The sequence below is a fragment of the Urocitellus parryii genome, chromosome 11, assembly GCF_045843805.1.
Source record: "Urocitellus parryii isolate mUroPar1 chromosome 11, mUroPar1.hap1, whole genome shotgun sequence".
Lineage (NCBI taxonomy): Eukaryota > Metazoa > Chordata > Mammalia > Rodentia > Sciuridae > Urocitellus > Urocitellus parryii.
The window spans coordinates 94312080-94456258 of record NC_135541.1 but is presented as its reverse complement, the minus strand read 5'-3'; the positions used below and the strand labels follow the sequence as shown (position 1 = coordinate 94456258).

Below are 144179 nucleotides of genomic sequence, written 5' to 3'. Positions count from 1 at the left end.
CCAAAAACTTAAACTCCATCGGAGGTTTATTAAAGATTTCCCGGAAGGAAAACTTCTATTCCCCACTCTTGAGTTAAATTCAATAGTTCCAGTAATTCATGAGGTTGTAACTGTGCCTATTAAAAAAAAAAAAACATCTCCATTCAATTCAATGCTCAATCTAAGGTCTTAAGCTGAGGGTCCACAATTGAACCTCAGGGGACCCACAAACCTCTTGACTAAAGCAGAATTTCATTTGTATACACCAACATCTGGTTTCCTCCTTAGAGATCTGAGGCTTCTATCAGATTTGCAAAAAAAAAAAAATCCAATGTTCCAAAAACGGAGGACTTCCAGGTTTGGTGGCCTTGGTCCCTTCCGAGCCCATCTCCCCAGGTCATCATCTGGTTCAGTTCGGGTTTCTGCTTCTTTGTTGAGAACTCCACTTCTGCAAGAATGCCACACACTTGTCACCTGAGAGTGCCCCCAAGGAGGAGATTGCCTTGCCCTGTAACTTAATGACGTGCTGCCTTAGGCGTCTGCCAGATGCCAGTCTCCGGTTGATCATCCTGGAGGCTTTGAACCCATCGAGGCGTCCCAGTGGGCTGGGTGAGCTGTAGACACAAATCAAAGAACCCCTCTGAGGACAATGCATTTTTCATGAGGAACAGGTCACTGTGGAACCGCTTGCTCTCCTTCTAACTCTCGTCCCGTCCCCTTTGTCAAATCATTCCTCCCTCCTCGGGGTTCCCCTCTGCTTTATCACCCCGTGTTTGATTGTTTTACCATCTCCTTCTGCTAATGTATTTTAATGATTTCTGCTCAGTTGGCGTCTCTGTGCTCTGGTCTCATGACCCTGACTTTGTTCCCTTCCTCGTCTTGTGGTACCTGCCTCTTCTCCAGCTCCCGTGTCCCAGTGGATGCATGTTGGATACACATATTTTCACAAACTTATCATTTCAATTCATAACACATAAGAAGGCGATGCTCAGATCCTGTTTTACTGAGATATATTGTTTCTCCCGGAAGATTTAATTTACTACCGGTTGTAGTCTTTTTCTTGTTCCTTTTCAGGCCTGTGAACTCAGTCACAATGATTTGATTTGTATCAATTTTCTACCCTGTTGTGCAAATTCTGCGGCAATTTCCTCCCAGATCCTGGGTTTGACCTGACCAGTCCATCACAGCTCTCACCTCCACTCTCTCTCCCCTGATTCAACTTTGGACTGGGCTTGAGTAAGGACGAGATTTTGGAAGGAGGAGATTTCTTTCATGAGAGGCACACTTCCCATGAGAGCAAAACAACTCAGGGAAAACCGTAGAGTATCTATTGAGAGCTATTCTTAAAAAAAAAAAAAAAAAAAAAAAAAAAAAAAAAAACAGCTGAATAAGTTATAATTTCTACCAAAATTTAATTACATGCAGAGAGTAAGCATCTGGAAACCATCCTGGAGAGTCAGTGTGAGTTCTTATGGCAAGTCAGAGGCCTGACTTACATGCTTGAGCTCAGAGACCACAGTCTTGATGCTCTGTACACTATTCAGAGGAGTCTTTGTTTTAAATCCACCTTGAAGAAATCATTGGCATTCATGGCATTTGTGAAGCAGGAACCTTGCCACTTTATTTCTTACTTTGTGTTCGTCTCTCTGGGGACAGTGAGATTGCTGGAAGAGGAAGTTTAGTATTGGTTTGCTTTTGGTGTGAGTGCTTTTTTTTCCCCTTTAACTGGTTTATTTGAGAAATTTAAGAAGCAGTAGGGATTCTCAGCCAAGTAGATGGGAAAACAATATAACCCCCCAAATCACCCAAGCATGCAGTCTCCTTGGGTCCAGCAGTGCTTCAGCATTAAGTGTCCCATGAGCATCAGCTATAAATGATAACGTTTCCCCATTAGTTTTTCAAGAAGGTTCATAATAAGAAACTTGATCATCTAAAATTAGCCAAACCCACCACCAACCTAAAATAATAGCCCATACCCCTACTTACTAGGACCTAAGAAGAATAGATTGCATCTCAATCCAAAGTGACTTGGCTTGAGCCCAAGAATCAATGCACACATGACACTCAGAATTGCATCCAAAAAGAGAAGTGGCGTTCTTCTGAGTGCTCACAGCTCAGCCAGCCTCTGTGCGCAGTAATCCTGATTAATGTCCCCTTCCTTCACTGTGGAAAATGCGGAGTGGCAATGCTCTTTGCTGAGAGTCCCCCAGAGGCTGTGTTTCAGGAGGAATGTTGAAGGCTCTCTGTTCTGAGTGTCGCCTTCTAAAGGGGATCGTGGGTCTCCCTTCAAAACTGGAGCCCCCAGGATCCAAGCAGCTGGGGCAGGAAAAAATGCTCATACAGGAAAACACTAGGGATTTGCTACCAGGTTTGTTTTTCTTTTCTCGTGTCATGAGAGAGTCCTATGGGTACAGGCTGGTAAAGGCTGCAAGTACGTTAGTGAGAACGAGTCACAGGGTGAGGGGACGTCTGGAGAAGAGGGAGATGGAGAAATGATGGGAAAAGAAAAAAAGCAACTCAAAGGGGAGACAGAACAGCCGGGCTGCATTCTGACTTCTGGGCCTTAGCCACCTTTGCCTTGTGGGTCAATTAATCCATTAAAAATATTAAAAATTGGATTTTATGACTGCATTGAAACCAAGATGAACACACCTTCATTCTGCAAGTATATATTTTTACTCCTGATTTTAAAGGAAATGAAAACATTTTCATATGCTCCTGGACATGCTACACGTCCAAGGCTCAGGTCCCACTGTGCCCCTTGGTTGGTGGCCTTGGCAGAGTGAGGACAGGAGGGAAGAGCATTCGTCTCATCAGGGAGGGGCTGAGCTAACACCAGTGATGGAAGAACTTACCAGCACAGGGTTGGCCTTGTTCCACAACCAGATATTATGTCTTGATACATGACTTTATGGTTAAATTATTTATTATTCATACATAATTTATGAATTAAATTATTCACCATCATGCCAACAAAACTTTCTTGAAGAGTTACTATGTGCTGAGCATACTACATGCTTTATCTCATTCACTCCACACTGTAATCTCCAAGTTAAACAAAGGGGGATGTTCATTGAGGTTGTAGGGCCTTTTATTTATCTCTTCTCTCCCCAATTTTTAAGAGGATCTCCCACAATTATATGTGCCTTGTGCATATACAAATAGGTTCACCAAACCTGCATGTATGTAGGTTGCCTGATATGCACCACCACACACCACTGAGACCATGGAAACAGAACAGCCAAGTGCCTTGTAAATATGTAGAGCTGGGAGGCTGCTTTTGAAGGATAGACTTGGAGAGATTCAGGTTGACCTAAAAACATCCCGAGTCATACTTTAGGCTTCAGACTTGGAAGCAATCACAAGTGTACAGTTGCCAGAATTCTGTTCCCAAGCAACTTCTCCCTCCTGGCTTCAGCGGTCACCCTTGGGTTGGCAACCTCCTGGCTGTCTTAGTTAGGATTCTTTCAACAATTGCAAGATCTTTACCCGAGATGATAAGGGGTGCAGAAATGCTCACATAAGAGGCAGCCTTGGGGCTGGGATGTGGCTCAAGTGGTAGAGCGCTATCCTGGCATGCGTGCGGCCCGGTTCGATCCTCAGCACCACACACAAAAAAAAGATGTTGTGTCTGCCGAGAACTAAAAAAATAAATACTAAAAAAAATTCTCTCTCTCTCTCTCTCTCTCTCTCAAAAAAAAAAAAAAGAGGGGCTGGGGATGTGGCTCAAGCGGTAGCACGCTCACCATGCATGTGTGGGGCCCGGGTTCGATCCTCAGCACCACATACCAACAAAGATGTTGTGTCCACCGAGAACTAAAAAAAAAATAAATATTAAAAATTCTCTCTCTCTCTCTCTCTCTCTCTCTCTCTCTCTCTCTCTCTCCTCTCTCACTCTCTCTTTAAAAAAAAAAAAAGAGGCAGCCTAGAGGTACCTCGCTTCCGTGATGGTGATGCACAAGCTCAGTGTCACGAGGAAGCAGGTTCTCGCTCTCCACTGCAGGCCACACTGTTGGCCTCCTCCTGTGGCCTCCAAACCATGACTGGGGGCTTCTTCACCTGAATTCAAGGAGAGAAGAGGACCCTGCCTTTCCCAGAAGGCTCCCCAATATCTTATTGCCTCTCCTTTAGGAGAGGAGCACATGCCTATTCCTTTAAAATCAACCAGACATATCTTGAGATGAGGTCAGTTTCCCAAGTCACACAGAGAGGAGAGGAAGAGGTGCTGTGGAGTCAGCAGCCACATCTCCACCAGCCCCTGACTTGGTCTGATGAGCACCAGTGAGGTTCTCCCATCTGACTGCCCAGTCACCTTAGCCGAACTCACAATCTGCCTTGAAAAACTGTTCATCCTCTCATATGCTGTATGTTAATCAAAGATCCAAACTCAGACTCAGAAAGAGACCCTCAGCTTCTCCTATCCCTCCGCCTATTCCTAGCTAGCCATCAAGGTGAGCATCATGTCACCCTATCGGACCCCTCAACCTTCTGACTTGGATTAGCACCATACCCTCCTACATGGCCTGCTTGCTGCCAGGCCCCATCAACCTGGCCTCCACTGCGGCCAGGATGGTATTTCCAGGAGGTCTAAAGGGAAGGAGAGCTGCTATCCCTATGGACCTAACTTACTTTAGTATTTCCTATTACCTTATGGTAAATAAGTATTTCCTATTAACTTATGGTAAATAAATAGGCCCCCTTATTTATTAATCCAGGAAAATCAACTGGGAGTCTCAGATTCTGGGATCATGGATCTGGATGAAAGGGATGAATAAGATACATGGAGGTTGCCTTCATGGAGGTTTACAAAGTAGGGAACTATGAGGAAGTAACAAGAGGCCCCTGGAGAGAGGTCCTGAGAGAGCCACTGTTCCTAAAGTAAGTAAACAACTTGAACTTGGATGAAGAAGAGTCACAGGGGAAGGGGGGGAGCAATTAACAGAATTCCAGAGCTCTTCAGGGTCCAGAGGTCCTAAATATTCTAGAGCTCTTCAGTGTTCCCACAGCTCTCCAGTGTTCCAGAGCCCTTCAGTGCTCCCACAGCTCTCCAGTGTTCCAGAGCTTTCCAGTGTTCCCACAGCTCTCCAGTGTTCCAGAGCTCTTCAGTGTTCCAGAGCTCTTCAGTGTTCCCACAGCTCTCCAGTGTTCCAGAGCTCTTCAGTGTTCCAGAGCTCTTCAGTGTTCCCACAGCTCTCCAGTGTTCCAGAGCCCTTCAGTGCTCCCACAGCTCTCCAGTGTTCCAGAGCTTTCCAGTGTTCCCACGGCTCTTCAGTGTTCCCACGCTCTCCAGTGTTCCAGAGCTCTTCAGTGTTCCAGAGCTCTTCAGTGTTCCCACAGCTCTCCAGTATTCCAGAGCCCTTCAGTGCTCCCACAGCTCTTCAGTGTTCCCACAGTTCTTCAGTGTTCTGGAGCTCTTCAGTGTTCCCACAGCTCTTCAGTGTTCCCACAGCTCTTCAGTGTTCTACAGCTTTTCAGTTTTCCCACAGCTCTTCAGTGTTCCCACAGCTCTTCAGTGTTCCCACAGCTCTTCAGTGTTCCCACAGCTCTTCAGTGTTCTACAGCTTTTCAGTTTTCCCACAGCTCTTCAGCTTTTCTACCGATTGAGCTGTTTTTTCTTAACCCACATTGGAAACTAGACAGTGAACATCTTTAAAAAGGAAGAATGTGTGTCCTAGAACTTTAATCCTTGGCACAGACCCACCCCTGAAGCCACAGGAGTATGGAAGGGTTATGTTGAAGACCCTACCGGGAGTTTTTTTTTTTTTTTTTGAGAGAGAGAGAGAGATATATTTTCATATGGCGATGGTTGTAATGAGTGAACTGCAGCCATGTGAATGAACCATCCCTTTGCAGCATCAGTGAGACTTTTTAAGCTTATCACTTGGCCTGGTCACAGAGAAATGAAAGCATGGAGTGTCCACAATTGAAATGCAGTTGCCTCTGGATGCCCTTTGGGTTCTTAGGCCAAATTTTTATTTAGCTGGAGTCCCTAGCTTTTTATTGGACATTCAATATCTAAATTATACCAAAAATAATTGTGAAAATATTATTCCTTTTATTTTACTATGTAACTAAAATTTCTGAAATATATGTCTTATGTAGAGCAGTGGGTAATCATTTTAAAAAGAAAAACAAAAACTTAAAAATAACTTCTGGGAGAAGTTCTCTCTCCTAAAAAGCTTTTGGCCATTCCATGGCACCTAGCTATCATTGCATGCATTCAGTTCTATCTGTGATGCCAATGGCTACCCGTGGACTCTGTGGTAGGCATTCTCCACCTCTCTAGAAACACAGAAAGACATGTGATGTGCTCTAAACTCATGGATGTGCTCATGCTTTCTCTAAGGCAGCCTAGTCATATATCTTCTTTCCATTTTCTGCTTCGTGGAAATGAACCACAGAGACCTGGCAATTCATCTTTCCATTGTAAACAAATCCTACCTGTCTTAGAACTTTGTCAAGGCAGAATTTTTGTCTGCAAATTTCTTTTCCCGTTGTGCCCAGGAGATTGTCCTGTTTGTGGAAAAACCCAGCTTGTTATCAGTAGGGCTCAAATTACTAAACTTATACAGATAATCCAAGAGGAAGCAAGGATACACATAGCAAAAGTTGTAAATAACCAAGAACATGTGGTTAATGTTGTGCTTAACTGAGTTGCCCCATCCTAGTAAATGGGGCAACACGGCTCGAGATCTGTGGGTAGAGATCCTCCAGTTACCCCAACTCAATGTGGACACTCAGCGTCACACTGGGTCCCTGCCTATGCCAGGAACAACAAACAGAGGCATGACCTCACTCACAGCAGCAAACAGTGGCATGGCCTCCCTGGAAGCCGTTGAAGGCAGTCAGAGTGGCACAGAGTATTGGGAGACTCCTTTTGCCCAGGTAAGTGTGTACTGTATGCAACAAGCTGTGGCTCTGCATGCCCAGGCTTCTGATGGTAACCAGCCCTATCACATTCTACAGGAGGAGTGATCCCATGGCGACGGGCACAAGGTAACCAGTGGTCACCTTTGCTCACCATTCCATCACATGGCTCTATAATCAATATTAGTCATTCAATGTACACAGAGGACATGGCAATGCTCCCTAGAGGGTGGATGCTCTCCCCAGTTCAGAGTCCGTCCTGCTCAGGCAGATCCCTGATCAGCTTGATTGTCTTCACTTTGGAGACCCACAGTTTTCCTGAGCAGAGGCCAGCATCAGAGCAGCAGGTCAGATATTCGAGAGTCTCCCCATGCTTCCTTCCCTCTGAACCCACAGTGCAGGCTTCTCTGGCTTTGATTAAACCTGTCTTCTGTTCTGAAATCTTTCTTATCTAGCATCTTCTAAGTTAATAGAAAATGTTCCAACTGAGCTCCCCTTGAGGCTTCCTTGATGGGAGATCCCACTGCAGCTGTGCTGGAACCACAGGGCATGAGATCAGCCATCCTCCCTGTTCTGCAGGAGGGCACAGGCTGGGCTCCTTCACCATCTGCAACTGAATCTAAAACAGCCCCACCAGAGGCAGCCCAGAGGCCTCGACTGCCCGTGAAATGCTCCATTATTTAGAAAACATAAACACATTGGGCTGGGGATGTGGCTCAAGTGGTAGCATACTCACATGGCATGCGCTGGGCTCTGGGTTCGATCCTCAGCACCACATAAAAATAAAATAAAGATGTTGTGTCCACTGAAAACTAAAAAATAAATATTAAAAATTCTCTCTCTCTCTCTCTCTCTCTCTCTCTCTCTCTCTCTCTTTAAAAAATATAAACATGATCTTGTCTTTGTTCCTATAATAGAATTGCCTGCTTCCTTAGAAATTCCAAAATTTCCAGGCAACATCATGCTCTACCTGTTCGAAACAAGCAACAAAGAGAGAGTTAAACTGATAGAATTGGTAGGCTCATAGGGGGGAAATTCCCAACACTTTTAAAAAAATTATTTATACATGACAGCAGAATGCATTACAATTCTTACTGCACATATACAGCACAATTTTTCATATCTCTGGTTGTATACAAAGTATATTCACACCAATTTGTGTCTTTATACATGTACTTTGGATAGTAATGTCCATCATATTCCACCATCATTTCTAACCCCTCCCACCCCTCTGCCCTATCTAAAGTTCATCTGTTCCTCCCATGCTACCTCCCTCCTCCCTACCCCACCATGAATCAGCTTCCTTATATCAGAGAAAACATTCAGCATTTGGTTTTTGGGGATTGGCTAACTTTGCTTAGCATTATCTTCTCTAACTCCATCCATTTACCTGAAAATGCCATGATTTTATTCTCTTTTATTGCCAAGTAATATTCCATTATGTACATACACCACATTTTTTTATCCATTCATCTATTGAAGGGCAACTAGGTTGGCTCCTCAGTTTAGCTATTGTGAATTATGCTGCTATAAACATTGATGTGGCTGTGTCCCTGTAGTATGCTGTTTAAGTCCTTTGGGTATAGCTGGGTCAAATAGTGGTTCCATTCCCAGTTTTCCAAGGAATCTCCATACTGCTTTCCATATTGGCTGCACCAGTTTGCAGCCCCACCAGCAATGTATGAGTGTACCTTTTCCCCCACATCCTCGCCAACACTAATTGTTGTTTGTATTCATAATAGCTGCCATTCTGACCCCTCACACATCAGATAGAGCACTAATCTCTAGGGTATATAAAGAATTCAAAAAGCTAAACTCACACACAAAAAAACAAATAACCCAGTCAATAAATGGGCCAAGGACCTGAACAGACACTTCTCAGATGATGATGTACAATCAATCAACAAATATATGAAAAAATGTTCACCATCACTAGCAATTAGAGAAATGCAAATCAAAACCATTTTAAGATCTCCTCTCACTCTGGTCAGAATGGCAACTATTATAAATCCCCAACACTTACACACTGCAGACCCTCTGAGCTTCCTCACCAAGCAGCAGCAAACACACCACCTAGACACTGCAGAGGACCATGCCTGAGCCTGTTTATATCCCGCCACAGGATAACAGACCAAAGAGACACACTGGCCTCGGCTGAGTAGCCTGATCACCACCACAAGACTTTCTTGGTCCTGCCCACCTGCCACTCCAACCAAGTCCCTCACACCACGTCTGTCCTCATCCTCCCAGTTGGAACAAAATCTATCTAATTAGGACTCCCTGGACACTGGATTCTCTTGATTTCCTTTGAATTCTTCTCCCAGGTACAATGGCAGTGAATGAGGTTGATACCTACCACGCGCCTCAGATTTAAGCTTGTGCTTGGCCAGAGTCTCACACAAGCTGAGATGTCTTAAAGCTCACTAAGGTGTGGCCCTGGCCAATCCCTCTGCACTGTCCCTTAGTGGCCACCATGACCGTCACTGCTCACTGACCTCTGCTTTGCCTCCATCCCTCCAGGCTGAGAGGAAATGCCTTCTGCTTTACGGATCTCCCTGTGTTCCCAGCATGTCACGTCTCAGTCCCAAAGCCCATATTCTGCTGCAGTCAGAACCACGTGAAGATGCTGAGTCCCAGGCCCAGGGCCACCCCTGCTTCCCACCTGTGTGGTGGCTGCTTGGCGGCCTTTGGCAAAGTGCCTGCCAGATCTTGGGATCCTAAGTGTGCGGAGCTTAAAGGACTGGGCAGGTGTTTGCTCTCAAGCCTGTGGCCTTCCATAAACCATTCCAGCAGGCCTCCCACCCTCCATTCCCACGCCCCCCAAGAGGAGGTGGGGTCTGAGCATCCCTGATGCCCAGCAGCAGGCTGTCCCCCTCTCAGTCAGCTCAAGTCACTTGGAGACTTTAGCACTTCCTGGTATCTGAAAGCAGGTTGAGAGAGTGCCCTAACATTTCTTTCGACGTTGTTAAGAGACTTGTTTTGGAACAACCCCAGAAACAGCTCCAACTCGGGGCTAGGGGCAAGTGCCAGGGCATCAGATGTTTTATATTCAGAGTTTCTTCACATCAATGAGATCACTGTGCAGACAGGCCCTTCCTCTTAGGTTTCTTTTTTCAACTACATTTTGCTTGCTTCACTGCGATACCAGAGGAATTACTGCAGCCCTGAACCTCTTTCTGCACAGTGGCCAGGAATGCACTTCTTACAATATAATTCTGGAGCGACGATGGTTACATTTCTGGGGAAGCTTTCTCCCACCAAGTAGGTAGGACAGGCTCTGATCAGCCTAGGAGTAGCCTTGGGAAAACTGGAGGAACAGCCCCTATGCTTCCGCAGAATCTCCTCCACTACCACACAGATGCTGGGACACAGCAGCCCAGGCCTGGCTGATCAGCTCATGGAAACACCTTGGTCCAGAGTCCTGTGCCTAGACCTCTCTGTCCCTGGGAACATGCCCATGCACCTACAGAAAACAGGGAAAACTGCAAGAGCCTAAAAGCCATCAGAGCTGATAGGTTCATAGATATTCTAAAATCTTCTCATCAGGTCACTTTCAGAAGTGTTCAGGTTTAATATTCAAGGTGGAAAACTTTTCTTCAAAAGCAAAATTACAGAAAGCCAAATATACACGGAAGTCAGTCAAGAGCTGCTGTAGGTAGAGCCCTTTCTCCTTTCAGAGGGGAAGCTGAAAATCCTTCAATTCTTGTTGAACACAGCATGCACAGTGGTGGGGTGGTTCTTGTCTGTCTCTTGCCAAGGAGGGTCATTTTTGAGGTGACACAAAACATACAACCTTGGCCCTTCTCAGGTCAATAATTTCTACCAATGACTTTAACAAAGGTATCTTGCAGTTGCTTATCTAATGATTTACGGCTTCTTCAGAGCACAGTGGAAAATGATTCCCACTGAAGGAAATCCTGAGACCAAACAGCATCCCTCTGACTCTGTCTTCCTTTTGCAGATAGGAGCTCGAGTCCCAAAGGAGTCAACATGTCCAGCGTTGCCCAGGGAAGTGATGACAAAGGTCTAATTCTCTTCAGAGGCGTGTCTACTGTCACTAGGCCTGGCACAGACCCTCAGGAGGCTTGTAATAAATGTTAATTGCCTGAATACAGCAATTTATCCTAGGGTGTGAATGACTGATAGCAGCTTTACACAAGACTCCTCTTAGGGGTATTTCCTTGCCTCACTTGCCCACATTCCTGTGGGTGTTTCCTGGGATTGCCTACCAAATAAACTACGTAAACCTGAATCCTTCCCTTGGGGTCTACCTTTGGGTCCTCTCAGACTAAGAGGATACTACAGTGCCCCATCGTAAAGTTCTAATTTTTTTTTGGGGGGGTGGGTTCTGAGTATTTAACCCAGGGGTGCTTTATCATCCCTGGCCCTCTTTATTTTTTTGAGACAGAATCTCACTAAGTTGCTTAGGATCTTGATAAATTGTTGAGGCTGGCCTTGAACTGATGATCCTCCTGTCTCAGCCTCCTAAGTCACTGGGATTACCGGCATGAAACAGTACACCACAGCACCTGGCTTTAATATTTTTAATGGTAAAATACCTTTCACATCCTCATCACTTGTGGATAAAAGAAAATCATAAGGTAATTAATAAATATATTTTAGCCTTTTAAAATGCTTTAATTTTAAGTTTTTTTTTAATTATTTTCTATTTTCCAATCTTTAGTAGTGCAGCTGGAGATTTTACATACATTGTTTTAAAATGTTAGGACAATTCTACCAAATATTTAAAATTATTTAGCTATAATCTTTATGCCATTCCAGATGCCATACTGCTCTTAAAATTTATCACTAAGGCCACATGTAAAACATTTATTCCAAATCTTTCCCTAATACCATCACTCCTGATTCCACTATTCTTCCACTTTTCATTTTTTTCTCACAGTCTCAAGTTTACCAAACAAGGAATTTATTACAAAGAAGGGAGGAAGATGGAAAATAGAGGGTAAAATTGACAGAAGAATTTAAGATTTCCAGAAACCAGTATTACCTCTTATGGAATTTCATTATTTTTTCATCTTTTAAAATTTTTATTTTTATTTTTTAAATACTTTTTAGTTATAGATGGACACAATACCTTTATTTATCTTTATGTGGTGCTGAGGATCCAACCCATGGCCTCACACATACTTGGTGAGCATTCTACCACTGAGCCACAACCCCAGCCCCAAATTTTATTTTTATTTTAAAAAATATTTAATTTTTAGTTTTAGGTGGATACAATATCTTTATTTTTATGTGGTGCTAAGAATCAAACCCTGGGGCTGGGGATGTGGATCAAGCGGTAGCACGCTCGCCTGGCATGCGTGCGGCCTGGGTTCGATCCTCAGCACCACATACAAACAAAGATGTTGTGTCTGCCGAAAACTAAAAAAAAAAAAAAAAAAAAAGAATAAATAAATATTAAAATTCTCTCTCTCTCTCTCTCTCTCTCTCTCTCTCTCTCTCTCTCTCTCTCTCCCCCCTAAAAAAAAAAAAAAGAATCGAACCCTGTACCTCATGCATGCTAGGTGAGCACGCTACCACTTGAACCACATACTGAGCCCCAAATTTTTATTTTTTGAGCCACATCTCCCATTCTCCAGATGTGGCTTAAAGTTAGGGCCTAAGACCTGACAATGTGTGCTGGACATGATGATGTGCACCTGTAACCTGTAGTTCAGCTCCTTGGGAGGCTGAGGCAAGAAGATCACTTGAGCCCAAGAGTTAAAGACCAGCCTGAGCAATATAGCAAGATCCCATCTAAAGAAAAAAAAAATCCTGATGGTCTGGAAAAATCTCCATTATACCAAGTAATGAAACTTGTGCATATGTCTTTTCCATTCACTCTGGGAAAGTCATGGTAATAAAAAATATTTTGCAGTGGAAACAATTTCACCTCTCATGTGGCACTTTTACATATTAAATTATATCAGATTAGCACACTGAGATTGCCAAATTTTAATACTAAAAATTTTCAGATGAATAAACCAATTCATATAAGATGACATGGCAATGTCATACAGTGAGTGATAGAAGTATCACCTGATCCAGGCCTCCCGAATCAAAGTTGAACAGTTTTCCACCATATTACACTCCCTACTGTTTAATGTAGTTAGATTTGCTTTATTAACATGGTTATTAACTCATATACTTCTCATCATTCAGTATAACCCCTCCCCTCTTTTCTTCTGAATGCATGAAACATTAAGAACTCTTCACTTTTATTCATTTAGTTCATTTCAAATCTGTGCATGCATACAAGCATCTGGATTCATTGTAGGTGCCTGCATTTACGTATGACTTAAAAATTAACAAGGCAGCATTGCCGGATTCATCACTGGATTAAGAACTGGATGTATACAGGGCTATGACCCATAATGGCCATTAGGAGAAAAATTAATGGTGAGATATAATAGAGCTTCAAAACTTTTTTTTGGAAAAATGACAAAATGGAAACTGTTTTTGTTTCATTCTTAAATGCATTTTATTCTTTTTCCACTTTTATAATAGCCAAAAAAAGTGACCTTCACTCATCCATTTGACCAAAATTTATCAATTCCAAGCACAGTTGTAATGTTCTGGGGAGAAACTGAACAGACCCAACATGAAAAACTAACTGCATAATTGAAAATAAATTTTTACATCTAATATTTAAAATATTGATGTAAGAAAGACAAGCAATAAGGAGGTCCCGAATTCTTAGTACTCAAGGACACCATACTATGATGGTTGTACCTGTGTTTGAAAAGGTATTTAAAGATTTTTTTCTAATCAAAATGAGATGTATTTACCTAAATGTTGATGATAAAATGGTTATAAATATATTTTGTTTTGCTGTATCAAAACAGATATGATGACATAAATTAAAGTTGCCCTTAGCTGGAATAAATCAGTCTAACTGACATTAGCAGCTGTGTAGTCAGTAAAGAATTATTGTTGCTATTACTTGGTGGTATTTATAAACACTTTTATTTTCTAAGTGCTTTACAATCACTTATTGTCTAATTAATATCTAATCATCTATTTACAAGTAATAATCACACATGTAGTGCAGTTTAATCAAAACTCCAAATGCAGCCGCCATCATACTCAAGAATGCTGTATAAATTTTGGTTCCTCCACCTTGGGGTTTGGGTCCAGACATATGACAAACCCGTAATGCAACTGAAAAAAAAATGGATAAATATTCTTACTTGTTTTTGAGCATTCTTTGAATTCACAACATGCCAAATATACTATCTGATGTCAGTGGATAAGTAAGACTGTAGGTGATTTTTAACAATGACTTGATTTCACACATATATTAAAAATTAATTTACTTAACTCACAAAATTAGGTGATAAAAGTACAAGGCCAGGCACCAAGTTAACACTGAAACAGATAGTAACAATCACTCTTACGGTGATTTTAATGGAAAAAGACCAAATGTACCAAAAGTGGTTGAGGGACCTTCAGAGGTTAATAATCTAACCAGGTTCAAGTCCATACCAAGCTATGATGGGTATGAACACCTGCCAGTCTTAATTATTCAACATAAATGGATATATTGCTGTTGCCCTTTAGTATCCCCAGGTGTTAATCTATAAGCAATTACAGGAACCATGAAAGGATTTTTTAAGTAAGTGAATGATATGCATATTAATCCAGGTTTTTCCCCTAGGATGAATTTTCTTATGAGTTGCTAACTCAGAGTACTTGGCTTTTTAAAGCTTTTGGTACATGCTTTTTGATACTATTATCATATGTCTTCCAGAATGGTTAACCACATTTACACCTGTTCATATACTGTTAAAGAGTTGTCTTTCTTGGTTATTGATCTTCCATATCCACTTTTATTCCTTCTTGCTGAACCACTAGGCTCACTTTCCTAGCACTGTAGCTAATACTGCAGGATCCTAAGGATTTTGCCTGTATCCTTCAAATGTGACACCAATGAGTTCATTATGAGTTCAATGAGTTCATCAAAACTATCATTATAATCCTTAGATTTGTACTAATAGATTTTGAAGATTTGGTCTCCAAAGTGACTCTTCATCTTGTAAACCTGCACTCAGAATCTTTGAATGCACAGAAAGATTTGGTTTAATCTTCTGTATTAGGTCCATATGGCTGCTGCAACCATTTATTACAAACAGTGTCTAAAAGCAACATAGGTGTATTATCATAAGTGTGGACAAGGGTCAGAAGTCTGAAATGGGTCTCAGTGAGCTAAAATCAATGTATTGGCACAATTGCATTTCTTCTGGAGGCTCTAAGGGAGAATCCATTTCCCTTCCAGCTTCTAGAGGCTGCCTGCATTACTTGGCTCATGTCCCACTTTCTTCCATTTTCAAAACCAGCAATTGCATCATTCTAGCCTTTGCTATAACAGTCTTAATCTTCTAAGTTGTCTGTTTCCATCTTTCACAGTCTCATCTTCTAAGTTGTCTGTTTCCCTCTTTTCACTTAAAAGGACCCTTGTGATTACATTAGGCCCACCAGGACACTTGCTCTCACCTCAAGATCTTTAACTGAATCACGTCTGTAAAGTCACTTTAGCTATGTAAAGACAACTTTGGGACCAATAACAGACATCTTTGAGAGGTTGTTATTCAACCTACCACACCTTTCTTAGCATGAGCTGGACCTCCAGATATTCTGAACAAAAAGTGGATTATGATTTTAATACTTAGTAATTTATGAATCCCTACTCCTTGTCAGATATAGGCATCATGCCCAATTTGCAGATAACAAGTGGTACTTAGAGACGTTAAATAATTTGCCCAATGTCACAGAGATGGTTAGTAACAGCCAAGTTTCCAATTCAGGGCTGTGGGACTTCAAAGCCCAGGTACATTGCCTGCTGCTTTGGTATCTCAACATTTGCAATGCTCTAATCATTTTGCTCTCTGGATAGCCTTCATGTTGAAAGCTTTTCAGTTAGTTTGTTTGACATTTAATGATACAACCTAGCTAGATAAAAGCTTTTATTAAGCCCCTATAAATTTAATATTTGACTCAATCAGTAGATGCCAAAGCAGAATGTCATTACAAAACACACTTAAGAAGATGCCACGGCTGGGGATGTAGAACATTGGCGGAGTGCTTATCTAGCATGCCTGAGGCCCTGGGTTCCATCCCTAACAGAAGAAAACAAATGCTTTCACATTCTTTAATCTTTCAAAAAGTAGCATTGATGGATTCTTCCTCTGCAATGTAACCAGAACTGGATTCACTGTGTTTACACTGTGAGTGACATGTACATCTCTGAATAATAATGGGTGATGCGGGCAAGAAATGATGTTTCCAAAAGCCCACAAGTATACCAAATACCATATTTTTGTATGTGGTGCTGGGGATTGAACCCAGGTCCTGGCACGTGCTAGTCAAGCACTCTATCACTGAGTTATATCTCCAGCCTTTTTAATTTCGTTTGGAGACAGTGTCTCAATAAGTTGTCCAAACTGGTCTCAATTTGAGATCCTCCTGCCTCAGCTCCCCCAATTAGCTGGGATTATAGGCACATGCCACACTGGGCCAGGCCTAAATATCCTATTTTAGAAAAAAAGAGAATCTAATACTTTGGGGGTCTGGTATGTCTTAGTGAAGGATCTTATTGTCTTCACTCCTTACATTTCTCAACCTTGATTGTATATTAGAATTACCTGGTGAGTTCAATATCACTGAGTCCTGGTTTCTACACCCTACAGATTCTGGTCTCATTGACCTGGGGTTCAGCATCAGGACTTTTAAAAGTTCAGAACCACTGTGGTAAAGCACAAATGAGAGGCTTTATTAACATATGGATTTTGATCCCAAAACAATGCTTTTTTTCAAGACAACTTTGTTTGCTTCAAGAGAAGGCTTATTCGTGTATGTGTCCCAAGAAACTGGCTAGGTAAAAACCTTCAATATGTCCAAATACAATCCTTTTACACACCTAGTCTACTACTAAAGTGTCAGGTGAGAGACTATGTCAAATGGCTCACCCACAGGTGCTTGAGAGTAATGTAGCCAATGGGCCTCCATAGAAACCATCCTTTTATAGTAAAATATTCTCCTAAGTAATCAAGACAGCATGAGATAAGCACAGCTTCAAATAAAAATAATACTTTATTCAAAATGGTTTGAATAAACTTATACTACCACTCAACCATAGAAACTCAAAAGGAGTAAAACCATGACAGTGAACCATAGCAGTCCCTAGCACATGTAATATCATTATTGTTCAAAACACATTTGGGCCAGGTGCCTGTAATCCCAGTGGCTCAGGAGGCTGAGATGGGAGGATTGAGAGTTCAAAGTCAGCCTCTGCAAAAGCAAGGTGCTAAGCAACTCAGTGACACCTTGTCTCTAAATACAAAATAGGGCTGGGGATGTGTCTCAGTGGTCGAGTGCCCTTGAGTTCAATCCCAGGTACTCCCCCACCAAACAAACAAACAAAAAAACATTTGGAATAAGTCTTTTGAAATTTCCATCATGACAACTAATCAATAACTGAGAACCAGTTATTATATACTCATATCTAAATTTTAGGTATAATTTAGATTTGTCATAAACATGTCAAACATTCATTGACTTATAGTTGTTTCAAAAATATCAGAAACACTTCCTTCCAAGATGATTATGCTACTAGTGATAGCCAATAAGAACAGAGAGTGGCCTATTGTGGTGGGAGATTCTTAAAGGGGATGAGATAATCCCTGTGACCCTGTCTAAAATGGAAAGCATTAGATACCCAAAATTAGGCTCAGAAGTAAATTATTGTAGATCAAAGGTTTTAGAGCTTTAATGTTCATAGAAACCACCTGTAGCATTTGTTAACCATAGTTTTCTGGGGCCCAGAGGATCTAACTCAGTAGGTCAAGTAAGGTCCCTCAATTTGAATTTTGATCAAGTTGGCAGATGTTGCCTGAGGTTCACGCTTTAATATCGTTGTAAAGAAATTATAAAAATATAGTAAGTACAGGGGTTTACCAAGTAAGACTGTGGATATAACAATACTTTGTGTGTGTGTGTATATATACTTTTTTAAAATGATAGAAATTGTCAAAATTATGAGACATCTTGAAGAGATTCCTGTGAAAGATGGAAAGTTTAGGTATCAATAAAGATAAGAACTGCAATGGACTGAAACCCATTAGATATATTTAAGCCCATGAGTTCACAGTACTATAGGTGGGGGAGAACCCCTAAAACTTTGGTGGGTTCTAGAAAAAACATGCATTACTTTGAAAACTGCAAACTACAGAGAAGGAATCAGACATTCATCTTACCTTTCCTATACAAACTGTCTAAATAGGAGTATCTCAGAATGAGTAATGAAGAAGATAAGAAAATAATGAAGAATGCAATGAATTATCCCTGCTTCCTAACCCCCCCCAATGAATGATTAGATCTATGCTCTGAGCATTAACCACTGATAAGATGACAAAAAGACCACCCTAAATATTTTGGACTTCTGTACTATGTATGAAATATGCCTTTAAAGTAAATAGAACCTGGCTTTGATCCCACCTCTTGATCTAAGACTAAATTACAAAAAATACAGAAGGAATAAAACATATTTTAACACAATGGGGAAGCAATCAGTAAAATCAAAGTTGTGAGAAGCTCCATAGGAGAAACTTTGTTTCTTCAACCAAAAAAAAAAATGTGCAATAAACCTATGGATTGAGATTTAAAAACCATCAATTAGTCATAATGTGTGGGTATGTTATTAGTATCCCATTTCAAACAGTATAAAAACATCATTTGTAAGGCAATTAGAATCTGAACAATTTCTGAATACATGAAGAAATTGTTAATTCGGGGGTATAATAATGCTATTATGTTTATATTTTCCAATTTTTAGAAGTATATACTGTAGTTAGGCACAGTGGTACAAACCTGTAATCCCAGTGACTCGGGAGACAGAGGCAGAAGGATTTCAAGTTCAGGACCAGCCTCAGTAACTTAGTGAGACTCTGTCTCAAACTAAAAAAATAAAAAGGTTAGGGATTTGGCTCAGTGGTTAAGCACCCCTGGATTCAAGTCCATACCAAAATAAATAAATAAATAAAAACTAAAAGGACCATGGATGTAGCTCATTGGTAGACTATCCCTTGGTTCAATCCCCAGTACTGGAAAAAAAAAAAGTATATACTGTAGTATTTGCACATGAAATATATTGTTTGGATGTGGGCAGTGGATATAGCTCTAGATCAGTGATTCTCAATTGGGTACAACTTTTCCTCAAAATAAATTTAGTAATATCTGGAGACATTTTTGTTTTTTACAACTTGGAGGATGGTGCTGCAGGCATCTAGTGAGTGAAGGCCACAGCTAAGCATCCTATAATGCACAAGGCACTCCTCCACTAGAGGGGGATGGCCCTGCCTGGTCCTCTGACAACTTTGGGTCATGCAGGCAGAGGCTTGAGGTACAGTTCATATGAGTACTGGAGAATGTGATCCTCCTGGCACAGGAAAGAATGGGAGGCCTGTGAGGAGTTGTTTCAGGGCCATCTCTCACACCCTTCCTTATCTCCCTTGAAATGCTGTTATGAGGTAGTTTCTAATCACCCCTTCTATTCTGTTGGGAGAGGCGGGTACCTACCCTGCTCCTCTCAGTATACAGTTATAGATAGAAATCCACTTACTTGTGGCCTATAGAGGGCCCCTGAGCAATGGGTGTGGGACTCATCTGGCCCATTTTGTTTCAGTGTTATCTTTTTCAGTGTGTGAAGATAAGACTATGAGAAACTGGCAGCATTAGCTACTGTTTCTTTTGCTGTCTATGTAAGTAATAAACTGTCTGAATCTAAAAGTGACTTGTTGTACGTTTGCCAGTCGAATCAGTCAGACCTTGGCCTGGCCTGGCCTGGCCTTGTGTGTGTGCATGTCACAACAAAAAATTATCCCACCCCAAATGTCAGTAATGTTGAGGCAACATTGGTCATGAGTTGATCACTGTTGAGGCAAGGTGGGGAGTATGTGAGTAGTTCAAATGGCAATGTATGATTTTGTCTAATTTTTTTTTCTCCATAAGAAAAATTATATTTTAAAAAAAGAAAAATTATATATTTAAAAAAAATTATTTTAGTTGTATATAGTCACAATACCTTTATTTATTTCTGTGTAGTGCTGAGGATTGAACCCAATGCCTCACACATGCCAAGCAGGTGCTCTACCACTGAGCCACAACCCCAACCCCTGAAAAAAAAAAAAAAATATATATATATATATATATATATATATATATATATATATATATATATATATATATATAATTTTTTGTGGTTGTAGATGGACAGCATGCTTTTACTTTATTTGTTTCATTTTTATGTGGTGCTAAGGATTGAACCCAGTGCCTCACACATGTTAGGCAAATGCTCTGCCACTGAGCTACAGCCCCAGCCCCCAAAATTATATATTTTTTTTAAAAAGTGGTCACCTTGGTTTATTTGGCATCTGGCACTTTAAGTACCTAAACTCAGGCAATATGTGTAAATGCATGATGTCAGGCTTCTACCTCCACCACAAAATTAAAAAAAACCGTGTTCTTGAGCAAATGTTTTGACCTCTTTTAGCCTCAGTTTTCTCCACAATAAAATAAGGCTAATAATGCATCTAAGAATTTTGTGGACATTAAGTATAAGTCAAATGTTTGCCTCAAATAAATACTTTCATTAGATCTTCCTTTGTTCTTGTTGTCTACTACTTTTCAATACAGAAAGGCAATGAGACCCTTCTGTTATCCAGATAAATAATTTTGATCCACTCAATTTGTTTTCAAATAATTCCCTGAAAAATATAGGGTGCATTAGTATGAGATGTTTTGTTCTGAGGATTTATTTTATTTTATTTTATTTTAGGTACTGGGATTAAACATGGGGCACTTTGCCACTGAGCTACATCCCGGCCACCTTTTTATTTTTTTTAAATGTTGAGACAGGGTCTCACTAAGATGCTGAGGGCCTTGCTAATTTGCTGAGGCTGGTCTCAAACTTGCAATTTTCCTGTCTCAGCCTCCCAAGTTACTGGAATTATAGGTGTGTGCCATCTCACCTGGTTTGTTCTGAGGGTTTCAAACAGCAAAACCTAGAAGGCCCTAGAGGTAGGGAGTGAGAAGGAAGGTAGTATTTAATTCAGTAGTTTACAATAATGGTGATTTTTTCCCCACAGGGGACATTTTTAAGTGTCTGGAGACATTTTTGCTTGTCACAACTTGGAGGGCACTACTGGTATCTAATGGTTAGAGACCAGAATGCTGTTAAGCATCTTACCATGCACAGGACAATCCTACAACAAAAAAATTGTCTAATCCAAAATATCAGTAGTAGCAAGGTTGAGAAACCCTAGGGTAAGGTGACCAAAATTCCTTGATGAAGTTTTTCCTGAGTAATTAACTTTGCCTTTCTTTGTTCTTCTTACCCAACACATACAGGTTATTAAAAGCATGCTCAGGAGAAATCATTCAAAAATGTGATTACTCTAATTCTGAGGCCCTAATTTGTTATTCATTTCTTTATGAAGAAAAAAATGTGAGTAGTGTTCTGATCTTATTGCCTTTGAGTTTCAAATACCAAACTCCAAGCTTGCACTGATTATCTTCTTAATTAGTAGACTGCGAAGGCAGGGCATCTCTTTATTAACTAGTGAAAAGTATCATCTCCTGACAACTCTATATAGTCTTTGTTCCCAACTATGGGGAGGATTAGGATAAAGCAGATTCAGACACTACTCCCCATATGGATTATATTTCTCTTATTAAAATTGCCCATCTCCATTTAGATGATGTCTGCCTACTATCAGTATTAAATAGAAACAACTATGTGCAATTTGTCCTCCATCCTGTTTCTGAAGTCAGGGAACTTGAAGTCAAAAACACAGTGCTGTTGGGCTGGGGATATAGTTCAGTGACAGAACACCTACCTAGCATGTGTAGAGTCCTGGATTCAATTCCTAGTATCCAAAAACAAAACAAAACAAACATAAAAACCCACAGTGCTGCGTGGACTGAAGGAAAGAGATTCATGGTGATAACTGTGTATTCAGATGGCAAACCATAGGTGTTTTGTGAGGTGTTTTGTGTGTTTTGGGGGGCAGTAAAATAAATATTTTAGAAGATAATGGTGGGGGTGGGGAATGGAGAAAATCTCTATGGAATTAGAATTTCTTAAGGATCTATGATATGGCCCTATTTCTTTATTTCTCTGTCATCACACCCTACCCCTTTTATGAAAACTGCTTTACCACACAGCCCAGGAAAATTGTGTTGGGACACCTGATTAAGAGAGTCAACCTGGACATTGTGGCATGTCCCTGTAGTCCCAGCTACTTGGGAGGCTGAAGTCAAAAGATTGCTTGAGTCTAGGAGTTTAAGACCAGCCTGGGCAACATAGTGAAACCTGGTCTCAAAAGAGGGAGAGCACCAAGTCATTGCTTTTTCAGTGGTTTCTCATATCTTCATATTTCTTCATTCATGAATAAGAATGAGAGTGGAGTGCAGTGGTGCATACCAGCAACTCAGGAAGCTGAAGCAAGAGGATCTCAAGTTTGAGGCCAGCTTGGGCAACTTAGTGAGACTCTATGTCAAAATAATTTTTTTAAAAAATGGACTGGGATATAGCTTGGAGGTGGAATGTTCCTGGGTTTAGTCCCCAGTATCACATACACACAAAAAGAATAAGAAGAACAGATGGACGCTAAATGGGTCAAGAGCTGAGCTGTAGGCAGAGTATTAGAATAAATGGAGTGAATGTCCCTTCTGAGGGCTTCTCAAAGCTGCCCTGATTCTTGTTTTTGCTGAGGCATGCTTTTCAGCTTTCTGTGGATTTTATAAGATAATCCTTTGCATTCTCCACCCCGGAAATCACCCTTCTGAAAGAGCTAACTTAGTGAGTGCCATTCCTTGAAACTATGAAATCTGTGTCTAAGATAGATATACAGATGTGTCCAATAAGAGATGAGACTAGCATGATAAATGAAACCAAGAGCTTGCCTAACAGTTATTTGTACTTCATGCGTGGGAGGGTTAAGTTCTCCCCCAAAGACCAGCTCACAGTGAATTTTCCTTCTTAGAAACTGTATCATTCTAGATTGTTTCATATATTGTGTTATAACTCCTTTATTTTGTTGTGTTAAAGTATTATTTATTTTATAATATCAACTTATTCTCATTTGTGCCTTGATATTTATCTCTTATATGGTTAGTGAACTCATGAACAATCAGATTTGGGAAGGGCAGTTCATATTCATAGGATCTATTCACTTTTTTACATTTTAAATCATCTCCAACTCACTCAGACTGGCTTCTATCTCTACTATTCCACTAAAACTGAGTTATGTTTCTAAGTTTTTCAAAAGGATCATTTATAGCAGTGGTTCTTGATTACAGGAGATTTCCCCACAAACACCACAAGAATTATTTTGCAATGTCTGGAGATAATTTGATTACTATGTGGGTATTGCTATTAGCATCTGGTGAATAGATGCCAGGGATGCTACTTAACATCCTACATTGCTCAAGCCAGCCTCCACAAGGAATTGTCCAACTAAAAATATCAATAATGATGAGGTTTAAAAATCCTGCTTTAGGACCAAGATGGATCTTTGGGATAAATGACACAAGTCAAAATAGTTAAAGGATTTTTTTTTTGCAGGGGGTACCAGGGATTGAACTCAGAGGCACTCAGCCACTAAGCCACATCCATAGCTTTATTTTGCTTTCTATTTGGAGATAGGGTCGCACTGAATTGCTTAGCACCTCGCCATTACTGAGGCTGGCTTTGAACTTGCTATCCCCCTGCCTCAGCCTCCTGAGCCACTCAGATTACAGGCATGTACCACTGCACTCATCTGCCTCCTGAGCCACTGGGATTACAGGCATTTACCATTGCACCCCTCTAGGCAAAGGATTTAAGTAGACATTTCTCCAAAGAAGATGTACAAATGGCCAGTAACCACATGAAAATGCTCATCATTAGCCATTAGGGAAATGCAAATCAAAACCACAATAACACATCACTTCACACCCACTAGGACATTTTAAAAAAAATATTTTATTAGTTGTAGATGGACACATACCTTTATTTTTAAATTTAATTTTATGCAGTGGAGAGGATTGAACCCAATGACTTATACATGCTTAAGTGCTTTACCACTGAGCTACAACCTCAGCCCCCACTAGGACATTTTTAAAATCTGGAAAGTAGCTGGGCACCATGGCTTATGCCCACAATCCTAGCAACTCATGAGGCTAAGGCAGGAGGATCACAAGTTTGAGGTCAGCTTCAGCAATTTAGCAAGGCCCTAAGCAATTTGTAAAGATCCTGTTTCAAAAAATAAAAAGGGCTGGAGATGTAGCTCAGTGGCAGAGTACCCCTTATGTACAATTCCCTGTACAAAAACAAACAAACCCTGGAAAATAACAAGTATTGGTAAGAATTGAAAAGTTGGAACTCTCATGAATTGCTGGAGGGGAATGTAAAATAGTGCAGCCTTTTTGGAAAGCAGTTTGGCACTTCCTCAAAAAGTTAAAAAATAGACTTACCATTAGACCTACTAATTCCATTCCTAGCTTTACACCAAGAGAATTAAGAACATATGTTCACAAACAAGACTTGTATGTGAATATCGTAAGAAGCATTATTCACGATAAGTAAATAGTGGAAAATGTCCATCAACTAATGAATGGGGAAACAAATTGTGATATATCCACACAATGGAATGTTATTTGGCCATAAATGGGAACCAAGTACTTGTCGCGACCCCTTGCCCGCAAGGAAGACGCAACTCGGGAATCTTCTCTCAGCAGTTTATTCAGGTCCTTGATACTTTTTCTTCTTTTCCCTGGATGCCCCTCCCAGCCTTAATAAAGCACCTCAAGCCCCAATGCGAAGCTGCCACGTGGACTTTTCTCACAGGGTGCCAAGTCACAGTGTGCCAACTCATTCTGATAAGGAGTTGTTTGTCACAGACTACAGGGGAAACCAGCGCCATCTTGTAATGGCGGCCACAGTTCACAGAAATGGCTCACCACAAGTACTGATACATGCCTCAACATGTATGAATCTTAAAATCATATGCTAAGTCAAAGAAGCCAAATACAAAAGACTACATGTTATATAATTGTACTTATATGAAATTGTTACTGAACCAGGTCATTTTACTCACCATGAAATATACCAATCTATGAAACAAAGAGATTTGCAAAAAAGAAAGTTAATTCACAAGGCAACCAATTGTGAAGAGACAAGAGACCCAAGTCTCAATTCTACCCACCAAGATTTGGCCTTGTGGATATTTATATTCTGAGGCATGATGAAAGGTGACTGGAAGTTAACAAAGAGCAGGTCAAATAAGTTTAGCCTAGAGGGTTTATTCTGGTTTTCCCTTGATTTCAAAACATCCAGAATGGGTAAATACCTATAACAGAAAGTAGATTAGTGGTTTACCTACTGCTGGGAGCATAGGAGGAGGTATGTGGGGAGTGACTGGTAGGGGGTATGAGGTTTCTTCTATGGGATGATGACAGTAGTCTATTCTAAAATCATGGTGATATTTGTATAACCCCATGAATATACTAAAAATATTGACCTGTATACCTTAAATGTGAATCGCGTCTTTCAAATGTGTCTTGTTTTACGAAGCTAAATTGTTTTAGAAAGAGAATATGTAATTATGTGACCTTTAAAAATTGCTGTTGAATTGCTTTTTGAGGTCAAGACAACTGTAAAAGCTAGGAGACTAAACTGGAAAAAAAATCTAGGCTTTTATAGGCAGAGTGTTTTGAAAGTATCTTAAGTTTTCATTCCAATTAGAATAAAACCAGAACTAATAGGCAATATGTTTCTGTATGCCTAATGAATAAAGTTAGGGGTGTAGCTCAGTGGTAGAATGTTTGCCTATCATGCACAAGGTCCTGGGTTCAATCCCCAGTACTAGAAAAAAAAAAAGAAAAGGAAAAGAGATAACACAGAGCTCTAATCAGCAGCCCCCAAAGGACTGTCAAATTAGTAATATATTTTATATTTAAATGAGATGTTTAATGTAGTATTTATCATTTTTAAATGAATCTCTATTATAATCATTCTACTTTTCAATGAATAACAGAGAAAATATTACAAAGCTTTTATTAATTCTCCATTTTTGGTATTAGGGATTGAACCCACAGGCACTCAACCACTGAGCCACATCATCAGCCCTTTTTTATTTATTATTTTAAGATGAAGTCTCACTAAATTGCTGAGGCTGACTTTGAACTTGTGATCCTCCTGACTCAGCCTTCCAGGCTGTTGGGATCACAGGTGTGCACTATTGTGCCCAGTTCTCCATTTTTTATCTTGAATTATTTGTAATATTTAAGAAAGTAATTAAATTGACACTCTTAGTACTTAAATTTACCCTTAGATAAAGGTGTAGTAGCCACATGAGAAAGAATTCAGATAATATGTATAAGTCCTAACCATCTCTCTTTGATGGGTCCAGCTCCTGCCCCTCTGGATAAGCTGAGAAAGAGTTGTAAAAGGTGAAGCTGCCATCTATTGTATCTCTGAGCCAGTCCTTCCCAGTCATTAAATATCACAAACCTATAGCAATCCTAGAAGACTGGCAGGGATTGAATAAGAGAGCCTTGTAAATGGTGACCACAACATCTTTGTTATAGTGCTAATGGCAATGTTAATCAATTTAGAGTCTGGAGTCAAGTTGAAGTTGGTCCACCTAACATTGAATCATGCTTCAAAGGCTAGACTGAAACTCATTCATTCTCCTAGATGACCTGGAGGTAATCCTAGATGGACAAAATCAGGATTCCCTGGACAAGAAAGATACAGAATAAATAGTGATTTAAATTCCTTTCACTCACTCAAAAAACATTTACTAAGCGTCCCCAGGAGCCATGCATCCAAGATGAATGAGATAGTTTCCACTCTTAAGAACATCTAGAGGGCCTGGAATTGTGGCTCAGAGGTAGAGTGCTCCCCTAGGACGGGCGGGACCAGGGTTCAATTCTCAGCACCACATAAAAATAAAGGCATTGTGTTGTGTCCATCTACAAAAAAGATTCATATTCTCATTCTTTCTCTCTCTCTCTCTCTCTCTCTCTCTAAAAAAAGAACATCTAGAACAAGAATATATATGTAGAACAAATTTTTAAAAGATTGCTTTAGGGTAGCAGATGTAGCTCAGTGGTACAACACATGTTTAGCATCCAGGAAGGCTTGAGTTCCATCCTCAAAACAAAAACAAAGTATACACCAATGAAAAAAAATAAATAAAAAATATATGCGAGGTATGTTGGTCATTGTTTTCAAAAGAAATTATCATGTAAATTGCTCTGTGCTTTTATTTATGACTTGAATCAATGGAACTAAGGAAAACATATTTGAAACAGATATTATGTTTCTCTTGGTCCTGGACCATACTTTCCAATTTTTAAAATTCTTTATCTCTTTCTCTCTCAGGTATATGGGGGTGGGGTGATTTGTCATTCATGGAAAGACAAAGAATTTTAAAATGTTCTAAAACCTGGGGCAGGTTGTGTTCCACCTGTCCATATTCAGAGGGGAGAAGTGTCAGAAGAGAAACCTCTGGCAGTGATCATATATTTGCTAATTGAATTAAGAGGATTTGTGACCCTTTAGAAGGACACAAAGACTATGTTGGGTTAGGTGAAAGCTGTACAAATAGAAGCCTGTTCCTGTAATATTAGCGTTCATGGTCAGGAATTAGAGATGAGAGAAAAGAAGGTTTAATGATGTTTTGGAACAAAAAGTAAAAATGCAACTACTTTTCCTTTAGGTGGCTTAAAAATGTTCAGCTTCATAAATCTGAGCATTCTAAGTTGTTCAAATAAAATCTTAAATATTTAATGTGTATTTACATTGTTTCTATGAATTTTTCTTTCTCTGATTATGGCCTGTAGGCTAGAAATTTTCCTTATGGAAGACAAGAAAGCAACAAATCATGTTCTTTGAAGCTTACAACTAAACTGAGGAATTGGGTTTTATTTTTGCTAAAAATGCATTAATGTTTGGTATGATGGATCTCAATAGGCTGTAAGAAATCACCTCAGCTAAGGATTTAGACATACAAGTAAGTTTCAGTCTGGAGGTGTAGCTCAGTGGTAAAGTGCTTACCTACTACACCCAAGATCCTGGGTTTGATCCCAGCACTGCAAACAAATAAAACCACAAGTATCATTCCTATCTCTTTTTTTTGGTACTGGGGATTGAATCCAGGGCCTTGTACATTTGAGGCAAGCACTCTACCAACTGAGCTACATGCCCCACTTTCATTCTTCTCTAAACAAGTCAAAATTCTCTCTTCTATCATGTTCATTACCTAGAACCAGCACAGTACCAGCAAATGCACTCAACATGGTGTTTTAGGACTAATGGAGCTAACTGATGACTGATGCCTTGGGAAGGCAACATATTTGATGCCCAGCTCTCCCCTCTGAAAAAGCTGGCAGATGTAGTTTCCAAATCCATAGGCCAGATCACATGCCCCTCCCTTCCCACCTGAATGCCCAGAAGTCATCTCTTTCTCACAGATGGGAAGTCCTTATCTTACCATGAAGACTTGGGAACAAAGACTGGTAAAGGAGGAAGAAAAAAAACAGAAGATATTTTTCCATTTGATTCATGTATTCTCTGTAGAAAATCCGAGTCCACTTCAGTAAATGGTATCTTGGAAGAACTGTCAATCAACAGATATTTAGCCAATTCCTACTATGTTCCAGGCACTATCCTGGGTCCACAGGAGCACCTCTTCCAAGGAATCACAGAATATAGGGGGAGAAGTGAGGGTTTTGGAATTAGATCTTGAGCTAGTCAAAATTTCAGTGTGGAAGTATGTTGTGCTACCAATTTACTGTATGATCCAAAGGAAGAGAAGAAGGTAAATCAATAGCATAAAGCGATCTTACAGAGAATTTAGAAATAGCAAAAGGGTTACTAGAAATAAGTAGGCTAGCCACATTATTTCCTACAAGGGCACCTTAGGGGATCCCTGTTTTAATGAATAAATAAAAATGATGTGTAATTATCATATCAATTGCTTGCATCTAAGTGAGTGCTTCTGGAGTTATTTGATGGTGCTTAAAAATCTTTGGTCTCTGAAGTGCATTTAACAGTCTCCTTGACTCTTATGTATATTATTAATTTGCAGACCAAAGTTAACTTGTACTATGCAAATGAGGAGATTTTAAATGAATGAGATTTTAATGTAAGATTTTAAATCTATATTATTTGTTACAAAACTTAAATATATTTTGAGGACATTTGTCAACATATCTAAAAGAGACATTATGATTTTGAGCAATATTGTTTAAAAGAAATTTCCACGATTATGGAATATTCTGTAATTGCACTGTCCAAATGAGGTAGTTACTAGTCATGTGTAGCTGTTGAGCACTTGAAATGTGGCTAGTGTGACTGAGGAAAAGAATTTCAAATTTTGTTTAAATTTAAATTTAAATAGCCATATGTGCCTAGTGCCCAATAGCCATATGTGGTAGTGCCCAATAGCCATATGTGGTAGTGCCCACCTTATTTGACAACACAGGTTTAAAGAAAAATTGAAATTGAATTTGAGGAACCTGAATTTCAGCACTACCTTGGACAATTAACTTCTACGAGCTCCAATTTTGTCACTTGAAAATGAGATTATGAATAATATCAACTTCACAGGATTTGGGGCAAGAGGAATTGGAATAATGTTTGGGCATTCTCCTATTTCCAAAGAAGTGCTAACCAAATTTAAATATGTGGAAAGTAAATAACCAACTTTATCACTTAAAGGGAGTTTCCATTCTCAGAAAGCTCTAAAATACTATTAAATTCATAGTTATCCTCACTTTTCAGATACAATATTTAATGATGCTGTAACTATTGGCTGATAAGCCACACCGTTAGCAATAACCAGAAATGGTCAGGTGTTAGTGTGGGATAACAGTGCATGGTATACAAAACCCTGACAGAAAGTTAACTTTATAAAAGTTGATATCACCTGTGTGAGAAAAGTACAGTACATTGAGAACTGAGAAACATGGTAAAAATGCTAATATAATCCCTTCTTTAATATTGTTACAATTAACAATGTAATCCATTTTGATTGCCCATGGAGGATAAATAAACCCATTCCATTTATCAGGGAGGAACTCAGGCACAAACTAGCAAAATAGACCAGTGGCTAGGAGCTTGAGCCCTTTCATTGAACGTAATCACATGAAGCAAGGCATAGAATGTACTTAGAACAGGGCATGCCATCTAAGGACCAAAAATGCCAGTCATTTATTATGATAAGTGATGCTATTGGGTGACCATGAAATTGGAGGCCTTTGTCTATTTTTGAGTTCATAAACAGTATGAGAGTACAAAGTGGTATTTGCACAGATTTGATTCTACATGACTCCAACATGGAAAGAGCATATTGATTATATCTGCACTAGTCAAGAACTGAATTTAGTTGTTTTGATACCATTTCAAATCTATTTTTTGAATGAAGAATGAATCAATGGTTAAATGCCTCCTGATTATCCCATTAACAGAATAAAACAAATGATAAAATGGTGGGATAAAATTGACCAAATTATGCTGTATACATATATGAGTATACCATAGTGAATTTCACCTTTATGTATATTTATATATCACTAATTAAAATAACAATAACTAGAAGGAAGACCAGGAGAGTGGAGGAAAGGGAAGAGGAGAAGGGAAGAGATTAGGGAAAGAGGAAGTCCTGGGGACTGAAATGAAGCAGATTATATTCCATGCATATATGATTATGTCAAAATGAACTCCAATATTATAACTATAATGCACTAATAAAAACATTAAAAATAAACCCATATACCTTCAATATGCAAATTTCTCTAAAGCCAAGATAACATGATGGCTATCTGAAAAGGGACCAACTAGGGAAAATGGTTTACCAGTCATCAGCTTAAGTGTCCAGTGGATGTGGACCCAGATTACTTTCTGAAGCCTATGGTGCTTAACGCAGCTATTCATATCCATTCCAAGGTACACAGGAAGATTTTGAAGGAGTTCTGGGACAGAAAAGATAGGACCATGTCCTAAGGCCTGAGAAACCCCTTTCAGGTTAATGGAGTAAAAGTCGTTTCACCATTATAACACCAGAGAAATCATGCTGTTTCTGGGAAGATTGCCTCTGATCTTAAATTTCTTCTTCACATTATCTAGATTCTCCTTAAAACTTTGTCCCACTGCCCAAACTTTCTCCATCTAGAACTTATTTCATTTAACAAAGCTACCCTTCAAACCCACATTCCTCTGGACATTCCCCAAAATTAAAGACCACATAAGATAAACTCATTTATGTGATAGTCAAACAGCATGGAACTTTCATGTATAATTAAAAAGAATAAATAAAATTTAAAAAAATTGGAACATTTTTATTAGGAGAATTCCTCATTTTATAAGACAATGGACATTCTGTTAAAACATTTCTCCAATGTCCTCAGGCTCCCACATCATCATTCTTTGCCTTGGGCTACCTATATTTCTTCATATTTAATTGATAAATTGACTTTATTTTTGGCTTTGGTGCTGGGATTAAACCCAGGGTCTCATATATGCTAAGCATACACTCTACCACTGAGCTACACTCCCAGCCCCGGATTTTTTTAAGAAAGTGAGTCGGCTCCTGTTGCCTAACTCTATACAAGGAGCTTACACATTCCGTAAGGGGATAAAGAAATATTAGCCACATTTTGTTTTTCTTTTTTATCACCTTAATAAGATGGATAAATTTCCATTTTTAGTGGGACTCTATTAATTAGTACAGGTCTGTTATATTAGCAGATACAGAAGACTTTACTCTTAGAACTAACTTTGATGTCAAAGGCAAAAATCAATAAGAAATTGGTTACATATTTATTACCTTGCGCCAGAGTTTGGGAGTACAATTGTTCTTGGTGTCCTCCTCCATGGTGCATTCCTGGTGGCCCACCATGTCTACCTCTGATCTCTTTTCCTTTTCACTAGGATCCTCTTCCCTTTCAAGTTCTTATGAATCCCTGAGTGAAATTTTTGTTGTTCTAGTCCGGAACACTTGACCAAAGGTCAAGCCAGCTCTCTATGCCCAGTGCTTAAAGATGAGCTTGGAGGAACTAGGAGTGTCCAGTTATTGAATAAGCAGAGATTCAAGTTGCCCGACACTCTTGCTTTATTTACCACAAGCCTCCTCTTGTCCTCTCTGGACTGTTGTTCATTGACAATTGCTGTGCTCTGGACTGGCGCTATGATGGCCTGTTGTGTGGGGACAGGCAGGTTGTGGTGAAAGCTGCAGTTGTGAAAAAGGCCATTGTTTAATCTACCCTGTCCCTCGATGGAGCTATGGCAACAAATTCCGTTGGTGAATTAACTATGTCATTGTGTGCCGGCTCAAATGATTATGCTCTCGGAATGACAAACATTTTCTTTTTTTTCCAAGATAAGAAAGTAGTCAAAACCTTGAAGTGTTAATATACAAATCAGCACTTTCTTTAAATAGGAAAATAAATATGGAGAAAATAAATCACTCAAATGTACTTTGATTCTAATAAACATTTTTATTCCTTCCAAGGAGTTATTCTAAGCACCATTGATAATGAATTTGTGCATTTTAACAATGTGGAATCTTCATAATTTCTGTTAAGGTAATGTCCCCTCAGATAACTCTGGGTATGTGAAAAAGAACTCTTTAAATATGCATGTGCTGCAGCCTTTCTGAGAAAAAGATTCTTTTAAAATCTAGCTATACCACTCTCTGCCTCCTATTCACCATGATATGATCTACTTTCCTCTGCCACACTGTCCATCCATGATGTCCTGCCTCACCTCGAGCCCAAAGGAATGGAGCCCTCTGTCGACCTCTGAAACCGACCTCCCTGTATTGCTCAGGCTGGCCTTGAACTTGTGATTCTCCTACCACAGATTCCAGAGTAGTTTGGATTACATGCCACCTAACCCAGTTTGGATATTCTTTTTTCAGTGCAGAGGACTTTGTGCATACTAGTTCCTTGTCTATAAAACCAACCTCCACTGCTCAACCCATAGAACACATATTCTATTTGATGAAATGAAGTGTTGCCTGGTTCTAGAGTTATAAAATAAAGCCAAATGAAGATGGTTAAAAAAAATCTAGCTGCACCAAAGTGCTATGGGAACTTTGTTTGCTGACTGTTACCTCAGCTGAAAATGAAGACATCTACCTATCTAAATTCATCTTAGCTAAGTGAAGATTTCCTTGGCCTCATCCCAGTGGGAAAACTATTAGTAATTTTCTCCTATATTCTAATATCCAGGATAATAAAATATGCTCTGATCAGTTGATGGATACTTTTTAGGCTTTCTGTCTATCCATTCATCATGTGCCATCTTTGTCTAGGTGCCATGCCAGTTGCTAGGGTAGTTCTGTTAGCAGATATATTATGAGTTTCCTAGTGTGGTAGAACATAGTGTGCCAACTTGGTAAGCTGGAATCACATTTCCCAGGCTCCCCTTACCTTAAAGCCCTGTGTTAGTTGCATGTACTGAAGGGGAAAGCAGGAGTCCTTACTTCCCCAAGGTTTATGTAGTAAGGTGTGGTGACAAACAGAGGTCTAAGTGACACTGAGTCCCAGCTTGTCCTCATTCTTATTCTGTGTCCAGATTTTCTTTCCAGTTGCTGATCCTCTTGACCAATAGCAGCCATAGGCCCACCACTGGACAGTTAACTGCAGGCTTAGAAGTAGGAGCAACTCTCCACAGGTCTCCCTACAGGTTTCCTCTTCCACTTGGGTAGCTGGATTCTGTGAGCTTCTAATGGTGGGTGGCTTCTCCTATCCTCCAACTCCCTTCTGGGCCTCCATTCCCCCACCCCTCTTTCCAGGACTAATTCCTATGGTAAATCCCTTCTTCCACAGTTCATTGTGCTTCCATGTTGGAACTTGGACTGATACGCATAGTCTTCCAAATAATACAAGGACTATTAGGAGATAATCCTTAAGCAGGGGCTGGGAGGGAGAGTAGAGAGAGCAATAGGAAGGAAACCTGATGGAACTTGAATTTAAAAACATGGAGTAGTCCAAGGAAATGGATGTTCTATTTGAATGAAATCTCTCCTCACAGTTCTCTATAGCTCTTCCCCATTTTCAGATATAAGCAGATAATTTTTTCCTTCTTCCCTCCTGTGGCTTTTCATCCTCATTCTTATCCCCTAGAGAGGTAGGATTAGAGGTAAGCCACATACCAGGGTGGATCCTAGATAGTCAACTAAAAAGGCCTAACTCCTAGGTACATTATTTTCTCCAGAGTGATCTACTGGATCCATTCAAATGATAAACCAGCTCCACACAGCAAAGATAAATCAACTCAAATTAAGTTTCTCCGAAACTAACCGAAGCCTGGTTCAGTCATCAGGAAAAATCATCCACCTTTAAGTTGTCCTTCAGTGTCTATGGGGGATTGTTCCAGGACCTCCTCAGATTCCAAAATCTACAGATGCTCAAGTCCTTCAAGTAAAATGGTGTAGTATTTGCACATGACCTATGTACATTCTCCAATTCACTTTAAACCATCTCTAGATGACTTATAATTTCTAATACAATGTAAATGATATGTAAATAGTTGTTATAACAACTATTGTATTGTTTAGGGAATAATGACAACTAAAATGTCTGTACATGTTGAGTACCACCACAAGCCTTGTAGGCATAATTACATTTTCCATCCACAGCTGGTTGAATCCATGAATGCAGAACAAGTGAATATAGGGAGCCAACTGTATTTGCATTGGTTTTCTCTTCTCAGTAATTGAAAACACTCTTGTGTCATCGAGGCCCAAAGTTTCAACAACAGAGGCTTGTTTTGAAATTGCCTCCTGTTGTCATCTCTTAAAATCACAGTGTGTTTGATCATATTTCCAAGTTTCTTGTCTCACATCCAAAAGAAGAATCCTGGCCAATCTATTCTCTTGGTTAATTCCTGGTTATAGTAGGTGATTTTTTTTTTCCTTGGGAGCATGAGAGAGGTGAGGAGATAGATTCTGATTAATTATGACTATAAAGAAAATGGAATGGGGGCAGAAAAATGCCAATTAATTCATTTCTACAATGATTTAGAATGTCTCTATCTGGGCCTACATCTGACATTTGTGAGGTCAAAGCAAAATATAAATGGAGGCTGATATATCCTGGGTCTAGATATTTAAAATTTCAAAATCATGCTAACAGATTGTACATGTGTGTGTATGTGTATTCCATAACTCAGCAAATATACCTTGTAATTGACTTAGGAGGGCAAGTGACTTGGAATTCCTTGCTGGAAAAGTAGGGAGGAGAGGAGACAGAACCCTTTATCTATCCTACACCACAGGATAGCGCCAGCCTAGATAGCCAGGATTTTTGTTGTTGTTGTTCAATCCCTCTGCTAAAAGTCCCTGCTCAACGACCCCTTGTGCCTAGGGATGTGTGATTCTGCTGCAGTGAAGTGGTTTGTCATCAAAAGTCTGATTATCTCTAAATATGTAAGCAATATGATTGTCCAAATCTTAAGTAGCTGAGGAATTTTGAACTGAGGGGAAATAATCCACCCCTTGAATAGTTCTTGGTACAATAGTAGTTGCTTTAAAATGATTATTAAAAATACATGAGTCCCTGCAATATTTTGTACGTGCCCCTCATCATTTGCCATGCATTTGTTGGTTAACTTGGGTGTGGAAACCCTGTGATTGATGACTACATCCAGGGTTGCTTTGGATTGATGTAATCCTGAGATGAATCCAGGGAACATATGAGGAGATGGTAGCCTGCTTGGTCCTAAAGAAAAGTGATTGCCTGTGATCATCACCCCTAACTCTTTCCTTTACCTGATGTATAATTAGCTATCAATAGTTCTGAATAAGGAATGTGAAGTATGGACTTTGCACTTCCAAAATCTGGACTAGAATCATAATCTATCCTCATGATGTCAACATATGTCCAAATTCAAGAGTAGAAGGTAATGGCTGGAGCTGGAGCTCAGTGGCAGAGCACTTGCCTAGCATGTGTGAGGCACTGGGTTTGATCCTTAGCACCACATAAAAATAAACAAATAAAATAAAGGCATTCTGTCTATTTACAACTACAATTTTTTTAAGAGTAGAAGGTAAGTATATTTGCACATTACTGTTTCTGTTGAATTCATTTTGAATCTTGTGCTAAGCCAGAAACAAGGTGAAAATTGAAGAGAACTTTTTTTTCAATTTATTTTTTAATTAGAGCATTATAATCATACATAATATTTGGGTTCCTTTTGATAAATTTATATATACAAGGAATCTGATTTGGATCCCCATCCCCTGCTTTCTTCTCTTCTTCCTTCCCCTTTTCTTCCTTCCCCTTTTCTCCCTTCCCCCTTTTCTCCCTCCTCTGCTGATCTTCCTTTCACTCCTTTACTTTTCATTTTTGATTGGTACTTTCTACATATACAAAAAGGTGAACTTTACTTTGGTACATTTATATGCATATATAACATGATTTTGTTAGAGTCATTCCATATTTCTTTCCCTTTCCTTCCCTCCATCCCTCTTGTTCTCCTACTTCTACTTCACTGATCTTCTCTCTATATTTATGAAAATTAAGATAATTGTGACAGTACCAGCTTTCATGGAATTATTAATTAGTATATGAATGCTACTAAGAAGAATAGTCCCCTGACTTAAACAATCAATTTTATAACCCTCAAGTCATCACTCTGTTTCCCTTTACCCTGCTTTGGTTTACTTCATAATACCCACCATCAAGGCATATATTATGTTTATTGTTTTTTTATATTTTCCAGCAGAATTGAAGCACAGAAACTTTGCTTCAATGATGACATCTCCTGGGCCTAGACCAGTTTCTTATATGTATTAAGTGCTCAATAAACATTTTTTAATGAACATAATTTGGTGTTGATATTATTTTCCTCTGGTTCAATATGGCTTTAGGTGGATAGGAGAACAGGGCAAGGGAAAAGCAATCTGATTTGACAGTGTCAGTCATTTCTTCTCCTGAAAGAACTGGAGGTATATTAATAATGCTGAGGAATGGTGTTAGGTTCTGGAAAATCATTGATGTCAAAGAAAAACATAAATATTGAGAAATTGTACAGTGAAAAGACCTGTGAAATTTATTAACTTTCATTTTAGGGACACAGTAGTTTTAGTATAGCAACTAGGTAAAACAACTCAACTCCAAGCAAATGGATGTTTTCCAAGTTTGTTGATCCATTAGGCCATTAACAATATTTCTCTAAGCTGTTAGAGGGATAATCAAAGTAATTCAGAATTTTTTCCCCTTTCCTCACATAATAACAATTATTTTAATGGATCACTTAGGTTTTGCAGACATTTTTCACCATTAGAAAAGTTGCCTACTTAATGTGGGACTTATTTGGAGAAAAACTGGACATGATACATTTTGGGATTGCCTCCACATCTTTCTCATGGCTTTTTGCTATTTTTCAGTTAGCCCTTGTGTGATGCAAGGTTTCTGTGCTTGATCCAAGAGGCTGGCTCATATCTTTCTCCCCTTCCTCCCCTTTTCTCCATTCTCTGACTTGCCAAGGCAAAAGAGAGTCTTTAACTTTAATTGTAATTCCCGAAGTTGTTTTGTGGGAGAGGCTACCAATTAAAGAATTTCTAAGAACTTCTCTACCTCTGAATGTCCCTGTCTCCGGACAATGCAACTGCATCCATTTGTGATAATAAGAGGAACACACTCAGATGTCCTATGCCATCTATGAGGGACAGACCCTTACCAGATATCAAATCTACATGTGCCTTGATCTTAGACTTCCCAGTCTCTGGTACTATGAGACATAAAATTCTGTTTACAAATTAATTACTCAGTCTAAGGAATTTTGTCATAAGCAGCCCCAATTGACTGAGGCATCCCCAAATTAGTCTACAAATTTAATATAATCCCAGTCAAAATCCCTGCAAGCGTTTTGGGATAAATGGGCTTATTCCAAAAATTATATGAAAATGTAAAACCCTAGATTAGCCAAAATAATTTTGACAAGAAGAACAGTGTTGAAAACTCAGACTCTCTGATTTTAAAACTTATGTAAAGCTTCAGTAGACAGTGTGGTATTGCCATTAGTATAAACAGAGATAAGTTGAATAAAATAGAAAATCCAGACATAGACTCATATGTGTATGTGGTGTTGTCATTTTCAACTAAAGTGTCAAAGTAATTCCAGGGTAAAAATATAGCCTTTTTGAAGAATGGTGCTATTAATAGCAGCATTATTCATATTAACCAAGAGCAACTGAAGTGTCTATTGATGGATTAATGGATAAACAATGTGGTGTATACATTCAATGGAATATTATTCAACCTTAAAAAGGATAGAAAATTCTGACATGCTACAACATGAATCAACCTTCAGAATATAAGGCTAACTGAAAAGATAAATACATAGGGTTCCTAGAATAACCACATTTATACATAGAAGGTAGACTGGTAATTGCCAGGGTTTGGGAAGAGGAGGAATGGGGAATTGTGGTTTAATGGGTATACAATTTCTGTTTTGTAAGAGGAAAAGAGTTCTGGAGATTGGTTGCATAACAATGTGAACTTACTTAATGCCATTGAACTTTGCACTTAAAATTGGTCATGAGGAGCCTGGCACAGTGATGCAGACCTGTAATCCCAGCAACTTGGGAGACTGAGGCAGAAAGATTGCAAGTTCAAGGCCAACCTCAGCAATTTAGTGAGGACCTAAGCAACTTAGCAAGATCTGTCTCAAAATAAAATAAAAAATGGACATAATGGTAATTTTTAATGTATACTTTACCAGAACTAAATATAAAAATAAAATAGTGATGCAAGAACAATCTATATGCTCCTGCTTAAGGGGGCAGTCTCAGTGTGTGGTAATGTGCCTGCAAGGCTTTGCTGTTCCTTGAAGGGGTAGAGCAATGACTAGAAATTTCTAAGTACCACTTCAGGGGGCTGAAACAGGATGTTGTAAATATCCCTGCAAATTTTGCCTCAGACTTGAAGAGGGCCAAGATAGGTTAGGTAAATTTTGGGCTAATAAACCTCGAATTACCCACTTTTAGATGAATACTCCTTAAATGACTAACATGTGTATATGCAGAGCTGAGCAGGTCACAGAGTTTGAGGTAATAGAGGAGACAGATACAAAATGAAGGCAGAGATGCCAAGCTTTATCCTATAGTTTGTTACCCAAGGGGAATCTGCAGGCCTAAGTAAAGAGACACTGCTTTGGGCAAAGACAGCTTCTCTACATACCTGTTATAGGCAGAAGAGATATTTAAGTAATAATGGTCATGAATTTTTCAAATATTTTATCATTAATATAACAGTCACAAAACCACAGATCCAGGAATCCCCAACAATACCAAGCAAGATAAATACCCAACCCAACCAAACCAAAACAAAACAAAACAAAAATACACCTAGTAATGCCATATTCCAACTGAAGAAAATCAAAGACAAAGTGAAGATCTTGAAGGAAGCCCAGGGGTGGTGGGAGAAAAACTTTATAGAAGAACAAAAATAAGAATATTATTGGACTTCGGGCTGTGGTTGTGGCTCAGTGATAGGTAGAGCACTTGCCTAGCATGTATGAGGCACTGGGTTTAATTCTCAGCACCACATAAAAATAAAATGAATAAAATAAAGGTACATCAACATCTAAAAACTAATTTTAAAAAGAATTATAGTGGATTTATTAGACACCATGCAAGCAAGAGAGTGCCAAGTGAAATCTCTAAAGTGTTGGAAAAAAACAAAACCCATCATCCTTGAGTTCTACATCCAGTGAAATTAAACTTCCAAAGGGAAGAAAGAATATGTGATTGAGAATGATCTGTAGAATTGAAGAAATACAAGATTCTTTTTACTTGAAATGAAAGCAATAAGAGAAGTGGAAATCCTAATGTGACTCTTGGTAATGGTCAGAAATGCTTTTGACATCATTTATTCTGATTTTGATAATATATATAGACCAGAAAACAAAAAGTATTGAGTGAAAAATTGTGTAAATTTTTTCATTCCCATTATCATTATTATGGATAAGTATTTTTATGCTTTTAAAGTTTATTTATTTATAATTTGTCATTTTGATTTTTATAACCTTTTGTGGAATTTTGAAATATTTATATATTAAAAATGTTATGTCAACTATGAAAGTTTTTCATTATTTCTAATCCTATTTAGATCCTGTCCATCTATTTGAGACCTTTAGTGATTGCTAATTTTTTTTTCAATGTTTTAGGTAATTATCATGTTTGAGTGATTATCCTCCCTTAGGAAATTAAATGCTGTTCACAGTGAATTCATGGTTGTTTTCTTTTAAAATGCTGCTTTGAAATTTTCTCATTACATGCATGGTCTTAAAAAAATAATGCTGCTGAAGCACCAAAAAAAAAAGTGAAGGAGGAATACAGACTTTCTTAGATAAAACCTGGGAGATTCATCATCAACAGACTTCCCCTGCAAGAAATGTTAAAAGCAGTTGTTCAAGCAGAAGGAAAATTAGATAGGTCAGAATTTGAGGTCTACATTTTAAAAAGCGCATTAGAGAAAGAATAACTGAAGGTAAAATTAACTCTATTACTATTTTTTGTTGCTCTAAAAGATAATTGTTTAAAGCAAAATAGTAACTACGTATTGGTTGATAATAGCATATGGAAAAGTGAAATGAATGACAGCTGTGTAAATAGGGAAGGGTGGGAGGAATGAGGAGTATTCACTTAAAAGGTACCTGCACTACAGTGTTATTTGGCAGTGGACTTAGATTGTTTTTAAATGTATATTGTAAACCCTATGGCAAACACTAAAAAATTTAAAAAATATATATAAGTGATATTTCAAGAGAGGAGATAAAATGGAACCATATGAACTGTTCCACTGAAGCCAAAAAGAAGAAAAAAGAATAAATCCACCAAATAGAAAACAGTTGCACATGGTCAAAAATCACACGAAAAGATCCTCAACATCATTAGTCATCAGAGAAGGGCAAGTTAATACTCACAATGAGACACTACTATATACCCTCTAAGATGAAAAATTAAAATAAAAACTGATTGCCTGGGGATGTACCTCAGTGGTAGAGTGGTCACCTAGCATTGGTGAGATCCTTAATCCTTAGTACTGCAAATAAACAAAGCAAACAAATAAAATATAATTTGACAGTTCTGCTGAAAAATCTATGAGGATTGCTGGTGGAAATGTAAAGTTTCACAGTTTATTTTAAAATGAAACATACACTTATTATATGACTCAGCAATTTCAGTCTTATATACCCAGGAGAACTGGAACCTGTTTTTCTGAAGACATGTGCACAAAATTATAGAAATGGAAAACAGGTTAAGCCTGATGCAGTGGCACACCCTGTTTTCACAGCAATTCAATAGGCTGAGGCAGGAGGATTGCAAGCTTGAGACCAGCCCTAGAAATTTAGGGAGACCATATCTCAAAATAAAAGAATAAAAAGGGCTGTGGATGTGGCTTAGTAGTAAAGCATCCCTGGGTTCAATACCCAGTACAAAAAAAGGGGGGGGATGGAAAATAGGTAAGTGGTTTTCAGTGGCTAAGGATAGGGATAAGAAACAAGAGGGAAGTAAGTAGGCCTGAATAAAGGCAACATGAGGAATCCTTAGTGATAAAAATGTCCTATATCTTGACTATTACCAACATAAATATCCTAGTTGTGATGCAATACTATAGTTGTGCAAGATGCAACCATTGGAAGACCTTGGGTAAAGAGTATACATATTTGTGACCACACATTGTGTGACTGAATATTTATGTACCAGGTAAAGGATACATGGGTTTTTTTCTGTATTATATCCTGGAACTGTATACAAATTTACAATTATCTAAAAATAACATTTTAAAATGTAAGATACAAAGTATACATATAAAATATAATTTGGACAAAAATGCTTAAGAATGGGCCCATTGTATAAAAAAGGTACATTTATAAAAGTAAGTTATCAAGTATAGCTTAACCATTGATTATTGATGCTAGTGGAGGAAAATGAAAGATCAATCAAGATAGAATGTTATTGTAGCTCTAAGGATAATTTATTCATATCTCTGGAAGGCATCAGATTCACACATACAAGCATAACTTTTCAGCAGATTTACCTTACTAAGAACTTTTGACTGAGGGGTCATTCACCCCTCTCTCTCACTTGGCTATTCCTGAACTATTAATGAGTGTTTGGGCAAATTTGTTTCACTGGTGAAATTATTTAATATGTAGTTAAAACTAAGGGAAATGAAATATAAGTTGTCTTTGCTGTTGAAGGAACAGGGGATAATATGATAAAGCAACAAGTAATGACTGCTAGAATTAAATATAATTTTCAAATTTCCCAAACCCAAACCACAGAGATGCTGTCAGACTATGATTTCTACTGGTGAATGATGCTTAACAAGAAGAGTGGGATCTTTTGCATTATTTCTTGTAAAGCTAGTGCTGACCTGAAATAAAAAATTTTAGGTAACCCAGATAGCATTCAAATCACACAAAGCCACAATACCAAATCCTATAAGGTAGAGGTAGGAGATGAGCCCTCATTCCTCATGGGAAGAGGTGTGTCCAGGCAATTTTGACAATATATAATTTAATATGTCTGTCCAAGTTAGCCATCATGCTGAAAGTTTAGTAATGCCTCATCTAGACTACATGTTTTTAACTTTGGTTGCAAATTGAAATCTCATCCTCAAAAATTCTCATTTAATAGGTCTGGGGAACTACTGGGCATTAGAACTTTAAAGAATTACTCAGATGATTCTAATTTACATCCAAGTGCTGAGAACCACTGCTTTATAGAACATTGGCTAGATATAAATCACAAAATCCTCATGCTGCCATCCTCTGCTGAAGTTCACTATTGACCAATTTATATGAGTCATACTTTAACAACAATTCTTCTAATAACTTTAATACCTCCTAGACGAGTTCTAGTTTTCTATTCCTATTAATTAAAAATGCTAGTTTAGAGGGTTCTGAAGTATATAGCAGGTTTTAGTACAACGACAATGCATGTTTATACTGTGAGTCATGCCTAAGTTGTCACAAAGGATCTGCCAGGTCAATAATTCATGTTAGATCACTTGAGAGCAGGGATCTAACATTGCTCTCTAGGAGGGAAGGACTAAAGACATTATGCACTAGTGGGTCTGAGGAAAGGATACAGATGTATTGATCTGGATGGCTAAAATTAGCTATATAAATGTGGGACTCAAAGATGGTTAATTCTCACTGAGTTCTTGGCTTAATTAATACTCTTTAGTTAAGATATACATGTAGATGTCTTTGTTTTTTATTGTTTTCTAATTAATTTATTTTCATGGCTGTCCTAAGAAAATGAAATTTTCTGTCCAGAAGCCACTAGGGCTGTGGGGGTTAGGATTCAAGTCATTCAAGAATATACTTTCTAGATTCAATGTTTTGTATTCTAGTCTCTAGGATTAAATATCAGAGGGTATAATATGCAGCACACATCTACATGACCAGGAAACAGTAAATTGCTGCTGGTTTTTCTGGAATCAGGTAATAGGTAAATTATTACTAGCAGATATGAGATGGAATGGATATGAAGTGGAATAATTAATGGATAATTCTAGTAAGTCTTCTCACTTCTCTCAATTTTATAGATCTAGAAAACCACACCTTACAAAATGATTTTTTGTCTGAAAAGGATGAATGAATACAAATGTCAAAGTCATTTTTCAATGAATTAATACTGTGAGAGACAAGACAGAGATGTACTCATGAAGGTGAAGCCCCATAGGAAGGTTCCCTGGTTAGAGAGGATTGTGGTCTGGAAGTGCCAAGTTCTCATTGTTGTAGGAAAGCCTTCTTAGGGTCACCTTTCTTGGTCTTCACAGTCTCCAGGGTCCTGTCCTTAGTGTTGTGGGTATTGACCAGATTCCTTTAGAGCACCCATATATGGTCTTTTAGGGACAGTTCTACTCGACACTTGAATTAAACTCATAACAGGTTATTTTATTTTTATTTTTTATACTGGAGATTGAATGCAGGGGTGCTTAACAACTGAGTGACATTTCCAGCCCTTTTTATTTTATATTTTGAGACAGGGTCTAGCTGAGTTGCTGAGAACCTTGCTAAGTTGCTGAGGCTGGCCTTGAACTTGCAATCCTCCTGTCTCAACCTCCTGAGCTGCTGGGATTACAGGTGTTCATCACTGTGCCCAGCCATAATAGATATTTTAACTAGAATAGGCACCTATTGATTGATTGTGGGGACCATCATGTTCTAAATGCTGAAACTGCAATATTTTTATCCACCCTTTGTTTATCATTCTTCTGCCCTAGTTTTAAGCTTTTGAAATACTAACCAGAAGATTTCTTGATGAGCTTGGCATGAGAATAAAGCAGATAAATAGAATGATGTATCAGCCAGGGATATTATTTGCAAGCAACAGAAGTTAACTTCTGGCTTATTTGAGAAAAGAGGAGGAAGAGAAGAGGAAGAGAGAGAGGAGAAGGAGTGTGTAGAGGAGGATGAAAAGAAGTTTGTGAGAGAATAGCAGATAGTTCACACAATCACTAAGTATCCAGAGGAACCAGGCTCAAGTGGACAGACACAAAGGGAGACTCTAAGTTGAAATCATGGATAAAAATCACGTTTCTGAGGCACTTGACAAATAGCATCCTGACCATTTCTGCCATTGAAGGTGGCCTAGATGCTGGCTGACCTTTGCAGTGACTCTGAAGAGTTTGCTGCCCAGAAGGAAGCAAAAAAACTGCTACTGCCAACACAAAGAATTTTCCTTATTTTTGTGCCAGTAGCTCCAAAATTAAAATCTCTTATGGAAATGGCCAATAGACATGCTCATGCTGTAACTGGCAGGGTTGCTGGGAAAAAAACATTTTCAATGTGTAGTTATAGTTAGGTTGGCTTCCCTCAAAACTTAGAATGTGGAAAATTCCCCAGACACAGGAAAGGGGCATTAGGTATTAGGTAGCTAAAACAATGACAGGTGTCCATCATGAATTAATTAAGGGGTTGTTATCAACATCAGGAAAACCTAATGTGTGTATTTATGTATTTATATCTATTTAGAGATCATATCTAAGGAACAAGTAGTTTGCTTTTCTTCCCCAGTGTCTCTTTCACTTGTGCAATGTTAGATCCATTTGATTTTCAGGAAGTTATCCTGTTTTTTTTTACAGGTGATTATATAAAGTCCATTCTTATGTCAAAGTTTCTCTTCCATTGTGTGTTGATTCACTTAGTATCAGCCTCAGAATCATTGTTGTTTTAAGCAAATGACTTAAACAACCACCTTGAAGATTACACAGCATAGGCACCACATGACCACATGGATACAGGATGGCAAATACCATCCAGAGAGGTGTGTTTTGTCTATGAACAGTGGGATGCATCAAGGGTTGTGCTAGTGAGGGGGCCTACACACTGTCATTACACTTTTTTAATAGTAAAGTAAGGTAAGAAAAGGGAACTTGCAACTTAGGTGGAAGGGGAAATTGTTTGAGCTTGGGCACTACTAGCTGCCCAGGGGAGCTGTATACATTTTCCTATCAATAGGACTCTTTGTGGGATGTTGAGAGCATATGTAGCCCCTGTCACTGCTTGCCTATTTCCAGCTGGTAGACAACTCTCTCAACATATCTATGTAAAGAACATCCTAGTTGTAATTTTGTGGATTGATCTCTGTGTCCTCTAATCTGTACCACTGGTCTACCCGCCTGTTTTGGTATCAGTACCATGCTGTTTTGTTACTATTGCTCTATAGTATAGTTTGAAATCTGGTATGGTTATACCACCTGTTTCACTCTTCCTGCTTAGGATTACTTTAGCTATTCTGGGACTTGTTTCTCCAGATGAATTTCATGATTGCCTTTTCTATTTCTGCGAGGAATGCCATTGGGATTTTGATTGGCATTGCATTAAACCTATAGACAAAGGTGCTAAAAGCATGCAATGGAGAAAGGATAGCATCTTCAACAAATGTTGCTGGGAAAATTGGAAATCCATATGCAACAAAATGAAATTGAATCCCTTTCTCTCACCATGCACAAAAATTAACTCAAAATGGATAAAAGAACTAGGAATCAAACCAGAGACTCTGCATCTAATAGAAGAAAAAGTTGTCCCTAATCTCCATCTCGTGGGATAGGGCTCCAAATTCCTTAATAGGACACCTATAGCATGAGAGTTAAAATCAGGAATCAACAAATGGGACATATTCAAACTAAAGTTTTTTTCTCAGCAAGAGAAATAATAAGTGAGGTAAATAGGGAGCCTACATCCTGGGAACAAAGTTTTACCCCTCACACTTCAGATAGAGTGCTAATCTCCAGAGTATACAAAGAACTCAAAAAGTTAAACAACAACAACAACAAAATAACCCAATCAACAAATGGGCCAAATATCTAAACAGACACTTCACAGAGGAAGATATACAAGCAATCAACAAATACACACAAAAAAATGCTCACCATCTCTAGCTATCAGAGAAATGCAAATTAAACCACTCTAAGATATCATCTCACTCCAGTGAGAAAGGCAGCCATTATGAAGTCAAACAATAACAAGTGCTGGCGAGGATGTGGAGAAAAAGGTACATTGCTGGTGGGACTGCAAACTGGTGCAGCCAATTTGGAGAACAGTATGGAGATTCCTTGGAAATCTAGGAATGGAACCACCATTCGACCCAGCTATTGCCCTTCTCGGACTGTACCCAAAAGACCTAAAAAGAGCATACTACAGGGACACAGCTACATCAATGTTCATAGCAGCACAATTCACAATAGCTAGACTGTAGAACCAACCCAGATGCCCTTCAACAGATGAATGGATTAAAAATGTGGCATTTATACACAATGGAATATTACCAGAAAAAAATAACAAAATCATGGCATTTGCAGGGAAATGGATGGCACTAGAGCAAATTATGCTAAGCGAAATTAGCTAATCCCTAAAAAACAAATGCCCAATGTCTTCACTGATATAAGGGAGGTGACTCAAAACAGAGTAGGAAGGAAGAGCATGAGAAGAAGATTATCACGAAATAAGGAAAAGAGGAGGGAGGGAAAGGGAGGGAGAAGGGAAAATGCATGGAAGACGGAAGGAGACCCTCATGGGTTCACAAAATACATATACGATGGTGTGAGGGGGAAGGGAAGGGAAAAAAAGAGATAAGTGTCACAGTAGTATGGGTAGACAATAGGGATGGGAGAGGAGGGGAGGGAGGGGAGATAGGGAGGGCAGCAGAATACAACTGACACTAGGATTGCTGTATGTACACACATGGATGTATAACCAATGTGATTCTGCAATCTGTACACGTGGAAAAATGAGAATTCATACCCTAGTTGAATCAAATGTATGATATGTCAAGATCATTGTATTGTCTTGAACAACTAATAAAAAAATAAAAATTTAAAAAAAAAGAATATCCTAATTGAACTAAGAATCTTTGTATAGCCACAAAGCTGGTTTTGACAATACAAAGAAAATCAGACTCGGGGCCCAGACTCATACTAACAAACTCACACAGATATTGATTGACACCAGAGTGCTAATTTATTAATTTACAATGAGAAATAAACCTGACAGAGTATAATCTGGTTGACTGTTTCTTTCCCTGCTTTTTTTTTTTTTTTTTTTGGTAGTAGGGATTGAACTCAGGGTGCTTAACCACTGAGCCACATCCCCAGTCCTTTCTGTTTTTTTTTTTTTTTTTTTTTATTTTGAGACTGGGTCTTGCTAAGTTGCTGAGGCTGGCTTTGAGCTTGCCATCCTCCTGCCTCAGCCTCCCAAGCCACTGGGATTACAGATATGTGCCACCATGCCTGGCTTTTTGTTTCCCTCTGAAGAAAAAAAAATCTAGTTTACAAAAGAAAGATTGCTTGAGGAGTAGAAAATATTTGATTTGGGGGCTGAGGTTATGGTTCAGCAGTACAGCACTCATCTAGCATGTGGGAGGCCCTGGGTTCCATCCTCAGTACCAATAAAAATAAATCAAATAAAGGTATTGTGTCCAACTACAACTAAAAAATAAATATTTTTAAAAAAGAAAGAAAATATTTGATTTTGCTTACCATCTTATCCCTAGGGTCTTGAGTAGTGCCAGAAAGAGAACAGGCACTCAATCAACATTTGATGAATGAATGAGTGCTATGAAGGTTGTTCATAGGGTCTTAACTGCTACTGCCATTGAGATGAGATAGACACCCGTTCACCAGAAACAGAGAAGTTACACAATGTAAAAAATGGGTCAGTTTTGGTGTTAGACAAATAAGAGGCTAGATTCCCCCATCTGAAACTTACTTTACTGTTTCAATTAGTAAAGTAAGTAAAGTGAAAGTAAAATAAGTATAATTTATATAATTAGGTTTGATTATATATAAACCCCCCAAACAGCTTCTTTGAATATGTTCAATGTTTAGTTCTCCATCATGGAAAAGATTGGAGGAGGGCAGCTCAGGGATGGTGTAACGGCTACACAATGTTTATGGACTCACATTGTTACCACTCTATTCCACCATCTCAGTGTGTGACTTTCATTTTTACAGTTATATCATGACCCAAGATGGCTTCTGAGCTTCAGCCATCACATCTGCATTGCAAGAAGAAAAACATGGAAAAGGCAAAATGGCAAAACAGAATCCCCTTTCAGACATGCCAGATTTCTTTAAATAGCCTTCCCTCAAATCCCCTCACAACACTACCACTTATATTTTGTGGGCCAGAAATCTGTCATATAGCTAAACCTTGTTGCAAAGAAGGCTGGGAAATGTGGTCTTTTCATCCTTCTGCCAATGTGCCCAGTTGAAAATCCACAAATGCCTGTGTGGATAAATAACTTGAAAATTCTTGAATAGAGATTTAATATAATAGGTAAAGCACCAACATGCTCCAAAAAATGATCATAACCAAATATGTTGACTGAAAGAAATTTCTGCCAGTTGATACACTTAATTAGTTTAACTATCATATCCCTTTGATTATGTTGATACCAACACACTGACAAAGTGATAAGAATAGCTGTTTATTAAATGCTTTTTAGGTGTGGACTTCATAATGGCACTATACATGTATTATTTCAATTAAATTTCACAATAGCTTCTTAGGTAAGTATAAACATTTTATAAAAGAAGAGCCTGAGATCTCAATAATCAGCACAAGTTTAAACAGAAATAGAATTCTAAGAGTCTACTCCCAAATCTGACTCTACATGATGCTTTAATCCTTCCAATATAATATTAAAGAGAACAAATTATAAACAATATTTTAAAACAATAATTCTACCATCTCAGAAGATACAGTCCATTTTGCATATTGCATTCACATAACTATTCAATATATTGTTGCAATTAAATGAGCATACATCATTTTGCCCTCTGCTGTTTTCACTTTATGAAATATCATAAACACTTTCCAGGTTTTGCATTTTCCTAATTATTTTCCTTTTGATATCACATCATTAATCTGCTGCTCTGGAGTGGACATTTAGATCCCAAATTTTTGCTAACAGAAATGGCACGCATTAACAACTTTGCATTTCTTTTCATCGTTATTCTTACAAAACTTTTATATGTGAGTTGGGCATGGTGATACATGCCTATAATCCCAGCTATGCAGAAGGCTGAGACAGGAGGATTGCAAATTGGAGGCCAGCCTGGGCAATTTAGAAAGACCTGGTTTCAAAATGAAATAAAAAGGGCTGGGAATGTTGCTCAGTGGTAGAGTGCTTGCCTAGCATGCATAAGACTTGGATTCAATCCTCATTACTGAAAAAATTTTACATAGGGAAATAATGGCTTAAAATATATAACCATGCTTATTGTACTCACATTGCAATGTTATGTTCCAAAAGATTGTACCAATTTACACTGCCACCTTTAACACAGGAGCAGTGCACACTTCGTGTTACCAGCAGTGGATAGTGTTTATATAAAGAGCTATAGAGAGTTAAAAAGGCAAAATTATATTGTTATGAATGTATGAATATGTAACAAAAAATCCCATTCCTATGTACAACTCTAATGCACAATAAAAAAAAAGTAGAAAAATATCAAGACCAGGCACATAAGAATTTTGAATGGCATTCAAAAATATTTTGTAGGTTATATTATGGACTGAATATGTGTCAGAAGGAGAAACAGGGAGTAAACATAGGTTTATTGGGTATTAAGTAATGTTACTAATCATTATTTAAACAAAATGGTCATCACACGAAGAAGGGGTCAACAAGCATGTGGACAAAAGTGTAGAGAAAATATTACCAATGTACAGTAAGCATTATTCAATAAAATATACCTATTTGGAAAAAGAAAAAAATGAGATGCTTACATTGCATGCATTGTACCATACACAAGAATCTAATGCCCTTTTGTCTTTCAAAACATTAACATTTTGGAGGAGTCCAGGCAAGATGCTTTGTAAGTCATCCTGCACTGTGCATCTATAAGTGGTCCTATACTTTGAAAAAGTCTGATTGTTTCTTCATGTTTAGATTCAGGCTAGTGTGTGCTGTATTTGCAAGAAGAGCATGTAGGCGATGCTGTTCTTTTCTCAAGTGCATCACATCAGGTCAAATGTGATGAGGTTAGACTGCCACTTATTAGTGATGCTTCTTTTGGTCATTTGGTTAAGATGATGCATATACTTTTTTTTTTTCTTTTGTACCAGGGATTGAACCCAAGGGTGCTTAACCACAGAGCCACATCAAAGCCCTTTCCATGTTTTTTTTTTTTTTAAATTTATTATTAATTTTGAGATAGAGTCTCGCTAAGTTGTTCGGGGCCTTGCTAAGTTGCTGAGGGTCGCTTTGAACTCATGATTCTCCAGCCTCAGTTTCCCAAGTTGCTGGGATTACAGGCGTGAGCCACCGCTCTGAGCGGTGCATATACCTTTAAGACACACACACACACACACACACACACAGTGTTCACATTCCTTGAGGCAAAGAATCAGACAAAACTCAGAGTGCGCACCAGGAGGCAGTCGTTTTCCGGGTTTGGGGGAGGGGGACAAGGGGGCCAGCCCTACCACGCCCACCTTCCTGCCCGCCCGCGCCTCTTTGCTTAGAAAATCATTTCTCAGAACCAGAGAGCCCCTACTCCCACGCGCCCAAATCTTTTCCCAGTAGCTTGCGTGCGCCTGCGCAGATCCTCTGCCAAGCTCCTTTACAGAGCCCGACCGCTTCTTTCTCCAGCTCTCTTCCGGTCTCTTCTCAGCTCCAGTTTTTCCCTGAGGGGTCATCACAGGGCGCCAAATGCGCGCCCGCGGGAAGGCCCGGGGGGCGGGGCGCGGCGCTGTGCAGCACATCAGTGGCCTTCCTGGCGGAAGTCCACAGCCTCCCAAGCCTCTGTTTGGCTTTCAGGCTGGCGCCTATCTCGGCCCCCGCGCCAGTTTCGGGCTGGTTGGCGCAGAATCGGGAGACTGCGGGACTATAGCGCCTGTGCACGGCCGACGACTGCGAACTGGGGGCAAGCGGTGAGGGACGACTCCGCACTCAGAGCACTGGTTGGGAGTGTGGGGACAGCAGCGTGATTGCGTGTGGTGGTGGTGGGGTCTTTGCTTTATTTTTTCCGAAGGAGGCGTGCGCCGCCGGGTTCGCTGTGCGGGTCTGCTTTGGCTCAGACCTTGTGGTTCAGGGCGGGGGCCTTTCGGGTTCAGAACCAGCATTCTAGTAGGGCGGCTTGCAAATCCGAGCCACCCGTTGCAGGGTTTTCTGTTTGGGAGACTGTCACATCTCTGTCAGCAAGTGACCCCTTTTAAAAATTCCTTTGGTAAGTCGTACCCACGTGTGGGAACAACTTCAGCGAGACTGGGGTCGGTGGGGCACTGGCCTGATCGAGGGTATTTCACTTCTCCCACCTGCTTGAGGACTACGACAGAAGATATTTGCCCCTCCCTTGCTAGAAACTCCCAGAAAATTGTTACACTTTCTAACTAGGCAGGAGAGAAAGCTGCAAGTGCTGACACCATATACAAATGCGTTTTGTCTTTTTAGTAATGGATTTCTATTTTATGCAGTAACACTTTTTCTTTCAAATTATTCTATGGAAAGTTCTTCAAGTGCTGCTATTTTTTAGCGTTCAAATCTAATCATTTTGGCGAAGTTCCTAAAAAATACATCAATTCAGCATTTCGGGTACATTGTATATCACTCAGTTTGTCAGTGATAATCTTTTACTTCCAAAAATAGAATACAAAAATGCAAATAGATTCGTCTGATTTCTGATTTTTGAACAGTATTCAACTAAAATGTGACTTAACTTCCGTGAACTTCTAACATAAAATCAGATGCTTCACTTTTTTAGCCCAAGCATCTCCTGTCACTCAAATACATCACCATTAATGAGAACTTGCTTCCTAATCAGCTTCCTTTGCATTCAGCTAGTTGTAAATCACAGATTTCAATTTGTTCTTTAGCCTTTCGTTTTTTAAGACAATTTATTTTGGAGAGTCGACTAGCCTGGATTACAAATGGGATATGGGATGTGAGTATCTGAACAGTCTTTGCAGCCGTCTATCAGTGATTTGCCACTAAGCCCTTTCTTCACCCTAAAAACTGTATGCCATCCATAAACATCAAGAAATCACTCTCTGGAGGATACTGTGCAATCTTGAGACCCCTCTTAAGTCATGATGTTGATTAAGTACTTGCTGAGAACTTGTGACTGGAATTTTTCCTTTAGAGCAGACTGAAAGATTGTTACCTGAAAGACTTCTTTTGCAAGCTAGTGTCTTGGCCTGCTTTTGGGGAGGATGGAGGTACTCCAGATAGTAATTTTAAAACAAATATTTAAGCCTTTGTAAATGGATTTTTTTCATGCTTATTCCTTTATTTACTAGTTACTTACATGAAGCATTAGAGACATGTTCCAAAAAGGGAAATCTAGATTTTGTTTCTTTTAAATGTTAGTAGGTGGATCACCTTGACAATAGCAGTGAAAAGTTGAAATATCTATAACTATTTTTATGGATGAAAAGAGATCAAGGGGAGTTTAGTGATCAAAAAAGTGGGTATAATGGTTCATTTGTAAATATTTATTATGTACATACCAGGCATAGGTATTCTGCCAGGCTCTGATGATGGGTAGACTAGGCATGGTTTTTGTCCTCATGAGTTGAGATGAATTTCCAGTTATATGCAGTGCTGTGTTGAATCTTCCCTGAGGAAACTTCTTTGCTTTATTTTTGCTCTCTGAAACCAGACTATGTATGTGGGAGTATATGTATGTGTATTTGACTGCCCTGCATCTACACAAAGAGAAACAAATATAAACATTAAATTAGTTTATGTTGCTAAGTACAAATGAAGATAGCCATCCTCATGTAATCCTTGCAGCTTTATGAAGTAGACAGATGTGGTTTATTTCCATTTCACAGGACCCTCAGGTTCTGCATTAGTCAGAGAGCTTTGGTATAAGCTGAAGGAACCAACTCTAGCTAATTTAAACTGAAAAGGGATTTATTAGAATTCCATAGCATTTGCACAAATCCTGAAGGACTGGAAATCTGGTCTGCAGGTTGCTTAGCCAGAAACAGTGATTAAAATTGTGCCACAAAACTGGGCCACTGAGGAGGTCATTACCAACCATGACTAAATACTTGATGCTAGATCTTGTACCTTGGGACATTGCTGGCACTGTTGCTTCACATTCTCAATCTTCCTGCAACTCTTGCTACTTCTAGAATCTTCCTTAAGTCCATATATCTCTTATTGAGACATTAGCCACTGGGCAGGTTTTTCTAATCATTAGAGCCTATTTTAATGCCCTAGCTCCAGCTGCAAGAGTGTTTGGGAAAGTGAACTTTCAGCTTGTATAGGCATAGGCTCTGTGAACCCATGGGACTTAAAGTGTGTGTGTGTGTGTGTGTGTGTGTGTGTGTGTGTGTGTGTGTGGCGTGGGGGGGTTCCACAGATTGTTTCAGATGCTGGGCAGCTTCAAATAAAACAGCTGTCCACTGCTGAACTGGTTAACTTGTAGTCTCATATTACCTAATAAATGGCAGAGCTGGGATGCGCTACATCTTAATTTCTCAGTTGTACTGCTCACTTTACACTCATGTCAAACTTACCTTCTGCACTGATTTTCTCTTGATTCCTGAGTACACCTTGGATTTGAATACCTTTGTAGTTTGTCTCACACCTCTTCCTCTGTTTGTTCCACTTTTTACCCTGTTCTGTGCTGGTGAAATTCTTTCTAGGCTTGTATTGGAGACCTCCCCTATGAAAACTGACCTGATTTCTCACGGAAAATTAATGGTTCTCTTCTCTACATTTCCTGTCTGCTGTTCTTACCTCTTCTATGGCACTATATTTATATTATGATGGTAGTCTCAGGGTCTTTTGCTTTACTTGACTGTGAACCTCTTGAGGCTACAGGCAGCTCTGTCTTATTTGTAATTGTACCACAAACCCTGTGTAGTGGAGCAGTGTTTCCTGTGGAGTAAGTCCATTTGAAGACCTTTAGATTTTGTCAGATGTCAAGGGAGTCTTAAAGGGAATATACTGCGGCTAGCTTTTCACTCTTATTGTGTTTAATAATCTCTGAAACCTTTTCATGTAAGCCTACTCAAAAATTTTAAATCATTTGAATTATACCCAAGATTTTGTGACTATCATCATTAAGTACCCACATTACTTAATTTTTACTTAATGCCTTTCCAAAAATGGATTTAAAAGTCAAATGTGAAAGTCAAACAATAGGCTAAGATGTTATAGAGATTCCATTTACAGGAAGCTAAAAAATAAGATTCTCTAATTATACTTGACCTTTAAGATATAATTTTCAACAGTTTATTGCCAGTATTTGGTACATGTTCTTTAGATTGTTTCTTATACTTCAAACAGTCAAACAACTTAGTGTTGTTATGAATATGCCATTAGGGTTGGAGCTTTTAAGATGCCTCTTTATCAATACATCTCCCTTTTTGTGCCTACTCATTTTAATAAATTAGCATGGAATATAGTAGATGGCTGCTGAGCCTAAACTTATGGCTGGCAGGCAGCACTGTCATCTTGATTTGATTATTCATCAGCTGGTATCTGTGGATGAATTCATTTCAGTATGTGTGTGGGGTGGTCAGTTTGTAATGACCAAAAGCATGAAGAGTTAAAAAGTTGAATGAGTGAATGCTGAGGCCCTCTGGTATTTCAATCAGTTTTGACAAAATATATTTTAACCTTGGTAATGTGTTATTATTAACCTGTAATATCATGGTCCACTGAGGTCTTGAAGTCAGTGATAGAATTAATAAGATGGTTCCTTAGAACCATCTTTGTTTTTGTTGTTGTTTTGTTGTCCTCTAATCCTGTCATGATCTTTCAATACCACTATGAACTTTTTTTTTAAATATTTTTTTTTAGTTGTCAATGGCTCTTTATTTATATGTGGAGCTGAGAATCAACCCTGTACCTGACACATGCTAGGCAAGTGCTTTACCACTGAGCCATGACCTCAGCTCACCACTATGAACTTTAAAATTCCACTTTTTTTTTTTTTGGTTTTAGATGGACACTTTATTTATTTTTTATGTGGTGCTGAGGATCAAACCCAGTGCTTCACACGTGCTAGGCAAGTGCTCTACCACTGAGCTACAGCCCCAGCCCAAGAATAATTCCACTTTTAATGTTTTTACTTTTGCATCTTTATATAGTATCATCTTGTATTAGAATTATGGTACCATCTTTGTTAAATACCCCCAGTCTCTAATGTATTTCTCTTTGAAATTCCAGGTACTTTACCTGAACTTCTATTAGGGCATGTGTTCTACATATTCTTTAAGATCCAATTGCTACTTATCTCCTACATTAGATTGTAGGTAGGGTAAACACAAAGACCATATTTTTTGATCTTTTAGTCCATCATAGCACCCAGTATTTTGCAAAGAACAGATCCTTCTTAAAGACTTTCAAATGTTGATTAATAGGAAGCAAAATGAATTGTTCTTTTATGACCTACTGGATTATTTGTGGCCTGTCATTTCCAATGGAAAGGCTGTAGACTAGCTAACAGCTAATATTTCTGTAGGGTATCAGTTGGCTTTGAGACTTTCCTTTTTTTTTTCTGGAAAAAATTAACATTGGCTTCAGTTGTAACAGGATCTTAGAGAAGATTTTTGAAGAACTACAGGATCTGCATATTTGGCCATGAGCTTTGTGAATTATTTTACATTATAATATTTAATTTAATATTACATATAATAAAATTGCATATTATTGTTGACTAGAAGTGTTCTTCATTTTTTTTTGGGGGGGGTACTGGGGATTGAACTCAGGGGCACTTTACCACTGAGCTACATCCCCCAGCCCTTTTTATTTTGAGACAGAGTCTCATGAAGTTGCTTAGAGCCTTACTAAGTTGCTGAGGCTGGCCTTGAGCTTGCAATTCTTCTGTCTCAGCCTCTCTAGTCACTGGGATTACAGGCATGCACCACCATGCCTGGCTGTGATTTTGTAACATCTCCTATACCTTTCTGTTTTTATCACCTGTGTCAGATTCAGGAAGTTTTGTAACTTCTCGGGCTCGTCGAGAAATAAAGTCAAAGAAAGGTCGCCAAGAAGCTCTAGAAAGACTGAAAAAGGCTAAAGCCGGTGAGAAGTATAAATAAGAAGTAAGTAACCATTTTTCTTCCTGTACTTTATCTAATTTATAGCCTGCTGGTAGTGTGTGTCACCTCTGTAACTGTATTAGTCATCTTTTTGTCCCAGTGACCAAAAGACCTGACAGGAACAACATAGAGGAGGAAAAGTTTGCTTTGGCTCTCTGTTTCAGAGATTGAATTCATAGTTGGCCAATTCCATAGCTCTTGGGCTATGGAGAGAGGCAGAACATTGTGGCATAAAGGCATGGCAGAGAAAAAGCAGCTCAGAATATGGCAATGGGGGGAAGGAGGGGGAGAGAGAGAGAGAGAGAGAGAGAGAGAGAGAGAGAGAGAGAGAGATATTGATTGATTGCTCACCAAGGACAAAATATAAACCCCAAAGGCACACCCCAGTGACCTACCTCCTATAGCCACACCTTATCTGCCTATAGTTAATGCCCAGTCAATCGATCCACCGATCAGGTTAAGGCTTTTATAACCTAATCATTTCACCTCTGAACATTCTTGCATTGTCTCACACATGAGCTTTTGGGGCATACCGTATACCTAAACTGTAACCTGCTTGAAATAATACTTTCCCAGAATAGCTTCAGTTGAGGACTGAATACAAGTCATTAGTAACAAAGCAAAACTACAAAACACCCTTTGACTTTTATAAAGTTGTTTTAGGGTTTACAAAGTGTTTTTACACATATTTGAGCCACCAAAGAAGAAATCACATGGATTTAGAAATATTGTGTATTTCTAAATACTAATTTAATTTAATAGTAATTATGAGGTAGATTTATAGATTATGGAGAGTACTCATTCCTTAAAAGTTCCTGTAAGGCACTTTACAGATGAGTTTAAAATTCCAAAATTAAAGTAGCTATATCTATACTTTCCTTATTTGGTGTGCTGTGTCTCTGCTAGGTCCCTTGGCTTCGCTGGGGGAACTGAGCGGTGCTTTAACTTTAAAGTCTTTAGCAGCCTAGTTAAGTACCTTCTCCTTGGACAGTATTGTTTTAATTTGCAAGGGAATGGAGACTTGGACCTTACTTCTGCAATGTCCTGCTTGTAAGATTGAATGTAATACACTTTTGGTGGTTTTCCTCTGCTCATTATTTTTGCCCTGTATGCAAAAAGTAAAGTGATTACCATCTATATATCATGGTTTAGCTTTACCTTCAGCACTCTTTCTGAGTATCTTAACTGCCAAGGCTAGAAAGTGATTAATGCTAGAAAATAATAATACCTAACTTTATTTTTCAGCTGACACTATTATAAGTGATTTTACTAATATGTTTATTCATTTAATCCATCTAGTAACCATATATAAATTAGATACTATGACTAACAACAGTTTGAGGTGAGGGCACAGAAATTCAGTGAGATCACATGGCAGATCCTTTATTTAGACCCAGGCAGTCTGGTTTTGGAATATGCACATTTCACTATGGCCTTTACTGTACTGGGCAATTAAGCAAATAGAAGAGGATTTTTGCCATGTGGCTGGCACCATTTGTTCAAGTTAAGGGAGGCAATCAGATAATAAAATGTTGCTAAAAGAATTAGAGTGAAGCAAAAGTAAAGCATTTTTAATGTAGGTTTTGTGGGGCATTTCTGATGTTGGCACAATTTGGCTGATTTCTCTTTAAACACTGTGATATTAATTGTATGGCTCCCCAGCACTAATAAATAAAGAGTCAGGGCCTGGGATTGTGGCTCAGTGGTAGAGCGCTTGCTTAGTGCGTGTGGGGCCCTGGGTTTGACCCTTAGCACCACATATAAAATAAATAAATAATAAATAAAACAAAGGTATTGTGTCCACTGCAACTAAAAAATATTGAAAAAATAAAGAGTCAAAAGAACTTTTTATTCAAAATGATTTTTTTAAATATTTATTTTTTAGTTGTAGGTGGACACAATATCTTTATTTTATTTTTATGTGGTGCTGAGGATCAAACCCAGTGCTCCACACATGCCAGGAGAGTGCTATACCTCTGAGCCACACCCCAGCCCCCAAAATGATTTTTAAAAATAGTTTTCTTAGCCAGGTGCAGTGGTGCATGCCTATAATCCCAGCAACTTGGGAGGTTGAGGCAGGAGGATCACAAGGTTGAGGCCAGCCTAAGCAACTTAGTGAGACACTATCTCAAAAAATAAAAAGGCTGGGGCTGGGGCTCAGTGGCAGAGCACTTGCCTAGCATGTGTGAGGCACTAGATTTGATCCTTAGCACTGCATACAAAAATAAAATAAAGTCATGCTGTCCATCTACAACCACAAAGAAAAACAAAAAGGACTGGGGATTTAGCTCAATGGTAAAGCACCCGTGAATTCAATCCTCAGTATCAAAAAGAGAAAGTTTTCTAGGATCTTCTTAATATTATATAAATCAACTGGGCACAGTGGTACCTGCCTATGGTCTCAATGGCTCAGGAGGCTGAGGTAGGAGGATCACAAATTCAAGGCCAACCTCAGAAACTTAGCAAGACTCTATCTCAATATAAAAAGTAAAAGGGTTTGGGGATGTAGCTCAGTGGTAAAGTGCCCCTGGGTTCAATCCCCAGTACCATCCCCTCAAAAATAGTATATAAATCAGTTGGACGTGATGGCACATGCCTATAATCCCAGTGGCTTGGGAGGCTGAGGCAGTAGGATCACGAGTTCAAAGCCAGCCTCAATAATGGCAAGGTGCAAATCAATCCAGTGAGACCCTGTCTCTAAATAAAATATAAAAAAGGGTTGGGGATATGGCTCAGTGGTCAAGTGCCCCTGAGTTCAATCCCCGGTACCCCCCCAAATAGCTTATAAATCAATTATTTAAATAAAAAACAACAGTATCCCTTCAACCAACAATAATAATTATGCCAGCCTCCCCTCCCAAAAAAGAAAATTGGTTAATATGATAATATTAATTGGACTAGTTTACATTTGGCTTGTTAATAAGTTTGGTAGAGTAGGTCGTTTTTTATCAAATGGTAAAAGGCCAAATCAGTACCTGCCAGTGATCCCTAGAGAGTAAGTTAAAAAAGAGGTGAAACAAAGCCTAGTCCTGTAATCATTATATGCTTTATAGGTGTGGCAGAAATCAGTCAGCTCTGTTCATCAAGCTCTCAAATCTCTGTGTCCCAGGTTTTTCCTAGAGTCTTAGCTCTTCAGGTAGAGTTAGTCATCTCCCCTGATATCCTATTTGAAAAATGCAGAACTCTTGAGAGAAGGCGGATATTTTTCATGAGATATCTATGAAATCTTCCTAACCAGCTCACCAGATTCTCATTTGGGGTGTATGTGGCCTATTACCATGGGCAGTGGCAGCAATGGTGCACTTCTGTTATTTTGTGCAGAGGTATTCTGCTTTAGTTGTACCAGTAGCTCATGGTACTATGACCCTTTGACAGGCAGCTAGTGTGGCTACTTTCTCTGGACTTGCCTTTCAAACAGCTCAGCATATAAATCCCTGTGCAGTTTCAAAACCTGAGAGTGGTGGAGGATCAGTGGTGAAGCAAAGAGCGAACACTCAAAAGCCTTTTCTTGTTGGCTTATAGAAGAATATGCTTGTTTTGCCAAATTTTTGTAGGGGGCTGGATGAGGGAGATTTTCCTTTTGCATTTTATTTAGTCAAACAGGCATTAAAATTGTTGTCTATTTGTAGAACATCCATCAGTAATGGAGAAAGAGGTGGTATGCCTTACAGGTTTGCTAAGTATAGGAGCAACCAGTCTAGAAATTACAAGTGAATAATCCCCAAAGCAGCTAATGAAGAATTGGCTATAATTCAGTTTGTTTTTTATGAAGTAGATGAGTAATTGATGGTGTGACAAGTATATTATGCTAATGGAATCATTTAATATCTTATGTTAACACCCACCTAAAAGGAATACTAAGTTAATTGATGTCTATTTAAGGAAAACCCTGTAGTGGTATTGAATGTCAGAACTCATGATTTGGTTGCAGCTTCTCCATCAGGCTGCCATTCCAGTTTCAATTTGACAATTTTTTTTTTCATAAGAATTGTTTAACACTTTCACTCCATTTGAAGCTTTTTCTCAAACTTGTATAATGGCAGATCGAGGACTTCACAAGTGTTTATGAAGAAGTTGATGAAGATCAGTATTTGAAGCTGGTTCAGGCATGGAAGGATGATGACTGGATTGTGGATGATGGTATGTAGGAGGAAATTACCTGCCAGGCACTGTGTTAGTTGCTTTTTGTAGGTTTTCATGTGGAGTTTCTACTTTGCCTGGGTGGAGGGAAGGCATTGTTAGAATCATACCTTTGGTTTGGATCATTTTTAGTTATTTGAGGATGAGGAAGCAGAACAATAAGAAGTTGATTTGGCAACATTTTGGAGAATCAAGGCACATACCTCAAGATATAGTAAAAATCATCCAGGAAACAACTCTGTGGGAATTGTGAAGATGCATGAGACCCTGCATTCAACCCCCAACACCAAAGTGGGGAAGGGTGAATTGGGAGGAGGGTGAATTGGAGTGAATTGTTTCTGTGGGGCCAAAACACAGCATCTGAATTAAGGGACAGAGGTTGAGGTTCTCTTTTCTCCTTTGCAACTGTGTGACTGTGGCCAAGTTACTTAATGCCATTGAGCCACAAGTTTTTATTCTATAAATGGAGATAAGAAAACTATCTCCCTGATTGCTGCAAGGAGCACATGAAGTTTTAGGTATGAGAGGTAATATGAGCAATGGAAAGTACTGTAAAAGCTGGTTCTTTTCTACTGTTCTTCTGTCCCTTGTATAAAGCTTCCTGCTTATGTGATTGCTGACCACAGGAAGGAGATATAGACTGTGTCTGTGATTATGTTTCTATTTCTGTAATAGAGCTCAGCTATGTTCTAATTTTCCCATGTAGACTAGGGTGCCTTTCTGGGCTTTTAAAAAATTCTTCTGGTAGAGTAAAATACCTGTGAAGCAAGCTTTTGTAGCTAAGTTTTTGATCCTGTGGGACCAGATCATTTCCCTGTTTCACCTAGCTAGGTATAGTATATATTTGGTTTTGATGCCACATCTGCTGTGTGGATGACCTGCATTGTCTGAGACCTGTTTGAATAGGATTCTGCTGCACTTATAAATGGAACAGACTAGGAGAACATCTGAGTGGGTACAAAATTATTCTTTTTGCCAAGGCTAAAATATTGTTGGTGACTTGTGAAAACTTGATCCCAATATTAAATTTTGTTCCTGCAGATGATATTGGTTATGTGGAAGACAGCTGAGAGATTTTTGATGATGATCTTGAAGATAATGCTCTTGAAACCAGTGAGAAAGGTACCTACAAGAGAATGTCATTTTGAGATTTGAAGAATTGTCTAAACTTTTAAGATGACTTGGTATTCTGAAACAGTCTCCTTTTGAGGGAGAAGAACCTACACAATTATTTTTAGATAGAGTATATGTTCTGACAGTGAGAGAATCACAGTTGTGTAGAAAATTAAATGTAAGAAACAAAAACAGTACCAGAAAGTATGAAATTTTTAGTCCTATGGTCAGTTTAGAGTTGTTGATATTGAGGACTGACTGCCATAGTAAGTGATGTGTTTTAATTCCTACTGAAATGATGAACTCAGAATTTTAGCTCTTCAGTAATTGTACAGTACAATAATAAAGTTTAATACTAGTGTAATCAGCTTGCTTTGTTTAATTGAAATTTAAAATGATATGAATGAATGTGTTAAATTTTCTTAACTGTACAATCTTGGCATTTTTTTCAGGTAAACAAGCCAGATTTAGTTCTGTAAAATGAGAATGGGAAATACTCCTTGGTTTTTTTTTTTTTTTTTTTGGTTTCATTTGTTAATTGGTCTTCTACCACCAAGTGATAGATAAGGGGTCAGCAAACTATGGCTTAATTTTTTTGGAAAAAAAACCTTCATTGAGATATAACTCACATGCTGTGTAATTCACTCATTTAAAGTATAAAATTCATCACAGAATTGTGCAGCTATAACCATAGGTTATTTTAGAACATTCTCCATTAACAGCCCCCCCCAATATCATCAAATCATATCTGTTTTTATACAGCCATTGAGCTAAGGAAAGGTTTTTATGTTTCCAAAGTGCGTTGTGTGTGTGTTTGGTGCTGGAGATTGAACCCAGGGCCTTGTGCATGGGAGGCAAACACTCTACTAACTGAACTATATCCCCAGCCCCCAAAGTGTGTTTTTTGAAAAAACGATAAATATAAAGAATACATAATCATGTTACAGAATCCTATTTGGCCACAAAGCCTTACGTCTCTGCTATCATGCTCTTACAGAGGGAGTGGACTCTCATTTGCACATTAATGTTTTGCAACATTTGTTTCCTCTCCCCTTTCCAACTACTGACACAGACTAATTGTTGGTGAAATTTTTGAACTTCAGAAGTCCCTTTCTAAGAATAAAGGCTCTCATCTGCTTAACCACAGTAATATTATCATTTATCATTGTCTATAGTAATATGTGTCCAGTTTGCTGAGTAAGGTCTTTTGCAGCCTTTTTTTTTTTTTTTTTTTTTTTTTTTTTGCAGTATTGGAAATTGACCCTGGGCTTGCTTCGCATACACAAGGCCCTGAATTCATGCCCTCTGTAAAGAGCATTCCATTCCCTTAGTGTTGATAATAAATTTGATCTCCTGGTTAAGATGATATGTCAGATTCCTTCTAAAGCTACCTTTCCCCCTTTATGATTAATGCAAATAAGTGGTGATAATTTGAGACCATGTGTATATCCCATTTTCCCATGAATTTTCACCCAGTGCTTTCAGCATCTGTTGATGATTCTCTCCTTTTAAATTTTTTCTATTATTTTTGAGATAGAGTCTTGCTACATTGCCCAGGCTGGCCTTGAACTTCTAGGGTCAGGTGATCTTCGTGCTTAAGCCTCCTTAGTGGCTGGGTCTACAGGTGCATGCCACTGCACTCAGCTTCTTTCCTTTTTAAAATTATCAATTCAAACTCATGGGTTTCTAGAAAATTTACTGTTATAATTCAGTGCTACCATTTCTCCTTTCGGTGTTCAAATTATCCCAGATTTAGCTGGTAGGTGTGAAACCCCTTTTAGTTGGTGCCTGCATCCTTTTGATGTGATCCAATCAGTCTGAGCATTTCCTAGCTATCAGGGCTGAGAAGATGTTCAAAGTTTACCTTGTACTCCTCCTGTACCAGACTTGGAATCAACTGTTTCTAGCCACTATCTGGTTCCTTTCATGGGGAATATTATTCAGATCTGGGAGAAGGATGTGTTTATTGCTCTTGGGGTATGATGGTTTCTAGCTTCTAGGCCCTTTTGGTGAACAGAACTAGGAAATTATGTATGTTTTGAATTCATACTGATAAATTTTATCCCAGTCCAATACTACTGAATTCATCTTCTCAATTCATATTTTTACACTTTCAATGAAAATCCTTGTTTTCTGAAATATACACAGTTGATTTAGAATTACTAAACCAACAACCTTTCTGTTTATTTTAAGGTACATTTTTTTTAGTTATAGGTGGACACAATATATTTTATTTTGAGGATCGAACCCAGTGCCTTATGCGTGCTAGGCAAGCACTCTACCTCTGAGCCACAACCCCAGCCCTCTATTAACAACCTTTCTAAGTAAAGTTTATGATTTCTTTGCAATTTTACTTGTTCTTGGTGTATATCCCTCTAAAGATTTATTGTGAGAGTTTATAGGTTCATTTGTTTTTGTATTCAAATTTTTAAAAGTCTTTAACTTTTTACAATATTATAAAATAACTATATAATGTCAAAATCAAAATGATATCAAGAGATATATGCAGAAAAGTCTTGCTCTTATTCCTATGCCTTCTGACTTATTTCTACCCATCTCTATAAATAACCATTTTAATTAATTTCTGGTTTATCTTTCCTTTATTCACAGTTATTAAAAAAAAACATATGTTTGGTTTTCCCTCAGAGGGGATGTTATTTATTCATTCATCCATCCATTAGAGTATGAATGGACCAATTTCTGCCAAACTGTAGTGTAGAAACTCTATACACTGGGACCCTTTTGTAGAATTGTGGCGAATTGTGTATTTGTAGTTTATATGCGTCCTGGAAGATAGAATGAACCCATTTACTGTATTATGTCCCAGAATCAAGGAGACCTGTGTTATGGCTATATTGTTAATTATATCAACTGGACATAGTCCCGAACACCTATGTAGATTTTAATTTTGGTCAGCTGCAAATTAGGATGTTGGACTGGTTAAGGAGCTTCTCAAAGAAAGGACCCATGTCCCACTCACTCCAGGGCTGATCACAGCAGCAGACATGAAAGAAGTATGCAGTATTTGTTGAATAAATGAGCCACCACTGTTTCTTTTCATATTGTTATCTGTTTTGGCAATACATTAGTAAAGAGAATGAGTTGATATTCTGGAAGACAGCTAGTCTTAGAAATTTTTATTTCATGCTTTGCCACTGTCATTCACCCACAAATCCCCATTGTTTCAGTGAACCTCACTAAGAGCCCACGTAAGGTCACAAGATATTATGAAGGCAAACAGAATTCTGAAATCCATTTTAAAAATTTACAAGAAATTGTAGTTTTGAGTATAAAGTCTGCTCCTTATGGTGTGAATCCAGTCCCTCGCATGCTGTTTTCAAATAGAGAAAAATATTGGTCAAGTCCAAATGAAGAAAAATAACTGGAAAAGCACAATAAAACAAACACTAATTGTGGATTTCTGCATACTAAACTGTGTGTGTGGGGGCGGTTGCTGGGGATTGAACCCAGGGCCTTGTGCATGCAAGGCAAGCACTCTACCAACTGACCTATATCCCCATATCCCCAGCCCCCTTGCATACTAAACATTTTAACCATTAGGTATATTCTGTCTTCAAACTGCTCCAGTTGGTCTCAATAAAGATACAAGTTCCTTAATGCAATTCTCTGGTCTCACATATTTTACAAATGTCCTGTAAACCTTTTCATAGCCTTGCCATGTGAAAAATGCCTGTTTTTATTATGGTAGAATACATATCACAGAATTTACCATGACATTTAGTACATTTGCAGTGTTTGCAGCCATCACCATTATCTAATTTCAGAATATTTTCATTGCCCCAGATGGAAACCCCATACTCATTAAGCAGTCACTCTCTAGTCTTCCTTCCCTCAGCACCTGGCAACCATTAATCTGCTTTCTGTTTCTATGGTTTTGCCTGTTGTGGATGTTTTATATAACTGGGATCATACAATATGTAACCTTTTTTGTCTGGCATCTTTCACTTAGCATAATGTTTTAAAGTTCCTTCCATGCTATAGCATGTATTAGTGCTTTATTCTTTTTTGTGGCTGAATAATATTATCTGGATATGTGTTGCCCATTTTGTTTACCCATTCATCAGTTGATGGGCACTGAGTTATCTACCTTTTTTAATGCTGCTATGAACATGTATGTTGAAGCTTTTGTTTGAATACCTGTTTTCATTTCTTTTGGATATATACCTAGGAATACAATTGTGTGTACGTATTTCTATTTTCTTTCTTAGACAAAAGATATCATCTATAGATAGTTTTGTAGTTTGCTTTTTTCATTTAAGATATTCTGAAAATCACTTCATATTAGTACTTAACAGATTTTTCTTATTTATGTCTTTATGGCTGCATAGTACTCCATTATATTGATATGCTATCATTTATTAGAATAATTATTTCGGGTAGACATTTATTTTCAATAATTTATTATTACAAATAGTGCCACACATCCAGTAACTCTTGTGCGTATTATGTTTTCCTTGGAAAATTCCTAGAAGTGGAATTGTTGGCTCAGAGAGTAAATGCTCACAAAATTTTTATTAGGCGTTGACAAGATATTGCCAAGTTCTCAAGTTCTTCTAGGAGTTTTTCTTTTGTACCCTCCTATGAACAGTGTCTGAGTGTGTATTTCCCCAAAGCCCTGCTGATAGTATGTTGTTAAGCTGAATTTTTGTGAGTCTGATATGCGAGAAATGGCATCTCAGTGTGGTGTTCATTTGCATTTCTTTTATACATAAAGTTGTGGATCTTCTCATAAAACTTTGTATTTATTGCTCACATTCCTTTTGAGTTTCAATTGGTTGTTTTAGGTCTTTATATCAGGGAAATGTTTGTCAGGGTAATAGATACTTTATCTGTGATACATATTGTAAATATTTTCTCCAGGTTTTTCTTTAAATTCCTTTTCTGGTGTAATTGAATTTATCAATCTGTTTTTTCTTTGAAAGTTCATTTTGAATTAGTGTTAGATTTTTACTATACCCAGGTTACAAAGGAATTTGCTTTTCTAAAGTACTTGCATAGTTTTATTTTTAAAATTTCCTTTTGATGTTTATATGGATCTTACAAATGGCTAGCTGACACTATTTATTTATAAATCTATTTTTCCCCAAGTGATGTAAGTTGTCACCTTTATTATATGCTAAATTTCCATATGTGATGGGGTCTTTTTTCTAGATTGTATTTTTTACTCATCTGGTCTCTCTATGTATATGCCACTACCACACTATTTTAATTATTCATTTAGTTTTTTTGAGATTGAGACTATTTGGGGATGAATCAGAAAGTGAGATTAAAATCAACAGTATTAGGAAAGTTGATTTACACATGGTCAGAAGAGATTAAATGGCAAAAGTTTTCTTTTAATGAGCAAATGCCTCTGTGCTGTTTAGTGTTAATGTGACATAGTTGCATGTGTCTAGTTGCTGTTCTCATAAAAATGGAAATCAGGATGCTACAGTATCATAACTGGTAATTCCATTTCTTTACAGTTAAGTTGTTCTGTCAAATTACATATAAAATCAAAGATATGATCTCATGAAGGTTACTAGGATAATATCTTGATTCCAGCTTGGCTTTATCTTTCCTATATCACTTTTTTTTACACAATACTTTTATTTATTTTTATGTGATGCTGAGAATTGAACCCAGTGCCTCACACGTGCCAGGCAAGTGCTCTACCATTGAGCTACAACCCCAGCCCTCCTGTCTCACTTAAAAAAAAAGACTTTTTATTAACACTAACATTAGCAATTAAATAGTCACACTTAACTCATCCTGATATTTAACTTGTGTTTTATCAGTTTTTGTAATAACGTTTAGCCTGAGTTTTTGAATTTAGCTTATTTTAAAGTTTCTTCTTTATGTACCTCGTGTAAAATCTTATATATTTGTATTTTGAAGTTTTAATATTTTCTTCCCAAATTCCCATATATGGAGAACAAGTGACTACTAGGCTTTTTGTTTTCCAATTTGAACTGGGACCTTTTGTGTTTCTAAATAATATATGTTCCAATAGGAAAGGATGCTAAAGCACGCAACAGAGACAAGAAGAATGTAAAGAAACTTGCAGTGACAAAACCAAACAATATCAAGTCAATGTTCATTGCCAGTGCTGGAAAGAAAACCACAGATGTGAGTTTCATGGTTTCTGTATATTTTGTCTTTTCCTTTGTGAAATGAATTTAGAATATGATTATACAGATATTAGAAACTTAATACATATTTAAATAACATTTTCCTAGCTTCACTCACTAAGTTGACTTTAGTTTTCAAATGATTTAAGCACCTCAATGATTAGAATTTGGGACATAGAAAAGAAAGATTGAACAGGAAAACTGAATTGAAAGTGTGTTTAATTTCAGTGACTAGAAGGAATATCATGTAATGAGAATTAAAATAGAGGATGGGAGCTATAAATTTAGAATTTACGTATACACAGGTGGTAGTTAAAATCTGAATAGATTTGAGCACTTAGAGTGAATGAAATGAAGATGTAAGGACTGATTGGTTAGGTTCTTCCTTTCATAGTCATGTGTGTGGTCTGGGTGAAAATTTAATGTGCAGGGCTTTCTCGTTTTGCCTTCCTTTATAATCTCTAGAAAGCTGTAGATTTGCCTAAGGATGAACTGCTAGGTGACATTCTACAAGATCTGAACACTGAGGTAAGTGATTCTTTGGGAGTTATAAAATGTGCAGGGAACATTGGTTCTAGAAATAATTCAGAAGTTGTATGGAATAGACTTTTGCTAGAATTTAAAAAATGCAAGGACAGTACCACCAAAAGAAATATCCCACAAAAATAAAAAGAAAAATAAAATCTTCCAGTTAGTTTCTTCTCACCATTTTAGGTGAGTAGTTTCTAGCTGTTACAGCTATGCGATTATGTAGATGGGGCTGTGTGGGTGTATGTTGGAAGTAGTAAGAATACACCCAGGAATCAGTTCTGTGAATGCTCACTGCTTGTGTTCAGTTGCTATAGCATATGTTCCCTAAATAGATTGAAGCCTGTCAGTCTTTAATTCTGAGTGGGAGTGAAGAAAGAGTTAGTGTCCTATTCCTGATAGAACTCAAATAGGCTCACCTACACTGTGAATTTGAAATTTGGGCATTTCTCATAAATTCTAAGTGCTTATTTAGAAGTGTATTTCTTTCTAAATGGCCATAGATCAAAATAATCTAGCATCAACACTATGCAGTCATATGTATCTTGATTGTTTTTAAATGTAATATTCTGGAAGGATAAGTGAAAGACTGCGTTAAATTTTAAAAAGAAAAGAATTGGTGAGGGGTGGATTCAGTATCTATTCAGGTTTTCTAGTGATTTCTGTAGTATTGTTGCTATAGTAACCACAGTGTATGAACATAGATCCTGCGGGGGGGGGGCAGGGAAGGAAAAATGCTTATTGGGTTTCAGTGAGCGAAATGCACTTTATCTGTTACGTGGTAAACCAAGCATGGCAGTGAATATCTGTCTTACCCTTCCTTTTAGAAACCTCAAATAACTCTTCCACCTATAATAATACCTAAGAAGAAAAGATCTACTGGAGCTTCTCTGAATCCTTTTGCTGTGTACACCCCCAAGGTAAAGTGTATAGAGATACCCTGTCTGGATTTATGATATTGTTTTAAATTTATGTATTTTTGCTTTTCTATGTGAAGGAAATGCCTTTGAATTTATTTTTGATTTTTTTTTTAAATTAGGACTGCCATTCAATATATAGTTTTGTGTATTTCAAAAATAGCATGTGCCTGCTTTTTTCATAGTAAATTTTGTAGTAACTAATATGTGTTTATTATAGGTATCACAACTGTGCTAAATGCAATAATTTTCCTCCTGGAAACAAGTATTTTTTTCTGTAAATCTAGGTAACAGTAAAATAATTGAAGCTATTACATTAATAATACATAAAATCTTTTTATAAATGGGAACTGTCATTATCTTTGGTCAGGGTAGGACAGTTACATATTTTTAGTATGCAAGTCTAAGTGACTAAACATTTAAAAATGTTTACAGGCAATTCCTTCAGGAAAAACTGCTTCCCCTGTCACCAGGAAGGAGCTTTCATTAACTCCTGCTCCTCTTAAACGAGCTGAATTTGCTGGTAAGTCTGATGTCAGGCAGAAGTGCAAGGGTGTTGAGCAGTTGTTTTTACAGCAGTAGAAGAAGTGGAGGTATTGTGATGGCAAGTCTAAGTGTGAAAGATTTGGATTTGTAGCACTAAAAGTTAAAAACATCCAATTTGGAGACTAAAGAGAAATACAAGTGTAGGAAAAGGGATGTGCTGATGTTTCAGTGTTGGGTAAACCATTGTGCCCCAGGTACTAGCATGTGACAGGAATATATGCTGATGTCTATAGGAGAGCTGGTGCAGCCAGAGTGTCCGGATGATGAGTATGAGTCAGGGGAAATGGAGTTTGAAGATGGTGACTTTGATGAGCCCATGGAAGCTGAGGAGGTGGATATGAAGCCTGTGGCTGCCAAGACTTGGGACCAAGAGAGTGAGCCAGCAGAGAGGATGAAACATAAGGCGGATCCTAGGAAAGAGACCACGTCTTGCTTGTAAGAGCATTTTCTGGTATTTTTTTTCCTGGCAGATAGCACTCTAATCAATCTGTTAGATTTTTTTTGAATTTTTTTAATATTTATTTTTTAGTTTTTGGTGGACATAACATCTTTGTATGTGGTGCTGAGGATCGAACCCAGGCACGCATGCCAGGCGAGCACGCTACCCCTTAAGCCGCATCCCCAGCCCCTCTGTTAGATTTAAAAAAAAAATTTTTTTTTCATTGTAGATGGACACAATACCTTTATTTTATTTATTTATTTTTATGTGGTGCTGAGGATTGAACCCAGTGCCTCACATGTGCTAGGCAAGTGCTCTACCACTGAGCTACAGTCCCAGCCAAGATTTTTTAAAAAAAAAAAAAGTTTTCATAGTTATAGATGGACAGCATGCCTTTATTTGTTTAGGTCTTTATGCAGTGTTAAGGATTGAACCCAGTGCCTCACACGTTAGGCAAGTGCTCTGCCACTGAGCAGTAGCACCAGCCCTACTCTGTTAGATTTTGAAAAGGTTGGAAAATTTGATTTCTGCAGGGGAAGTTTTCTCCCAGATGACTCTTGTTGGGGCATTGATCAGGAAGATGATAGTTTCTCAGCACAAGAAATTCAAGTGGATTCCAGTCAAGTCCCATTGGTAAAAGGGACAGATGAAGAACAAGTGTTCCAGTTTTATTGGTTGGATGCTTATGAAGATCAGTATAACCAACCAGGTAATCAAAGATAAAGTAACCATATGTCTTGATGGAGTAGCAAGTTTTCCCTTGAATATTTAGTGATGAACATTGGCACAGGCTCTGCCCTCATGTAAGTGTGTTATAGGAGAGCAGGACTTGTTCATTGTAAAGTGCGTGAGCCACCGTGTGGTGTGAATAGTCCTTAAAATGCTTATTCCAAAAATCAGTTATTTGTGATTTTTGAATGTGCTTGTACTTTGCCATCGATGTATCTGAAGTTGCAGGATTATTCTGCAAATGGAATCAGTCATTAATTTGTCTCTTTATTTAGCAAATTGGACACATGTTATGTTTAAGGCACTGAGAGGGGGTGAACAAACTGCACAAATTCCCTATGCTATAATGTTGCTTATATTTTAATGGGGTGGGAGTGGGTGGGGAGAAATTGGCTATAAATAAAAGAAACTGATGTAAAAGGGAGTTAGTTGTAGGATGCTCAGTGAAGGCCTGTCTTAAGAGATGATCCCTGGGCTAAGATGTGAGGCACATACAGAGTCGAGGAAAGGACATTTCAGCTTAAGAATCCAGTAAGTGGGAAGGACTGACACGAAGAAGGTGGCCTGTGTGATAGTAGCATAGTTATCAAGTGATAAGATTGGTATGCAGTGAAGTTGGAGATAAAGGTAAAAGGCCATATAATGATGGATGGTCCCATAATTGACTTTGCCTTTAAACAGGAATTCTCTTGTCTGTGAAGAGAATAACAGACATGTTATTCTGTGTGTGCATGCTTGTATATATAGCTGTAGAAGGGTGAGCTAGAGTGGGGTGGTAGGAAATTATAGAAGCCCTGGAGATCAGTCATTCCAGGGCAGAGGTACTAGTTACTTGGACCCTGGAGGCTGGGAAGGAGATAAATGAAGGCATTTAACAAGTATTTTGATACAAACTTGTTGATGGATTGAATCTGAGCATTGATGGAAAGGAGAAATCAAGACTGATTCCCAGGTCATCCTAATGAACTAGTATTGTGAATTCTTGATTCACAAAATGCTAGGGATAAATTGAAGAAGAGGGCCACACAACAAATGAAACAAAAAGTTTATTCTCTTTTAGAATTCATAGGCCTGACCTTCTGATGAGGGGGGGCCTTACTAACTCCCTCTTTGTAGAGGAAAAAAAAAAATCATCTTACAGGAGCCAAGAATGCCCTTAAGATGACAGAGGAGGGTCATTCCATTTTTAACAACAGTAACTGTTAGAAAAGACCCTCCTCAAATTGAACAAATATGTTTCTGGTGGTGCTTCTGGGCCTGTTTCTCTTTAACCAAATTGAATATGTATTATTTCAGTTCTTCAGGATAACTTTTTTTAAAATTTAAAAATCACCTCCAAATGAATGTTTTTTCATTAAACAGAAATAGTGGAGATTCTCTGTTTTTAATCTTTACCCTTTGCCTAAAAGATAGGAGGCAAAATAATTTTGACATATCTCATTTGTTTCTCATCTATGAATTTGAGTAGCTGCCTGTTAATTCTGGGATTTTTTTTAAGTCCTGTTTTTTTTTAACCTTCTTCCTGTTTTCTAAGACCTCTGAGAGAACTTCTCAACTTCATGGAACTGAGAGGTGTAATAGGTAGCATAATGACCCCTCTCCCTAAAGATGTCTATGTACTAACATTTGGAGCTTGTGATGTTTCCTTACATGGTAAAAGGGACCTTATAGATTTGATTAATTATTAACCCATTGGTTAATGGTTCCATCAAAACCAGAAACCTGGAAGCCATCCTTGATTCCCTCCTTTTCCTCACTTGTTAGTTTACTTCTTCTAAAGTAGATAATCTATCTCCTCATAACTGGTGCCCTGAACCCTTCTTGCCTACTGAATTCATTGTACCAGCCTCCTAATTGATCTCTAAACTGTTGTCTTCCACATTACTGCCAGAGTGATTGATCAGAAGAGTAACATTGACTATATCATTTCCTCATTTAAAAAAAATCCTCAGTAGCTATTGCTTATAACACAGAGTCCAAGCTCCTTAGCAAGGTTTCTGATGCCTGCTGTCTGTGAATTTTTGCCCTAGAAATTGCTGCTGCGTGTCCCTTTACTCATAGTATTTGTCTGACTGGGATGACCTTATCTGACACATTCTTCAAGATTCAGCTCAGTTGTCATTTCCTGAAAGTTTTCCTAAACCTCTAGATGGACCTTAGAGTCCTATGACCCCATCATACCCTTTCTCATTGTAGTTTTGTCATCTGATTTTGAAATGATCTGAATCAGTTTTTTTTCTCTATCTCAAAGCCTTTAAGCTGCTAGAAATCTTTCATTTCCAGTATTCAGTATAATGCCAGGTCCATAGTAGGCATTCAGTAAATGGTCTCTGAAATAAACTACACAGTGATTGACAGTCTGGTGGATGCACATGGAGAGTTACAGAGCACCAGAGTTGAATTTGCTGCCATTATTTAGTTTGCTTCCTAAATTCTTATAGCAGTGTGAAATAAGAATGAGTAAAACAAAAGTGGATGGTGACCCCCTCCCAAGTAAGTGCCTATAAAGCATCATTGCCAGCATTGGTTGCCAAGGATCAGAACCTTAAACAACAGTTCTGGGTTGGGGTTTTAGCTCAGTGGAAAAGTGTTGGCCTATTATGTATGGGGCACCGAGTTTGATCCTCAGCACCACATAAAAATAAGATATTGTGTCCATCCACAACTAAACTCTTTGTGAAAGAGAGTTTGTTATTTTTATCGTTTGTTTTTTTGGTTTATACTCTTATTAGTAAATACCATTGTTTCACAGGGCAGGGATCTACTAAGGTACCATAATGTCCAATATAATGGCCATTTGTAGTTCTTTTAATTTATACTGTTTAAAAGGAAGTAAAATTTAAAATTCAGTTTCTCAACCAGTAGCCACCTTTTAAGTGCTTAATGGCCACATGTGAAAAGTAGCTACTATATTGGATGGGTCAGATACCAAACAAATATATATCATCACAGACATTTTTCTTAATTAGTGATGGTTTGTAGTAAGGGATATTGGAGGCTAAGATTGAAACATGGAGGCACAACTAAATTTTCAAAGTAATTAATTTCTGATATCAGGCCAGTGTCATAGATAGGTTTTTTTTTTGTACTGGAGATTGAACTGGGGGGCACTTGACCACTGAGCCACATCCCCACCCCTGTTTGATATTTTATTATAGACAGGGTCTCACTGAGTTTCTTGCACCCTGCTTTTTTGCTGAGGCTGGCTTTGAACTCGTGATCCTCTTGCCTTAGCCTCCCAAACCTCTGGGATTATAGGCATGCACCACCACGCCCGGCCATGGATAGGCTTTTAAAATCAATAGTGGGGAAAAATTTTTTGGTGGTGTTAAGAATTGAACCAGGGTATGTACTCTACCACTGAGTTGTACCTCTGGCCCAGGGAAACATTTCACAATTATCTTTCTTTGATGGGGGAATCTCACTATGTTGCCCCTGTTGGACTCAGACTTACGGGCTCAAGTGATGCTCCAGCTGGACTCAAGCAGTTTTCCTGTCTCAGCTGCCTGAGTAGCTGGGGCTACAGGCACATGTCATGATGGCCAGCTCAGTTAATATTTTTTTTGTCATACAAGTGCTGAAAAAAGCTTCAGAGATTATCTAATCTAGTTATTCACTTAGCAGGAAACAAGCTCTGGGGAAAAAAAGTAGTTGACTCTTCAGTGGCAGAAGTCGGGCCTTCTCATTGTCAGTCCACTTTGCCATTCTGTGGTACTTTGCAAGTTGTGTTCTCTGAGGTAGCACATCTTTCTCTGTTTTTGATGCCAATGGGTTAAATAAAATAGCTTTTTTTAAAAGTCCTTTAATTTCAGAGGGTTGAACAGTTTCATCGTGATAGTAGGTAATGATCACTGAGCTTTGTGAAATCAATGATGCTAATAAAAACGAAGTACTCCCAAAGACCCTGTTATTGTTTCTCACTTTCTTACAGATTCTAAGTCAGTCAGTTGTTGCTGAATGCACCATAATTATGAAAAGAATCTTACTCTTTGCATATGGGAAGATATCCTGTCTTCATTATGACTTTTTCAAGGTTGAATAATCCTGACTGCACCTGGTTTCAGCTAGTAACTTTGGGGGGAATGTAATCTTTGTTTACCATGATCTTTTTGTGGCAAACGAGGCATAAACAGTGTCAAATGTGTTGCATGAAGTGTGATATTAGTTTGACTGTAAAATGAGCTATTTGAATCTTTGAATCCAATATTAGAGTCTTTATTTTTCTTTGCATGGAATTTTGTTTTCCCATCTTTAACTGTCGTGAGGATGACTTCTAAATTTCTGTGCTACTGTGATTTTTTCCTTTAAATCGTCCCACGGTCCGCCCTTTCCTCTCCCTTATCTTCCCCACTTCCCCCACCCCAGCTGAAAATCACACAACTCTTGTAAGAATTTTAATCATCTGCAGAAATGAAAATCCTTAGATAGTCTTATTTCTACTAGAATAAGTGACAAAAGGAAATACTGATGATGAGCTGTCTTGTGAAACTGGGGTAATTGGCTTTGTGATGTACCACAATTTTCTTAGTGTCTCAGATAAGTGGCTATGTTGATTACTGCTGTCTAGTTCATGGAGCCTGGGATTTTTTTTACAGTGACCATCTCTTGGGTTGACTATCAGATCTTAGGAGTCCTTTCTTTCTTTGTTTTTAAAAATATTTTTTAGTTGTAATTGGACAGAATACCTTTATTTTATTAATTTTTATGTGATGCTGAGGATTGAATCCAGGGCTTTGAACGTGCTAGGCAAGTGCTCGACTGCTGAGCCACAACTCCAGCCCAGCAGTCCTTTCTTAATGGCTAGTTTTCTGTTGAAGAGATGGGAGAACAATAACTTGATGTTTAGAAAGGCATGTTTTTACTTTGTTGTGTATATTTCTGAGGGTCACAAAAGAAGGATATCTACTGATTTTATTAGTAAACCATTTGTTAAATAGAAGCAGAAGAGAAAGGAACAGTATAAATACTACCTAGCTAGATATGTTAAGTAACTTGTGATATAGAAAGGGTGAAATAGATTATAATAGAACCCTGTTATGAGATATATATGTTTATATAGAATAAGAGATGTGTTAGGCAGCTTTTTATCACTATGATCAAATACCTGACAAGAACAACTTAGAGGAGGAAAAGTTCATTTGGGGCTTATGGTTTCAGAGGTTCAGTCCATGAACGACTGTCTGACTACTGCTCTGGGCCCAAGGTGTGGCAGAACATGGCAGAAGGGTACAGTGAGGAAAGCTGCTTAGCATATGGTGGGCAGGAAGCAGAGAGAGGAGTTGAGGTGCAAGGGACAAAATACAAACCTCAAAGGCATGCTCCTAGTGACCCAATTCCTCCAACCATGCTACACCTCCCTATAGTTACCATTTAGTTAGTCCATTCAAGCTAGAATGGACTGTTAGGTTAAGGTTACAGCTCTTATAATCAAATCATTTTACTCCTGAATATTTTGGCATCAACAGGAGCTTTTGAGGGGTACCTCATTTCCAAACCATAAGATACAAGATGAATTGTTTTTCCCAAATACAACTTTACATACAGAAAAATACTGATGTATGTATCCCAATACATGAAGATTGTTTTTTATCAGTAAGTGTAAATAAAAAATAAATTTAGAATGATATTCTCATATTTGCATGTTTTCATGAGAGGTTGTAATAGCAGACTTGTTGGACAATAGTTGTTTTGTTTTTCTTAATCTGGATAATACTGGTTATAGGGAAACTGTTTATACTAAATTAGAGAATTATTCTATCCCATTTCTCCCAGGGGTTGTACCACTGTGATAGTGTACTATGGCATAAGTACTGAGTTAAGAACTGGTTTTGGGGCTGGAGTTGTGGCTCAGCAGTAGAATGCTTGCCTTACACGTGTGCAGCCCTGGGTTGGATCCTCAGCACATAAAAGTAAATAAATAAAATGAAGGTATTGTGTACAACTACAACTAAAAATAAATATTTTAAAAACAAAGAACTGATTTTATATATGTTTGCTGTCAGAATGTTATCACAAAGGTATAAATGTGTGGACATGTTCAGTAAACATTTACGTTGTTCCCATGATTTGGTGTAATTGAAATGTTTTCTTTTCAATTTCAATTAAGTTTTCCCTTATTCTTTCAGGTGTGGTATTTCTGTTTGGAAAAGTTTTTATTGAATCAGCCAAGACCCATGTGAGCTGTTGTGTCATGGTGAAAAACATTGAGCGAATGCTGTACTTCCTTCCCCGTGAAATGGTAAGCATTAGTGATTAGCTTTGAGATTTCAGTAATTATATATGGCACCCATTCTCTATTCCAAGGTCAACCCTGTCCTTCAGTAGGGCAGCAGTTCTTCACAACCCCAATTCTTTCTTACTCCTTGCTTCATGACCACTGATTGTCAGCAATTCCAATAGAGGATGGGAAAATTAGAGAAATGAAGTTGAACTCAGTTTTTCAACTTGTTAGAGTAAAACAGAATGTTTAATACAGAATGTTATATTTCCCTTACTCCTCATTTCCATAATAATTGGGCTTGGGACTCTAAGGCTCTAAAACGTGACATGGCATTTGGCCCAGTTTTCCTGCTCTTGTTGCATAGGCAGCTGTAATATTTCCCCTGTGGCCATTTAACAAGATCAGTTCCATTTGCTTCTTCTTTATTAGGACTTTTAATATCTCCAGCTCCCTCCCAGTATCAGCCCCTCCCCATTTCTGTTGAATTGTGGAGCATCTTGGTTAGGATTTATAATATTTATTTTCCCATTGTTTCTTAGCATTGATCATCTTTGCCTTGCTTTATGGTGCTTTGGGAGGAATTGGCCATTGGGTTTAGTATTTTTTAGGGATTGTTTTGCCTTTGAACTCATTGTTGAGACTGCGCTATTAAGTGTTTAAATGGGGGAGGATGAAAACTGTTTTAAACTTGGGTTTCTGGTGGTTAAGAAGATCTTATGTACAGATACTTTTTCTCCCTTTTCTCCTTCCCACGGGAGAACAGAAAATTGATCTAAATACAGGGAAGGAAACAGAAATTCCAGTTACAATGAAGGATGTTTACAATGAATTTGATGAAAGAATAGCAGCAAAATATAAAATTATGAAGTTCAAGTCCAAGGTTTGTATTTGGTTGTAAATTTTTGACCAGCTTTCTTAATTTGTTGTTTGTTAATGTCTTGAATTTGTAAATAGGTATTGCATATCTACTTCATACAAAGTGCCTTCTGCATATCTCTAATTCATAGAATGGCAATCTCATAGGCATGAATATAAAAACTGTGTTAGATTTTTAAAAATAGTTTGCTTTCTTTTTAAACTGCTTGTAAAATAATGGTCATGAATTTGAATATATAGATAACTCAAAGCAAATTACTTTAAATGCTTACATTTCATGTTTTTATTCTGAAATGGCAAAGAAAACATTTTGATTTTATAATTAGTTATTGCCAATGCATTTTGATTAGAAGGTTAAGTAAGTTTTAGTTTTAAAAATCAGGGACTATGATGTTATTTCTGATAGAATGAAAGTCTTACATTCGTGATATGTATGACAAATTGTCCAAACTGGTGTTGGTGGCACATGCCTCTGATTCCAGTGACTTGGGAGGCTGAAGCAGAAGGGTTACAAGTTTGAGACCAACCATAGTAACTTAGTGAGACCCTGTCTCAAAAAATAAAAATAGCTGGGGATATAGCTCAGTGGAGAATGCCCCTAAAAAAAGAAACAATATTTTGATTTTAGTGAGATATTGATGCCTTTGGCCATAATTGTGGGGTCTGTAGCCCACTAAAAATATGGGAAGTTAGTAGTGATGGAAAGAAAGGGAGGATTGAGTTGCAAAAGATACAGCAAACAGTCTTAACTACTTAAGTTTTGGATTGTGGCTGAGTCACTTCTTTAAATTTCCACAAGTAATAATGCACAAGGCCTTGGGTTTGATTCCTAGCACTGCAAACAAAAACTAAAAACATAAAATTCCAGAGACAATGTGTTGTAATGGTGAAGCATTTGAATGTTAGAGTCAGGTTGCTTGTGATTTAAGTCTTAGCCCTGCTGCTTACTAGTATCTGATTGTGAACAAGTTCCAAGTGACTTCCCTGTGCCTGTTTCTTTATTTGACAAATGAGGCCCTATTGCAAGCATTGTCAAAAGGGTTAAATCTCTTGATTCATATTGAATGATTAGAATAGTACTTGACACATAGCCAATGCTTACTACATATGAACTATAATTATAATGTTGATTATTCTAGCAAGATGGAGTTGCTTAATGTCAATTAGTAACAAATAATTTTTATTTTTTGAGACAATATTTTGCTATGTTTTATCAGTGAGGCATGTATAGCTCTGGACTTAAACTCACGATTCTCCTACCCAGATTTCTGAGAGTAGCTGGGATTATAGGCATGTGCCACAACCTGTCTCTTGACAAATGATTTAATGCATTAACATTGTAAAAATAAATCTCTTCTTCCTCCTATTTGAATGCAAATATTTTGATTTCTGTAGTGTCTAAGAGAAGTCTTTTTAACATTGTCACTATGAGTCTTAGTCCTAGTTGAAAGGTGAAAGAATACCTTTTTGGCTTTAATTACTCTTGTGTCCCACAAGGATGCTAGATTCCTGATGATTTAATATAGGAAAATGTATTATTTATGTAATGCTGGATAATTTGAGTTTTGAAAACTTTTTTGTCTTAATGATTTTTTAAAACATCTACTTATCCAGACAGTGGAAAAGAATTATGCTTTTGAGATACCTGATGTTCCCGAAAAATCTCAGTACTTGGAAGTTAGATACTTGGTAAGTTAAACAAAGAAAATTACCTGGTTTTGGTGAATGGCATTTTTTTCTACTTTTGAACTTTCAACTAGCTTTCAATTAGTAGTACTGACAGAACTCCTCAAGCCCACAGTTCATTGAGGTGGACATATAGTAATGAATAACTGAAATGGATAAAATTAATTTTAAGTACATAGTCTACAGGTTATACTGTCTTTCTCTTCTTTCAAGTATGCATCTTTAAACAAATAACTTGAAACAGCACAATTGTTTGTCAAGTGGAATGAATGCCACATGATGGAGTTGGACATCATTAGTCTGTTAAGTGTCTCTTGTAAGCAGTGGAAAGGTGAGAGAGGAGTGTCAGTAGCATCATTATAGTGCTGCTCTTGCTGTTGCTCCTGTGACAGGCAAGGTCGTTGCTGTAGGGTGTTAATTAACTAGACCTTAACCTCTTTTTACCTTTGTTCTAGTGTTTTGATCCCACAATGTTGGAAAAGGGAAACTTTTAAAAAATGTTTTTGGCAGTGGTGATGAAAAGTACCATGGAAGCTTTTTCAATGAGTCCCACTCTGTTGCTTTCATTCTTCTAATGGAGTGGTACTTACTTGGCTATTCTTTATCAGTGAGGCATGTACAGCTTTGGACACAAATTCTCTCTTGGGGGAGCTTCTTGGCCTATTTTCTTCTAATGGATGTCATGAAGATGCATTATTTTGTCATTGTGAATTGTTTTTGTTTCCTACTGTGAATTGTTTTGGATTTCATTTGTAGCAAATTACATTTCACATGTATCAAAGGGGTTTCTTCTGCTGCTTCATAGAGAGGCTTTTGTTTATTTCAAATATAGACTTGGAAAATGTGAAGTAATAGTTTTAAACAAAAAATATTTTTTTCCTTTTAGGCAGAAGCTTCCTCAGTATTTAAAAGGAGAAACGTTTTCTCATGTATTTGGAACCAACACATCCAGCTTGGAACTGTTCTTGATGAACAGAAAGATCAAAGTACCTTGTTGGCTTGAAGTAAAAAATCCATGTAAGGAAAAATTTAGTCATAATGCTAAGTAGGTTGCTGATAAATGTGCTTTTTTTCCCCTAAAGGGAAGTTAAGGAATTGGTTTATATATTTTAGTGTGTTTATTTCCTTTTGTGTTTTTTCATCAAGATTTTCCTTGGATGATTGTAGGTATATTTGGAATCACTTTATCTCTGTAATGCCTGGCAGTTTAGTTTAGAAGGAGGCCTTAGCACAGGCAGCCGTTCAGGGTGCATCCCATTATGCTGTTGTTTACATGTACTTCCCACCTGGCAGATAATGCCCAGCTGTTCTCCATAGTAAACTGCTGACCTTTGGAGGGGAGAAGAATCACATCCTAATGTGGATAGTACTTGTTTTGCCTGTTACTTGATATTTTCTAGCACTTGTATCTGAGATACTCTTTTATCTTCATGAATCTCTTAAAAATGTTTTATGATTCCTCCATGGTAGTGCTTTGGGTTTTTTAAACCTATTTTGGGTTCTGGATTCTTTAGATCATTTTACAAAAAGCTTTGTTTGGATTTTAAAAAAAATTGTAACTGTAGATGGACAGCATACCTTTATTTTATTTGCTTATTTTTTGTATGTGGTGCTAAGGATCAAATGCTGTGCCTCACACATGCTAGGCAAGTGCTCTGCCACTGAGCCATAGCCTCAGCCACTGTTTGGACTTTTTTTTTCTCAAGAAAATGAACATAGGTACACACACATCCAGTAATGTGGCTTATTTTTAGTTAGATATTATGTCATTTTTAATAGAAGATAGGACTGAAGAATATCTCAGTTAATCACAGTTGTCATAATTATGGTACTTTTTCTTTTTAAGTTAACAAAAGCAATTGATGTGTTATTTCTATTTTTTTCAGAGCTCTTGAACCAGCCAATCAGTTGGTGTAAATTTGAGGCCATGGCTTTGAAACCTGACCTGGTGAATGTAATTAAGGATATTGGTCCTCTTCCACTTGTGGTGATGTCTTTCAGCATGAAAACATTGCAGAATGCAAAGAACCATCAACATGAGGTAAAAAAAAAAAAAGGACATATTTTGTATTTGTTCCTTAGGCGTAATACTTGGCCTGAACTTGTATAGCTTTACTGCAACAAAGTTGTTCTTGGAGGGGAAAGCATACTAATTTAGTACAAAACTTCATTTTGGAGAAGGAATTGAATTTGTTTCTTTGTCTGGTGTTGTGGATTTTTTCAAGGAGTTAAATTGCTGAAAATATTTTTTTAATGTACACAGAGAATAATACAATGAACTCTCTATATCAATCACATATTCAGCAGTTAGCAAATTTTGTGACACCTGTTTTTCTCCCTTCTCTTTTTTCTCTTGAAGTATTTTAAAGTCAGTTTCAAACAGCATGTCATTTTAACCCTGTGTGCCTTTGTATACATCTCTTAAAATATGCACATTTTCTTATATACCATCATTAGCAAGCCCAATAACAGTAACAGTGATTCCTTGATTTAGTCTGAAATCCCCAGCACATACTTAAATGACTTTGTTTCTCACAATGTCTTTTAACAGATGGTTTGAATCAGGATTTACACAAGATTCACAGATGGTGTTTAATTTTTGTGCCACTTTCATCTCTTTTTAAATGGTATAACTCCCACCCATTCCCCCCACTTTCTTTTCAATGACATTGAATGATTACAAGAATCACTGATAGTTGTCTCATATAATGTCCCATTTTCTGTCTGTATTTGTTTGCTCTGTTGTGGTATCATTGGACTTCTTCCTCTCTACCAGTGGTTGGCAAACAGTGGTCTGTGAGCCAAATTCATCCCACTACCTGTTTTTGTAAATAAAGTTTCCTTGAAACACAGCATATCTTCAACTGTTTTTGCTCTACAACAGCAGAGTCAGTTAGTCATGACAGAGACCATGAGGCCTGCAAAGACTAAAATACTTATTTTTTGGTCCTTTATAGAAACAGAGTGCCTACTCTTCCTCCATCCTTCATACATCCATATGCTATAAGTTATCTCTAAAGGATGAATTAGATTCAAGTTCAACTTTCTTAGCCAAAATACTTTATAGGTAGTAGAATGTACTTCATATTGGAAGACACATAATGTCAGGTTAAGCTGCTATTATTGAAGCTAAGATTGGTCAGTGGGCTCAAATGGTGATAACCACTGTATATTTCTCCATCAGCTTTTCATCTAACCTTGCCACTACATGTGTTTTGGGCTGTTGTGGAGTGCTGTTGTGGTCTATTGCGTTGTGAGATGTTGAGCAGTGTCCGTGGCCTCTACCTGCTAGATGTGTGTACCCCCTCTCCCTGCTAGGTGTAACAGTCTAAAAATGCCTCCAGCAATTGCCAAATATTCCTTAGAGGAAAATGTGAGGGTACAGTTATCCCCAGTTGAGAACTACTGTTCTAATGCCTCCATGAATTAGTCATTTTACCTCAATTAGTTATTTCATTAAGAGTTTTAAAATGGTGGTTTTTACACACACACACACACACACACACACACACGTATGTGCATTCCCTATCTGTTGAATTCATTATTATTTTATTTTTGACATTATTATTTTGAAATGGGGTCTCACTATGTTGCCCAGGCTGGCCTTGAACTTCTGGGCTCAAGTGAGCCCCCTGCCTCAGTCTCTCAAGTAGCTGGAACCATAGGCGAGCACCAGTGTGGTCAGCTTGTTACATTTGATCCTTATGGTTTTCTTACTCTGATCAATGGGAGTTTCTTTATGTTTGCTTCATTTTGACATAAATGGGGGTATTTTTAAAAGAGGATTTTGGACAATATTTGCATTCTTTTAGTATGTGATTTCATCTTTATTTTTGGTAGTGCTGGAGACTGAATGAATGCAAGCGCTTGTGCATGCTGAGTGCATGCTCTACCACTGAGCTACAACCCAAGCCCTGATCTTTAAATAATCATTTCTGTAGATGATTGGAGTTAATAGTTAAGTGTTTGGGAAAGGTTCAATAAGTCCTTAGTTAAAATTAAAAAAGAAGTGTCCGTTCTCTTGTGCCCAGAGTTAGGTTTTCACAGACTGTTTCCTAATAAAGTAAATAGGGCTCTGTGGAGAAATGGCTTAATGAAGGCAGGGAATGTTTAAGATAAATCTGGAACATCGTGTTATATCAGAAAGTAAGGATGATATTAAAATCTACTGAAGATATGTCAGAAGGACCTAGGAAACAACTTGCAGAGTATCCTACTGACCAAAGGTGGGACAATGTGAGCACGATAAGAATAATTGCAATAGATGGAAACACTCAGTTCATGATGATACTAACAACAATACCACTGCCACATTGCTCATTTATGAAGGATACTCGGGAACTAACTCATTCTTAAAACTGATAAATGAGGGAATCAAATCAAGCATTATCCTGACTTTTCTGGAAAACATACTGTACCTCAGGCAACCAAATAATTGATGAAGTGAAGTTTCTGTTCTTAGAAGGTTTTCAGCTAATAAATAATGAAGGAAAAATGGAATAATACCACTTTCTAATCTCCAGTGAAATAATGGCTCTAGGCAATAATTGACAGTGGCTGCTAATTTCACTGAAATATAGAAAAACAGACATTATGTGTCTGTGCTTTCTGATAGAAGTAATCAGTAGCACCTCTAAAGTATTTTTGCCAAATAGTTGAACCTGGTTTTGATAAAGTCATTTGATCTAACTGTGAATTTATAGGCAGTACAGAAACAGAATGTGTTAAATGAAAGTGACCCTATTAGGATATAAGCAACAGAATCCATACAACGGAGCATTCTATAGGATAAACAACTCAGTTTCTTCAACTAATATAAATTGCAGGGAGATGATAAGTGGGGTAGGGTTGTACCTGTAGTTTTACATATCAGTAAGAATGCAGAATATATATTAGGTCTCTGATAAGTGATTTCCTCCTTCCTTTCTTTGCAGGTTATTGCTATAGCAGCTTTGGTTCATCACAATTTTGCATTAGATAAAGCACCCCCACAACCTCCCTTTCAGTCACACTTCCGTGGTATGTATTTTTTAAAGATACTTTGTTAAAGACTTGATTTGAGTTTTTTCTTAGACTTTCAAAAATTATTTTCAAGAATAAATAGTGCATACTGTTAAGGTTGTTTTTAGCTATGGAAACTAAGTTTTATTGTCCAGAGTTTTCTGTGCAATGAGGCAGGTGCCAAGGAATAAATTAATGTTCGCCTATTCGGGAGAGGTTATAGTAATATCAAATTGAAATTGAGTTGTACTACAATTCAATGTGTGAAACATCCACAGAATTCTGTGTGTTTAATGAGTCAGTCTCCAAGGAGGATACTCATATAGTCCATGTTGAAAGCCAGTTAAATAAATTTTGTTTTAGCAAATTTATTTTGTTTTAGCAACACATTAGTTTTGCTAAACATAAAACAAAATTTATGATTACTGTGAAGTTTATTACTTAAGTAGGGGGAATACATAGAAGAAAACCCTGGTAATAGCTTGGTGAAAATGTGGATGAAACTAGTCATTAGCTCATTTCAACAAGCCTTTGTTCACCTCCTCACTATGTTACTGTGAGAACAGCTATTTTTATGTTGTAGAGGAGAAACTCTTTTCCAAGTTTGAGAAGTTTGAACTGAATTACTTCATTGTAAACTGGTTGAGGCTTTGGTGGTGGTGGGATTTCCTCTGGGGGAGAATGTTATAATCATTCATTTTGACTTTGATGGATAGCAAAATTTGATCAAAGTTTTAACAATTGTAGGGATAGAGTTCTGTGCTTGGTGATTCATTTGAATCCCAACATGATCAATGAAAATACTTGAACCTTTTAACATTTAGGGATGGGGGAATATTTATATCTAATTTCCAAATTTCTATTTGGAAACATGCATTGATGTCTACCTGAAATTAAAATAAAATGGGTTTTGGAATTTTTTCCCCCTTCTTATAGTTGTGTCTAAACCGAAGGACTGTATTTTTCCATGTGCTTTCCTTGAAGTAATTAAGGAAAAGGTAAATAGCTAATTATTCCTTTTAAATATGAAGTATTTATTTGTTTGGAAAGAAAATAGGAGGATAGTATGCTCCATGAATTTTTTTCTGGGCCCTTAATAAAATGGCAGGGGAAAAATAAAATGTAGTGAGCTTTTCACAAAGCTAAATGTATTCAATATAAATAATTTTTTTGGAGTGTACATTTTTTATTTTTTTTCTTTCATCTCCTTTTTTAAAATTTGTTCTAATTAGTTATACATGACAGAATGTGTTTTTTTAAAGAATTTTTTTTAGTTGTCAATGGACCTTTATTTATTGATACGTGGTGCTGAGAATCAAACCCAGTGCCTCATACATGCTAGGCAAGTGTTCTGCCACTGAGCCACAACCTCAGCCTGACAGAATGCATTTTGACACATCATACATAAATGGAGTATAACTTCTCATTCTTCTGGTTGTACATGATGTAGAATCACACTAGTTGTGTAATCATATATACACATAGGGTAATAATGTTTGATTAAAAGTTCACTTGTTAATGTCTTCACGTGACAAAATCAAATGCTGCAACCTTGTCAGGTTTCATGTATATTATTTTAAATTGACTTGAGAAGTCCAACAGTTTGGGGGTACTTTTAGGTTAGGCTATCATTTGTGACATGTCCTGAATTACCTATCCAAGTACAGTGACCTAGGAATTCTTGTAGAGTCAAACTGACATTTTTGTGACGTAGTTGTGGAATACATATAGTTTTCAATTTCTATTTTAAGAGATTTTTAATAAGAGCAGATTGAATACTTGATTTATATTCAGCAATCCAAGTGGAAGGCTTTTGTGTAAAGATAGATTTTATTTATATTTAAAATACTCACAATTTTTATATTTGTTTTTAGTCTAGTTTCTTATTTATCTGTTCTTATACCATTATTTGAGAATAGTTTATACAACCCTTGGAATTTCTTTTCCTGATAAATACATCAACAGTGAAGTCTACCAGGGATTATATAGGAAATTAAGTAATGCTTTTGAAAGGTACTCTGATTTATATGCTTTCAAATGTGTCCAATGTACAAACATGTCTCTATGGAAGGACATTTCTGCTCTTGCTGTTGCTTAGCACTTAAAATTTTGCTTTATTCTCATGCATATTACTAGAATGAGCTCCTCAGAGACTTTGTGCAATTATTATTGCAAAACCTAGAATCTAAAATTTCATTTTCTGCATTTAGTTTTGAAATGGGGAGTTTCTTTTAACCCTAAGAAATCTTAATCCTGGTTAAACAAGAAGCCAAGGTATAATACTTTAAAGAGTTGGTGACTGGTATGTTTTTATTAACAGAATGTAAAGGTTGAGGTTGCTACAACAGAAAGAACACTGCTAGGTTTTTTCCTTGCAAAAGTTCACAAAATTGATCCTCATATCATTGTGGTAAGTAGCTTTTTGATCATGTTGCGGGGAAACTCTTCATTTCTTAGTTCTTTTCAGTGTGACTTTATTGGTTATTTTTATTGTTTATTTACTTTTGAGCTCCAAAGAATCTTTTCAGAGTGAAATGAATTGCTATACTAATTACAAATAGAAAGGGGAAAAACCCTAGCCTACTATAAGATAGGCTTTGTGTGTGTGTGTGTTTGTGTGTGTGTGTGTGTGTGTGGTGTGTGTGTGTTGCTCGGGATTGAATCCAGGGCTTTGTGCATGCAAGGCAAGCACTTTACCAACTGAGCTATATCCCCAGCCCCCTAGGTTTTTTTTCTAATATTAAAGCAACCCTTGAATTATTATTGAAGTTTAAAATACTCTAGTTATTTACAGTTGACGAGACCAGCATATCAGTTAGTAAATGTATATAAGCTATTAGTATCTTTAAAATTTTTGCTTAGTGACCCAGATGTATAGTGTCAACAGGAGTTAATTAATTCCCTTGATTGGGTGCAAATCAGAAAACTAAGTATTTTAGTTTTATGAGCCTAGTGGATCTCTATGACATTCCTTTGAGAGCTCATACTAGCAATTTTTTTTTCTCTTGACAACTTCCCATGTTCCGACTAGATAGTGAGAGCTAATAATTCATTGTTTTGCCCCAGTTCGTAGAAGTTATAAAGCAAGATATTTACTTTTGTGTGTTTTTTGGCCTTCCTTTATATGCTTCTTGATAGGAATTTTTCCTTTTGTCTTTTTTTGTGGGTCAATTGATCAGTCAAACTCTATTGTTTTATTTTTTGACAGAAAGTATAATAAACCCCTATATTTTAAATATGATATTAGTAATATGGTTATAATATATATTAGTGGTAGATGGACACAATACCTTTATTTTGTTTATTTATATGTGGTGCTGAGGATCAAACCCAGTGCCTCACACATGCCAGGCAAGTGCTCTACCAATGAGCCACACCCCCGCCCCTATATATATATTTTTTTTAGTGTTAGAAAAATTAATAAAAAACTGTTCTTATATTACAGCTTCTTTTTAAAAGATCTTTTAAAAATGTGTTCTTTTTAGATATACATGAGTAGGGTATTTTTGTTTGTTTGTTTTTTAAGATAGGGTCTTGCTAAGTTGCTTAGGGCCTCACAAAGTTGTTGAGGCTGGCTTTGAACTCACAATCCTCCTGCCTCAGCCTTTTGAGCTGCTGGGATTACAGGCATATGCCACTGCATCTGGCAGTAGAGTGTATTTTGACATATTATACGTACATGTAGTATAACTTAGTCTAATTGGGATCCCATTCTTGTGGTTGTACGTGATGTGGAGTTTCACTGGTGATGTATTCATATATGAATATAAGAAAGTTATGTCCTATTTGTTCTACGATCTATTCCCAGTCTTCTCCCTTCCCTTCATCCCCTTTGTCTAATACACTTAATTTCTATTCTTTCCTCCCCTTGTTGTGTGTTAGTATCCACATATCAGAAAGAACATTCAACATGGTTTTTTTGGGATTGGCTTATTTAACTTAGTATGATAGTCTCTAGATCCATCTATTTACTGCCAAAAGTCATAAAGTAATCTGGTTATATTGAAGCCTTGCAAAAATGTTTGCCATATCCTTCAGGTTCATTTTTATTCTCAGATATCTTATCTTATAGTGGCATAGCTACTGTCCTGAAAGCCTGCGGATTGTTAAAAATGTCTCTGCACCCACATCCCTTTGTTATTTCAGGACCCATATTTAAAGTGTGAAAAAATCTGTCCATAGTCCTCTGATGCTCTGGCTTAGCACTGGGCCCTCACCTAGTCTCGACTAATAGTAATTTGGTCCCCAGAGTGATGTCTTGGAGCACTATGATACCTGGCCTGACTTAGGATGTTAGAGCCAAGTCTGAGTGAGAAATTCGAATGTAAGATAGAGTCCTGACATGAGTTTGGGTCCCTGATCCCAGGCATGATAATTTGAAAATGATACATTCTTATAATCCTTTGGGACTTTAATTTAATAGACAAAACTGCCATAAATATATAATGGGGTATATTGTTTTTATGTGGTGGTAAAGTACACATAACATAAAATTAACCATTTTGACTGCTTTTAAGTGTACAATTCAGGGATATTAGCTACATACATAATGTGCAGGCATTAACACCATCCATCTCTGTAATTCTTCATCTTCTGAAACTGAAATGGTACTAATTACCTCCTCGTTCCCCTAGCCCCTGGCAACCATCATTCTGCCTTCTGTCTCAATGATTTTGTATACTCCAAGTGGTAGTATATGTTTTTAATTAAAATTAGTATCAAGTAAATCTATTTATTGATAACAATTATTTTGAACCTCGTCTAATTTTTAATTAAGTGAGTAATGTTATTCACGTGACAGAAATTGGGAATTATAGAAATGAAAAAATCTAGTTGCATTTTGAGTTATTTTCTATTCTATACAATTTTGTTTACTTCTTTTTAAGATTTTTACTTGAACTATTCATTGGTATTATATATTTATTTTGTTGCATATTTATTAAGTATCTAAATCAGTAGGGGTTGAACTCAGGTTTTAAAGAAGCCAAATGCAGTTCCTGAATTTTCTAAGAAGTTTTTTGCAAACTCCTACAACACAAGCAGGTTTTCTGTTTTTAAGGAAGCAAAATTGAATTGTTTGAATACAGCTTTTAGTGATCATGTAAAAGTATGGGATGTTAAAATTTACATTTGGTTTTGAGATTGTGAGGCATGCGCTGCAAATTAAAAGAGATCATATGAACCTTGCATCAATTAGTATGAAATAAAGTTTAATTCAAGCAATCTGCTTAGCAGCCTTGTTAATGTCAAGGCTAATGAATGCTGCTGATGAATAAATTCCTGAAGAAGAAAGGACCCCCAATCGGAGGTAAGCTCACGATGTGATGTCTTCAATTAGAGACCAGAAAAAGAAAGGGCAAAGAAATTCTGTGTGTTTGAAGGTAAATCATCTAATTTGCATTTGTTATAATGTTATTGGCTGCCTCCTTTTTCTGCCTAGGGTCATAATATTTATGGGTTTGAACTGGAAGTGCTACTGCAGCGAATTAATGTGTGCAAAGTTCCTCACTGGTCCAAGATAGGTCGTCTGAAGCAATCCACCATGCCGAAGCTTGGGGTAATGGTAGTTTTGAAAATCTTATTTCTTTTATTTGCCATTTTTTTATTGGGTACTTACCAAGAAAGCACTATACTTTTTTGAATAGGAATTGATTGTCTTATAGGAACTTCAGTACATTTTAACTTTGGTACCAAATGTCTTTTCCTTGGAATCCAGCATTTTACTTGAAAAAGCCACTGGTCATTTTTTAAATCAATGATTGGAATCTAGAAATAGTAAAGAAAGACAGCACATACATATTACTTTTACTTCAGCATTCCTAAAGTGATAAGCCTTAGGGTAGGGTTGCAGGGTTCAGAATTCATTGAGTATTATCATTCAGGAAGATGGGAAGAATGAATGGAAGGGAGCTAATGTGAAATATAAGAAAGCAGTGAGCTATGTGCTTTCTCATGTAGTTAGCCTCTCATAGCAACTTCAATTTAATTTTGTAGACATTCACACAGGTCTAGTAGGGGAAGAACTGAGATTTGAACCCAGATCAGTCTGACTCTTTTAAAGCCTATGTACTTTTTATTCTGCTTGCTTGCTTCAAATGTGGAGAGGTTTTGGTCGTCTTTGTATGAAGCACCTTCTTCCTAACCCTGATACTGTTCAGAGATTGAAGTCTTATTTTACCTAAAGCTTACAAATAAAATCAGCATGCTATCTCATCAGAGAACTTAGGAATCTGTCCCTTTTATAATGATCTCTTGAGGATTCTGCTGCTGCTCTCTGCTATCAGAGTTGGGACTCTTACTCTTCTTTTTCTGTTCATATCTTTAAGGTGAAGAGGTTATTATTACTTATTGTAAACATTTGCTTATCTCACCCCTTTTTCCCTTCATACTCCCTTCAGACTTTTCTGAATATGGAATCTTCTCAGTGAGGTATACCCCAACCAGTCTATACCTGTAGGTATAGCCCCCCAAATTCCTTATCCCTCCTACCCAACTCTACTTTTCCCCTTTGCCAGAAACTTATTAACTCCTAAAACTATATACTTTCTTATTTATGTTATTCATTTAATATATACAATAAAAATAAAGTCAGGATTCTTAGTTTTGTTTTTTTTTTTTTTTTTTTTTTTTTTTTTTACTTTGTTCACTGCCATATCCTTAGAATAGTGTCAATCAGATACATGGTAAATGTTCAAAAATTTTCATTGATAAATGGAAGAATGAGAATTTTATTTTTGTAAATTTTGAGGTCAACCTCAAAGTAGGATAGCATGGAATATTCATGGGACTTGCTTTTTGTCCTCATCTTTGTAGGGCCGGAGTGGATTTGCTGAAAGAAATGCTACCTGTGGCCGAATGATCTGTGATATGGAAATTTCAGCAAAGGAATTGATTCATTTCAAAAGCTACCATTTGTCTGAACTTGTTCAACAGATTCTGAAAATGGAAAGGGTTGCAATTCCAATGGAAAATGTACAAAATATGTACAGGTATGATCCCAGATTCTTTAGAATCTGTCTATCTTGAAATTAGCAATAGAAGGATGCCACTACTATCCTTAAGCTATAGGGACCTGTGCCATGGTACCATGGAGCAGAACATTGTCTTTATGTCAGCACCACCATGTCCATTACTTCATAATTTGAACTAGTTTACTTCTTGAATTATTCTAATTTGATCTGTTTATGTCCATCTCCTTCACATTTTTTAACACTACCTTGATGTTTCCTATTGGTAATTTGGAAATTGATATGAATGTAGAGTTTGACACTTCTTTCACTTAATTTTTAAATATTTTTTAGTTGTTGATGTACCTTTATTATTTATTTATTTATTTACATGTGGTGCTGAGGATCGAACCCAGTGCCTCACACATGCTAGGCAAGTGCTCTGCCACTGAGCCACAACCCCAGCCCCATTCTTTCACATAATTAATGAGATATTTTGGAAATACAAAAAACTGAGCAATCACTAAGCCATTTAGAGATATTACTTGCTTGTTTTTAAAGTAAGGTTTCTGCTACTTCTCTAGCTATTTTTTCATGTTTTCCTACCTGTTTCTCCAGAGTTCTTGGACTACTGCTCTCTTTTGACTTTGTATCCTCTCCAAGTAATCTCATTGTCTTGAAAATTTAAATACCATATGGGGGCTGATGCTCCTCACTGTGTTTATTCAGTTTTGAATTTTCCCCTACATTTCAGATTCATGTATTCACTTGATGTTTAATATGAACCTTTAGTTTGTTCAGAACTGAGCTCTGATCTTCTCCCATTGTCTTTCTGTAGTCTTCCCTTACTAAATTAATGATACCTCTATTTTTTCATTACCATTGTAAGCCTTCAGTCATCTTCTCCCCTAAACCTCTGAGGCTTCCTTGGTTCCTCTCTCTGATATCCTACAGTAGATCCATTAGGTAATTCTATCAGCTCTTCTAAATATATCTAGATCTGACAACATCTTTTCACCTCCATTGACCCTACCCTGGTTTAGGCCACCATCCCCTTCCCCCTGAATTGAAGCTGTCTTAGTCTGTTTTCTGTTGTTTATAATGCAGTACCACAGACTGGGAAAATTATAAAGAAAGGAGATTTATTTTGACTTATGGTTCTGAAGGTCTAAGCTTGAGGAGCTGCATCTAATGATGATCCTCTTATTGTCAGAGTCCTGAGGTGGTACAGTGTATCACCTGGTGAGAGGCAGAGAGTGAATGTGTGTATCCTTAGCTTTCTTTTTTCTCTTCTTATAAAGCTACCTGCATTCAATCATGGGGGCTCAAAGCCCCCACTTTAAATACTTTAGTATTTAAGTTTCTACCCTCATAGTTTCACAGTGGGGATTAAATTCCAACATGAGTTTCAGAGCGATAAACCATATTCAAACTGTAGCACTGGGTCTTATATTGCCAGTCTCCTTGGTTTTGCTCTTGCTCCTTCGTGGTTTATTTTTAATCCAGGACTAAGGTTATCCTGCTGAAATTAAAGTCAGCTCAAAATCTCCCATTGACTGTTCATTTGGAGTAAAACTGGATTTTATTTTGGCTTATGAGGTCCTATGCACTGTATCTCTATGCTGTATCTCTATGCTGTTGACTGTCTTCTGCTCTCACTATCATTCTCTCTCATTCAGCCATATTTATGTACTTCCAGGTCCTGAAACTACCATATATGAAGTAAGCATATATTGCATGTTTACTGTGCACTAGGCACTGTCTATAACCAGCTCAGAGCATTGGAATGCTCTTCTGACTACCTGGATTGCTCTTCCCTCAGATACCTTTCCATAAGGCTTGCTCCTGTGTTAGTCAGCTTTCTATGCTGTAACAAAATTTCCTGAGAAGAGCAACTCAAGGGAAGATTTATTTTGGCTCACAATTTTAGAGGTTTCATCTGTAGTTGGTTGACTCTGTTGTTGCATTTAGGCTTGTGCGTTTAAGCACTGTTGGATTCAGTGCTTGCTTGGGGTAGTTGTTATATGATAATGAGTCTAAATGCAGAACATGGTGGGGAACACATGGGGAGGAGAGAGTGAAAGAGAAAGAGAAGTATACCCTCAAGGCATCCCCCCACTAGGACCACTTCTTAAAATGTTTCTGCCACCTCCCAAACCCATCATGGATGAATCATGCTATAATCGTTATAATCCAGCTACCTCCCAAAGGCCCCACCTCTGAACAGTACTGTACTGGGGACTAAGCTTTCAACACATGAGCTTTTGGGGGTCATTTCAGGTCTAAATCATAACACTTGTTCACCACTTCCAGGTCTTTATTTTCAATGAAGTTTTCTCTGGTTCTCTAACTAAAAGTTCAATCTCTGTTCTTGATATTTTATACTGTCTTTGGGGCTTAACTTTTTCTCTTTAACACTTTGCATTATATAATATACTACATATTTAATTTATTTTTATTTTTTAAACTCTTGTCTTCCCCATGAGGATTTAAACTCCACGAGGATAGGACTTCCTGTCCATTTTGGGTATAGCCAGTGCCTAGTGCATAGTAAACATGCAATATATGCTTGTTTCATAGAATGAATGAAAGGATTCAGTGATTTTCAGGTATGCAGTTATTAACACATATGAATTTTTTTGTGGAATTTTTTTGTGCTTAGAGAAGGGCACTGGGATCAGTGGTATAAATGAATTCCTAATTACATACCGACCTTCTTTTAAATTGTTTCCAAAGGCAAGGTGCTGTTGCTCTGAAGTTACTTACACCAAAAATTCCTTGGAAGATTTTATGAAGTTCTGATTATAGTTATTGTTTCTTTTAATTACTTGATTCTGTTTCATTCTTACTTTTCTGTACAGTGAATCTTCTCATCTGTTGTACCTGTTGGAACACACCTGGAAAGATGCCAGGTTCATTTTGCAGATCATGTGTGAGCTAAATGTTCTTCCATTAGCATTGCAGATCACTAACATCGCTGGAAACATTATGGTAAACCTAACTTAGAAAGGGGAAAAAGCATTTCCTGTTGGATTCAGTGCTTGCTTGGGGTAGTTGTTATATGATAATGAGTCTAAATGCATGCTTGTAAAATGAGTAACTTGGATTCTGAAAGCTGGGCATCTTTTGTAAAAGGAAAAACTGGTTGGGAAAAGCGGAGGAATGCCAGGTGCAGTGTGCTGAAATTTGGGTGAACATAAGGATCATCTCTCTAACATCTGGATGTGTCTGGTGGAATGGTCCTTTTGGGAGTAAGGAAATAGCCAAGTTGTTAATAATTTAAGCTGTCTCTTTTATGATACTTAAAGAAAATGTTAGAAATAATTTACTACTTTCCCCCCCAAAAAAGCAGCCTTTATTTTAGTAGTAGTTTTGAAGGAGGTATCTTGATAAAATTAAAATTAACTAACTCAAAGTTGTTTTTGTTTGTTGTGATTTGGAGCTCAAATTGTAAAAAGAATTTCTATTTAATAGTCCAGGACACTGATGGGTGGACGATCTGAGCGTAATGAGTTCTTGTTGCTTCATGCATTTTACGAAAACAAGTATATCGTGCCTGACAAGCATATTTTCAGAAAGCCTCAGCAAAAAATGGTGGGTCCAAAATTACGTAGTATTTTGCTTTTCTTATTCCTCCTTTTTAATTACCTAGATAGCTTTTTTTAAAAAATTGCTGCAATAACATCTGCCTCTAGAATAATCCCCTGTGTACTAGAAATCATGTCAAGTTTGTTCCAGTGGGTTTGTGTGGTTTCCTTCTCTACTTTTTTCTGTACAGACAAAATTATTTGTGAAATATGAAATTCTTAAAGGTGGAATTAGACCTTTTTGGTAGATAGCTACACATGGAAAATGTTTTGTCACTTAACCACTATCCAAAGCTTAATGTCAATTAAACCTTTAATTTCCTTAAACCAGTGAGCTTTTATTTTTATGTTGCATTTTTTCTGTACAGGTTTAATATCTGTAATCTAAAATGTTTGAAACTGGAAGCATTTCAGATTTTGATTTTTTTCCAGATTTTGGAATATTTGCATTTTTGTAATGAGGTATCTTGGGGATGTGATTGAAGTCTAAACACAAAATTGTTTTATGCCTTAAAATGCAAAATCCCATCTAAAAAAAAAGCTGGGGTGTATTGGTGCATGCCTATAATCCCAGTGGCTCAGGAGGCTGAGACAGGAGAATCATGAATTCAAAGACAGCCTTTGACAGCATTGGCAAGGCACTAAGCAACTCAGTGAGACCCTGTCTCTAAATAAAATACAAAATAGGGCTGGGGGTGTGGCTCAGTGGTTGAGTGCTCCTGATTTCAATCCCTGGTACCACCTACCCCCCCCCCAAAAAAAGAGAGAGAGAACAATAATACCTATGTGAAATACTGTAGTTATTTTTACATCATGAATATTAGAGTGATGAATTTAATAGGACCCGTTTACAATTACAAATTCTGTATAATATGAAAAGTTGTATTTTTAATAATCATGAATTAAAAATATGAACTTTCTATGAGTTCAGAAATATTTAAAATAGAACTTGCATAGATTCTGAGATATAGCATTGCTTAGGAAACTACCATGCTTGGCATTCATTTTGATTCATGAACATATTACAATAATTGTATTTTCCCATAGGTAGGACCACTAACTAAAAATAATGTTGGTTAAAACTAAGTACTGTTATTGAAAAAGAGAGAATGGTAAGACTTCCTAATTAATTAATTAATTGCTGGCTGATTAAGTTATCTTTCATTTCACATTAGAGAGATGAAGATGAAGAAATTGATGGAGATACCAATAAATACAAGAAAGGGCGGAAGAAAGCAGCTTATGCTGGAGGCTTGGTTTTGGACCCCAAAGTTGGTAAGATGAGACCTTGGATTGGTTTACTCTGGGCGTTAAGGGTTTTTTTTCAGGTATAGCTAGACCTGCATTGGATCTAGGAAGTTAGCAAGTAGATAAAAATAAGATCATAATGATCTTATTTTTATCTTGTATGTTGTGCAAATCTTGTTTGCCAGTCAGCTAATATGGAATTAATGTGGATTTTTCTGCTATTCTAATATAATTTTTATTTATATAATTTTTACATATCTTGAAATACTGTTTTTTTTTTTTTTTTTTTTTTTTACTTTTTCTAACCACTTAAAAATGTTTCTTAGCTTATGAATGATACAGAAATAGGCAGTTAGCTGTGTTTGGTTTGTGCATGCTTTGCCAACCCCTGGTCCGGTGTAGAAGCTATGTGTCCTGCAATGGGAGTACCTCTCCCTTCTTCCCTCCATTCTGTGAGGGTAGGTTCTGCCTCTGCCAGTATGCTAGGACCAATTCATTTGGCCAACAGAGTTAAATACAGATAATAGCCACAAAATCGAATTTTAATAGGAGAATAACTTTTCCTTGTCAAGAGTGGCAAAGATAGTGTTTTGTGGTAGAGCTAGAAAGGATCTTATTTTTAAGCCATTTTGACCATTTTTAAGTGTACAGTTCAATAGCAGTGTTACACATATTCACATTGTTGGACATAATGTGAATTTTATCAAGTAATTCACTCTTGAGTAGGAGACATTTTTGACAAAAGTGGATGTATTATTGGTTGGAGTCACATGGAACAGTAATACTTTGGTGTTACATTTGGACTTGAATGCTGACTATGTGATCTTGTGTTGCCTGTTGAACATCTATAAGACTCGTTTTCTTCTTCTGTAAAATGGATATAAGAATAATCTACTATAGAGGGATTTAAGGAATACATAGAATTGTTTGACACAGGGTAAGCTGTCAATAATATATGTTTATGGTTATTGTCTTAATACTGGACATTTATTATTTTTATTCAGTTTCTTCTCAAAGTGAAGGAAACTCTTTGTAAATGTCCTAGAGAAATATAGTAGCTTTCTGTTCACCTTTTGTAAGCAAAAAGGGTGGATCGTTCCACTACTGACATTCATATAAATATTTCTTATCTGGTTTTCAGCACAGTTCATGTACAGGTAAATGGGCTACCCATTTTATTGTTTGAAGGTGTGTTTGTAAATATATATATATATATATATATATATATATATATATATATATATATATATATATATATATATATACTTGAGCCACATCTCCAGCCCCTGGTGTTTTATTTGGTGTTGGGTGGGAAGGAATGCTTGCTTGAGGGAGAATTTAGCAACATTCTTTTGGAAGTAGATATGATCTCTCTCCAAAATAATTGGCCCTGAGTGGTGTTTTCCCATAATAATGGTATATTTGGGGACTTTTGGGGAAGGACTGGTTCAAGCTGGTTTCATGGGGAGACAGAATGTTTTCATCAATCTTTTGTGATCTGGGCTTTCACTCTAATCCAATCATTTTATGGTGTGATAGTCCACTTCTGTCTCTTTTGTCTGCTTTATAGTGCTGGAGAGTAAATGGTTTCTATTACACTTTTTAATAGAGTACTTCTAATATGTTTTGACAGTGTTTTTCTTTAGACTTTTTTGACATTATGTGACCTTTTTATTTCAGGTTTTTATGATAAGTTTATTTTGCTGCTGGACTTCAACAGTTTATACCCTTCCATCATTCAGGAATTTAACATTTGTTTTACAACAGTGCAAAGAGTTGCTTCAGAGACACAGAAAGTTACAGAGGTTTGTATTTAACTGGGGTCTCTTGAAATTAGGATTAAAAGTATTGCTTAAAGGAGGAGGAGAACCAAAGGAGTTAGTGTTGTAGTTTTTCTTTTTCTTCTTTATGCCTTTATTTTTATGTGGTGCCAGGGATCAAACCCAGTGCCTCACGCATGCTAGGCAAGCACTCTACCACTGAGCCACAACCCCAGTCCCTGTAGTATTTCTTCTTAAAGGATATATTAATTATGTCCTTAGTTATCAAAAAGAGAGGTTGTCCAGAAAGAGATAAACTGGTTCAGTATCTTTTTAAAAGTAGTGTTATTGAGGTATAATTCACACACATTACAATCCACATAGCAGTCCTGGCATTTAGATTATTCAGTTTGTAATCATTACTATGTTCATCTTTAGGACATTTTTATTATTTCTCAAGGAAACATTTTACTATCATATCCCTCCCCCCATTCCTCCCAGCTCTAGGGAATCACTAATCTTCCTGCCTATATAGATTTGTGTATTCTGGACATTTCATATGAATGGAATCATACAACATGTGGTCTTTTGTATCTTACTTTGCACATTATTTTCAAGGTCCATCTGTGTTGTAACATGTATTGATACTTCTATTTTTTCTTTTATACCTCCTGTTTGCTTTCCTTCCTTCTTTCCTTTGTCCTCCTTTCCTTCCTTCCTTCTCTTTTTTCATAGCAGAAGATGCCTATTTGCCCTCTAGCTTCTTAATTTACATGTTTTTTAGTTCCAGCCACCTGCCCAGGAGCTGTTTTTCATTTCCAATTCCATATTCCCAAAAAAGAGAATCTAATAGGCTTGCCTAGGTCAGTGAGCACCTCTGGTCCTATCACTTGTGACCGCAGGAGTGGGTTCACAGAGTACAAATCTGGCTGTTAAAGATGAATCTTTCTATGGAACTAGAGGATAATCTTACAGAGGTGGTATTGGGTAGACAACCTCCCAAATAGTGACTGACTTTGATTAATGTTCTTTGGGCTTTGTCCTACTACTGTACCAGCACGTGGTAATTATCATTATCCAGCCCTTTTCCCCAACTGCTGACCAGCAGTGTTTTGTTTATTTGAGCTTTTCAATTTGGATTTTGGATATATAACAGAATCCTTTCAGAGTAGAAGGACTTTAGAAGTCACCTAAGAAGTATACATGTAGCTATTAATGGATTCTGTATCATTTTCATGTACTATATTTTATCTTCAGATCAGTTAGTGTCACATAGGTAGTGATGGTGAAGCTGGGAGTGGATTGCAAATTTTTTGACTCCAGATTGTTTCAAGTTTACTTTTCATTTGACTTTCATAGTTGCTGTAAATAAATTGGAATGTGTAGCAAGATCTTTTTAATAGGTCTGCTATCATCATGTGCTATATTGGAAAACAATAGGTCCCTGTTACTTTTCTAAGAGTGTTCATTTACAGATATTGATCTTTATAAAATTAGATACTTTGTAAAGGCTGGCTTATCAAATGGCATTGACTTGACATACTTTAAGCTAAGAGGTTTATTTTAAATTTTGTACCTTTGAAAGGGCAAATGCATCTGGCTTTTCTTTGTAGCCTGTTAATAGAATTAATGGAGACTTGAGAAAAATGGTCTAATTCTTTCCCTGATTTTTCCTGCTGTAAATTTTAATATAAGAAGACTGCTGGTTGCTTTTTGAAAATGTTGCTATTCTTCTGCCAATTGTAAAGCAATTTATAGGTAAAAAGTATAACATCAGTGCTAAGGAATATATTTGTATTAATTTTTAGAAATGTCATGGCCTATTTAAATGTGCTTCAAATTCTTAAAAGAAATTTGCTAGTTTAGTATTTAGCTTTTTATTTTTAGTCTAAAACATTTACAATAATTGCTATGATTCTCCATAGTTTTAAATTTCTATAGCATTTTGTTTGGTCGTACAAATGCTTTAAAATGGTAGTTTAGCTGCTGGTTATTTTTTTTAAATCCTAGAAGTCTGTCTGAGCGTTTGTATTTTAAAAGCAATTTCCCCAAACATGTTGCTCCTCAATCTTGTTGAAGAGGATGGTAGCATGTGTAAAAACCCATCCCTTTAAATGAAATCAAAATTTGTGAGTAACTACAGGGGTGGGAGATATTGGGAATGACAGGCTGATAGAACACGGGTGGGAGGAAGGTGGTAGTGGGAAGGGCCATGGTCTGCAATCTGTTCAACTCTTTCTTAGGGAACGTTAATCTTTACTCATATAAGAAAGAAGCTTTTAAAGATGTGATCATCGGGTAAAGTGCCTACCAAATATTATTTTAGAATTTTATTTTACTGAAGTTTTACTCTCTGAAAATTTCTGTTGTGTGTTTATCAGGATGGAGAACAAGAACAGATCCCTGAGTTGCCAGATCCAAGCTTAGAAATGGGCATTTTGCCCAGAGAAATCCGGAAACTGGTAGAACGGAGAAAACAAGTCAAACAGCTAATGAAACAGCAAGATTTAAACCCAGATCTTGTTCTTCAGGTATATTTTTTCACTAAGAGACGTCTGAATGAAAATTTCAGCTTTTACAATTTGATTATTTAGGAATAGTATATAATAGTACAAACACTCAAGATGCTATGGGCAAGCACATGTGCTTATTTTATTTGTGGGTAAGTTGCCATTCAAAAACACTAGACTGCCTCAGAATAGGAGGTACTTCTATCTGCAATGGATGTATCTGTGCAAGATCTTTCTGAATTCTGGAAACTTTGGAGTCTATATATGCTTGCTTCCAGGAGGTTAGGGCATCATAGACCTTGGAAGACAGAGTATTTTAAGGGCTCTTTTTATTTCAGGGATATTGAGGGGTTCTTTTTCTCATTGGTGATCTAGAAAGATACCTAATGTAATTCTTAAGCATCTGCAAATATTGTTGTTTGTCTTTCGTCCTTGTGTGGCCTGCAGTATGACATTCAACAGAAGGCTTTGAAGCTCACAGCGAACAGTATGTACGGTTGCCTGGGATTTTCCTACAGCAGATTTTACGCCAAACCACTGGCTGCCTTGGTGACATACAAAGGAAGAGAGGTAAATCACGTAATCATATTCACATCTCTAAATATTAGAGTATTTTTATCTATATATTTTGTAGTGTGGGAGAGACAAGTTTGCTCCCTAGTTATCTAGATTTAAATACCCACTTTTTAGAAAAAGTTTAAGACATAGGCATTTAAATAAAAATTTATTCATTCATGGGTGGGGGGTAATTATTGAACATCTATGTGCCAAACTTTGTTCTAGTCACTGGGGATAGAGAATTAAGCAAGAATATAGGTCTCTGTTATTGCAAAGCTTGTATTCTTCCTAGGATGATGGGGGCAGGGAGACATGTTTTTGAGGCCTGGGCTATTATGAAGAAGATACTTTGGTTAAACAAACAGTAATTAAATGAATACACAAACATTAAAAAACTAAGATATTAGGACAGAAGTAAATGCTCTGCAGATAATTAAAACAGGGCAGTGGCCTAGAGAATGTTTATATGACTAGTTTAGATTCGTCAGGTTAGGCCTTTTTTGAAGAGGAAACATAAGGGAGCTAGTTTTTGGTACCGAGTTTAACTATCGGTATTTGTGAGGGAAAGGTGGGAGTCAGGAGGAAAGCCAATGTAGCCTTTTACTAAAGGATTAAGAGTTCCATCTTGTATGTGTTGCCTTTCAGATGAGTAATAGATCTCCAGGCATATTAAGTAGGCAGTTAATTGGGTATGTAAATTCAGAATTCCAGGAGTATGTCAGGCTGGCTTTATGTGGATGGAGAGTATCTGCTTTACAATGATAGACCAGATACCAAACACATTTTAGGTACTATGACTTTATGAACACTATAAACTTCATCTGTTTAGTACTATGTACATGATTATTTTTGATTTGTAAAAGAATAGTTATGGTAAATATTAAATTCATTTGACTCCATTAAACTGCTATTTCCTGTCAGTGAATGTAAGACTACTCATTCTTTTTTTTTTAAAGAGAGAGTGAGAGAGGAGAGAGAGAGAGAGAGAGAATTTTTAATATTTATTTTTTTATTTTTTTAGTTCTCGGCAGACACAACATCTTTGTTGGTATGTGGTGCTGAGGATCGAACCCGGGCAGCACGCATGCCAGACGAGCGCGCAACTGCTTGAGCCACGTCCCCAGCCAAGACCACTCATTCTTAAAGGTGGTAGATAGTGGTTCTGGGTAGAATGCTTGTATTGGGGGTCTGGGCATGGAATACTCTAGAGCAGGGTTTGGCAAACTATGCCCTGCTGGGCCAAATCTAGCCTGCCGTCTATTTTTGTAAATGAGATTTTATTGAAACAGAGCCAAGATCATTCATTTATGTATCATCTGTGACTGCTTTTATGTGGTAATAGCAGAGTTGAGTAGTTAAGATAGAATCTTGAGGCTTAGCATAGACAGCTTTTACAATGTTGAGGTAAGTTCCTGTTATCCCTAGTTTTTCTAATGTTTTGAACATAAAGAGATGCTGTACTTTGTCAAATGCTTTTTCTGCATACACCATGGAGTATTACGCAGCACTAAAAAATGACAAAATCATGGAATTTGCAGGGAAATGGATGGCACTAGAGCAGATTATGCTAAGTGAAGCTAGCCAATCCCTAAAAAACAAATGCCAAATGTCTTCTTTGATATAATGAGAGCAACTAAGAACAGAGTAGGGAGGAAGAGCAGGAGGAAAAGATTAACATTAAACAGAGACATGAGGTGGGAGGGAAAGAGAGAGAAAAGGGATATTGCATGGAAATGGAAGGAGACCCTCATTGTTATACAAAATTACATATAAGAGGTTGTGAGGGGAATGGAAAAATAAGGAGAGAAATGAATTACAGTAGATGGCGTAGAGAGAGAAGATGGGAGGGGAGGGGAGGGGGGGTAGTTGAGGATAGGAAAGGTAGCAGAATACAACAGTCACTAATATGGCATTATGTAAAAATGTGTATGTGTAACCGATGTGATTCTGCAATCTGTATTTGGGGTAAAAATGGGAGTTCATAACCCACTTGAATCTAATGTATGAAATATGATACATCAAGAGCTTTGTAATGTTTTGAACAACCAATAAAAAAAAAAGATAGAATCTTGCATGGTCAGCAAAGCCTAAATAATTTGCTGTTTGGCACTTTCAGAAAAAAAAAAAGTTTTCTGACCCCTGCTTTAGAGTCTATATCAGCTCTATCCAGTAGGATTTGAAGGTAATGAAATGTTGTCTATCTGTACTATCCAATACAATTGTCTCTAGCCATGAAACCTGTAGCACTAACTGACTGAAGAACTGGAATTTTTAGATTTATTTAATTATAATTAAAATGAACTTAAATAGCTGCATGTGACTAGTGCTACTTTATTGGATAGTGCATATCTAATTATTATGAAACAAACATCAGGATGTTTAGAGTCATTCTTTTGTTGGCAGCACTGTCTTGGCTTAGGGCACAGCAAGGAAGGGCAAAGCTTTTATTGAATGCCAGTGATATGTTAGAACCTATTTGCATTGTTTTATAAAAACCACTAAGAGTCTTTTGACATGGGTATTAATGTCCCCTTTTGCAGAGGAAGCTAAAACCCCAAAGAGGTAAAGGATAACAAGTAGCTATTTTGAATTTGAATCATGTCTTTCTGATTATCTTTTATGGAATTAGGTCTATCTCCTCCATATCAGAACATCTTTCATGACTGTGGTTCTGCTTTATATTCTGCCTCTTAGTTCTAGAAGGTCATCGTTTTTGATATTCATCATAAGACATAGACCTTTTTTTACATTAGAAAGATATAGATGTTTTAGGGACTAGTTGAAGTGAGAGAAGGATGTTTTCAGTTTCTTAGGCTAAGTTTACTTCAAAATTATTTAAATTTTATTTCTGTATTGTATCCAGTGGCTTCTGATAGAATACCATCTTATTTTTGCATTAGGAAATGCACTCACTATGCCCCAACTGGGTGATAATACATGGGTTGACTATTGAGATTGGATCAAGGTTACTCTTAAGTTTCTCATGAGAGGCAATAGTTGACAATTTACTCCCTTGGAGAGTGCCTCTTGCTGTTGGGAAATCCCTGTTGTTACATTTTCTGCATTGGCTCAGAAATCCACAAGCTTAAAAGGGCACTGTTGATAATGATAAGCCCCAAATTTGTCCAATAATCTCCCCCACTCCCCTAATCCATTGTATTTTAAGGGCAATATTTTGGTTTAGCTAGATTTTTAATAGGGAGCTTAAGCTCAATTTTTGTTTTTCTGTTATACAAAAATATAACAACAATTTTTTTTTTTTTAATTTTATTTATTTTTTAGTTTTTTTCGGCGGACACAACATCTTTGTTTGTATGTGGTGCTGAGGATCGAACCCGGGCCGCACGCATGCCAGGCGAGCGCGCTACCACTTGAGCCATATCTCCAGCCCCAACAACAAATTTTTACTAAATAAATCATTTAAAAACCCCTACTCGACTCACTAAAAAACAAAGAATTTCAGACAAATGTATAAATAATCATGTGATTTGAATTCTTTGTTTCTGTCCCTTCCCCCCTTATTCCTTTCAGTAAATCATGATGAATATTGCACCTATGGGAAGTAGGTCTTTAATATGAGGTTAATGAGAAATAATAATTATACAACTCCTCCCTGGAAATATTCTAGAAGATTCAAAGTCCTCTACACAAATTATTTGCTAAGATAAAAATGATTGTTAAAGTATTGGTGGTAATTATTAGCAATAGCAGATGGAAATAGTCTATGTGATAATCTCTCTTTGTGTTTGCTAGAATTTTTCATATGTACTGTTAAGGCTGTGATTTTCAAGCATCTCTTAGTTATTAAAGGGATAACAATAGGTAGGATAAAGTGTAAAATGAGAGTCCTTTTAAGGAGATTTTGGAATACTTTCATAACTTATTAAATGTTTTTTTTTGGTGATAAGATGAAATGGACAAAAAATAATAACTTGAAGAACTTATTAGTAGTTTGCTTTTAAATTCCTTATATTAAGGTTAGAGCAGAAATTAATTAGAAGGAAACCTGATGGCATACCTTTGCAAAAATAAAAATTTGCATTTGGAGATGGATTAATGCATAGTCTGGGAGTCCTTGAAGTTCCCCCTTCCTTTAATTTTTTAAGCCTATTTTTTGTGTGTTCAGTTTTGTTGGAATCATGCATGTTTGGCTCTGGTGAACTAATAATTTCTGTAATCAAATATATTATGGCTACTTGAGTACTCAGTAATTGCAAATTGTACTTTAAAAATAGGTTTATAATAAAAGTGCTAATAGTTGTGTCAAATGGGCATCAATATTGTCTTTTCACAGGTGTGATCTTTCATCCTGAAACTCTCCCATGATTTTTAATTGCTCAGCGGTAGAGGATTAATGATTAAGAAATTGTATGAGAGACCTTACAGTGTGAAAAGTTATTTAAGAATAACGGAAGTTAGTGTTTCCAGAGAATATGGAAACATTGTTTATAGACACTCAAAAGTGAATCACTACAAATACCATCTGTATCTGTATTTGTTCTCAGTGTATTGAGTAGAACATAAAAAAGAAATTGGGTCAGCCTACAGCACTAAGTGGGCATGTATATTTAAACTATAATGAAAACTTATCAGTTGTCAAGTGTCTGGTGTGGTAATTGAAGTGATTGTTCACTAGATGGCTATAGACACCCTAAGATCATTAATCAATTAAGTATTTTATTCTGTGAACAATAGCAAAGGCCATTTAGTGACTTAAATCTGTCCACATTTTAGACTTTTATTATTCATGAAACTATTAATAAAAGGTTAAAATTGTCCAAAAGATTATAATCGTCTAGTCTATTTAGTGTTTAAAATAATGATGATATTTGAATTGCAAGTTTTATTCATGAGACTAATTATTTAACTTATTATAGTAAGCTAATGCTTCTACCAAGTAACTAATATGTCTCTGACCATGGAGGCACAATATACTATTCCCTCAGTCACAGTACTAGAAGCTGATCTAGAGAAAATAAGAAATGATTTTGATATATTATTTTGCTTCTTTGAATTTGTTTTTTTTATTAAGGGATTTAAAACTTACTATATATTTATAAGCATACTCATTGCATAATCCTTAGCATAATGGTTGTATTAGTCTTTATGGAATAATTAGTACTTACTGACATTGGTATTGTTTTATTTCTGCATTCTGTTATTTCTGCACTCTTGAGAAAATTATTTTTGATTTGGATTTCTCATTGCATTTTCAAGTGAGTGTGTGCTCTAATATTTGGGCGTAGAGTCCATGCATTTTCATTTTCCCACCCAGTAGGCTGAAATGAGTCCTTGCCAGCCTGTTTGCCAACTGACTATAGCTTACAGTTGTGCTCAGAAATGAAATTTGTTCATCTAGAAAATGTGTCCAAATCCTTACATGCAAACATTACAATCTTGACTAAGGCTTTCTGGGATCCTCTTGGTGATATGGGAGCACTTATCAGGAGCCTTGGGAATGGAACTGGGACAGAAGGCTCTAGCCTTTGTTGATGTCAGTGGTAAAATAGAATCTTATAATTGTTAAGGGAGTCCTCCATTTTAACCTAGAATGTAGGTGGAGATTTTACTTTTCCAATATTTTTTTCTTAAAATTAGCCTTTTTCCTTTAAAATTAAAAGTAGTAAAATATTATAGAGACAACTAAAGACCATTTTCTCCGTACCTTCTATCATTTATTTTTTGTCTTCCTCTAAGGTAACTACATTCTCAGGGTTGATTTTGTTGTTCTTCCCTATGTTTTTCTTTTCTTATTTTTTTCCTTTTTGTAAGGTAGGAGTATGTGTGCAGTTTAGTTGCCACAGAGATTGAGTGACCTGAAAGGCCTGAAACACATATTGTCTACCCTTTCAGAAAAAGTTTGCTGGTCCTGGTCTAAAAGATAATCATGTGTAACAGAAGAATAACTCTGGTTTTGAATATTGCCAGGCATAGTTGGTGAAATTGAGGAAATTAAAGGTAGGAAGAAGGAATGAAAACATCTTTTGGACATAAAAAATACAAATTTTGAAATTTACTCATTCTTTGATTGTTGTATGTGAACATCTTATCAATCAAGTACAGCACTAAGGGGAGATCTGTGAATACTGAAAATTTTATGTAACATTTTGTATGTCGTGCCTATGTGTGCATTTTTGGGGAAGAAAGTGCAAAGCATTTAAGAGATTCTCACATACTTGATGTGAAACTGGTAAAGAACTGTTGCTTTATATATATATATAAGCCTTAAAAATGTATGCTTTTGTCACCTAAAATAAAGAATTCACAGACCAGACCCATGGAAACCACATGAGTGGTAGGAAAGCAAGTTCTCATTCTGTTTCTAGAATTGTAATAGTCACCATTAAGACCATTTTTTATTTCAACTGGCCTATTAACATTTTGATTTTTTTAAATACAAGATTAATGTGAGATTTTTTTTAAAGAATAAAATGAGGGCTTAATATATTTTAGCAGACATATTTTATAAAAGAAAAAGTAATATCCTTTTTCAGTGGTCATAGATTACTTATCATTTTTTTTAATTTACCACTTTTGAAGTTGTTTATAATATAAAATTCAAGACCAAGGAAACTTCTATTCCCTTTAATTTTTTTTTTACTTGTCAATGGACCTTTATTTATTTATATGCGGTGCTGAGAACTGAACCTAGTGCCCCACACATGCTAGGCAAATGCTCTACCACTAAGCTACAACCCCAGCTCTAATCCCTTTTTATTGTCATATTTCAGGAACATTTAGATTCTCAATTCTTTGCATTTCTTCAGATCTGATAATGCAGTAGTATTCAGTTTTATTAATTTGTATTCTAATAGCTCAGAATTTGTGGTGATTCAGATGGAATAAGTTGAAGTACTTAGTACAAATTAATAGTTATTTTAGAGGCTTGGTTCTTGTCATATGTCATTAAATTCTATAGAAACAACTTCTGCAGTCAAGTAAGTGGCATTTTAACTGCAGATCATTTATATTGATGAACTTGTACTAAGGAACATCTCCATTTTCTTGTCCATTTGTCTCTATCCTCTCTAAAAATTGATGAGAGTGATGTTGCTAAATATCAAGATGAGAAGAAGAAGCTCCACTTGGGAAACACCCCATGGAAGTCCAGTCCAGGTTATGATAACTTAGACTTTAAATAATTTGAGAGAAATGCAGTGACCAAAAATTAAATAATGCATACATATTTATTTTTATATATACTTATTGTCATAATGCATAATCATATAATATATATATATAATAGTCTATTATATAAACATATAGTCTTTTATTATAACACTGTATTACATTTATAGAAGTAAATGAATTACACTTAGACCTGATTTGAAGTACTCTTTATACTTGAAACTATTTCTTTCAAAATAGCCAAAACTTTAGACTTGAGACAAATTTAGCATGACCTTATCCTCGTGTCTTAATAGTTGGAAACTAGCACCTCCAAGATATCTGTAACATTGACCTCTGTGTGTCCTTTAGGGTTTTGGACTTTGAAAGGTCTAAGTTTAGGTGGACATAAAACAGTTGATGTTAGAGACAGCTGGGAAGAGAAAGATAGGCTCAATTCTTATCTTAGATCTCTGTGAAATGGGCTGGGATCTGTGTGCATAAGAGAAGAAAGCTTCATCAAAGACCATTTAGACTTATTTCCCTTGTATTTACTGAAGTTTTTGAATATATTTATCTCATCTGAGCTTGGGGAAATTCAGGCATGGGCCCATTTGCAATGGTGATACATGTCTCTGTCAGAAAAGGAGCAACCCTCCCTCCCACATTATACCACTAGATGTCAGAGGTAGTAGGAGATGGTCCTGGGGTTATGGGTTGTCTTCTCCAATCTTTCAGAATCTTTTGTCAGTACTAACCTTCAAAGTTCTAGGGCCTCCTTTCATTAAGGAAGATGGGATTTCCTCACTCTCAATCTAAATTCTCTCGTGCTCTTCCTCATAGTCACACCACCCTCCCTTCACAGTCACATCTGAGACTTGCTTCCTCTTGCATGGTTAAGGAAAGCAGATGAAGGGGAAGGTCAGAAGTTGTTTTTATAGGCTACTCTCCCTTTGGGTTAGATTACAGTCAAGACTGGAATGGACTCTACAGATGCTAATTTTCCTTTAGGTTGAACAAGGGAGAGAGTGAGTGCCTGTCTGCTTCAGACGTTCTGCTTAATATTGCTGCATCTCTTTGTCCAGAGGAACCTAGTGAAATGTACCATATTAGTATTTTATGTAATTACAGATGTGCCTCCGTCTTTTGTATTTATTAAGTATTGGACTAAAATGACCTCCCCCCCAAAAAAAAATTCTACATAGAGGCTCATAGTTAAAACTGTAGTAAATTACATGCTGACCTACATCTTGAACAGATATATCACTGATTTTCTAGTATTACAGGACACAGTAAAGTAGATTTGGCATAATTGGGTGCTTTATACGTGTTTAGTACTTAATGTGTAAAGTCATCTTATAAGTTGCTCAGTTCAGAAACCTTACCATTTTTCTTTGATTTTTCTGTTTGTCTCAAATTCATAGCCATCTGCCTCTCTAGATGAATGTGTCTGTATATCAGAATCTAACTTCACCTGGACAGCTCTACTACTGTCTCTCTAGTTCAAGGTACCATCAACTCTTGCCTCAATTATGTCAGTAAAATCCTTAGTGACCTTTGTTTTTGCTCTTTTCCCTTCAGTCTACTCTCAATTCACTGTTTAGTGTGATCTCATTAAAATGAAAAGTCCCATCTCCTTCTGCAAAATGTCTTTACTACCAAGACCTTATAAGATTTGGCTTCCTGTTACTTGTCTGACTTTGTCTCTTTCTTGTCTTCTCCATCTTCACTCTGGTCTTTCTGGGCATGCTTCCACCTGGGCCTTTGTGATATCCACTACTTATTTTCACTTCCATATATCTCATACCTCACTTCCTCACCTATTTTCTTGTTTTATTCAGACGTCATCTTTTCAAATGAGGCCTAGCCTGAACACTAGTCTTAAAATTGTAAGTTCTTAACATCTCCTAATTTCCTCACTCTCCTTATTTTCCTTAAATACTTATCTTCTTCTACCACACTATATTTTTCTTTCTAATATTGCGTATTTTCTCCACCATATTCCCTCTGGAGGTATACTTCCTATGCTCAGGGATTTTTGTCTTTCTCTCTAATGCCTAGAAAAACACCTGGTCGTAATACATGGCTTAATAAATACTAAATATTAACTGAATCATAATATGTGCTTATTAAATATTTACTGAGATTAAGTGTTTACTGAAATATTTATTAAATATTTACTGAATGAATAAATGAACAAGTGAATGATTGAAAGAAGTGCTAATGCTGGACCTTTTACTGGGCTTTATTTTACTCATCTGTGCAGAAGTGCTATATGTTAAAGGAATTGAGATTACTTCTGTGAAATCTTTTTTAAAATTTTAAACATTATATAATAATTTTATTGAGATATGATTCACATAAAGTATGCCATACAATTCTCATAAAGTATGACATTCACCACTTTTGAGTATATTTAATTTTACAATCTTTACCAAAGTCCATTTTAGAACATTTTCAAAAGAAGCACTATAATTAATAGCAGTCACTTTCCATTTCTTACTCCGAGCCTCACCAATCCTAGATAATGACCAAACTACCTTTTTTCTCTGCAGATATGTTTGTTCTGGATTTTTGTTGTTGTTGTTGTTCTGGATTTTTATATTGAATCAGAGTGTGTGATCTTTTGTGACTGGCTTCTTTGACTTTACAAGTTTTCAGAGTTCATTCATATTGTAGCATGTATCAATATTTCATTCCGTTTTTTTGGCCAAATAACATTCCATCGCATGGATATATGTTGTTATGATGTCACTTCTCAATATTCAAGTATTCTGGATTATAGACTCTTATCAGATATGATTTGCAAATATTTTCACTGTTTCTTTAAGCTGTCTTTCTCTATCTTGATAGTGTCCTTTGAAGCACAAAAGTTTTTATTTTGATGAACTTAAGTTTATCTATTTTTATTTTGGTGCCTTTTCTTTTCATTATATCTAAGGAACCATTTCTTAATCTAAGGTCAAGATGTACTGCTGTGTTTTCTTTTTCATCACAAATTTTAGTAATTTGAGTTTTCTTTCTTTCTCTTTGTTAGCTTGGCTAAGGGTTTATCAATTTATTTTTTCAAAAAAACAACTATTTTGTCAATTTTTTTGGATTTTTTGTTGTTGTTTTAGTTTCATTGATTTCAGATCTGATTTTAATTATTTTCCTGTCTTTCCTGCTTTTGGTGTTGATTTGTTCTTCTTTTTCTAGGGCTTTGAGGTATAATATTAGGTTATTTATTTGTTGACTTTCTGTTCTTTTAATGAATGAGCTCAGTGCATTGAACTTTCCTCCTAGCGCTACCTTATATTGTCCGAGAGGTTTTGATATGTTGCATCAGTTTTCTCATTTACCTCTAAGTATTTTTTTAATTACATCCCTGATTTCTACTCCTGTATTTTCTTATAAAAGTCTTTAGTTTTAGTTCTTAATTTAGATTCTCTTTGAATAATTCTTACATAGGGCATGAGGTACACATCCAATTTCATTCTTGATATCAAATTGTTCCAGCATCCTTGGTTTAAAAGACTGTCTCTCTAATCCCCCCAACCCCCTTTGTCTGAGCACCTGTTTTAGTGTTTGTTTTTTAATCACTTTAACCAAAATACCCGAAAAGAGTAACTGAAGAAAAGCTTATTTGGTGCTGATGGTTTTAGAGGTCTCAACCCACAGATATCCAACTCCTTTGTTCTGGGCCCAAGATGAGGCAGCACATCGCAAGGGAAGGGCCCAGCAGAGGAAAGCTGCTCAGTTTATGGTGGTATCAGGAAGCAGGGAAGGATGATAACAGGGAAGATGCAGCCTTGTGGAACATCTTCAGTGACTCACCTTCTCCAGTCATGCCCCATGTTCCTGCAATTAGCATCTAGCCAATCCCTTCAAAGTAGGATGGACTGATTAGGTTAGAACTTTCTCAATCCAGTCATTTCAGCTCTGAATATCCTTGCATTAACAGCAACTTTCGGGTGACACCTCATATCTAAACTATAGCAGTACCCATGTCAAAATTTAATTTTAAATTTGAGGATTTTGTTCCAGACTCTGTAGAGGGTTTAGTTCTCTTCATTTAAACATTTCAATCAGAAGTGTTGGAGACAGATTGTTTCTTTCCCAGGCTGTGTTTTCATTAATGGGGACCCTTGTAGTAGCAACAATTTTCTGAAAGTCTGTTTACTTGGGGAAAGCTTTCAAGAAAGACACATAATCTAATTCCCTGCTTAATGTTTTACTTGCTTTTGTGAAGTTGTAAATGTCAGAGTCTGTACTTGTGGCTTGCTTTCCCTTTCTTCAGTCTTCTTGTCCCTCCTTGAACTATTTTTAATTCTTATTTTCCTCCAAAGGAGCTTTTTTGAGCCTTAATGGAATTTTAGAGCCAGGGCAATTACTTGCACATTTGCATGGCATAATGTGGAGGGTAAGCACTGCACAAATTTACAACCAAAGCCCTGTTCCGATCAAATATATCCATTGTCAACCAGCTTTCTGGCATGTGCTGTGAAGGTAACCAGGCCAGCTGGCAGTCGTCTTGTGGCTTGAATGCCATGTTGGACCACACAGGTACTTTTTCATCACAGGCTATTAATCTTAGAAGCTGAATTTTTAATCTTAGAAGTTGGACATTTTTTTGGTGGAGCAGGAAAGTGGAAAATTGATTTTCATTGATGCTGTTCAAAGACTGACAAGCGTTAACTATAGAGTGTACATAATTCAGTTTGTCTGCTTTTTGAAGTCAGTCAACTAAGTAGTAGTGAACCCCTGTGGAGGCTTATTACCCCTAAAACACAGATGTAAGTTAATCATTCCAATGCCTATAATGTGTGCATATGATCCATACAATTGCTCTCATAATGCCACTTTCCAATTAGCATAATGTACTTTTTATGCTCTTTTTTAAGACGTATTTCAGTTGGATAATAAATATAAAATTTCTTTAGAATTGTAAAATAGAGTGATCAGTTATCCTGGGTTTGCTTTGGAGGACATAATGTATCAGCTTTATGTACCTGCTGAGTGCTAGGAAGTATGCTGCTCCATCAATGTAGTAACCTTCTTGACAGTTCTTAACCAAACATTTATATGTAAAATATCTTACTTTTGTGATTGTCTTTGGGTCTTTTTCCTGATTTGCTTCCCTTCAGGTTAGTAAATGATTGAACTTATCCAAACACTAATTATCAGAAACTTCATTCTTCCATGGATTCAGTAATCTTCAAGGAAAGTCTCCAGCATGTCCTCCATGCTGTAATTGCTGCTGGCAGTGCAAAGATGAAGACAGTCCCAGTTTTGTCCAGCGACTAGACATTACAAAGTCATATTGTTTATAATTAGTAATTCCATCAACAAAAGCAATCTCACATAGCATATGGTATACTGAGAACATGTAATAGTCAACTGTTCATTAAAACAAACAAAACTTAGTACCTACTATGTGCTAATGGAGTTTGGCTTCTTTTTTCACCTATACGTTGAATTTTTTATTATTATATTTAAAATGGATCTGCACAAAATTAGTATCAGTACTTAAATTGCTTTTTTTAATTAACAAACATGAAAATAAAAGGAAAGCCTATACTTCAAATTATTTCTATATTTTCTAATCTCCACTTCTGTTTAATGGTTCAGGGATCATGCTTTAAATGTTTGTATTTGATCTTGGCCTGTGCACCATGCAATAGATGTTTATTTGCCTTACCTCTGGGATGATACTCACCTACATGTTTTTGCAGTTATAGATGGGTGTATGTGAGGTGATGAATATTTTTAACAGAATCTTGGTATGGAAACCTATTTTTAGTTTATAAGAATGGACAGGATACTCAGAATAAGGAAAAGGATAGTTAAACATTTGACTTAGGCATTCTTATTTGAGAAGGCAGAGGCATTTTGTCCTTTTAATTACTGAAACAATTGGAAATGTGGCTAAGGCTGAGAATATAACTACTATTAGACTTTGTGTTGATGCCACTGATCACTGCTGAGGTAGATTTTCATTATATTGACTCCAGTCATATACATTCTTTGGAAATCTCTTCCTTTCTTCCCCCAAAGGTTGTCAGAATGAGTGACTTTTTGTTAACCCAAATTCATTCCATTCTCTACATACGTGAAAATTTTATATGATCCTATTTTGGTATATGTTTCTTTTCCACAAGCTGCGTGTTATTTGACAGGTGTTCTGAAGCTCCTTGCTTTGGCAATGAACCAAGATGACAGAGCAGTAATGATTTTGAAAGTGCCATTCCCTTCTTGTTAAGAGACAAAAAGTGTGAAGTTATTAATTACTATTCACCAGTGGCATAGAAACTGGTGTACGCTTTAATTGTCTGGTTATACAGTCAGTCTGCATAGGTTATTTCCAGGATAAAACTACTCTAAGAGGAAAATACCATATAACTTCACTTTTTCTCCCCCTGTATCCATTTTTCTCTTTTCATAAATTGTAAGTAAATGGATTGAAGAGAAAGAATTGCTAAAAATTAAAATACTGACCTTTTCTCCCCCGTAGGTTTTCTCCTTTCTCATCTGCTCAGATAATATATTTATGAGTGGCATGGCAGCTTTTGACAACCTTGCATATTTCCTCCTCCCCAACCCCAAATTAATCAGATGCCCAAGTGTTTGCATCTGCAGTGTATAACATTTTACTACACTATTTCCCTACTTTAGCCATGCTGGGTATATTTATTGCTAATTGGAAGAATTTACTTTTGTCAGTGCTGTATGGTGGCTCGAAGCGTATAGTCAGGCACATTAAAGGTATATCCATGTCAAATTTAAAAACAAAACAAACTTGCTGGGCTTATGGCTTAGGACTGATTAACTGAGGGAAAACTAATAGAATTAGCTCTTTCTGTTTGTGTTTCATCATGTTAGTGAGCAGAGTAAGCCTGTGTCATTTCACCAGATCATAAATACTGTGTAAAATTGCAGTGACCTGAGTTTGGTAAGTTGTAGGAGTTTTGGAAGTTGGGGAGAATAGTTTTTTTGCATATGTATATATTTGTGAAGAAGCTGTTTGATTTTAATCCAGAGATTCCTGAGCCCTGTAGTCATTGTTTTAGAGATGTTGTCCCTCCTTTGAAATTGAGTGCTACTGTTGGATTTTCAGCTCTCTTTTTCCTTTTTATTATTATTTTTTTTGGTTGAATTAGTTTATATCCCAATATTAAACTTCAATGTGTCAGTCTCAAAAATCTAAACTTTTTCTTTGAAAATTCCCTCTCTTTTGAAAAGCAGTCTGAAACGGAATGTAAATGAAAAGTGAATCACTAATCACATTTAAAAAAGGACAGCAAAGCATGAGTGATTTCCAGAAACAGTTTATATGTAATCTTTGGAATTCTTCTAGTTACTAATTCTTCCTTACAGATTGGGGCTTATTTTTCTGTTACCTATTTTTATTGGCTTTTTTACATTTAACAAAAGCTTTGATGGTTTGAAACTAGTGATGAGGCTGAGTTGAGTAAGGATGGGAGTAGAACAAAAGCTATTAGGTTTCTTTCATAATTTGGATTGTCAGACATTTGTCTATATTTGTTTCAGTATTTTTTCCCATGCTGATGTAGTGGCAGGCAACATTTTCAGCCCTGTGCAGGAGGGTGGTAGGGAGAACAGTTGGGGGTGGGTGGGGAAAGGCATAAGCTCATAGGCTATTAATAATGTACATTGTTCTTGAGACCACATGTAATATTTCTGAGCACTGGCCAACAGGGAAGGGTACGTGTTCTATTTACGTTGGACTGCATGGCATGATGCAATGGACAGCTGATAATTTAACCACAGAAAAAATCTGGATATTTCTTCTTTAATTGTGTCCTGATAGGGCAGAGAAAATAATTTGTTTTCAGCAGACTGACTTAGAGACAGTGAAAATATTTAATTCAATTACTGGTTCTTGCCTCATAGCCAGAAATTCTTCAAGTAATATTTGCTGAGTGTGTACCATGGAGGGAAATGGAGACAAATGACATTGCTAGTGACCTGCCAGCTTGAGATGAAAACCTTAGCTAATGATTCCAATAAAACTAGAGCAAGAGCTTGGAAGACAAAACTCATGATTACTTACTAGTAAACAAGGGAAAGGATCTTCTGTAGGTACAAAACCACATGGAAATGCCAGCATTTGCACTGGAGAAGGCCCTAGAATAGACACCAAGGGTGCCATGTTCACCCACTCATTTGCTTTGAGCATGTCATTCTTCCTTGTCAGAAGATGATAGTGTCAGAGGTAACAGTGGGCTTCAGTTACAAAGTCCTTAGCATAGTGTAGTCCTTCTACTATTGTTTCTTAGAACTACCCAGAGGAAGCGTTTGTGCAAGGTATTGAGCACCTACTAGGTATCAGGCATGGTTCTGGTATTGGAGAATTGATGGTAAGAGTAAGTATTCAAGGATTTTGTCTTCATGGAGTTTTCATTTTGGAAAGTGAGAGCAATTAATCAAATGGCCAAGTGAATATTTATGCCATTCTGAAGAAAATAAGTGCTAAGAAAAGAAACATAAATTTCTGAGTGCTGATAGCAGTGGAAGGCCCTTGACCTAGAATGAAACAGGATTCCAGAACCCATAGCCCTTGAGTCTGCAGAGTATGGGCTGGAGTTAATTAGAAAAAAGTGTTGTAGGACAAGTATTCCAGGATGAAAGATAGCATGTGCAGAGGCCCTTTGGTGGGTAGAAGCATTATGTGGCCAAGGAATATAGAGAAGGCTGATTTAACAGGATTGTACTAAAGAAGTAGGGAGTGATGTGAGACGAGGCTGGGAAGTGGCCACAGTCAGGCCATACAGGCCTTGCAGGCCATTTTTGAGTAAGGGGCAAATGTTAATGGGTTTTATGTGGAGATGAGAGCAATTGGCTTACACTGACATTTTGAGAACATCATTCTGAGTGAATTGTATGGGTCACAGTGGATGAGGGGAAACTGATTAGTAGGTTGTTATTAGAATATTTCAGGCAAGATATGGTGGTAGCTTCGCTGATGATAGCAATTGGGGTAGGATTAAGAGAGAAATATCATCAAAACTTGGTAATAAATTTGATGTGGAGTTTTGCATGTGAACAGTATGAAGGTCAGCTCCTGAATGCCTGATTTGTGCAGATAGATGGATGAGGTGCCTTTTACTGAGGTAGAGAAGACTGGAATATGACCAAGTTTGGGGCAGGGAGAGGGAATAATGAATAGTTTGATCTTGGATGTGTTAATTTTAAAAAATGTTATTAAATTTTTAATTGTTGCATAGTAATTGTACATATTTATGGGGCACAATGTGACATTTCATTACATGTATACAATATTTAATGCTTAGACTGTGGCAATTGGCATATCCACCCCTGCAAGTATTTGTTTGTTTGTGGTAGGGTTCCTCAAAATCCTCTCCACTAGCTATTTTGAAATATTTGAACCTGATTCCTATTAGCCTTGCCCTTTCTGGTGAATTATCCTTTGAGGACTTTTTTTTCTGTCATAAAATTAAAATCATTCAAAGCTATTAGAGAGCTTCAAGTAATGTCACTGGAAGATACCAAGAGTTTTTTGTCAATGTGGCTAATAGATCTGTTCCCTGAATCCTTCCATCCCTTGAAATAGATTTTCTTTAACTGCAGGGAGCCCCATATCACTGTTTTCCAGGGTGGGTGCCAACTTTTGAATGGCACTTCTAATGGTTTTCTGGAGCAATGAAAAATTTACAAGCTGTTGGAATCACTGCCTAAAGTTTTGAGCATTTATTAAGTTCTATCTCAAAAGGAAGAGATTAAGTAGATTCATTGAATGCAAGAGAGCTAAGCCCCATCATGACTCCTCAGCATCCATTGTGTTAAAGAGGAGTTTGTGTTCCATGTCAGTTGGAGATCAACATGGAAACGTAGCTACTCTTACAAAGATCTGCTGGTTCTGTTCAACTAGGTAGGGAAGAAATGGTAGTGGACCAAGCCAGTACTTGGCATTTGTTAATTTCTTGCCTTTGATGCTATTGATTAGTCTCACAGAAGGGGATGATTATATTCTTTATTAAAGGAGATGTTTATAAATAGATTTATAAATTAATTGCTGATTTGCTCTGAGTTATAAAGCACAAAGAAGAGCCCAATTAATAATGAAAGTTAGGACACAAACATTTTTTAAAATAATTTTAACTTTTGAATATTAGAATCTGTGAAAAATACACATTAGTTCTAGGTCAGTTTTAAGTAGTGAAGTATGTCATTATTTTACTATTTTGCTTAAAATGTTTCAATATTATCTTGGTAAATCTCAATAACAACCAGGTGAACTAAAGTTATACAACCCTAATTTTTTAGAAGGCTTTTAAGCCTAAGGGAAAGTACTTGTGCAAGAACAAAAAGCTATTTTTTACAGACAGAGCATTTTCTGAGTTCAAGACACACTAGTTAATATATTTACCTGTCTTTCTCTCAATTCATGATCATTTCATCTTACTTTTTCTTTTTAATTACAAGTTATGAGTACAGAGACACATGCATTTACCCCAGCCACTTGGGAACCTGAGGCAGGACAGTTGCTTGAGCCCAGGAATTTAAGATCAGCCTGACCATCATCATGAAAAACCATCTCAAAAACAGAACAACACTGTACAAATAATTTTCAAGTTAATAAAATGTTTATACAGCATACAGATTTGGAGAACATATTAAAAAGTTCTGATACTAGATCTAAAACATTAATAAGTATTGAAATGTATTTGGTGAATGTTTTCATCTGAATATTAAAATACCAATTTTATTACTTTTCAAAACATAGCAACAGGAATCTAATTCTTTGTTATATGAAAGCACAATCTAGAACATCAGTAAATTTCAATCCAGGTAAGACTCACAAAAGTGAGTTACTCTTGGTGTTCATGCCCTGTGTAAATAAGAGTAAGAAAGTTTGATCACAAAAGAACAGTGGAAAAAAATAAATGTTCAAATTCCATTCATATTTTTCTTAATATCTTTCTTGATCATATAGAATTCAGGAGTTAGTAATTAATTATAGGAAATTTATCATCTAAATGATATTGTGAAGAAATTCTACATTAATTTTGATTCTGAAATTTTATGTCTTTGCAGAAGTAAGAATAATATTTTTAAATTAGTACATTGTGTTTTGTATATGGTCACATGATAACAAATTGTCCTTGTTATAAAAACAGGTGTTCTTGTCAACTATTAATATCAACTCCTATTGAATGACCAAATTAGTGAATTTCACAGTGATATTTCTATACACTCATATACAATACTTGAATCCTGACCACTCTCCTTAATTCCAATTTTCCCTACTCTCTCTTTTTCATCCCCAGTTACCATCCCTATTCTTTAATATTCCCTCCATAATTTCTCTTTCCAGATACCATATGTTAGGAAGAGAATATGATAATTGGATTTTTTTCTGATTTTTTCACCTTAACATGATGACCACCCTTTTCATCCATTTTACAGTTTTTTCTTCGTTTCTTTTATTAACCTTTTCATGTGAGGTTTGAATTATACCATTTCCTACTATCCTGGGCCTTTAAATTTCTACTCATAAATCTAATATTTTTCTGATGTGTTTATAATTGCTTTGGCCCTTATTATAGATTTCAGTTTACCTTTGGTAATTTTATAGACTATGATTTGGAGAGGTTCTCATATGGCCATGTCCACTTGGTATTCTAAAATCTTATACCTGGATGTCCATAACTTTCACAATATAAAAGAAATAGTTACTTTTGTTCACTGAGAAAATTTGCATTGCCTGCAGCCTATACCTCTTCTCCATTGTGTGTACCAGTGATTCATAAAAGTAGTCTATGAATTGTGTCTAGTGGGTTTGTAAGTTGTTTACAATTGTTTTAATTGTTATTGATATTGTGTGAATGTGATATTTCATCACCTTCAAGCTATGATATTTTTCTTTCACTTGATCTAGTTTGTGGGTCTGACTTCAACTGGATATTTTTAATTTGAGACATTGGGCTCTTCATTTTTAAGATTTCTAATTGATTCTTTTCCAGAATCTGTATTGAATTTTTTTTCCATGTCCTGCATTGTTTTCCTTCATTTACTCAGTTTTTCTTTGCTTCATCTTTGAATTAATTCACAATTTTAAACCCCTTTTCCAAACTTTTTTTCTGGCACTTTTGTCTATTGCATTATCTTTGGAAAGAGTTTCTAGAGTTATGAACTATGAAGCAGTCATGCTACCTTGCATTTTACCTTTCGTATATTTCTGTATTGAAATTTGTACATTTTCAGGGATATATATCTTTTCCACATTTATGTGAGTGTCTGCTAAGGAAATAGATTTCCCTGGATGATGTGTCCTGTGCTATTGGTTAAACGTGTAATGTTGAATTCTTTTCCAAATGGTGTCTGTATTGTAGTTTCCTATGTCTTATCTATGACTCCTGAGTTGTGATAGTTTGCACTGTCAAGAAACAACTTTTTGTGTTGGTGTTGTGAGAGTGGAGTCACGTTATTGGACTAGTAATATAGGCAGTAGAGTATCTGAAATGCATTTTCTGTTGTGGTTCTTCCAAACTTGTCAATAATGTGCTGTCTGCAAATACATTGGAGAGACCTAGGCTGAGGACCTGAATAAATGAAGATCTCATACCTGCATAATTCCATAAGAGTTGCTTCATTTATTTTTAGTTTTGCTTTAGGATGTTCACACCATTTAATTTTAGTTATCTCTATTCATTACTAAATGGGTGTGTTAGGTGAAAACTTTTTATCTCTGTTCTTATTTTTAATTTCTTTCAGCACCAGGTTTTATTTTTATTTTTGAAGATATATATGACAGTATAGTGTATTTTGTACATACATGGGATATAACTTATTCTATTTACAATCAGAGAGAACATTTGACATTTGGTTTTTTGGTATTGGCATATTTTACTTGGTATAATAATCTCAGATTCCATCCATTTACCAGCAAATGCCATAAATTTCATTATTCTTTAAGGATGAGAAATACTCCATTGTGTATATATACCACATTGTCTTTAAATTTCATCTTTTGAAGGCCACCTAGGTTGTTTCCATAGCTTAACTATTGCTGGGCTGCTGTAGATATTGATATGGCTGTGTCACTGTAGTATGTTGATTTTAACATACTACAGTGTGTTTTGGTTATATATGTAGGCCCAACTCTCCATCATGTCAGTTTAGGAACTGACTTCCTCAACAAGACTTCTAAATTGCAACAAATAAAATCAAGAATCAACTGGGTTGATAACTGGTTGAATGGGGTTTCCATTCCAAATTTTCTGAGGAATCTCTGTACTGTTTTCCAGAATGCTTGCACAAATTTGCAGTCTCACTAGCAATGTATGAGTGTAACATTTTTTTCACATACTCTCCAGCATTTATTGTGACTTGCATTCTTGATAATTACCATTCTGACTGAACCAAGAGTGGAATCTCAATGTAGTTTTAATTTGCATTTTTCTAATTGTTGGGACTTTGAGCATTTTAAAAATATATTTGTTGACCAGTTGTATTTCTTGTTCTATTAACTACCAGTTCAGATTCTTTGCATATTTATAGACATCCTGTGCCCACTAGAAGAGAATATAGGCCCAACTGTATTGGGTTATTTGTATGTTTGGGTTAAATTTTTTGATTTTTGTCCATGGGGGCAAGTACTAGGGATTCAACTCAAGGGCATTCAACCACTGAGCCACATCCCCTGCCCTATGTTTTGCATTTTATTTTTATTATTTTTAGTTATAGATGAACACAATTTATTTACTTATCTATTTATTTGTTTTTTATTTATTTATTTTTATGTAGTGCTGAGGATCAAACTCAGGGTCTCACACCAGCAAGGCAAATTTCTAACACTGAGCCCCAGCCCCAGCCCTGTTTTGAATTTTATTTAGCCACAGAGTTGTTTAGTACCTCTTGATGCTCCTGTTTCAGCCTCCTGAGCTGGTTTTTTGAGTTTTTTACATATCCACAAGACTAATGTTCTGAGGTGCAGGTGGTAAAGATTTTCTCTCCTTTTGTAGGCTCTCTGTTCATGTTCCTGATAATTTTCTTTGCTGTGAGAAATCTTTTTACTTTGTTACCTTTCCATTTATTGATTATTGATTTTATTTGTTGCAGTTTAGAAGCCTTATTGAGGAAGCCAACATGATGGAGAGTTGGGCCTATATTTTCTTCCATGGGTACAGGATATCTGGTCTAATGCCTAAGTTCTTGATGTACTTTGTGTTGAGTTTTGTGCAGGAATAGGGATATGGGTTTAATTTGATTCTGCCATATACATATTTCCAATTTTCTCAGTACAACTTGTTTAAGAGGCTGTCTTTTCTTTCAATGTATGTTGTTGGTGCTTTTGTCTAGTTTGAGATAATAATATTTATGTGATTTCTGTAATGTTTTCTGTGTTCCATTGGACTTTTTGCCTGTTTTGGTGTCAAAACCATGCCATTTTTAGCACTATATTATAATTTGAGATTGGATATTGTGATGCCTGCTGCCTCCTTCACTTTTTTCACTAAGGATTGTTTTGAATATTCTGGGCCTCTTGTTTTTTCAAGTGAATTTCATAACTGCTTTTTCTATTTCATTGTAAAATATCATTGACATTTTAATAGGAATTGCATTAAATCTATAGAATTTTGGTAGTATGGCAATTTTGATAACATAAATTCTGCCAATCCAAGACCATCGAAAATCTTCCATCTTCTAAGGGCTTCTTCAATTTCTTCCTTTAGTGTTTGGTAATTGTCATAAAAGAGGTCTTTCACTTCTTAGATTGTTTCCCAATTATTTTGTTTTTCTAATTTTTTGAGCCTATTGTGATTCATCAGCTGAAACATAATTTGTGTACAAGATCATAATTGATTTATGGGTGTTAATTCTATAACCTGCTACTAAGCTGAGTTTGTTTATGAGTTCTAGAAGTTTTGTGGTGTAGTTTTAGAATCTTGTTGTTGGCAAATAGGGACACTTTGAGCTCTTCTTTTTCTATTTATATCCCTTTAATTTATTTAACCAAACTGCTCTGGTTAGAATTTCAATATTCATATGTCGAATAGAAGTGGTAAAAGAGGGCACCCTTGTCTTGTTCTAGTTTTTAGAAATAATTCTTCATTTTTTTCCATTTGAAATGATGTTAGTCTTGGGTTTTGGGGAATAGAGCTTTTAAAATGTTCAGTTATGTTCCTATTATCCCTCATTTTACTACCATTTTGAACATGAATGGGTGCTGTATTCTGTCAAATGCTCTTTATTAAATTATTGAGATAATTATGTGATATTTTTAAGTCTATTTATGAGTTATGTTTTGATTTTCATAGGTTGAACCAACCTTGCATCTCTGTGATGAACTCCACTTGGTCATGGTGCACTATGTTTTTAATATGTTTTTGTATGTAATTTTTCAGTATTTTGTCAAGAGTTTATGCATATATGTTCATCAGAGATATTTATCTAAAGATTTATTTCATTGAGGTATCTTTGTCTGGTTTTGTTATCAGGGTGATTCTTCCTTCATAGAATGAGTTTGGAAGTGTTCTATCCTTTTCTATTTAATGGAATAATTTGAGGAGTTTTGGGTGTAATTTCTTCTTTACAGATTTGGTAGGAATTGACATAGAATTTATCTACTCATGGAATTTTCTTTATTGGTAGCTCCAAATATTGATCCATGAAAAATAAGTGGCTTCAAAAATGCTAGTAGTCTCTGGGCTCAGTAGTACATGCCTATAATCCCAGCAGCTTGAGAGGCTGAGACAGGAGAGGCTGAGTTCAAAGCCAGCCTCAGCAATGGCTAGGTGCTAAGCAACACAGTGAGATCCTTTCTCTAAATAAAATAATGAAGCAAGGATGAGATGTGGCTCAGTGGTCGGGTACTCCTGAGTTCAATCCCCAGTAACAAAAAAAAATGCTAGAAATGAGAAAAAATATGAATTTGTATAAATGCCCATAAATCATTCAGGTCACAATTAAACAGAAAAAGAAAACAATACATTTGAACATATATATATATATATATTTTTTTTTTTTCTATTAGTGCTTTTGTGGTGCCAGTGATTGAACCCATAGCATCATGAAATTGAGGTACATTCTCTGTGAGTTGGGTACATTTAAAGCTGTTGTCTTCCATTTTTAGTGCTTTTGTTCATCAGAATAGGACATGAGGACATATAAAATGCATACTGAAGCATGCTGAAGAAGTGTGGAGTCTATAAAAGACTTCCACTTATGAGGAGGGTTGGGAAAATTGACATCATATTGTATAACACAGTACTAAATGGACCATCCTGCTCTCCTGGGACCAGATAAACTCTTCTTAATGGAATTTTACAGTCTCAAGAAATTGTAGTTTGGGCTGGGTTTTTTGGCTCAGCAGTAGAGCACTCACCTAGTACATGCAAGATGCTGGGTTCAATCCTTAGTACCACATAAAAATAAATAAAATAAAGGTATTATGTCCAACTACAACTAAAAACATATTTTTAAAGAAGTCATAGTTTATAAAATTGTCATCAAAAAGTCTTCTACATTTACCTTGCCATGGGAAATAAGACTCAAATTTGAATAGAATGCATGAATTGAAATAATTCTCTTCTTTTGAGTGGTGAATATAAATTCAGCCTGTATCATTTTAACAGTACAATTTTTTTAAAAAATCATCATTCATCATCATAGTCATCATCATCACCATTATAGTTATCATCATCATTATTTATTTCGCTGTTGGGGATTGAAGCCAGAGCTCATACATTCTATGCTATACATTACCACTTATCTCTTTCCTCTGTCCTACCAGTAAATTCTCTCAGAGGAAATGCCACAAGATTCACATTGTTTTTTTTTCTTTGATTGTTGTTGTTATATTATTTTGTTTTGTTCTATAATGTAAATGAAGTGGGAAAGATTTTCTTCTCCTATGTGGATAGACAATGTTTGGCTCCTTCTGAAAGCATGAGTGAGTTAATAGTCTATGTAAATATTTTATTATATCAGCTACTACATAACAACTTACTGATACCTTTCTAGTGCTTCTTTCTACATTTACCCATGACAATGTGGTGTGGATAAGAGTATATAAACTCTGAAGGTTGCCATCTTTGAACACTTTTACCCTTAAGGGAGATAAAGTTTTGTTTGTACCACACATAAAATAGAAAAAGTAGCTGGAAGTAAGATATTAGTATATTTGCTCTCTCCTACACTGGAATGTCTTTGTAAGCCATCTTTCCCTGGTCTGTTTACTGCTTTTCTTTAACTTCTGTAAACATTTTTATATATTTGTTGATCATCTGTATTTCTTCTGTGAAGTTCCTGTTGAATTTCTTTGCTCATTTATTAAATGGGTGGTAGTGTTATTATTAGTTTTAAGTTATTATTATTATCATCATCATCATCATCAAAATCATCATCATTATTTAGTTCTTTTTTTAAAGAGAGAGTGAGAGAGGGGAGAGAGAGAGAGAGAGAATTTTTAATATTTATTTTTTAGTTCTCAGCGGACACAGCATCTTTGTTGGTATGTGGTGCTGAGGATCAAACCCGGGCCGCACGCATGCCAGGCGAGCGTGCTACTGCTTGAGCCACATCCCCAGCCCCATTATTTAGTTTTTTATTCTGAAGTTAATGCTTTTTCTGAGGTGCAGGTGGCAAAAGTATTTTTCCTATTCTGTTGGTTCCCTTTTCATGTTCTTGGTGTTTTTCTTTGCAATGAAGAAGCTTCTTAGTTTGATGCAGTACTATTTATTGATAATTGATTTTACTTTTTGCAGAAGAGTCTTGCCCTTCCAGCATCTACTATTGGGAGCATGAAGGCACAAAGAAACTGCTCCAAAGACATTTTCAGAGAATTGTTTCTGCTCTATTATGCAGCAAAAATAGCTTCTATAGTGGGTATGTGCCAATATTACAGGATTCTTGAAACCAAGAGTCTAGGAACTGCCTTGTACCAACAGGGGAATAATTTATTGTCAAAGGAGCAGGGAAATGGTGTTTGCCAGTGTTCTGACAACACTCTGTTCCAAAACATAGTGTTGTATGTTAGGACTTCTCTGTTGCACAATGAGCAAGATAGGCATTCTTCTTTGTCGATCCATGGTCAGGCCCACCAATAACTTCTTGTACTTTAGAGATTATATTAAGAAGTCTGTTCCTGAGCTGATATGTTGGAGTTTTTGGCCTACATTTTCTTCCATCAGGAGCAGGGATTCTAGTCTAATACATAAGTCATTGATCCACTTTGAGTTGTGTTTTTTGTGTGGTGAGAGGATTAGGTTTCCATTTAATTCTACTACATATGGATTTCCAATTCTCTCAGCACCATTTGTTGAAGAGGCTATCTTTTCTCCAGCATATTATATTGGTGATTTTGTCTAGTATGAGGTAACTGTATTTATTTGGTTTTGTTTCTGTCTTCTGTTTCATTGGTGGTCTTGCCTGTTTTGTTGCCAAAAGCATACTGTTTTTGTCTTTAGACCTCTGTAGTGTAATTGAAGTCTGATATTGTGATGCCTCATGCTTCATTTTTCTTGCTAGGAATTGTTTAGGGTATTCTAGGTCTCTTGTTTAAGTTATTTCATGATTGCATGTTTTCTGTTTCTGTGAAGAACATCTTTGGGCTCTGGAAGGGAATTGCATTGAAATTTTATAGCACTTTTGGTAGTATGGTCATTGTGACAGTATTAATTCTGACTAAGAACATGGGAAGTCTTTCCATCCCCCAAGGTCTTCCTCAATTTTTTTCTTGAGTGTTATGTAATTTTCATTGTAGAGGTCTTTTACCTCTTTTGTTAGATTGTTTCCCAAGTGTTTTTATACTATTTTGAATAGGATAATTTTCCTAATTTCTTTTTTAGCTCATTCTTTATTGGAGAATAGAAACAAAATTGATTAATGAGTGTTACGTTTGTATCCTGCAATTTGATGAATTCAATTGTGTTCTAAAAGTTTTCTAGTGAGTTTTTTTTTGTGGGGGGTGTTCTAAGTATAGAATCATGTCCTCTTTAAATGGAGCTAGTTTTAGCCCTTTCTTTCATTTTGATATCCCTTTAATTACATTCCTTTGCCACATTGCTCTAGCTAGAGATTAAAGGACCTGATTTGTTCAGCTCTCTGTTTATCATTCAATAGTGAATTTGGTTATTCGGTGTTTTATTCCATTATGATCTGATAGATTGCAGGGTATTATATCTACATTTTGTATTTGCTTGGAGTTTCTTTATGTACTAATAGAAGTTGTGAAAGTGGGAATCCCTGTCTCATTCTAGTTTTTAGAAGAAATTCTGTAGTTGTTCTCCATTTAGAATTATGTTGGCATTGGGTTTGTCATGTATAGCTTTTACAATGTTGAGGTTTGATTCCTTAATTCCTGTATTTTCTAGAGTTTAAAGCATGAATGGATGTGGTATTTTGTCAAAAGTAGATGGTGCATCTATTTGGATAATCATGTGTTCTCATCTCTGTGTCTATTTGTGTGATGAATTACATTTATTGATTTCCATTTGTTGAATCAATTTTGTATTCCTGGGATGAAACTCACTTGGTCATGGTGCACTATTTTTTAAAATATATTTTTGTATGGGATTTAGCAGTATTTTATTGAGGATTTTTGCATCTATGTTCATCAAGGATATTAGTCTGAATTTTTCTTTTTTTGATGTGTCTTTGGATTTGGTAGCAATGTGAGATAGGCTTCATTGAATTAACTTGAATAGTTCCCTCTTTTTTACTTTCATGAAATGATTGAGGAGGATTGGTATTGGTTCTTCTTCAGAGGTTTGGTAGAAATAGGTTGAGCATCCATCTGGTCCTAGGCTTTTCTTTGTTGGTAGAGTCTTGACGACTTCTTTATTCTCATTATTTGCAATAGATCTGTTTAAATTTTCTATATCCTCTGGTTCAATTTGGGTACTTCATGTTTCCAGGAATTTACTGATGTCTTTAAGATTTTCTAGCTTATTTGGATATAGATATTGAAAAATAGACTCTATTTATGCTCTGTTACAGTAGTGTCTATGCTGATATTTCCATTTTCACCATAGATTTTAGTACTTTGCATGTTTCTCTCTGTGTTAGCTTGGCTAAAATTTACCAATTTTGTTTATTAAAAAATTAATTAATTTCTTTTTCAATATTTGATTTTATCAGTTTCATCTTTGATTTTTATTATTTGCTTTCTTTTGCTGATTTTAGTGTTTTTCTCTAGGTCCTTAAAATGTAATGTTAGATTATTTGCTTAGTAGTAAAAGAAATAAAGAGTAAAGAGAGAACAATGGAATTTGATTATTTGTAAGAGAAACGAGAGATATAGAAACAAAGGGAAATAAAAGATTTGAAACAGAATAAAAAGCCAGTGCAAAATATGCTAATTGAAATCTTTAACCCTCAGAAACAGATAATGGAAAAAATAACTATGTTTAACAATGGCACAAATGAAGAACCAGAAACATATGTAGATGTGCAAATGTATAAATATTCATCATGCATCCATCTGTACACAGAGAAAAACTAAAACAACAATAACAACAACAAAAATAAAAACCTGGTTTGTTACTGAGATTATGTGCTTGTTGTCTGTTCCAAAGTATCTTTCCATATCTCAGTTTCCCTTCTCCATGGAATGGCATGGGGAGCTGTGAGAAGTGCTGTCAGCTGCATCTCCATGATAAGGGTTATGCTGCATTGTACAAGATATACTCAGGGAAGGCAGTGAGGTCCAGTATTTTCCCCAATTGTTTTATTCCATGGGAAGTTACTAGGCATAAATAAATAAATGCACACCTCGTACTATACCTCACTCTTCTCCTCAGGGCTACATTCATGGGACAGTGAAGCCAATCCTTTACCATTCTGTATTTCCAGGGCACTGTTCTTTCTGACATCCTGAGGTCTGCTATCAAGCACCAAGCTCCATCAATCCTGCTCAATGAGATTTTGAAGCCACTGCCACTGGTTTTGGGCACTGTTGTGTCAAGGGAAGAGAGGAGGACAGGCTCTTTTTGGCTTATCTGACTTGCATTACCTCCAGGAAAAATACTGTCCATGCCAGGAATTTTACTGATTTGCTAGGCTCAGTTTAGGCCTTGTGGCTGGTGTCTGCCAGATTTATGTATCGGACTGAGCCTCAACACATGGATCTAAGTTCTCAGTCTGAGTTGGAGCCACTGCAGTAACAGATGTTTAAATATATCTCCAGCTTCTGCTACCTGTACATAGCAGGCAGACTGGTGGTGACTTTCATTCCACAGTTTAATGAGTAGAAAAACTTGAGTCTGCCCAGGGCAGGCTTGACCCCTGGTCCCAGATTCTGCATTCCAAGACTGTCTGCAGCACTTTTGTTCTTATTATTATTATCTTTTTTAATTTTAGGTGGACACAGTATCTTTATTTTATTTTTACATGATGCTGAGAATTGAACCCAGTGCCTCATGCATGCTAGGCAAACACTCTACCTCTGAGGCATAACACTAGCCCCTTGTCTGCAGCACTTTTCAATCTTTTCCGTCCTCATGTACTGATTTCCCCCACTCACATCAGAACCTAAGCTTCAGTTCTGTTTCTCATCTTCATCTGATGCACCCCAAATTCCCCAGTTTTCAAGGCTCTCTGTCCAATATTGAGTATCAGGGGCATGCTTTAATCCCCACCTCACAGAGAAGTAATTTTCTCACTCTCTGAATCCCATGTCATGGAGCTGTGAGAAAAGCCACTTCCTGCTTGTCTCCCCTTGTTTGACACTGATATCTTTATCCTATTTTATGTGACAAAGATAAGGTTTTCTTTCATTTTTACAGCTTTTAGTAAAGATTAAGGTTATGGGACCAATAATTTACTTTTAAGTACCAAACTTTTATAATCCCCATGTTTCTTCCTTGCATTTGATAAGTACAAAGTGGGAGACATAGGAATTTTTAATGCATTCATTAATTACCTGTCAGAAATACAATTAATATTAATTCTAAAAATTTCTCCAATATGGGTCTGGAGGAATATTTTATAACAAAACATCAGTGTCATAAGCTTTTAATATTTTTATTTCTATTTTGATTAGATATATATTTAGACAGGCCACTGATTGAGATTCCTTTTAGTTTAACCTTATGTCAGGAATCTGTATATTTAAGGAATGTAGACTTCAAGTTTGGAGACTGCCACTGATTTTTGCAGATGAGAAACTGGGAAATGGATTCCCAGAGGAAGGAGGACATTTACATAATAGTTAGGGAAACAGAGGTACAAATACCAAGACTCTGCTTTTCTGGCAGTCTTTCCCCTTGAGAGTCTGTAAAGGTTTTAAAATGCTTCCTAGTTTATGAGGACTTGAATAAAGTGGGAATGACACAGGAAAAAAAATCAATTTTATAATTTATTTCAATGTGTCTGAAAGATGTATTCTAATAACATTTAGAATACATCTTTCAGACAAATTTTGTAGCTTTCAATTTTTTTTTAAAGTTCCAGAGAACTCTTTGCACTTTTTATGTATAAAGGGATTGGATAGTGTATTATTACTGGTGATTTCCATGCTGAATAACAAAGACCGACATTTTCAAGCCACCTTGCTTAGTATTTGACTCCTGGAATTCCAAGATAGGGAACTGTGCATCTTGCTACCTTGTCTTGAGTTATCAGAGGTTTGTTTCAGTTCAGGTGGAAGAAAAATGCCAGCTATTACATGGATTTTAAGTTCAGTCTTCAAGACAGGCAATTTGCAAAAATAAATTATTATCAGGTTCTGCTGATTTATTGGCTTTTTCTCTGAATTGGAACTAAGAGTGCCTTCATTGAATATTTTATAGATTCACAGCAGTAGAGACAGAAAGAGGTAAATACGAGCTATTTTTTTAAATGGAGGTCATATTTTAATTATGCCAATCAAGAAACACCATTTATTTAATAAATTACACCTTAACTTTAAACAGAGTTTACTTTAAAAAGAAAACTACTCACCTGTTTTTTTATACATTTTTGCTCTAAAAATCTTCTAAAAAATCACATCCATGTGATTGCTGCTTTGCAAGGGTTGAGAGCAAGTATAAAGCTCATAATAAGGTAAAGTGATGTTTTGTAAAGCTCATGTTCTTGCTCTGAATTTTGTGTTTTAAGATGTTAATGCTGAAAATGTAGCTATATTTTTCTTACATTTTATATGAAAATTTACTAATAATCCATTTTAAAGAATTATGTTGAATTTTTTAAAAATTTTTTTTTGTATCAATGTTCTCTTAAGTACTTGGAGGTCCCGGGGGTAGGAAGGAATGATAGCCTGGGAAATAAATAGTAACAGAAAAATTGCAGCTTTTTAACTGCAGAAAAATATAATATTTTAGTCAAGGATTTTTGGGTCAGTTTATATTACTGTGGTTTTAAATCATTCTTACATGACTTACAATATCCATTCCTAAATTAATTTTTATAGAATTGTGGAATTTCCCTGGTGCCATTAGTTTGGAATGTATAATATACATTGCATATAACTTTTCTTTTTTCACTTGGACCCTTGATGTTTTGGTATCATAACATTTAAGGAGACTTGTATTCTCTATTTCACTCCTTGGCTCTGTATTTATACTAAAGTAATATTGCGAATTGTGGCAACCCAGTAATCTAGAATCTATATCTTAATACTTGCATTAAGAAGGGCTTACATATCCATACATTGAGTCTTTCCACTAAAACTTTCAGTAATTTTAAAAACTATAAGTAAATAGCAGATAGATTAGAAGAACATAAGGAAGTACTAGGTCCTGAATTAGAACAAATTAAATTCTATGCTTTTATAATTATATCCTAGTATATAAATTCTATTTTGATGTATAACTGAAAAGAACCAATAAAAATTCTCAAAAAATATCAGGTAATGAAATTTTCTAAAAATTTACTCTTCATCTAATCGAAGATTAGATGGCATGTGCAAAGTAATAACCAGTTTAGAAGCAGAAACTCCAATAATTGAAATACTTTAGTTTCAGAATTGTTGTTTTTTCATTATACTTTCTTAAAATATCCAAATTCTATGTCACACTCTGAAATTTCAAATTTTAGATGTTTCTATATTTACTTAAATGTTCATTGCAAAACACTACTATTTTATAAACTATTCTAGGTTAGGAAATATATTAAAATATTGCCTATAATTTCTCATATTGTTAGTCTTTTTCAAAAGTATTCTAAATAAATATGGATATGATTTTTTTATTCTATAACATTCAACTTAAAAATAGTATAATGTATTTCAGTATTTGTGTAAAAATCAATTGAAGATAAGGGGAGTGACATTTTGGAGATATCTCTGTCATGGCTCATAATCCTTACCCCATTAGTGAGAGAATTTTAGTTTGAGTATACATCAGAATGCTTATTCTGTTGTACCCTGCAGTAGTGGAGAACATTAATTATTTTGTCAACTTTGGTTCTTATTATATTTTAATTTTTTTTCTTCCTAGAACATCCCAGAAGAAGGAAAAGAATTAATTGAAGCTTCCAGACAATCCATGAAGAATGGTAAGATATTTGAAGACTGCCTGAAATTCTGATGCTTATTGACTTTAAATTACAGAATTTTGGCCATTCCTTCCCTCCGGCGGAGGTGGGGGAAAGAGGAGTCGTTCTGTTTAACCCTGGGTTCCCGGAACTCGCTTTAATTTGCTCAATTTGCATTTTGCTAATTATTCCTCCTTTCTCTTTTACATTCTCTGGCTCACCTCTTTCCCCTATACCAAAGTCTAGTTTGTAGTCAATGCCGACTGGGGCAAGACCTAATCTTATCCTTTCCCCTCCACCCCCCACCCCCAGCCATTTTCATAGCTTTCCATCGAACTCTGCAAATTTTGCAATAGGGGGAGGGATTTTTAAAATTGCATTTGCAAAGTTCGGTATCTGGGCAGACGGGGGGAGGGAGAGAATGGGGAGCAGGCCCCGCCCCTACCGCCTTTGCAAATAAAAATCCAGAGGGGGCGGGAAGAGCAGGAAGTGGCGGTGCGAGGGCTGCTGCACAGCTAGCAGAGCTTTGGTCCGGATGGTAGCGCGTGCCCAGAGCTCTCTGCCTTCCCCCGCCCGGCAGTCCGAGGCAGCCCGAGCCCAGCCCGCGGCCCCAGCAGCAGCTCCGAGAGCAGTCCCAGCAGCAGCGCCATGGCCGGGTGGAACGCCTACATCGACAACCTCATGGCAGACGGGACCTGTCAGGTCGCGGCCATCGTGGGCTACAAGGACTCGCCCTCCGTCTGGGCCGCCGTCCCCGGGAAAAACTTCGTCAACATTACGCCAGCTGAGGTTGGTGTCCTGGTTGGCAAAGACCGGTCAAGTTTTTTCGTGAATGGGCTGACACTTAGGGGCCAGAAATGTTCTGTGATCCGGGACTCACTGCTGCAGGATGGGGAATTTACCGTGGATCTTCATACCAAGAGACCGGTGGAGCCCCCACCTTCAATGTCACTGTCACCATGACTGCCAAGACGCTAGTCCTGCTGATGGGCAAAGAAGGTGTCCACGGTGGTTTGATCAACAAGAAATGTTATGAAATGGCTTCCCACCTGCGGCATGCCCAGTACTGACCTCTTCTGTCCCTTCCCTCACCACTCCCCACAGCTTTTGCACCCCCTCCTACCAAGGGCTGGGGCTGGGGCCGGGCCGGGGCTGGATGGAAAGATACCTCCCCCTTACCCATACTCCTCCTGTGTGTGGTTGGAAAAAATTTTTTCTCATTTTTTTTTTGTGTTTTGGATTTTTTGTTCTTTTTTTTTTTTTTGGTTTTGTTTTTTTCTGAATAAAAAAGATTCTACTAAAAAAAAATTACAGAATTTTATATACTGTTTATTATGTTTTTACCGTCAGAAGTAAAATATGACATTGGGAACCAAAAGAGTGGAAACTTACCTGTCAACAGTAAACCTACCAATCAAAGAAGGAAGTAGTTGAAACCACACTTGTGCAGGCAATCAGAATAAAGAATGATTGTCCTTCCATTCCATCACCTGATTCAAAGGTAATGTATTTTAAAAAAAAAAAATTCTTTGCATTTTTTTTTACATATCATCTTCCATGATGACAAACATGCTAGAAAGAAATAAGGCTACCAGGTTATAGTAGAAAACAAGGATAGCAACAGATGAGATATATTTATAGAATTAACATTGAGAGAATATGGTGGGAATAAACAGTTTTTCAGTGTGCCCTTATGGAATGAAAGAAATAGAAAAGAAGCCAAAAGAACAGCTTTATGAATATGAACCTGAGAAAAGGGGATGCATACAAAGAATTCATTTATGAAGGGAAAGTTGTGTCCAGATTGAATAAGAGTCAAGATGGCTGATACTTAAATAATAAATATTAAAATTAAGAAGAGTAGCAACTTAATATTAGGCCAAACTTTGGAATGTTATGGGAAGTACATGCTGGACATATAGAACAATGTGTCATATTTGTCTATCATTTACTCTTGACGTCCTTCAATGACTAGGAGGCAGGGTTTGGGATTACAATCACAATCATTTGTGATTATAATGAATAGAAAACTAAGCAAATAAATGTGGCATATTTTATATGCTTAAGAAATCAATGTGACATATAACTAAAAAGAAATCAATTAAAAATATATACATATATATATATATACAGATAGTACTGCTATTCAAAAAAATAAAAATCTAAAGAGAACAAGTATTAGTGTTAATGAATATAATAAATAAAAAAATGAACTTCTAAAAATTAAAAAAGATGGTAAATTTTTAAAAATTGATACACATTAATTATACAGAATTTTCACGGTGGCATATTTGTACATACATATAGATCAAGTATATTCCCATAATTCTGTTTTCAACATTCTTTCCTCCATACTCCCAATTTTATGTATGCTAATGGTTAAAAATTTTTATGCATTTATTTTTATGTTGAACATTTCCACCTCTAGTTATTCATATGAGAACAATATATGATACTTTTTTACTGAGTCTGGCTTATATTACTTAACATTATGCTTCCCTGTTTCATTCGTTTTGCTAAAATTAACTTATTTTTGTTGTTCTCTATGCATAGAAATCTTCCTTGTGTATATATACCACATTTCCTTTATCCATTCTTTTATTAACAAGCATCTAGCCTGATTCTATAACTTACCTATCATTAATAGTGTCATGGTAAAGATGGGCATATGTATATCTCTAAAGTAAGCAGATTTTAATATTTTCCATTAAGTACTGAGTAGTATAGTTGGATAATAAAGTAGTTCTATGTTCAGTTTTTGAGTAGCCTTCATATGAATTTCCATAGGGATATAGTAATTATGTTCCTACCATTCACATATAAGAGATTTTTCTCCTCATCTTCCCAGTATTATTTGCTTTCTTGATGATTACTTTTTTGAATTGTGGAAAATGGGAGCTTGTTGTTTTGATCTGCATTTTCCTGATTGATAAAGATGTTATGGTTTTTTTTTTCACTGAAGTGTTGGCCTTTGTATCTCTTATTTTGAGGACTCACTGTGCATTTGCTCATTGATTGAAAAGGTTTTTGTGTTTCTGGTGTTAAGATATTTGCATTAATATTTTCAGGTTATTAACCCTCTGTCAGAAGAGTAGCTAGTAAAGCTACTCTTTTCTCCAATTCTGGAGGCTACCACTTCTTACTGTTATGCAGGAATTTTTTCAGCTTGATGCACCCCCTCTTATCCATTGTTGCTCTTTTTTTCTGAGCTGTAGGGGGCTCTATTCAGGAAGTCATTGCCTACATACTGAAGTGTTTTCCATATATTTTTTCTTCTAGCATTTGTAAACCTTCTAGTCTGGTACATATGTCTTTAGTCCTTTTTTAATAAACTCTTGTATAGTGTTATAAAATAGGCATCTAATTTCCTTCTTTTACATATGGATATCTAGTTTTTCCAACACTATTTCTAAAATGTCTTTTGTCTTTCCTCCAAAATATGTTTTTGGTGTCTTTGCCTAGTATCACATGACTGTATCTGTGTGACTTTGCTCTCTGAATTTTCTTCTATCCATTGGTCTATGAGTCTTTCTTTACACCAGGGCCATGGTTTTTATTACCATGGCTGTGTTTTATATTTTGAAATTGGGCATTGTTGTTTATCCATTGTTTGTCTTATAATCAGCATCACTTTGTCTAAGGCTTTTTTTTGTTTGTTTTCCTCCCATACAAATTTAGGAGTAGTTCTTTTTTTCCCAATTTTTGTGAAAAATGTCATTAGAATTTGAATGGGAATACATGGAATATATAATTCATTTATGGTACTATGTCCATTTTCACAATATTAATTCTGCCTCTCCATGAACATAGGAGGTCTTTTTAATTCCTATTTTCTTCTTTAGTTTCCTTTTTCATCAATATGTAATTTTTCTTGAAGAGGTCATTCACTTCCTTCTTGAGGGTTATTCCTAGCTATTTTTAAAGCTATTTGAATGAGCTATTACTCTTTCTTCATTCTCACTAGGTATGCTATGGTGTATAGACACTTTATTCTTATATATTTATTTTGTTTCCTGTTACTCTGATGAATTCGTTCATCAAAAGTAGAATTTTCATGATACATCATTTATGTTCCTCTAAGAATAGGACTATATCATTTGCATAGAGAAATGATTTAACATTTTAACTTCCCTATTTGAATCTCTTTTATTTCTTTCTCTTGTCTAAACTTTTAAGTACTGTGATTAGTGAGATTGGTAGCAATGAACATTTTTGTCTTTTCCGATTTTAGTGAAAATGTTCCTTGCCGCACTCCAGCTGCAGCAAAATAGCGGGGGTGGGGGGGGTGACGAGGAACTTGTGTAGATTGATACAGCAGGAATAGAAGCCCTTTATTGTAGGACAACAGAGGTATTTATACATTCCACCCAGCTTATCTTAATTAGCATAAACTAGATACATCAGTCAACCAATAAGGAATCTCCACATTTAATGGTTCGCTGGCCTTACTTCACAAACCACTCCCTCTGGCATTTTTCCAGGCGCCATCCAGACTTGTTTACAGACTCTAACATTTCTCTGGCAAAATGCCAGGTGCCATCCTGACTTGTTTACAGACTCCAACAGTTCCTCTTCATTATACTATTGGCTTTGGGCTTGATATACTTGGTCCTTATTATCTTATAATAAATTTCTCATATTTCTAGTTTCTCGGGGCTTTGTTATTAAGGGCGATTGAATTTATCAAAGGCTTTTCCTGCAGCTGCTTAAGTGATCATAAAATTTTGCCCTTGATTCTATATGTGGTGCATTAGTTTTATTGATTGGCATGTATTGAATCATCCTGGAGCAAAACCAGCTTTTATGTTTTTTGTTTTTGTTTTTATGTGACTAGAGTCTCAAACCAGGATGTGGCACAGTACCACTGAGCCACATCTCCAGCACCTTTTATTGTTTACTTTGATACAGGTCTCATTAAATTTCCCAGGCTGGCTTTGAAATTACAGTGTTCCTCAACAACCTGCTGCCTTTCTGAGAATGTAGACATATACCACCATGCCTGACACTGTATGTAATTTTGTAATGTGTTGTCAAATGTGATTTGTAAAGATTTTATGATTTTTATACTATGTTCCTCAAAGATATTGGTATCAATTTTTTTCCTTGTTCTGTTCATATTCTCTTTTCCAGTAAGGGTAATACTTTGCAGAATTGCTTTGGAAGAATCTTTCCTTTGCTCTTACATGTAATAGGAGGACTAATATCAGTTCTTCTTTAAATATCTGATAAAATTTAGCCATGCATTCACCTTTGGTCTTGGAGGCCTGTTATTATTGCTTCAACCTAATTGCTTGTTATTGAGCTGTTTGGTTTTTTTTTTTTCTATCCCTTTGATTCAAAAATTTTAGGCCATATTTTACAAATATCTTCTAGATTTTTTTGTTGCAATTTTAGTTTTTAAAATAATCTAGATTTTCCCATTCATTGACAAATAAGTTTTCCTATAGTCTCTAGAGATCTTCTGGATTTCAGTGGTGTCTGTTTTAATATTTCTGTTTTTGTTTTTACCTTTATTCACTTGAATCTTCTTTCTCTTTCTTTTAGTTCCCTTGGCAAAGCGTTTATCAATTTTATTCACAATTTCAATAACCAATTATTTGTTTTATTATTAATATGTTTTTTAATTATTTTATAATTTTGGCTCTGACATTAATTATTTCCTTTCATGTATTGGTTTTAGAATTCATTTACTGAAGTTTTTCTTAGACTTTGGATGCTTCATGAGGTATTTAATTTGAAATATCTCAGATTTTTAATGGAGGTAGCCATTGCTATAAACTACCCTCATACAATTGCTTTTGGTAGATTAGTGAAGGGACATCAGAGGGAAAGAAAAGTTCCTGTGCAGTAAGATTTATCAAAATATGACATGTGCATTTCTGTATATAGTATAATGAACCCCACTATTATATTTACATACAATGTCTCAGTAAAATAAAATAAAAAACAAGCAATAAAAATAACTGCTTTTACTTTGTCCCATAAATATAGAGATGTTGTGTTTTGACTCTCTTGTGGTTCTTGGGTCTATTTAAAACTTTTCCACCCCTGATTGTGCAACTGTATTATTGATTCTTCAAGTATTCATGCAGTTTCTGTAGTTCTACTCACTATTTGCTTCTTTTATAATTAGATAATTATTTAACATATAATATTGGGGTTCATTTTGCAATAATCATACAAGCATGGTATATATTTTTCCAGTTTGAATTCCCAGTATTCTCCCTTCCCTGCCTCTGTTATCTCTTATCTACTCCACTGTTCTTTCTTGTATTTATTTGTAGTTGTTTTAATTAGTACATCATTGATATACATCAAAGTGAAATTCAGTGTGATATGTTCCTAAGTGTACAAAGGAAAATTTCTTCAGATTCATTTCACCACACTTCCTTTGACAGTCCCTCCATCCCTTTAAATCTCCTTCCTCTACTCCTCTGACCTCTCTATTTTTATGGAATCCCCCATTTTTTCTTTATTTTTATCTACCTTCTTAATATAAGGGAAAATATTCAACCCTTGACTTTCTTGAGTCTGAGTTATTTCACTTAGCAGGACATTTTCCAGTTTCATTCATTTACAATCAAATGCCATTATTTCTTTTTATTGATGACTTACTAAGTAGAGCTGCATTACATGTATGTGCCACATTTTCTTTATACATTAATCTGTTGATTGGCACCTAGGCTTCTTTTTGATAGCCTTTCTATTTTGAATTGTGCTGCCATAAAATTTGATGGGGCTGCATTCCTAAAATATGCTGATTTTAAATCTTTTCAATATATACCAAGGACTGGGAGAGTTGAGTAATACATTACTGGTGTTTTGAGGAATCTCTTCATTGCTTTCCAGGGTGTTTGTGCTAATTTGCAGTCCCACCAACAATGTACAAGTGTACTTTTCTTCTGCATCTTCATCAACAGTTACTATTACTTGAGTTTTTGATAATTGCCATCCTGAAGAGAGTGAGGTAAAATCTCAATGTAGTTTTTATTTGTATTTCCCAAACTGCTGGAGATGTTGAACTTTTTAAATATATTTATTGTTCATTTGTAGTTCTTTTAAGAACGATCTCTTTAGTTTTTTTTCAATTTATTCTGTGAGTTATTAATTGCTTTATAATAAGTTTTTTGAGTTCTTTATATATTCTGGATATTAACATGCATTTGTGGATCAGGTGGCAAAGATCTCCCATTCTGCAGGTTCTGTCTTTATGCTTTTATTTGTTTCTTTTAGTGTTCAGAAGTTTTTAATTTGATGTCATCCTACTTATTGATTCTTGGTTTTATTTCTTATGCTTTACGAGTTTTGTTAGGGCAATTGATGCTTGTGTTAATGTGTTGAAAAGTTCATCTTACAATTTTATCTAGCCGTTGTAGAGTTTCTTGTGTAATTCCTAAATCTTTGATCCACTCTTGAGTTGACTTTTTCTCTTCATGTGTGTATCTATTTTTTCCCAGACCCACTTGTTAAAAAGGCTGTATGTGTTGTTTTCTGATAGCAATCCATTGTGATGTGGTAAGGGCTAGAGGGAATTATTTCAGTTTTGTATTTACTAAGACATGCTTTGTATCCTAATATATGATCTATTAGAAAGGAAGTTTTTTGTATGCTAAAAAATTATGAGTTCTGTTCTTCTCTGATGAAATAGTGTGTAGATAACTATTAAGTTGATATGAAATAAAGTAAAAGTGATATATAGGACAGTTATTGATGTTTTGTCCACCTAACCAGTCACTTTTGATAGTAGTATTAACTTCACCAACACTTATGTTTTTTATTGGGGCCTATTTGTCCCTTTAGACTGAATAGTAATTATTTTTATAAAATTGGTTGCAATGCCATTCACGTGTAAATATTTTACAGACGTTTTTATTTTTGTTGGATTTTTCCCTTTAGCAGTATGTAGTGACCTTCTTTGCTACATTTGAGTAATTGTTGCTTGAAGTCACCTTTATCACATTTACAAATAGCTACTACTTTTTTGGCTTTCATTTACATGGAATATCTCTCTATTTTTTCACTTTTACTTTGTGAACAACTTTGCAAGTCAGGTGTGTTTCTTATAAACCACATACATTTGGGTCTTGTTTGTTAATTGAATATTTCAGTCTATATCTTTTAAGTTGATAATTAACATGATGTGAATCCAATGTTAATGAGGTGTGTTTCTTTATAATAGAGGGTTCACTCTTAATTCGCATTTGCTTATCCACTCTTCTGGTTACATTCATTCTTTGTATTCTCCAATGATTTATTTTAATCTGCTTCTTGTGTATATAAAATTCCATTGTGAATCTCCTACACTGGTAGCCTAGTTGTCATAGTTTATTTTAGTTTATTCTTGTTTTGAAAAGTCTTTATTTCTGAAGAATAACTTTGATGCAGATCACAGTGTAGACTGGCAGTACTGAAGTAAGACAGATGAGACTGGACACCAGAGGAATTAGCAGGAAGCAGGTTTATTGTCTGCAGCATCTCCAGAGGGAGCTTTCACTTAAAACAAATTCTCTCACTGAATACTGAGTCCAGACATTTGTTGAGCTTTATACCCAGTGGTGTGGACAGGGGAGCTTGAAGGTATACATTTTTGCAGGGGTCTACATGAAAGTTATTTTTTTCTGTGAGTTCTCATAAGTTACCTGGTGTCTCATTTCTTAGAACTGTCAGGGATTTTACAGATTATAAATCCACAGAAGCAGAGTGCATTCATTAAGTCCAGGGGTAAATTTTTTTCCCCAAATTTGAATTGCTTTTAATGATTTTTAAGTTTCCAAGAATAAAAACACAATACAGGTCTATATCATACTATATGTTAATTGCTCTCATTCAGAGGAAATGCTATCTGGCTAGGATGGTGTCTTAATACAGAAGAAGGAACAAACATAACCCAGGTTTGTTTTGGCCCCTCTTCCAATTTTCTCCTTATCCCCTATAACACACACACACATAGACATACAACTTTTCTCACCAAATAAAACTAATCTTGCTTGGAAACAAATGTGGATACTATTCATCTCTGCATACTGCATAAAACACTGCTCACTAAGAGTGAGTATGAACTATGAAGTAATCATTTTCAAAACCAGTTTAATATAGTTGTAACTTTGCCACACGATCCAATTTTAGTTTGGTTTCCTAAAAATTAGTAAACTATCCAGGTTGACAGGTCTGTAACACTCGAACCCTTTTCTTCTATCACACATGTACTCTACACCCGTACATACCACACAAGCACACAAACACATACAACCTTCCCACTCTTCACAGGGCACTACATTAACATTTGCTCTAATGTGGTGACATCTGAAAATATTAAAAATCACAAACATCTCCAGATGTCCTTTCAAACCTTGATGTCAATGTATAAGCTTAAGATTAATAACATTTATCAGTACCCTGTGGCAGTTCCAATAATTAACTTATCCTTGAGGTTAAATTTAATAGTTTGGGGAGAGTATAACCAGTAAGATTTTCCTAGAAATGAAAGTGAAAATTTTGAAAGAAACATTTCATGCCTCCAAATTAAGAATGTCAAATTGTCAATTTACTGAGGTTCTATACAATAATATAAACTTTACTGAGGCTGTTAATTATGTAATATAAAATACTTTGTTTTTGTTTGTTTACACCACAGTCAAATGTGAATATTAATATAAAGCCTTCTCTGCCCAAAGATTATAAAAATCCTAAGTTTAATTAAATTTAGGGGCCTTCACCAAACTTGCTGCAAGTTTGGGGACATAAATATCCAACAGCCATAAAGCTGTGAAAGCCCCTATAAGGAATAAAATAAATCCTACTTGCCTCAGACTGAACAGGGCAACACTGAGACTCAGCCTCAGCCTGTCCTATGGCAGGGCTATAGGAAGAAGAAAATTTTAATTTTAGAAAAACATTACCCAATTAATTTAAAATACATGCATTATTTTTTTAAAAAAATCCAATGATCAAGCAAGAATAGGAGAAAAGAGCAGCTCTTTTATCTACTACAATTCCATTTTGAGCCCATATTTGTTTTTTCCTAGGGAAAGGGAATTTTCCCCTATATAAGTTTAATTAAACTGAGTTCAACACATAACTTGATCAATGGAATAGGTATTCTCCCATATCTAATGGCAAACATTGTGAGAGATTTCTAAAACACAAATTCAAATGAAATAATTCCAGCAGTCTCTCAAAAATTGATCCTCATTTGCCAGCCTTGTTACTATCATCAGTTGTAAATCTTATAAAATAGAAACTAGTGCCAGACAAAACGTTGTTTTTGCTTTTCTACAAAGGGTGATAAGAGGAGTAGATGAAAGAGCCAAAACTGCAGTTCTATTAATCTTATAACTTCCTCAATAATGGCAATTACAGTGCCTGCCTGAATTTATCAAATCCCCAAAGTAGGACAGTTAAAATTCAATTTGACTCAACTTTATCTACTACTTAAAGAAGCACAAGTCAAAAGAGTTATTTCAACATAATTTGTCCCACTCATGATTCAACTACATTAAGGACCCCAGAAGCAGTTAGGTAAAAGGTATTTTCTAGAAGCTTAATCATCTTTAGGTGCATGAAAATTACAGATTACATACACTAAATGGGCATCACCTATGAGCCACATAACTTACAAGGTACAGGAAAGATCATGTACTTAGTTCTTAAATGCCATGCATAACACCATCAATTAATTGTTCATTAGAATTTTATCACTTGTTTAAATTTTTTTATCCCTTTGGACCCCAGAGAACAATAAACTTTGCTATAAAATATTGGTCTTCTCATAAAATGCACATAAAGCTTTATACAATTTTTATAAAGGTCTACCAACTCTTATAAAGTTTGTGGATAAATCTGTACATGAAATCCTTTATTGACACTGATTTGGGAGAACATTTCCTATTTAATCATTATAAATGATTAATCATTCTTAATCAGGCCACTTTTACCTTAAATACTTTTCAATAAAGTTTTTTTCTTTGGAAGTATGAAAAAAAAGTGACCAAATCTAAAAAAAACTTATGCATATTACAAAACAATTTAGCTATGCAAAGAGTGGAAAGGATTGTGGGACTGGCAAAAGCTTTCATGGTGATAAATGGATTCTGTCTTTTCAAAGTATAGAATTTTTTGCACCTCAATGGTACCAGAGTACAGAAGCTGTATCAGAAGAGCACAGCACCAGATTTTAAAAACCATTCAGCTTTAAAATACTTGAAATTATTCACTTAAATACAAACTCTTCTGTAATGAGTAAACATTTAAATATATTTTCC

At 36.6% G+C, this 144179-nt stretch overlaps 1 protein-coding gene, 1 non-coding gene and 1 pseudogene across 3 annotated transcripts; all 3 read left to right on the top strand.

Annotated features, from left to right (window-relative positions):
• The first annotated feature begins 51083 nt into the window (after positions 1 to 51083).
• Positions 51084 to 85758, top strand: LOC144249333 (DNA polymerase alpha catalytic subunit-like). Its single transcript, XM_077791582.1, is given in 18 exon segments — positions 51084 to 51304; positions 51606 to 51670; positions 56322 to 56437; positions 60478 to 60574; positions 61616 to 61696; positions 67701 to 67816; positions 68284 to 68346; positions 69174 to 69266; positions 69699 to 69786; positions 70043 to 70244; positions 70782 to 70957; positions 77103 to 77215; positions 77961 to 78077; positions 79688 to 79762; positions 80646 to 80776; positions 81646 to 81800; positions 84694 to 84778; positions 85697 to 85758. Coding segments are annotated over 15 exon segments (1740 nt in total). The 3' UTR covers positions 80763 to 80776; positions 81646 to 81800; positions 84694 to 84778; positions 85697 to 85758.
• Positions 85759 to 97522: 11764 nt separating this feature from the next.
• Positions 97523 to 97655, top strand: LOC144249428 (small Cajal body-specific RNA 24). Its single transcript, XR_013342225.1, has one exon.
• A 4834-nt stretch (positions 97656 to 102489) lies between these two features.
• LOC144249078 (profilin-1-like) lies at positions 102490 to 134075 on the top strand (annotated as a pseudogene). Its single transcript, XR_013342142.1, has 3 exons — positions 102490 to 102516; positions 132882 to 132939; positions 133499 to 134075. The product of XR_013342142.1 is annotated as a profilin-1-like (transcript).
• The last annotated feature ends 10104 nt before the right edge of the window (positions 134076 to 144179 follow it).